At 42.5% G+C, this 143,267-nt stretch overlaps 2 protein-coding genes across 4 annotated transcripts; one reads left to right on the top strand and one right to left on the bottom strand.

Moving 5' to 3' along the window:
- Positions 1-851: 851 nt before the first annotated feature.
- On the bottom strand, positions 852-43,536 carry LOC138676322 (guanylyl cyclase-activating protein 1-like). The gene is made up of 4 exons (XM_069765508.1): positions 43,045-43,536; positions 11,004-11,153; positions 3,442-3,532; positions 852-2,214 (listed from the first exon to the last, which is right to left on the bottom strand). Exons 1-4 carry the CDS (start codon positions 43,240-43,242, stop codon positions 2,087-2,089), a joined length of 567 nt encoding a protein of 188 aa, XP_069621609.1. The 5' UTR covers positions 43,243-43,536; the 3' UTR covers positions 852-2,086.
- Positions 43,537-69,919: 26,383 nt separating this feature from the next.
- GOLGB1 (golgin B1) lies at positions 69,920-119,654 on the top strand. Of its 3 annotated transcripts, none has more exons than XM_069765506.1 (16): positions 69,920-70,039; positions 71,162-71,265; positions 74,943-75,110; positions 87,461-87,574; positions 89,159-89,452; positions 91,493-91,588; positions 98,385-100,389; positions 100,811-100,860; positions 100,980-106,066; positions 106,165-107,953; positions 110,024-110,164; positions 110,795-110,926; positions 111,703-111,797; positions 112,644-112,769; positions 114,538-114,628; positions 115,283-119,654. In XM_069765506.1, the coding sequence occupies exons 2-16, from the start codon at positions 71,179-71,181 to the stop codon at positions 115,412-115,414; spliced, it is 10,407 nt and encodes a 3,468-aa protein (XP_069621607.1). In that variant the 5' UTR covers positions 69,920-70,039; positions 71,162-71,178; the 3' UTR covers positions 115,415-119,654. The 3 variants fall into 3 exon arrangements, with proteins under 3 accessions (XP_069621607.1, XP_069621606.1, XP_069621608.1); XM_069765505.1 differs by having other exon boundaries at positions 100,811-100,872; XM_069765507.1 differs by lacking the exon at positions 87,461-87,574 and having other exon boundaries at positions 100,811-100,872.
- The last annotated feature ends 23,613 nt before the right edge of the window (positions 119,655-143,267 follow it).

Here is a 143,267-nt window from a genome sequence, read left to right as displayed (position 1 = left end):
TTAGCTTATCCTATACTGCTTGTGGCGTTCCGATCCCTGAGGGCATCAAGGCACACTCCACCAGGGCCGTGGCTACTTCCTGGGCAGAAAAAGCAGAGGTATCGCTTGATCAAATATGTAAGGCTGCTACCTGGTCCTCACCATCTACCTTTTTTAAGCACTACCGACTGAATCTATCCTCCTCGACTGACCTTACCTTTGGTAGAAGGGTGCTGGAAGCGGTGGTCCCTCCCTAAGGTGTTCCTTTCTCCAAAAATCTCTCAGGTGTGCTGTCATGGGAGACGGGAAAACACCATGGTTACTTACTGGTAGCCGGTTTTTCCGGAGCCCATGACAGCACCTGTATATTCCCTCCCTTCTTTTTTTTCACCCTTGGGTGCGCACTTTTAGTTGGGTGTTTTTTGTTATTATTATAATGTGGTGGTGGATTACCATGTATACTAACCAAAGAGGCCTCTCATGCTCTGGAAAACCAACTGAAGCGAGGGAGAGGTACCGCCCTTTTATTTCAGTAGGTTTCCTGTCCTGACTGGGCGGATCCCCTCTCTCAGGTGTGCTGTCATGGGCTCCGGAAAAACCGGCTACCAGTAAGTAACCATGGTGTATCGGCTGCACAATATTCTGTGTAAACAGGAGATGTGTTGCTGAAAACATGATATTTTTTATACACAGAACGATTGTATTAGCAATCGTTCTGTGGCACAGAATTCTGGTCTATAAACAGGCTGTTATGATGACCAATTGACTTGTACATTGCCAATCATCATTTGGTTAATGGCTGTGGTTGTCAGGTGCAAATGTACTTTTACACATAAGATAGTGCTAAAACACAGGACATTTGTATTCTTTTTATGATATTTACAGTTTATTTATAGAAAGCAGCCATTTATGTACAGCTTACAAAGGCACAAACATACAAAAAACACAAAGACAGAATGCGCAATGGAGAGCACTCTAAGTACTATCCAACACATACTGTGATTGTGATTACATTGTAAAGCGCCATGGAATAAATGGCGCTATAAAAATGTATAATAATAATAATATTAATTGTCCACTCTCCTTATTGGAATAGTCAACGGTGAAACCACTAAACGTTATTTAAAGATAGAAATTCCAAAATAATACAATTAATCACGTCATTTCATACACATTATTTACACTCTGTGTTACCATTGTAAATGCATATATCAACTACATAATCATTTGAATGCTGTCAAAGATTGTTTCCAATGTGCTGCTGGTCCTTCTCTGTCATACTTTAACATAATTTATCATCTCCGTTGAGAGTTTTTTGAAAATTGGGGAAAAATAGTGCATCTTTGCTACAGCATGACTGCAGTGTGTGAACTCCTTAAAGGGGTAATCACATATTTGACAATTATTGCAGAACTTCAGTTTTCCGACCAGCACCCATCTCCAGAACAGGGTTCCCTTAATGGGAATACCTATTTGATGGATACTCCAGGCACAAATGATGCAAGGGGTTATGCTCAGTGCCCAATCAATCAGAGAGGGGGTGCATGATTTCAATGTATGATACTTACATCATGGCCCAGCCCCTCATGCCTGGCACTAGACATAACACATTTATTCAGTTTTGCCTCGAGTGCTGCCTTTAAAGAAACATACCTGTAGACTTGTTGCAACATGCCACAAACAAGTACCCACAGTACATCCATATCATACATTTAGAAATCTTCCTGGTTTGTTGAACACTAGATCCTTATCGATAGTGAATGCTACTCATTAACATTGCATAATGGATCAGACCTTTATTAACTATAGTGATTGGATAGATATTTTTGGTAGCTATGCACAAGCTATGAGTCAACTCATTGCTTACGTTATTCCATATTGACACCCATGTAATGTCCCATCTACCTTGACATGGTACCAGACATCTGAAAGGAGTGGGTACTGACACCATAGACTTCATTTGCACTGAATCCATAATTTTAACTGGATAGCTGATGACTCTTTAATGACTTTTTCTAATATGCACAGTGAGTCTTAACTTCTCATGTCATCTGCAAAATATACCCTGAACCATCTCAAACATAAGCCTATCCTTGACTCCTAGAAATCACACACTGTGCCTTCGGTTGTTAATCATGGTCACTATGTGGGTCAAGTCCAGAGTCTTCATCATCACATCCATAAATTCTTCATCTTTACGAGCACCCTCCACAAATTCCTCCAGAGACAGCTCCCCTGTGAAGAAAAAAAAACATTTTAGTGTTTAGTTCATACAACAATAAAGACACATGGACAAGGTGGTTGTGCCTAAACTGCCTACTGCTGCCACCTTCCTTCAACACTAGGCAGATTGCAATTATTCTCCATACAACCTGATGGCCAGCTCCTGAGGACATGGTCCTTGTTCCTCCATCCTACTCCTTGTAATTGAGTATTGTTGCAGTTTTCTTTCTTTTATTATTTTACATAATAACACCCCGGCAACAGGCGCGCTGTCTGGGAGTAACCTTTGACTCCGATCTCTCCTTCACATCCCATATGCAATCTCTTGCCTGCTCGTGCCGCTTACACCTAAAGAACATCTCTAGAATCCGCCCTTTTCTCACCATGGAAACAACAAAAACCCTCACTGTCGCCCTGATCCACTCCCGCCTGGACCATTGTAACGCTCTATTAATTGGCCTCTCCCTCACACGACTTTCCCCTCTCCAGTCCATCCTTAACGCAGCAGCCAGGGTTGTCCATCTGGCTAATCGTTACTCGGACGCGTCCGCTCTTCGCCAGTCATTACACTGGCTGCTCATTCATTACAGGATACAATTCAAAGTACTTGTTCTCACCCACAAAGCTCTCCACTGTGCGGCACCCCCTTACATCTCCTCCCTCATTTCTGTCTATTGGCCTAACCGACCGCTGCGCTCTGCAAATGACTTTCGACTAACCTCTGCACTAATCCATACCTCCCACTCCCAACTCCAAGACTTCTCCCGCGCTGCGCCAATCCTCTGCAATGCTCTACCCCAAGATATTAGGACCATTCGCAATTTGCATAGTTTTAGGCGCTCGCTCAAAACACATTTGTTCAGAGCGGCCTACCACGTTCACTAATCAAATTCATTTTATGTTTGTGTGTGTTGCCCATTCACTATCTCCATCTATCCCCCACCCCCTTAAGATGGCTGGACCATCATTGTAAATACATCATTGTAAATACACACCTGTACTTTGTATCTCCCCCACCTCATTGTAGATTGTAAGCTCTCACGAGCAGGGTCGCTTTATTTCGCTTTAATTATTGTATTGCTAATGTTGTTACTTATGACTGTTGTGTTTGAAACTGTTAAACTGTAAAGCGCTGCGGAATATGTTGGCGCTATATAAATAAAGATTATTATTATTATTATTATTATTGAATGTCGACATAGTCCCCTAATTTTCTCTGTAAAGGTAAATAATTCTTACCGTCTCCATTGACATCAATCTTGTCAAAAACCCGATTAGTAAACTCTTCTGCAGTGCTGTCTTGATCGCAGCCATTAATCGCCCGCACTGCCTGCAAAAGAAAAGGAAAAACAAATCAACTTTTGATAAGGAATCACCAGACTCCGGTTACAGTCCATCCACTCCACACAGGCAAATAAATAAAACCACATGACACAGGGAAAAAGTATTGCACACGCTTACTGAAATATATTTAGTACAAAAGCCTTTGTTGGTGATGACAGCTTCAAGACACTTTGTATATAAAGAAACTAGTCACATGCATTGCTCAGGTGTGATTTTGGCCCACAAACACTCTTCAAATCCTAAAGGTTCTGTGGGCTCACTCTATGAGCTCTGAGCTTTAGTTCCTTCCATAAATTTTCTCTTGGATTTAGGTCAGCTCATTGGCTGGGCCATTCTAGCAGCGTCATTTTTTTTCTATGAAACCAATTGAGAGTTTCCTTAGCTGTGTGTTTGGGATGATTGTCTTTCCGAAAAGTCTACCCTTGTTTCTTCTTCATCATCCTGGTAGATAGCAGATATTTTTATCAAGAATGCCTCAGTACATTTGTCCATTCATCTTTTCTTCAATCATACGAAGTTTTCAAGTGCCGTATGCTAAAATCAGACTTCTAAACTTCATTGTTGGTGGGTGTGTTTGGGTGATATATATGCAGTAAATTTTAGTCTTCAAACATATATGTATTATGGCATCCAAAGGGTTCAATTTTCATCTAACCAGATTACGTTTCCCAGTATTTCACATTATTGTGTACATGTTGTAGAGCAAACTTTAAACGCACTTGAACATGCTTTTTGTTCAGCAATGGAGTCTTGCAAGGTGAGCCTGCATACAGGCCATGGAGGTTGAGTGCATTACTTAAAGTTTTCTTTGAAACACTTGTACCTGCTGATTCCATGTCTTTCTGTAGCTGTTCACAGGTGGTCCTTGGCTCTTGGACAACTCTTTTGTTAATTATTTTCACTCCACTGTCTGAAATCTTGCAGGGAGCTCCTGGTCATGGTGAAATGCTGTTCTTTCCACTATTGGATTTTGGCCCCAATAGTGCTCACAAGAACCTTTGACTTCCTGACTAACGTCTTTAATAATGTTCACGTAGAGGCAGGGATGCTGTTAAGGTAAGAGTTAAATACTGCCACATCACATGTAAGCCTCCAATGAACTCAAATTATCTCATTTAACTTAAGATGGCTCCTAAAGCTATTAAATAGCTTTCTGGAATTTCTCAAGCCATTTAAAAGTGCAGTCATCTAAGTTTATGTAAAACTCTAACCCATTGAAATTGTGATTAGAGAATTCTAAATTAAATGATCTGCCCATCAACATTTGTTGGAACAATTGCTTTTGTCATGTGCAAAGTAGATATACAAGACAACTAGAGTAAACTATGGTTCTGTGAGGTGGAATCTGTGGCGGAGATAAATATGAATTTTATTAACTTCAATCTAAGTCTTTGTAAACTTATGACTTCAGCTGTACGTGATGGCCTCATTTTAACTACCGGTAGTTTACATTGCAACTTGCATTTTTGTCTAATCTAAAGTAAAGCTTGTCAGTCATGCATAACAGAAATTTGCATAAACCTTATAATGCCATATAAAGGAAGTCAGTTTGTATGTTTCATTGGGAAAAGATACAGCAATCCGATGACATTGAAGAAGAGCATGGATCTTAATTGTAGCTGATTTCTTACTTAGCTTTAAATACCCACGTTACTAGGTCACATTCAAATTAATCTCCTTATATCTGTTCTTTGGAAGATTAAGACACTTAGTAGAAGCGGATTAATGATATCTAGGCTTAAGAGCAGGGTGGCTCAACAACCACCTTGAGACGTGACTAAACATCTTCTACAGGCCAGATGAAATCGATTTGAAGCAGAAATTAGGCTGGGTTCATTCTACCTATGTGCCTGAAAACTACTACAACCCACGGTCCTATAAGAGCAGGGAAATATAAAATGTTTGGGTAGGCTTAAGTTTCCTTTAAAAAAAAAAATATACAGTATATATATATATATATATATATATATATATATATCAACAAGAAGAAAATAGCCGGACGGCACCACCGCCAATGATGCTGTGGGAACCGCTCACCTGTGTCCTGAAGGTGAAACCCAGTCCTGGGTGCGAAACTCCACTGGAAAACAGCCACAATGAATCGTATGTAAGAAGGAAGGAGCGCACTACCTGGACGTTGGATGCGGGTGAACTTTATTCCAAAAGTATAAAAGACATCTTCACGACCGGGGGTGCTGTGAGAAGAGTGCGGCAAAGCTAGACGACGGCCGTTTCGCGCCCGATCGGCGCTTCAACGGGTCAGTGTGACCCGTTGAAGCGCCGATCGGGCGCGAAACGGCCGTCGTCTAGCTTTGCCGCACTCTTCTCACAGCACCCCCGGTCGTGAAGATGTCTTTTATACCTTTGGAATAAAGTTCACCCGCATCCAACGTCCAGGTAGTGCGCTCCTTCCTTCTTACATACGATATATATATATATTACAGTATATATCTCAAAAGTAGGGACAAACAGCGGGTATACTTTTCCTAAGCTAAAATGAAGTATAGTTAAAATGATCCTGTCCCTTGCTCGAAAGAAATGTGTTAAGAACCTAGTAAAAATCCATGAGCTCCCCTGATTGTGCCATGCCTATCCACCTTGCCCTGGGTCAATCAATTGCAGAGATATTCACATTTGTTGCTTTAGGAGAGCAGTTTGTCTGATCTTTTCTCACAGTCGAACTGTAGTGTTTCTGTAATCTTCTCTGGGGATGTGCGCTTTCATGCCCCCCATCCAGATGCTGCAGGTGGTCTGCAAGAAGAGATCTTACATAGTATGCTCCAAAAGCATTAAAGCACACTCCAGCGTTTTTATATTGCACCGCTGAAGTGGTGCTTTAGATGTAGTTTCCCCATACCTGGTCATATATATACTGACCTGCCACCTTCATCTTTTTCCAGGTCACTCCCGTCCGTCTCCGGCGAAAAGTGACCAGTGTTTCATGGAGCGCGATGGAGGTCACTTTTCAGTACATCTCTATAAGAGCCTTGTTCTGGCTCTCACAGAGTTGCATTGAGTTTGTGCGTCATAACTTCTGACTTTCAGCTAGTCAGAAGTTACGGGCACAAGATGGTGCTGCGGGACCCGAGCAGCATCGGTAAAAGGTGAAGGAGCCGGAAGGTAAGTATAAGAATGGGGGCAGGGGTCTTACATTTAAAGCGCAACTGCAGTGATGAAAGAAAAACCCGCTGGAGTGGTGCATTAAATCCTAATTTCTCTGCAATGGAGTGACGCGCAAAATGGAAGGAAGCAGAAGGATTTCTGAAGGTATTTTTTGGAGCAAGTGACGGCTCCTCTTTAAATTCTAGGCAATACAAAGTTTCTAGGCTACATTGGCAATTAGTGGAAGCAGCAGAAGAAGTGCGCCATAATACTGCCATGTGACGTGTCCTAAAGGCAATGTTACAGGAGTAATCCATATTGATATATGCTGTGTAAGCTGTTTTAATTTGTCTAAATAGAGCGCGCAGCTATAATATATTTCCATTTTTATTTTAATAACAACATAAAAATATACAGAAGGATAACATTACTACGTATGTTGTGTGGTAGACATAAGTCAAAAATTGGCAGATCGAGATAATATTTATTTGGAGGTTACAAAAAAGAGTGGGTACCTTAAAAAAAGAATCTCTTTTCAATACTAATTTTTGGCAAACAAACATTTGCAAAATGCTATTTGAAAAAAAGAGAACCATATTTCATACAAAGAATGAAAAAGTAACTATAAGTGATGTGAAACTGGCAATAATATTATCAGTAGTCATTAAAACAAAATATTTGCATATATCCAATTCTCTCTCATGGAAGAATCATTGGATGTGTGATCGTCAGTGTGAGCGAACCCTACTCGTCAGTGTGAGCGAACCCTAAAAGAAAGGTTCAAGCAGCCACATCAGGGGAAAATGGAAAAATGACGGCTGCTGAAAAGTAGAGAGAAAAAATGGTTGGCCACTAAACTCATAGACTGTTTTGATGGATAATTTCTATATTTTCTTGTTCTAGCAAAACACAGTATAATTGAAATATTGGCAATACTGGATCTCTGACAGTAGAATTGTAGTGCTGACCCTCAAATGTACATGTACATTGTTAGCTGATCAATATCAGATATTCTATGGGGATCTGACACCTGAAGGCTATGTGCACACGTTTCGGATTGGGATGCAGTATTTTCTGCACAAAATCCGCATCTCCTGGCAGAAAACGCAGGTGCAGATTGGACGCATTTTTTATGCGGATTTTGTGCAGATTTTATGTGTTTTTTACCCCTGCGGATTTCTATAATGGAAGGGGTCAGAAACACTGCCGTTCCGCACAAAAGAAGTGACATGCAACTTCTTTTGATCCGCAGCATTTTCCGTGCGGAATTTTCCGCACCATTAGCACAGCATTTTTTTTCTATTGATTTACATTGTACTGTAAATCACTTTGCGGATCTGCAGCGTTTCTGCATGGAAAAAAACGCTGCGGATCCGCACTAAATCCGCATCGTGTGCACACAGCCTAAACCTCCACCCATCCACAGTTATCAGCTCTGGTTGTGGCCAAATGCAAACAAAGCACAGAGATGGAACTACGCTGTGTAGTAGCCTTTCTTGGGCTTTGCAGATTAGCTCCTATTGACTTCAATAGGAAATGAGGTGCAGTATCTGAGAATGGCAACTACAAAGTAGACGGAGCAGTGCGGTTTCATTTTTGTATGTTGTTCACATTGCCGAAGATGATAACAGCATATCTGTATTGTGCTGGGTTTCAGAACCATCTGATATTGACTAATCCTTTAACAACTACAGGATAAGGCATGAAACACAGAATCCCTGATATTTCACATCCCTGTTATTGTTTGTTTAATTCACTTAAAATACTCCATTGCAGAAACAGTACACATGCTATTTTAGGCCAGTCTCACACGTCCAGATAATTCCGGTACCGGAAAAATCGGTACCGGAATTATCCGTGTCCGTGTGTCCGTGTGCTCCCGTGGTACATCAGTGTGGCACACGTGCGGCATCCGTGTGCCACCCGTGTGCCAACTGGGTACCACACGCACCGTGCAGGAGACAGCGCTACAGTTAAGCGCTGTCCCCTGCATCTGGTGCTGAAGCCGCTATTCATTTCTTCTCTCCAGCATCGTTCGCTGGAGAGAAGATATGAAAAATCTTTTTTTTTTTTGGGGGGGGGGGTGTTTAAAATAAAGATCCCTGTCCTCCCATAGGGGTGGAGTTGCATATTCATCACTGTAATGGGCGGCACCACGTGACCGCTCATACAGGAGAAGCTGCGGCGAGGACAGGCAGCAGCGCCAGCGAGGGAGCCGGGTAAGTATTTTATTAACAGCGGGGGGGCGCACAGGGGGTGGGAGGGGGTTGGGGACAGGGATCTTTATTTTAAACACAAAAAAAAAGATTTTTCATATCTTCTCTCCAGCGAATGATGCTGGAGAGAAGAAATGAATAGTGGCTTCAGCACCACGCTGGGGGGACAGCGCTTACTGTAGCGCTGTCTCCTGCACGGCACACGGACTGCACACGGACAACATCCGTGTGCGGTACGTGTTTTACACGGACCCATTGACTTTAATGGGTCCGTGTAATACATGCGCTCCCACGAACACTGACATGTCTCCGTATTTTCCAAACGGACACACGGTCCGTGAAAACACGCTGACATGTGCAGAGACACATTGATTTTAATGTGTCTACGTGAGTCAGTGTCTCCGGTACGTGAGGAAACTGTCACCACACGTACCGGAGCCACTGACATGTGAAACCGGCCTTACCTGCTTTGAAAAACACAGTCAAGTACCGTATGTTTTTTTTAAATACAAGTTTACCCTTAAAATAGTACACTAGGCAGTATTATGACATATGCTAAGGAGACATTACTAAAAAAAAAAAAAAAGAAAAAGAAAGAAATCCAGAGATATACTAAAAAAATATTATTAAAGGCACTGATGTCACATTGACAGTATGCATGGCAGCCAATCAGTGAACTCAGCGACTATGAAGGAGGTGTTCCGTCTATACGGGCAGAGTGGCTGAGATACCCGATTGACTGTCACACTGTCGGCGTGACTGTAGGGAGGTGTAGTTGCTGTATACAGCCATTGAAAAATTTGTGCTGAAATAATGCATTTTGTTGTTTTCCACATTCACAGTAATGCATGTTTAGTAAGCTGCATTGTCATATGATGAAGTTGTAGTCTGCACAGCAACAGGCAATTAGTAGGGACAGACAGAGTTAATAGTTGGGACTAGTCCAGAATGGAAAGAGCTACATAGGGACACAGGACATGATTTCCTGGTACTGAGGCAAAGAGAGCACAGTATACAGCAGCACCAGACCTAAGGTCTGATAGCTGGCAGATTCGCATGTTAATGGGTGTTCATGTGGCAAGAGGGAGACTAAAGACCCAGATAGTAATATTCTGAGGAGAGGAAAGAAGCAGAGGTAAGCTGAGTTGCAGACAGGAGGCTTAAAAGAGGTGAAAGGAATAAAGTGGACTGAGGCCTGGACCTGGAAGCCCATCAGGACGGCGTGGAGTATTAACTGAGAAGTAACAGAAGGCAAAAGTAAAGAAAAGCAAGAGGAAGAGAATCCATATAGCATTGTAGCTACTAAGCGTCTATAGTGAAGGAAGCCACATAGTTGCCATATTGGAGCACATCCTCTCCTACGGAGGAATTAAAGGACGTGTTGCTACAGGATGGAGTCAGACTCTTGTGGACTGGACTTTGGAAGTGCAATTGAGAAGTGATACAAAGAGCCCCACCCCATGGGGTCCTAATTAGTCAGCTGAGAACTGAGAGTAGCTGTGAGGCATAGAGTTACACCTTGACCCATGCGATCCCTAAGGAAAAATGTGGAAGCTCCCAAGATAGTTTGCTGGGCTGTAGTGAGAACAGAGAGAGACAATATAACATTGCATGTGAAGGCAAAATGTACAAGTCTGCTTATTGCTAAAGAAACGACCATGTACAATGTTTAGTAAAAATAAGTTTGTTTTTTAACTGCGGTCTCCCTCACTAATCTCCATAACATCTGGTCCTGGTCAGCCAAAAACAGCGGTACCTTGTGGTCTGCAGAGGCATATCGCCAAAGTAACACAAGTCCACACAACCAGCCAGGACCCCCATTTTCATGTAGTGTGCTGGGGTGAGGAAGATGAGTACCTTGCCCAAGGCTACAGCCCAGCGCCACATTAAATGACATCAGGATGGTAGCCAATGCTAGACACCAGGAGCATAGCCAGAAATTCAACGCAGGACCCAAGGAGGGTGAGATAAGTGTGGTTTGTTTGTTTTTTACAACAAACTGCAGCCGGGGACCAAGATTTTATCAATTTACTATGACAGTAAAATATATAGGAAATATCTTAACACACAAAAATATATGAGAGAACAAAGAACAGCCTAGATATAGAAAATAGGTCCAAAGATACAACATTCACTTACCTTAATTATATTGAGAAGTTCATGTCGGTCAATGCAGCCATTTCCGTCCACATCATAAAGTTTGAAATACCAACGTAGTTTTTGTTCAATCTTTCCCCTGAGAACAAGGCTAAGTGCAGCCACATACTCCATGAAGTCTATATATCCATCCTGTAATAATTAGACATATAGATGAATAGGTAAGCAATTTTAACATGTAAAGTCATTAATAAGCTAACTAATGAATTAATTAAAATATGCATGACATTTTTTAACGTGGATAATTCTAAAGTCCAAAAAAGAAGGTAGAAATATGCCAAGGTGTTTCCACTAAAATGTGGCGAATTTTGCCACATGTCATTATGTCACAAAAATTGTGACCTTTTACACTTTTGAAACATTGGTGGTAAAATGGATGTGTTTAGCCAGAGAAATAGGTTGGACCATGCTTGGATAAAAAGACCTCCAGGACTGCAGACCAGAACTAATCACCTCATAGGCCTATATGAGGCAATTGGGCCGTGTCTTCTGATCAGAGCAGGATCCGTGGTTCACGGACGTGTAAAACCAGTATAAGCCATATTTATGAATTGAGATGTTTGACAGATAACAAAAAAGGCCACAATTCTCATTCCAGTAAAGAGGTGTAGCAAAAACTGAAACATCTATAGATAGAAGTGCCACAATGTGGGACATTTATCAAACATTGTGAGACACTTCCCGAGTCCATTCACGAAAAATCTCTCCCAAAATTTATACCTGCATTTGCACTAAAATTGGTATAAAAAAAACTGTTTAAAAATTCTTAGCTATAATTCCACTTTGTGCACCGCACCCACTTTTTCAACTTTTGTCCATTTTCTGTGTAAAATTGAGGTTCATGATGAAATCTATAAAGGGTTGTCTCATACAATTAGTGACACGCGCATCAGGAAATTGGTGGGTGAGCGTCCATGTACTTAGTCTCTTACATGTCCTGATCATTTTTTGCATTATTGCACTTTTCAGGACGTTTAATTAGTGCTATCACTTACGGTAAATCTTATGCATACACATTTTATATCTCGTCCTTGATTACTCCTATATCTTTGTGATATGTACCTTTTCATATGCCATTTTATTTTGATTGTTGGTACTTACATTTACTTTCCCTTATTTCACTTCATTTACCAAACACGTATTTCTCAATATCTTCAGGTCAACCATTTTTTCAATCCTATCCTACTTTCCACATATCTGTGTTTGCTATGTGGGATTTTTATCTTTCCTACTTTTTCTCCCTTGTTTTCATTGTAATTTATGAAGATTTACACTATTTATATTGAACCGTTTACCAGCACAATTTTTTCTTTCTTTGGTTTTGGAACATATACTCTGTCTTGGATTCTAACCTTTTTCATCCAAATGTATTCTGCAGCAGGGCAACAACCTTAAACATACATACAATATCATTAAGAACTATCTTTAGCATAGAAAAGAACAAGGAGTCCTGGAAATGATGATAAGGCCCCCCAGAGACCTGATCATCAAGTCTGTGTAATTACATGAAGAGAAAGAAGGATTTTCCTAAATCACCATCCACAGTGAGTTAGCTCTCCATGTTTTTGGAGTAACCTCCCTGCGGGGTTCCTTCAAAATATGATTTGCTATAGATCTCTCTTGTTCATTAACTTTGCATTTTGTTAAAAATAAAAACAACATTTTTTCTAATTCACTATGTCACTTTCCTCTTATGGAAGCATTGCAGGACCCAGGGCCGGCGTCAGCACCCGGGCAAGTGCCGGGGCCCTGAGCAGGCAGGGGGCCCACTCGCCGTCGGGGACACTGGCGCGCTATGGTGCCGGGCCCCGGCACTTGCGATACTTACCTCTCTCGGTTCCAGCACTGCAGCGTCTTCCATCCTCTGACTGTGACATTCAGGTCAGAGGGCGCGATGACGTCACCAGTGTGCGCCCTCTGCCTGAGCAGTCACAGCACAGAGAGCAGGAAGACACTGAGTAGTCCAGAGCAGAGCAGCGACAAGCAACGAGAAGTGAGTATTTCATTTTTTTTTTAGTAAATATTTGGAGCAATATATAGGGACCATCAGAAGGGGCCCATATATGGAGCATTATATGGGGCTAATTCTATATGGAGCATCTTATGAAGCCAATTCTATAGGGAGCATTATATGGGGCCAATTTAATATGGAGCCAATTTAATATGGAGCATCTTATGGGGCCAATTCAATATGGAGCAGTATATGTGGCCAATAATATATGAAACATCTTATGGGACTAATTATATGGAGCATTTTATATGGCCAATTATATATGGAGCATTATATGGGGCCCATTATACATGGAGCATCTTATTGGGCCAATTATTTTTGGAGCATTATATGGGACCCATTCTGTAAGGAGCATCATATGGGGCCCATTCTGTAAGAAGCATCATATGGGGCCCATTCTGTATGGAGCAATATATGGGACTCAGTATACTGTATGGGGCCAATCATATACTGTATGGAGCATTATATGAGGCCCATTATATATGGAGCAATAGATGGGGCCCATCATATACTGTATGGAGAATTATATGTGTCTCACTATACTGTATGGAGCATTATATGGGGCCAATTCCGTATGGAGCAATATATGAGGCTCATTCTGTATGGAGCACTCTGTGGTGCCCATTATACTGTATGGAGCATTATATGAGGCTCATTATTCTGTATGGAGCATAATATTGGGCTCATTATTCTGCTTGGAGCAATATATGGGGCTCATTATTCTGTACAGAGGACTATGTGGAGCCAATTATACTGTATGGAGCACTATATGGGGCCATTATACTGTATGGGGCAATATATGGGGCTCATTATTCTGTTTAAAGCAATATATGGTGCTCATTATTCTGTACCGAGGACTATACTGTCCGGTTTCTGAGCTAATGTAGAATGTACAATAGGTAATGTAAGAAGTAAGTGAAATCTTTGGCATTGTACTATACCTATATTTCTCTGCCGTATCGGTGCATTATGAATTGTGGTATGTGTTAAAGGGGCCCACCGGGACTCTTTCACCCAGGGCCCATGAAAACCTGGAGCCGGCCCTGGCAGGACCTTTGGTATCCATGGTTACAACCACTAGCAACTAGCTATCTAACTGTCACTATATCAGTGGTCGTAACCATGGATACATAAGGTCCTGCAATTCCTGCACATGAGGAAAGAAACCTAGCGAATCAGAAAAACTATACTATATTTCAAATTGGAGGTATTTACTAATATTATTATTACGCCTACTACATATTGGGATAGGATCTTGGAAAATAGAATACCCCTTTAACTGATAAAATTGATAATTGGTACAGTATTTAAATTATGCAAATTGTCAACTCTCACTTATGGGTCTGATTGGGCATTTTCTCTTGTGCCACCTATAAGGCCCAGCGTCTCTGACTTCACATTACCAGTTGCTTTTTAAATAAAATATTAGCTCAAATGACTTTGTGTTACAATCAGGCTACTGATGTCTTACATCTACTCAATATATAGCTTGTACCATGTGGTTTTTCATTAGTATAAGCTGCAATACAAATAAAATAATGTCGGTCTGTGGACTAAAGCTCTGGCACGCAGATTCAATCTGTAGGAAGTAAAATTACCTGCTCATTACAAGTGACCAAATGGTATATTATAATCTTTCTATTCACTTCACACCAAATGAATTCCATAAATGTCACTTTTTAACCCCTTTCTGACAATGGACGTACTATTCCGTCCATGTGGGGTGGGCCCTACTTCCCAAGGACGGAATAGTACGTCCAGCATGATCGGCCGCGCTCACGGGGGGAGCGCGGCCGATCGCGGCCGGGTGTCAGCTGCTTATCGCAGCTGACATCCGGCACTATGTGCCAGGAGCGGTCACGGACTGCCCCCGGCACATTAACCCCCGGAACACCGCGATCAAACATGATCGCGATGTGCCGGCGGTGCAGGGAAGCATCGCGCAGGGAGGGGGCTCCCTGCGGGCTTCCCTGAGACCCCCGGAGCAACGCAATGTGATCGTGTTGCTCCGGGGGTCTCCTAGCTCCTTCCTCGCTGCAGGCCCAGATCCAATATGGCCGCAGCATCCGGGTCCTGCAGGGAGGGAGGTGGCTTACCAAGTGCCTGCTAAGAGCAGGCACTTGGTAACTCTGCAGCCCTGTAAGTCAGATCGGTGATCTGACAGAGTGCTGTGCAAACGGTCAGATCACCGATCTGTGATGTCCCCCCCTGGGACAAAGTAAAAAAGTTTTAAAAAAATTTCCAAATGTGTAAAAAAAAAATCCTAGATAATGAAAAAAAACATATATATTATTCCCATAAATACATTTCTTTATCTAAATAAAAGACAAAAACAATAAAAGTACACATATTTAGTATCGCCGCATCCGTAACGACCCGACCTATAAAACTGGCCCACTAGTTAATCCCTTCAGTAAACACCGTAAGAAAAAAAAAAAAAACAAGGCAAAAAACAACGCTTTATTATCATACCGCCGAACAAAAAGTGGAATAACACGCGATCAAAAAGCAGGATATAAATAACCATGGTACCGCTGAAAACGTCATCTTGTCCCGAAAAAACGAGCCACCACACAGCAACATCAGCGAAAAAATAAAAAAGTTATAGTCCTCAGAATAAAGCGATGCAAAAATAATTATTTTTTCTATAAAATAGTTTTTATCGTATAAAAGCGCCAAAACATAAAAAAATTATATAAATGAGGTATCGCTGTAATTGTACTGACCTGAAGAATAAAACTGCTTTATCAATTTTACCAAACGTGGAACGGTATAAACGCCTCCCCCAAAAGAAATTCATGAATAGCTGGTTTTTGGTCATTCTGCCTCACAAAAATCGGAATAAAAAGCGATCAAAAAATGTCACGTGCCCGAAAATGTTACCAATAAAAACGTCAACTCGTCCCGCAAAAAACAGGACCTCACATGACTCTGTGGACTCAAATATGGAAAAATTATAGCTCTTAAAATGTGGTAACGCAAAAAATATTTTTTGCAATAAAAAGCGTCTTTCAGTGTGTGACGGCTGCCAATCATAAAAATCTGCTAAAAAACCCGCTATAAAAGTAAATCAAACCCCCCTTCATCACCCCCTTAGATAGGGAAAAATTAAAAAATTAAAAAAATGTATTTATTTCCATTTTCCCATTAGGGTTAGGGTTAGGGCTAGGGTTAGGGTTAGGGCTAGGGTTAGGGCTATTGTTAGGGCTAGGGTTAGGGCTAGGGTTAGGGCTAGGGTTAGGGCTAGGGTTAGGGTTGGGGCTAGGGTTATGGTTAGGGCTAGGGTTAAGGCTACAGTTAGGGTTAAGGCTACAGTTAGGGCTGGGGCTAAAGTTAGGGTTAGGGTTTGGATTACATTTACGGTTGGGAATAGGGTTGGGATTAGGGTTAGGGGTGTGTCTGGGTTAGAGGTGTGGTTAGGGTTACCGTTGGAATTAGGTTAGGGGTGTGTTTTGATTAGGGTTTCAGTTATAATTGGGGGGTTTCCACATCAGGGGCTCTCCAAACGCGACATGGCGTCCGATCTCAATTCCAGCCAATTCTGCATTGAAAAAGTAAAACAGTGCTCCTTCCCTTCCGAGCTCTCCCGTGTGCCCAAACAGGAGTTTACCCCAACATGTAGGGTATCAGCATACTCAGGACAAATTGGACAACAACTTTTGGGGACCAATTTCTCCTGTTACGCTCGAGAAAATACAAAACTGGGGGCTAAAAAATAAAAAATCTTTTTTTCCCACAAAAATTATTTTCACAGCTCTGCGTTATAAACTGTAGTGAAACACTTGGGGGCTCAAAGTTCTCACAACACATCTAGATAAGTTCCTTGTGGGGTCTAATTTCCAATATGGGGTCACTTGTGGGGGGTTTCTACTGTTTAGGTACATTAGGGGCTCTGCAAACGCAATGTGACACCTGCAGACCATTCCATCTAAGTCTGTATTCCAAATGGCGCTCCTTCCCTTCCGAGCCCTCCCATGTGCCCAAACGGTGGTTCCCCCCCACATATGGGGTATCAGCGCACTCAGGACAAATTGCACAACAACTTTTGGGGTCCAATTTCTCCTGTTACCCTCGAGAAAATACAAAACTGGGGGCTAAAAAATAATTTTTGTGGGAAAAAATTTTTGTTTTATTTTTACGGCTCTGCATTATAAACTTCTGTAAAGCTCTTGGTGGGTCAAAGTGCTCACCACACATCTAGATAAGTTCCTTAGGGGGTCTACTTTCCAAAACGGTGTCACTTGTGGGGGATTTCAATGTTTAGGCACATCAGTGGCTCTCCAAATGCAACATGGCGTCCCATATCAATTCCTGTCAATTTTGCATTGAAAAGTCAAACGGCGCTCCTTCCCTTCCGAGCTCTCCCATGCGCCCAAACAGTGGTTTACCCCCACATATGGGGTATCAGCGTACTCAGGACAAATTGTACAACTTTTTGGTTCCAATTTATTCTCTTACCATTGGGAAAATAAAAAATTGGGGGCGAAAAGATAATTTTTGTGAAAAAAAATGATTTTTTATTTTTACGGTTCTGCATTATAAACTTCTGTGAAGCACTTGGTGGGTCAAAGTGCTCACCACACCTCTAGATAAGTTCCTTAGGGGGTCTACTTTCCAAAATGGTGTCACTTGTGGGGGGTTTCAATGTTTAGGCACATCAGTGGCTCTCCAAACGCAACATGACGTCCCATCTCAATTCCAGTCAATTTTGCATTGAAAAGTCAAATGGCGCTCCTTCGCTTCCGAGCTCTGTCATGCGCCCAAACAGTGGTTTACCTCCACTTATGGGGTATCTGCGTACTCAGGACAAATTGTACAGTAATGTTTGGGGTCCACTTTCTCCTGTAACCCTTGGTAAAATAAAACAAATTGGAGCTGAAGTAAATTTTTTGTGAAAAAAAGTTAAATGTTAATTTTTATTTAAACATTCCAAAAATTCCTGTGAAACACCTGAAGGGTTAATAAACTTCTTGAATGTGGTTTTGAGAACCTTGAGGGGTGCAGTTTTTAGAATGGTGTCACACTTGGGTACTTTCTATCATATAGACCCCTCAAAATGACTTCAAATGAGATGTGGTCCCTAAAATAAAATGGTGTTGTAAAAATGAGAAATTGCTGGTCAAATTTTAACCCTTATAACTCCCTAACAAAAAAAAATTTTGGTTCCAAAAATGTGCTGATGTAAAGGAGACATGTGGGAAATGTTACTTATTAAGTATTTTGTGTAACATATCTCTGTGATTTAATTGCATAAAAATTCAAAGTTGGAAAATTGCAAAATTTTCAAAATTTTCACCAAATTTCCGTTTTTTCACAAATAAACGCAGGTAATATCAAAGAAATTTTACCACTATCATGAAGTACAATATGTTACGAGAAAACAATGTCAGAATCACCAAGATCCGTTGAAGCGTTCAAGAGTTATAACCTCATAAAGGGACAGTGGTCAGAATTGTAAAAATTGGCCCGGTCCATAACGTGCAAATCACCCTTTGGGGTAAAGGGGTTAAATAAAAATAATTCTAAATTAATTATCTATAGAAATATTTAGTAAAAAGTGTGGATTTCCCATTCTCACCTATTTCAATCAGCTCTTTATAAAAATTATTTTGAAGTGCTCTCTTTAGCTTTATTGTGGTCTGGTTGGAAAATGGAACAACAAATAGAATAGTATGGACTTAACGAAGATAGTGAACAAGCCATAACCCTAACGGGTTAATTAAGGTCTGAAACTTTGGTCAAAGTTATCTGAGCACACAAATCTCCAAGGATGCTCAAACTTTTGCATCAGCCTATGGTCCTTTTTGTCATTTTTAAAATGTAAAAAATGAAAAAGAAATTATATAATAATCAGTATATATATACTGTGTATATATATATATATATATATATATATATACACAGTATATATATATATATATATATATATACAGTTAGGTCCATATATATTTGGACAGAGACAACATTTTCCTAATTTTGGTTATAGACATTACCACAATGAATTTTAAACAAAACAATTCAGATGCAGTTGAAGTTCAGACTTTCAGCTTTCATTTGAGGGTATCCACATTAAAATTGGATGAAGGGTTTAGGAGTTTAAGCTCCTTAACATGTGCCACCCCTGTTTTTAAAGGGACCAAAAGTAATTGGACAGATTCAATAATTATAAATAAAATGTTCATTTTTAGTACTTGGTTGAAAACCCTTTGTTGGTAATGACTGCCTGAAGTCTTGAAATCATGGACATCACCAGACGCTGTGTTTCCTCCTTTTTGATGCTCTGCCAGGCCTTCACTGCGGTGGTTTTCAGTTGCTGTTTGTTTGTGGGCCTTTCTGTCTGAAGTTTAGTCTTTACCAAGTGAAATGCGTGCTCAATTGGGTTGAGATCAGATAACGGACTTGGCCATTCAAGAATATTCCACTTCTTTGCTTTAATAAACTCCTGGGTTGCTTTGGTTTTATGTTTTGGGTCATTGTCCATCTGTAGTATGAAACGACGACCAATCAGTTTGGCTGCATTTGGCTGGATCTGAGCACACAGTTTGGCTCTGAATACCTCAGAATTCATTCGGCTGCTCCTGTCCTGTGTCACATCATCAATAAACACTAGTGACCCAGTGCCACAGGCAGCCATGCATGCCCAAGCCATCGCACTGCCTCCGCTGTGTTTTATAGATGATGTGGTATGCTTTGGATCTTGAGCTGTACCACGCCTTCGCCATACTTTTCTCTTTCCATCATTCTGGTAGAGGTTGATCTTGGGTTCATCTGTCCAAAGAATGTTCTTCCAGAACTGTGCTGGCTTTTTTAGATGTTTTTTAGCAAAGTCTAGTCTAGCCTTTTCATTCTTGATGCTTATGAGTGGCTTGCACTGTGCAGTGAACCCTCTGTATTTACTTTCATGCAGTCTTCTCTTTATGGTAGATTTGGATATTGATACGCCGACCTCCTGGAGAGTGTTGGTCACTTGGTTGGCTGTTGTGAAGGGGTTTCTCTTCACCATGGAGATTATTCTGCGATCATCCACCACTGTTGTCTTCCGTGGGCACCCATGTCTTTTTGCATTGATGAGTTCACTAGTGCTTTCTTTCTTTCTCAGGATGTACCAAATTGTAGATTTTGCCACTCCTAATATTGTAGCAATTTCTCGGATGGGTTTTTTCTGTTTTCGCAGCTTAAGGATGGCTTGTTTCACCTATATGGAGAGCTCCTTTGACCTCATGTTTACTTCACATCAAAACCTTCCAAATGCAAGCACCACACCTCAAATCAACTCCAGGCCTTTTATCTGCTTAATTGAGAATGACATAACGAAGGCATTGCCCACATCTGTCCATGAAATAGCCTTGGAGTCAATTGTCCAATTACTTTTGGTCCCTTTAAAAACAGGGTGGCACATGTTAAGGAGCTGAAACTCCTAAACCCTTCATCCAATTTTAATGTGGATACCCTCAAATGAAAGCTGAAAATCTGAACTTCAACTGCATCTGAATTGTTTTGTTTAAAATTCATTGTGGTAATGTCTATAACAAAAATTAGAAAAATGTTGTCTCTGTCCAAATATATATGGACCTAACTGTATATATATAGATACACAGTATATATATATTATATATACAGTACAGACCAAAAGTTTGGACACACCTTTTCATTTAAAGATTTTTCTGTATTTTCATGGCTATGAAAATTGTAAATTCACACTGAAGGCTTCAAAACAAATGAATTAACACATGTGGAATTATAAACTTAACAAAAAATTGTGAAACAACTGAAATTATGTCTTATATTCTAGGTTCTTCAAAGTCACCTTTTGCTTTGATGACTGCTTTGCACACTCTTGGCATTCTCTTGATAAGCTACAAGAGGTAGTCACCGGGAATGGTTTTCACTTCACAGGTGTGCCCTGTCAGGTTTAAAAAGTGGGATTTCTTGCCTTATAAATGGGATTGAGACCATCAGTTGTGTTGTGCAGAAGTCTGGTGGATACACAGCTGATAGTCCTACTGAATAGACTGTTAGAGTTTGTACAATGGTAATAAAAAAGCAGCGAAGTAAAGAAAAACGAGTGGCCATCATTACTTTAAGAAATTAAGGTCAGTCAGTCTGAAAAATTGGGAAAACTTTGAAAGTGTCCCCAAGCGCAGTAGCAAAAACCATCAAGCGGTACAAAGAAACTGGCTCACATGAGGACCGCCCCAGGAAAGGAAGACCAAGAGTCACCTCTGCTTCTGAGGATAAGTTTATCTGAGTCACCAGCCTCAGAAATCACAGGTTTACAGCAGCCCAGATTAGAGACCAGGTCAATGCCACACAGAGTTCTAGCAGCAGACACATCTCTACAACAACTGTGAAGAGGAGACTTTGTGCAGCAGGCCTTCATGGTAAAATAGCTGCTTGGCAACCACTGCTAAGGCCAGGCAACAAGCAGAAGAGACTTGATTGGGCTAAAGAACACAAGGAATGGACATTAGACCAATGGAAATCTGTGCTTTAGTCTGATGAGTCCAGATTTGACATCTTTAGTTCCAACCACCGTGTCTTTGTGCGATGCAGAAAAGGTGAACAGATGGACTCTACATGCCTGGTTCCCACCGTGAAGCATGGAGGAGGAGGTGTGATGGTGTGGGGGTGCTTTGCTGGTGGCACTGTTGGGAATTTATTCAAAATTGAAGGCATACTGAACCAGCATGGCTACCACAGAATCTTGCAGGGGCATGCTATTCAATCCGATTTGCGTTTAGTTGGACCATCATTTATTTTTCAACAGGACATTGACCCCAAACACACCTCCAGGCTGTGTAAGGGTTATTTGACCAAGAAGGAGAGTGATGGGGTGCTATGCCAGATGACCTGGCCTCCACAGTCACCAGACCTGAACCCAATCGAGATGGTTTGGGGTCAGCTGGACCGCAGAGTGAAGGCAAAAGGGCCAACAAGTGCTAAGCATCTCTGAGAACTCCTTAAAGACTGTTGGAAGACCATTCCCAGTGACTACCTCTTGAAGCTCATCAAGAGAATGCCAAGAGTGTGCAAAGCAGTCGTCAAAGCAAAAGGTGGCAACTTTGAAGAACCTAGAATATAAGGCATAATTTCAGTCGTTTCATACTTTTTTGTTAAGTATATAGTTCCACATGTGTTAATTCATAGTTTTGATGCCTTCAGTGTGAATGTACAATTTTCATAGTCATGAAAATACGGAAAAATCTTTAAAAGAGAATGTGTGTCCAAACTTTTGGTCTGCACTATATATATATATATATATATATATATATATATACTGTACAGCTCTGGCAAAAATTAAGAGACCACTGCAAAATTTTCAGTTTGTCTAATTTTTGTCTTTATAGGTATATTTTTGAGTAAAATGTAAATTGTTCTTCTAGTCTATAAACTTCTGACAACATGTCTCCGAATTTCCGAGCAATAAATTTAGTATTTTTTTTCTGACAAAGAAGAGTTCAGAAAAAAATATTTTGTGGAATAACCATGATTTTTGATCACAGCTTTCATGTGTCTTGGCATGCTTTCCACAAGTCTTTCACACTGCTTCTGGCACAAAAATGTAAGCAGTTCTTCTTTGTTTGATGGCTTGTGACTATCCATCATCCTCTTGATTACATTCCAGAGGTTTTAAGTGGGGATCAGGTCTGGAGATTGGGCTGCCCATGACAGGGTTTTGATGTAGTGGTCTCTTAATTTTTGCCAGAGCTATATATTTAAAAATACAATGAAAATTTGTCTTCTTTAACTTTAGGACTTTTAGAGATCGTTTCCTCTTCAACTTGCTTAACTGTTCACAATAACAGTAATTTTGACCAGTGGTGCCCAAACCTTTGCATGACACTATATGCCTAGTTCATTGTCTTTAGAAACAATGTGAATTTCTCTAGAAACTAATTAATGAGGCCAAAAACTAGATGCTGAGAACAAAAATAGTCTTTGGGAAATATTTACATGGGGAATGCGAATTCAAACAAAATTATTTGTTCGATCACCTGTGATATATAATATTATGAACCAGATTTATCAAAGTATGCTATTTTGTATTTGTGTCACATTCTATGCAACCTTTTCCTTCGCATATGAATGTGTTATGTCTCACTCGGAGAGACACTGGCACAAAGCTTAGACTGTGCACAGGTACTAATAAAGAGCCTTTTGGCAAAGTCCAGCTTTGAAAGCCAAAATAAATTTGGGGTATATATATGCTGACATTATAAAAAATGATATATATGTGTGTATATAGTGTATATATATATTTGGGGGGACATACTGAACAGGGACCCAGGAGTTAAAGGGGCCCACTTACTTTATATCTCCAAAGCAGCAAGCAGCTTTAGTCATAGACACACAATTGGATGGCAAACTGCCATATCCTGTTCTTGCACAGATGCCCCTTTCTGTCTGTGTTGATCACTGACACAGATGCTTCTCACAAAATTAGAATATCATCAAAAAGTTAATTTCAGTTCTTCAATACAAAAAGTGAAACTCATATATTATATAGAGTCATTACAAACAGAGTGATTTCATTTATTTCTGTTACAGTTGATGATTATGGCTTACAGCCAATGAAAACCTAAAAGTCATTATCTCAGTAAATTAGAATGATTAACAAAAACACCTGCAAAGGCTTCCTAAGCATTTAAAAAGGTCCCTTAGTTTGTTTTAGTAGGCTAGACAATCATGGGGAAGACTGCTGACTTGACAGATGTCCAGAAGGCAGCCATTAACATACTCCACAAGGCGGGTAATCCACAAAAAGTCATTGCTAAAGAAACTGTCTGTTTAAGGTTTGAGGTTGAATGTGGAGCAGTTAATGTGGATGTGGAGCAGTGTGTTAAATTTGGTGTTATCGCTCTTACACCCTCTCATATTGGTCACTGGACGTTCAGCATGGCACCTCATGGCAAAGAACTTTTAGGATCTGAAAAAAAAACGAGGCTATAAGATTGCCAACACCCTGACACTGATCTGCAGCATGGTGGCCAAGACCATACAGCGGTTTAACAAGACAGGTTTCATTCAGAGCTGGCCTCTCCATGGTCTACCAAAGGAGTGAGTGCATGTGCTCAGCATCATGTCCAGAGGTTGTCGTGTCAGAAAAGACGTATGAGTATGAATGCTGCCAGCACTGCTGCTGAGGTTAAAGGGGTGGGGGTTCAGCCTGTCAGTGTTCAGACCATATGCCACTGCACACTGCATCACATTGCTCTGCATGTCTATCATCCCAGAAGGAAGCCTCTTCTAAAGATTATGCACAAGAAAAATGCAAACACTTTGCTGATGGTGTCAAGTGTGTGTGATGGCAACATGTACTGTGGCATCCAGAAGCAAAGCATGATCCGCTCCCTTCAAAAACTGAGTTGCAGGGCACTATTAAGACATGATAACAACCCACAAACACACCTCCAAGACTACCACTGCCTTGCTAAAGAAACTGAGGGCAAAGGTGCTGGACTGTCCAAGCATGTCTCCAGACCTAAACGTAAGATGGAGGAGCGCAAGGTCTCTAACATCTACCAGCTCCGTGATGTCGTCATGGAGGAGTGGAAGAGGATTCCAGAAGCAACCTGTGAATCTCTAGTGAAGTCCATGCCCAAGAGAGTTAAGGCAGTGCTTGAAAATATTGGTGGCCACACAAAATATTGACACTTAGGCACAATTTGGCCATTTTCACTTAGGGATGTGCTCACTTTTGTCGCCAGGATTCTAGACATTAATGGCTGTGTGTTGAGTTATTTAGAAGGCACATCAAATATACACTGTTATACAAGCTGTACACTGACTACTTACATTGTATCAAAGTGTCAGATCTGCAGTGTTGTCCCATGAAAAGATAGAATAAAATATTTACACTCACTCACTTTTGTGAGATGTGTTATGACCTAGTGGTCAGGACAACAATGGACCTAGTGGTTAAGAGCACACGGAATGACCTGATAGTTTCTGATAATAAGGACGAGCTCTGGGACATGGGAACTCTGCTGACCGCAATCCGTAATCCTATCAAACACACTAGAAATACCCGTGGATTGCGCCTAACGCTCCCTATGCAACTCGGCACAGCCTAAGGAACTAGCTAGCCCTGAAGATAGAAAAATAAAGCCTACCTTGCCTCAGAGAAATTCCCCAAAGGAAAAGGCAGCTCCCCACATATAATGACTGCGAGTAAAGATGAAAATACAAACATAGAGATTAAATAGATTTAGCAAAGTGAGGCCCGACTTACTGAACAGACCGAGGATAGGAAAGGTTACTTTGCGGTCAGCACAAAAACCTACAAAAAGACCACGCAAAGGGCGCAAAAAGACCCTCCGCACCGACTCACGGTGCGGAGGTGCTCCCTCTGCGTCTCAGAGCTTCCAGCAAGCAAGACAACAATAAAAATAGCAAGCTGGACAGAAAAATAGCAAACCAAAGAAATACAAGCTGGAACTTAGCTTCTGCTGGGAAGACAGGTCACAAGAACGATCCAGGAGAGAACTAGACCAATACTGGAACATTGACAGGTGGCATGGAGCAAAGATCTAAGTGGAGTTAAATAGAGCAGCAGCTAACGAATTAACCTCGTCATCTGTGGAAGGAAACTCAGAAACACCCACCAGAGGAAGTCCATGGATAGAACCAGCCGAAGTACCATTCATGACCACAGGAGGGAGCCCGACAACAGAATTCACAACAGTACCCCCCCTTGAGGAGGGGTCACCGAACCCTCACCAGAGCCCCCAGGCCGACCAGGATGAGCCAAATGAAAGGCACAAACCAGATCGGCAGCATGAACGTCAGAGGCAAAAACCCAGGAATTATATTCCTGACCATAACCCTTCCACTTGACCAGGTACTGGAGTTTCCGTCTCGAAACACGAGAATCCAAAATCTTCTCCACCACATACTCCAACTCCCTCTCAACCAACACCGGGGCAGGAGGATCAACGGATGGAACCACAGGCGCCACGTATCTCCGCAATAACGACCTATGGAACACATTATAGATGGCAAAAGAAGCAGGAAGGGCAAAACGAAATGACACAGGATTGATAACCTCAGAAATCTTATATGGACCAATGAAACGAGGCTTAAACTTAGGGGAGGAAACCTTCATAGGAACATAACGAGACGACAACCAAACCAAATCCCCAACACGAAGTCGGGGACCCACACAGCGCCGGCGGTTAGCGAAACGTTGAGCCTTCTCCTGGGACAATGTCAAATTGTCCACCACATGAGTCCAAATCTGCTGCAACCTATCCACCACAGTATCCACACCAGGACAGTCCGAAGACTCAACCTGCCCTGAAGAGAAACGAGGATGGAAACCAGAATTGCAGAAAAACGGCGAAACCAAAGTAGCCGAGCTGGCCCGATTATTAAGGGCGAACTCAGCCAACGGCAAAAAGGACACCCAATCATCCTGATCAGCAGAAACAAAGCATCTCAGATATGTTTCCAAAGTTTGATTAGTACGTTCGGTTTGGCCATTTGTTTGAGGATGGAAAGCCGAGGAAAAAGACAAATCAATGCCCATCCTAGCACAAAAGGATCGCCAAAACCTCGAAACAAACTGGGAACCTCTGTCAGAAACGATGTTCTCCGGGATACCATGTAAACGAACCACATGCTGGAAAAATAATGGCACCAAATCAGAGGAGGAAGGCAATTTAGACAAAGGTACCAAATGGACCATCTTAGAAAAGCGATCACAAACCACCCAAATGACCAACATCTTTTGAGAGACGGGGAGATCCGAAATAAAATCCATAGAAATATGCGTCCAGGGCCTCTTCGGGACTGGCAAGGGCAAAAGCAACCCACTGGCACGAGAACAGCAGGGCTTAGCCCGAGCACAAGTCCCACAGGACTGCACAAAAGAACGCACATCCCGTGACAAAGACGGCCACCAGAAGGATCTAGCCACCAAATCTCTGGTACCAAAGATTCCAGGATGCCCAGCCAACACCGAACAATGAATCTCAGAGATAACTCTACTAGTCCATCTATCAGGGACAAACCGTTTCTCCGCTGGGCAACGGTCAGGTCTATCAGCCTGAAATTTTTGCAGCACCCGCCGCAAATCAGGGGAGATGGCAGACAAAATTACCCCCTCTTTGAGAATACCCGCCGGCTCAGGAACACCCGGAGAGTCAGGCACAAAACTCCTTGACAGGGCATCAGCCTTCACATTCTTAGAGCCCGGAAGGTACGAAACCACAAAATCAAAACGGGAGAAAAATAACGACCATCGAGCCTGTCTCGGATTCAACCGTTTGGCAGACTCAAGATAAGTACAATTCTTGTGATCTGTCAAGACCACCACGCGATGCTTGGCTCCTTCCAGCCAATGACGCCACTCCTCGAATGCCCACTTCATGGCCAACAACTCACGATTACCAACATCATAGTTACGCTCAGCAGGCGAAAACTTTCTAGAAAAGAAAGCACATGGCTTCATCACCGAGCCATCAGAACTTCTTTGCGACAAAACAGCCCCTGCTCCAATCTCAGAAGCATCAACCTCAACCTGAAACGGAAGCGAAACATCTGGCTGGCACAACACAGGGGCAGAAGAAAAACGACGCTTCAACTCCTGAAAAGCCTCCACAGCTGCAGAAGACCAATTGACCACATCAGCACCCTTCTTGGTCAAATCAGTCAACGGTTTAGCAACAGTAGAAAAATTAGCAATGAAGTGCCGATAAAAATTAGCAAAGCCCAGGAACTTTTGCAGGCTCTTCACAGATGTCGGCTGAGTCCAATCGTAAATGGCCTGGACTTTAACAGGGTCCATCTCGATAGTAGAAGGGGAAAAAATGAACCCCAAAAATGAAACCTTCTGAACTCCAAAGAGACACTTTGACCCCTTCACAAACAAGGAATTCGCACGAAGGACCTGGAACACCATTCTGACCTGCTTCACATGAGACTCCCAATCATCCGAAAAGACCAAAATATCATCCAAATACACAATCAGGAATTTATCCAGGTACTCTCGGAAGATGTCATGCATAAAGGACTGAAATACTGATGGAGCATTGGAAAGCCCGAATGGCATAACCAGGTACTCAAAATGGCCCTCGGGCGTATTAAATGCTGTTTTCCATTCATCGCCTTGTTTAATACGCACAAGATTATACGCCCCTCGAAGATCTATCTTGGTGAACCAACTAGCCCCTTTAATACGAGCAAACAAATCAGACAGCAACGGCAAAGGATACTGAAATTTGACTAATTTTATTAAGAAGGCGGTAATCAATACAAGGTCTCAAAGAACCATCCTTCTTGGCCACAAAAAAGAACCCTGCTCCTAACGGTGATGACGACGTGCGAATATGGCCTTTCTCCAAGGATTCCTTTATATAACTCCGCATAGCGGCGTGTTCTGGCACAGATAAATTGAACAATCGGCCCTTAGAAAACTTACCACCAGGAATCAAATTAATTGCACAATCGCAATCCCTATGAGAAGGTAGGGCACTGGTTTTGGGCTCATCAAATACATCCCGATAATCCGACAAAAACACTGGAACTTCAGAAGGAGTGGAAGACGAAATAGACAAAAATGGAACATCACCATGTACCCCCTGGCAACCCCAGCTGGACACAGACATAGATTTCCAGTCCAATACTGGATTATGAACCTGTAGCCATGGCAACCCCAAAACGACCACATCATGCAGATTATGCAACACCAGAAAGCGGATATCCTCCTGATGTGCAGGAGCCATGCACATGGTCAATTGGGCCAGTACTGAGGCTTCTTCTTGGCCAAAGGCGTAGCATCAATTCCTCTCAATGGAATAGGATACTGCAAGGGCTCCAAGAAAAAACCACAGCGCCTAGCATACTCCAAGTCCATCAAATTCAGGGCAGCGCCTGAATCCACAAATGCCATAACAGAATAGGATGACAAAGAGCAAATCAGAGTAACAGACAATAGAAATTTAGACTGTACCGTACCAATGGTGGCAGACCTAGCGAACCACCTAGTGTGCTTAGGACAATCGGAGATAGCATGAGTGGAATCACCACAGTAAAAACATAGCCCATTCCGACGTCTGTGTTCTTGCCGTTCAGCTCTGGTCAAAGTCCTATCACATTGCATAGGCTCAGGTCTATGCTCAGATAGTACCGCCAAATGGTGCACAGCTTTACGCTCACGCAAGCGTCGACCGATCTGAATGGCCAAGGACATAGACTCATTCAGACCAGCAGGCATGGGAAATCCCACCATGACATCCTTAAGGGCTTCAGAGAGACCCTTTCTGAAGATTGCTGCCAGGGCACATTCATTCCACTGAGTGAGCACAGACCACTTTCTAAACTTCTGACAATATATCTCCGCTTCATCCTGACCCTGACACAGAGCCAGCAAGATTTTCTCTGCCTGATCCACTGAATTAGGTTCGTCATAAAGCAATCCAAGCGCCAGGAAAAACGCATCAACATCACGCAATGCCGGATCTCCTGGCGCAAGGGAAAATGCCCAGTCTTGAGGGTCACCACGTAACAAAGAAATAATGATCTTTACTTGTTGAACAGGGTCACCTGAGGAGCGAGGTTTCAAGGCAAGAAACAATTTACAATTATTTTTGAAATTCAAGAACTTAGATCTATCACCAAAAAACAAATCAGGAATTGGAATCCTAGGCTCTGACATCGGATTCTGAACCACAAAATCTTGAATGTTTTGTACCCTTGTAGTGAGATTATCCATCCAAGAGGACAGACCTTGACTGTCCATGTTTACACCAGTGTCCTGAACCACCCAGAGGTAAAGGGGAAAAGAGAGACACAAAACACTGCAAAGAAAAAAAAATGGTCTCAGAACTTCTCTTATCCCTCTATTGAGATGCATTAGTACTTTGGGCCACCTGTACTGTTATGACCTAGTGGTCAGGACAACAATGGACCTAGTGGTTAAGAGCACACGGAATGACCTGATAGTTTCTGATAATAAGGACGAGCTCTGGGACGTGGGAACTCTGCTGACCGCAATCCCTAATCCTATCAAACACACTAGAAATAGCCGTGGATTGCGCCTAACGCTCCCTATGCAACTCGGCACAGCCTAAGGAACTAGCTAGCCCTGAAGATAGAAAAATAAAGCCTACCTTGTCTCAGAGAAATTCCCCAAAGGAAAAGGCAGCCCCCACATATAATGACTGTGAGTAAAGATGAAAATACAAACATAGAGATGAAATAGATTTAGCAAAGTGAGGCCCGACTTGCTGAACAGACCGAGGATAGGAAAGGTTACTTTGCAGTCAGCACAAAAACCTACAAAAAGACCACACAGAGGGCGCAAAAAGACCCTCCGCACCGACTCACGGTGCGGAGGCGGTCCCTCTGTGTCCCAGAGCTTCCAGCAAGCAAGACAACAATAAAAATAGCAAGCTGGACAGAAAAATAGCAAACCAAAGAAATACAAGCTGGAACTTAGCTTCTGCTGGGAAGACAGGTCACAAGAACGATCCAGGAGAGAACTAGACCAATACTGGAACATTGACAGGTGGCATGGAGCAAAGATCTAAGTGGAGTTAAATAGAGCAGCAGCTAACGAATTAACCTCGTCACCTGTGGAAGGAAACTCAGAAACACCCACCAGAGGAAGTCCATGGACAGAACCAGCCGAAGTACCATTCATGACCACAGGAGGGAGCCCGACAACAGAATTCACAACAGAGATGCTTCATGTACAGTTGAAACCAGAAGTTTACATACACTATATAAAAAGACATATATGCATGTTTTTCTCAATATCTGATATGAAATCAGAATAAACCTTCCACAAGCTTCTCACAATAGTTGGTCGGAATTTAGGTCCATTCCTTCTGACAAAACTGGTGTAACTGATCCAGGTTTGTAGGTCACCTTACTCGAACCTGCCTTTTCAGCTTTGCCCATAAATTGTCAATAGGATTGAGATCAGGGCTTTGTGATGGCCACTCCAAGACATTGACCTTGTTATCCCTAAGCCACTTTGTTACCATTTTGGCAGCAGTCTTCAGGTCATTGTCCATTTTAAAGACCCATTTCCGCTCAAGCTTTAACTTCCTAGCTGATGTCTTGACATGTTGCTTCAGTATTGCCACATAATCTTCTTTACTCATGATGCCATCTATTTTCTGAAGTTCACCAGTCCCTTTTGCAGAAAAACAACCCACAACATGATGCTGCCACCACCGTGTGTCACAGTTGGGATGGTGTTCTTAGGCTTCCAAGCTTTTCCTTTTTACTTCAAACGTAACAATGGTCGTTATGCCCCAAAAGTTCCATCTTAGTTTCATCAGACCACAGGACATGTCTAAAAAAAAGCTCTTTGTTCCTGTGTGCGTTTGCAAACATTAATCTTTCTTTTTTATGTTTCTTTTGGATTAATTGCTTCTTCCTGGCAGAGGGGCCTTTCAGTCCATGTTGATACAGTACTCGTTTCATTGAGGATATTGACACAATCTTACCAACGTCCGCCATCATCTTCACAAGGTCTTTTGCTTTTGTCCTTGGATTGATATGCACCTTCAGGAATTTTGAAATTGTACCCAAGGTTGAGCCAGACTTGTGCATGTTCACAGTTCTCTTCCTGATATCTTGGCTGATTTCTTTAGACTTTCCCATGATACAAAACAAAAAAGCAGTGTGTTTCAGGTGTGCATTAAAATACATCCACAGGTGTGTCTCTAATTAACTCAGATGTTGCCATAAAAACAAAATCACAAGCGTCCAAACACATGATATCATCATATGGGCAGTCCAGAATTGTTTAAAGGGATAGTAATCTTAGTGTATATAACCTTTTGACTTTGCAGTAAGTAATAAAAATGTCCTAAAACATTATCGCTTTTATTAATCTGGCATTTTGCAAATAACAATTATAGATCTAAAACGGCAAAGGTTTATTCCGATTTCATGTCAGATATTGAGAAAAACATGCATATGTGTCCTTTTATATAGTGCAAAGACAGATTTTATTTTTTTGTTTTCATTCTCCCCTATCTCGCTACCTACAGATTGAGTACCGGGTATTACACCGGTCTTTAATACTCTTCTATGAATAGAACAATTTGTAAAAAACAAAGCCATATTTCTAATAATAATGAAAATATACAAGGCAATGGTAAAAAGTATATATATGTATATATATATAAAATATCAGTACATGTGTTAGATCACCGTCATTAAAAAGTTTATATTTTCTCCCTATGCTTCCTTGGGTTTCACTAGTTGCCTCCTCCCACACAAAAATATACTAAGAAGTTAATTGGTTTCCTATAAAATTGACCTATGTGTTTGTCTAAAAATAGGATAAAAGTTGTAAGCCTGATTGCGGATAAGAGTTTGATGGAAATGGTGACAAACTCTGTACAAAGTTACAGAACATGTGAGCACTATATAAGGGTTGTGGTGCCAAAGGGCATCTATAGACAGGAATTAAAGAAATGAAATGCCCCAGCAACTGTGCACCCTCCCAAAGGTGCTTTAGAGATTTTCCGTTGATCTTAAAGAGCCAATATGGTGAACCTTGTATAGATATACAAATTTATTTAGCTTTTATGCCTTAATTTTGTTTTATAATGATGCCAAAGAGGAAAAACAGAGTTGGTATTTTCAGTTTGTCCTCTGTTCACATCTTGAGCGGAATATATAGAGAGGAACCCAATGCACACAAAAAAAATTGTCATTTGTGGGAGGCGGTGGAGGGGACTGGTAGCTTTAAATTATAATTTTTTTTGTCTTATGGTACTTGATGCAGTTTTTTGTGCAAATTTTTTATAATGATGCACGTGATATATGAATTTTGCGTACAATTAAAAAGTTTCTTTATTTTTATCTGTGATCTGTTTAGCGACGACTGTTTAGTACAAAAAGTTGCATGTTCCACTAAAATGGTGCAAAATTTGAGCAAAAATTTGTGCCGCAAATAAAATAAACACTAGGGGAATCTGGAGTACTTTTGCACAAAAATGTGTGATTATTAAATTGTTACAGTTGGTAAATCAGCTGAAAATATCAGAAAATCACAAATCTCAACTGTACTGTATATCTATCTATCTATCTATCTATCTATCTATCTATATATATATATAATAAGTAAATAATGTTATTTTAGAAAAGTCACAAAATAAAATTATTAGATGCAAAAAGGGCAAAAACACCAAAAGCTGAACAAAAAAGGCACCAATGAAATGACTTGGGCCCACTGTGGACAGCTAGCTTCACTAGTGTTTGGCACTTGGTATGCACATTGATGGTCATAGTCTTTTGCAACTGAAAGGAAAAAAATGGGACCAGAGTAAAAAGGGCTGAGTGATTAATGTTGACATCAATTTATCTTTTGGTCTATGCACTAGAAAGGCCCAAAATACCTTGAGAATTAAAGGTTTAAAATAAAGACTAAATAGTCTACCCTTATTAAGACTTCTTTGCAATGATGTGACCTCTCTGATTTAGTTACGTAACTTAGTCCGAAAGACACAAGTCTATAAAAGCTGTACACAACCTGTCCCCTCATTATATCGCTTACGTAATCTCCTACCATCTCCCCGCACGTAATCGCCAGTCCTCACAAGACCTCCTTTTTTTGCTCTTGCCTTGCCTGCTTGTCACGCAATCATCTTAAAGAATAAAAGAGAATTGCGCAAGACATCTTGAAGTCTCTACCCCAATTAAATAGAACTTCAACCACTCTTTCAAACCTTAAAATGCAAAAAACACCTTATAAAAAAACACAACTGCAGAAAAGCCTACAATCTACAATAACCCTACTACCACTACACCGCTATATGAGCAGCTATATGAGCAGCTTCTACGGCTTCTATCCACAACTAATGTCTGCTTCCCTTGTAGATTGTAATCCCTCACGGGCAGGGTTCTCTCTCTATATATCAGTCTCTCATATATTTAGCCATGTTTAATTGTACTGGTTGTGTATCTTGTGTTTTATACATATTTTATATGAAACCTATGTACATAAGCATGTACGGTGCCCTGAAACTAAGGGCACTATAAAATAATAATCATAACAAGCTGATATCCTGCACTGTTGATCAAAAGATTGCCCATTAAAAAGCAATTGCTCCTTCTCGATTCAAAGTTTCCCCATCGAAACAAAACCCTTACCAGCTCAATCTGACTTGTTTAACTTCACTGTCATAAAATAATAATAACTCAATAATAATCAACTATAAAACGTGTATTCTACATTCCTACGATGAGCTGAAAACAAAATTCTCCCTCTCTTACATTATTTCAATATATTAAAATTATGCACTTTGCCTCATCATTATTCCAAGGTCTACAGACCACCATTCCTACCTCCTTTGAGAGATGCAAGAATAGTTCAACAACAAGAGGTTTAATATCTAGTATTTACAATATTCTACAGGCTCCAGACACAGATTCCCTAACTAGATACTCTTGTATGCTCAAATGGGAGGAATATCTGGGTAAAACACTGACCGTGGTAGAATGGAGAAATGTTTGGACCAGAGCAGCCAAGACTGCATCTTGTACTTCATACAAAGAAAATCAGTACAAAATCCTTCATGTCTGGTACCATACACCTGATTTTTTACATAAAATGGACCCATCTATTCCTTCCCTTTGCTGACATTGCGTCCTGTCTAGAGGTTCTATATTTCACATTTTTTGGGACTGTCCACTGATTAAACCGTTCTGGGTGACAGTCCAACTCCTCACTAAGCAAGTTTTTGGAGTGGATCTCCCATTAAGTCCTCAGCTCTTTCTATTAAATATTTTCCCTAAATTCATATCCAAGAGATCCATTAGATTGCTTTTACGTATGTTAACAGCAGCACGCTGTTTGATTGCCTACTACTGGAAGCAGACCTTTCAACCTTCCCAACTAGATCTATATTCTCGCATCAAGGATATCAGGAACCTTGAATACTGGGCAGCCCTTAATGAGAATACTGTAGAGAGATTTAACCTTGGTTAGTCTCCTTGGGATTCCTTTTGGTCCATGTTAAATATATGACCTCAATGAGATGGCTAGAACTAGGTCGTAACATTCCACATCATTTCCCCCTTTTCATTTTGTCTAAGTCTGTGTGTTTGGTTATAAAATTTAACTCTTTATCTACTAGAAAATGTTTAACTATTACTATAGTTGTTGTTAATAGTTGGTAATCTATAAATGATAGTGGAAAATCTAAAATGCTTAATTAATTTTTCTTTCCTGTAAAATTTGAAATCTTTTCAATAAAAATTACAATTTAGAAAACAAAACCCTTAGGTTTTGTTCATGCACTGCATCTTTTTTCTTCCACATTTTTCAATGGAAAAAAATACTGCAATTTACAATATTACCAAAATGAAAGATTTCTGAAAATCTCATGCACATGCTAGCTACTTTTCCCTTGCAGATTTGAACCATCAAAATGTTTTTTTTCAATTCTGCAGACTATCAACTCTTTCTGCGGTTCTGTAACATTTTTGAACCCATTATGGGTAAAAACGCAAGAAGAAACACATTTAAAAAAGTATTAAACTCATTTTTTCTGACAGTACTTTGTTTTTTGCTGCAGAAAAATCTGAACAAGATGAAGAATCTAATACTTATATTTTGTGATATTGTATCTTTGGAAGACTTGTTCAATGAATCACCAACAATGTGTGACAGAGTGAAACAGTAGACAGTGGGAAGGAGCTGCACACCTAAAGGCATATGGAGATGCTTCAAATAGAATTTATTGGCAGTATTTCATATCTATTGTTTAACCATGGTAAGTACAATATTACGTAACGTTTCGGGTGAAGAAGAGCAGGATGCCTCGATAGAGTTGGATCCTGGTTGCCCTTGTTTGGGGAAGCTCACTCCACACCCTGGATCACCTTATCCTACATGCAGTGAACACAGCCTATGCATTGGATGAAGGGTTTTTCACTAAAAATGTTAGGTAGTACTGTACTTACTGCGGTGTAACCAATGGATATGAAATACTGTCAATAAAGGCACATGGAGATGCTGCAAATAGAATTTTTTAACAGTATTTCATATCCATTGCTACACCACAGTAAGTACAGTATTAAAGTGTCATGTAAAAGTTTGGCCACCCCTGGTCAAAATTACTGTTACTGTGAACAGTTAAGCAAGTTGAAGTTGAAATGATTTCTAAAAGGCCTAAAGTTAAAGATTGCATATGTCCTTTGTATGTTAGGTATAAAACATATATTGTCATTGTTTAAATGTTAAAAATTACAAACAAGAAAATGGGACTATGTAAAAGTTTGAACACCCTTGTAGATTTGTGTGCTCAGATAACTTTGACCAAGGTTTCAGACCTTAATTAGCCTGTTAGAGTTATGGCTTGTTCAATATCCTGGTTAGGTCCATGCTATTCCATTTGTTATTCATTTTTCTAACCAGACCACAATAAATCTCAAATCTAAAGAGAGCACTTCAAAATAATTTTATATAGAGCTGATGGAAATAGGTAAGAATGGGAAACCCATAGTTTTTACTAAATATTTCTACTGGAAATTAATGTAGAAAGGCCAGGTGATGCAAATTTCTCAGCTTTATAAAAACCCAAAATTCAAACAATTGAACAACAGGGTCTTGATAAACAAAGAAAAACAAAGAGCCCTAAAAAATACCTTTTCATATTAATGATTAAAAGTTTAAAACAAAAAAAACTTTCCTAAAAATAGGGAAAGTTGAGGATCTATACTGTAGATGTCAGTGACGTAAAAAACTGATTGGTGAAAAAAGTGTTGTACACCAAAGAACATCACGCCAACCATTAAGCATGGGGGTGAGTCAATTATGCTTTGGCGTTATGTTGCAGCCAATGGAAAGGGGAACATTTCACGGGTACAGGGAAGAATGAATTCAATAAAATTTCAACAAATTCTTGATGCACAGCACCATCAATAAAAAAGCTGAAGTTGAAAAGAGGATGGCTTCTACAAATATAAAATGATCTTAACCACAGGTCAAAATCCACAATAGACTACCTCAAAAGCTGAAGGTTTTACAATGGCCCTCACAGTCCCCTGATCTGAACATCATTGAAAATCTGTGGCTAGACCTCAAAATAGCAGTGTATGCAAGATGACCCAGGAATGTCACAGAACTGGAAGAATGGATGAAAACAAACCCCCAAACAAGAATAGATGACTCTTGTCTGACTACAAAAAGCATTTACAAGCTATGATACTTTCAAAAGGGGGTGCTATCCATGCAGGGTGCCCAAACTTTTGCTTTCGCCCATTTTCTTTTTTGTAATTTTTAAAATGTAACAGATAAAAAAAATATTTTGCTTTTCCTAAAGTATAAAGGAAATGTGTCATCTTTAACTTTAGGCCTTTTAGAGATCAATTTATCTTTAACTTGTTTACCTTTTCACAATAACAGTAATTTTGACCAGGGGTGCCCAAACTTTCAACCCCTTTCTGACATCTGACGTACTATCCCATCGAGGTGACCTGGGCCCGTATGACCATCGACGGTATAGTGCATCATACGCGATCAGCCACGCTCACCGGGGGAACGCGGACGATCGTGGGCGGGTGTTAGATGACTATCACATCTGACACCACACACTATGTGCACTTTAACCCCTGCAACACTGCGATCAAACAAGATTGCAGCGTTCCGGTAGCATAGGGAAGTGTCGCGCATGGAGGGAGCTCCCTGCCTGCTTCTCTGAGACCCTCAGAACAAGGCAATGTGATTGGCCGCGGGTCCTTCTGGGTCCTGCAGGGAGGTGGCTTGTCAGTGACTGCTGAGAGCAGGACTTGAGATGCCTCGTTCACTGCCTGTCAGATCGCTGATCTGACACAGTGCTGTGCAAAGTGTCAGATCAGCGATCTGACACTATATAGTGATGTCCCACGCTGGGAAAAAGTAAAAAAGTTTTTTAAAAAATTAACGTGTGTAAAAATATTTTTTTTAAATTCCTAAATAAAGAAAAATAAATATTTTTCCAGAAAATACAGTTCTTTATGTAAATAGAAAACAACAATAAAAGTAAACATATTTAGTATCGCCGTGTCCGTAACGACCCGACCTATAAAACTGTCCCACTAGTTAACCCGTTTAGTGAACTCCTTAAAAAAAGTCAAAGAAACAATGCTTTATCATCATACCGCCGAACAAAAAGTGGAATAACACGCAATCAAAAATACGTATATAAATAAACGTGGTTCTGCTGAAAACGTCATCTTGTCCAACAAAAAACAATCCACCCTAAAGCATCATCAGCAAAAAAATGAAAAAGTTAGAGCTCGCAGAATAAAGCAATGCAAAAATAATTATTTTTTAATATAAAATTGTTTTTATTGTATAAAAGCGCCAGAACATAAAAAAATATAAATGAGATATCGCTGTAATCATACTAAACAGAAGAATAAAGCTGCTTTATCAATTTTACCAAACGAGGAACGGTATAAACGCCCCCCAAAAGAAATTCAAGAATTGCCGGTTTTTGTTTATTCTGCCTCCCAAAAATCATAATAAAAAGCGATCAAAAAATTTCATGTGCCCGAAAATGGTACCAATAAAAATGTCAACTCGTCCCGCAAATAATAAGACCTCACATGACTCTGTTGGCCAAAATATGGAAAAATTATAGCTCTCAAAATGTGGTAATGCAAAAACTGTTTTTTGCAATAAAGAGTCTTTTAGCGTGTGACAGCTGCCAAACATAAAAACCCACTATAAATAGTAAATCAAACCCCTCTTTATCACCCCCTTAGTTAGGTTAAAATAATAAAATTAAAAAATGTATTTATTTCCATTTTCCCATTAGGGTTAGAGCTAAAGTTAGGGTTGGGGCTAAAGCTAGGGTTGGGGCTAAAGCTAGGGTTAGGTTTGGGGCTAAAGTTAAGGTTAGGGTTGGGTCTACAGTTAAGGTTGGGGGATAAAGTTAGGATTTGGGTTGGGATTAGGGTTGTGTTAGGGTTAGGTTTGTGGTTAGGGTTATGGCTAGAATTACGGGAGTGTTGGGGTTAGGGATGGAGTTAGAATTGGGGGGTTTCCACTGTTTAGGCACATCAGGCGCTCTCCAAATGCGACATGACGCCCGCAGACCATTCCATCAAAGTCTGCATTCCAAAACATCTGTCACGCCGTAAACGACGATAAAGGGGCAGGACGGCATACTGGGACCCGCACCTGTCCCTATCACTTAAGTGGGGACCTGGCTTTCCCTTATCTCGGGGGTACCTATAATGGTTAGTTGGCCCGAGCTGCCAGTGTATCCCTGTCTCCTGAGCAGGCCCTATCAGGGGCCCCCTCTCCCCCCAAAGGAGGTGGACTGCACCAGTGTAATAATACAACAAATAACAGGGTATACAGACAAGGTAACTAAAAGTCTCAAACTCACCAAATGCTCACACAACCACAGAGGAAACACAGAGAAGGGAAGAGAAGGAATAAACTTAGGAAGGAAAACAGGTTTAACATGCAACCAAAATTGCAGACACCAATCTCTGTAAATAAACCTCCAACACCAACACTAAGCTCCTTCAACCTCCAAGCCAGGCAGTAGAACTGATCACTGACACTAGCTGAAGTCAGGACTGGGTCTATATAGAGGATCAGATTACAAAATCCACTTCAGCTGAGAGACCCAGCTCTCAGCAACTTAGCAATAAGGTTAACTCCTGCACTGCTGGCACAAAGCAGCTAGGTCAGAATACAGGTGAAGAGCTTCTGTTCACTGTGTGTGAACGAGGCCCAGAGCGCTGCGGTTCTCTGGAACCTCTCTGTCGCGGTAGCCCCGTGACAACATCACTACTTCCTTTACAAGCCCCGACGTGTGCCCACATAGTAGCTTTCTCCCACGTATGCAGTATCAGCGTACTCAGGACAAATTAGACAACAACTTTTGGGGTCCAATTTCTCCTGTTACCCTTGGGAAAATAAAAAATTGGGGACTAAAAGATCATGTTTTTGGAAAAAATATTTTTTTATTTTCACTCTCTGGCATTATAAATAGTGATGAGCGAATGTACTAGTTACTCGGGTGGTCTCCGAGTATTTGTGACTGCTCAGAGATTTAGATTTTGCTGACAGCTGCATGATTTACAGCTGTTAGCCAGCCTGAGTACATGTGGGGGTTGACTGGTTGCTAGGGAATCCCCACATGTAATCAAGCTGTCTAGTAGCTGCAAATCATGCAGCTGCGGCAAGGAAAACAAAATCTTTGAGCAGTCACAAATACTCTAAGACCACCCAAGCATGGTCGGGAAAACCCGAGCAACGATTATACTCGCTCATCACTAGTTATAAACTTTAATGAAACACCTGGGGGGGTTCAAAGTTCTCACCACAGATCTAGATAAGTTCCTTGGGGGGTCTACTTTCCAAAATGGGGTCACTTGTTGGGGTTTTCCACTGTTTAGGCACATCAGGGGCTCTCCAAATGCGACATGGCGTCCGATCTCAATTTACAGCCAATTTTGCATTGAAAAAGTCAAACAGCGCTCCTTCCCTTCCGAGCTCTGCCATGCACCCAAACAGTGGTTTTCCCCTACATATGGGGTATCAGCATACTCAGGACAAATTGCACAATAACTTTTGGGGTCTTGTTACCCTTAAGAAAATAAAAATTGGAGGTGAAAAGATCATTTTTATGGAAAACTATGATTTTTTTTATTTTACGGCTCTACGTTATAAACGTCTGTAAAGCCTTTTGGGGTTTGAAGTGCTCAAGACACATCTACATAAGTTCCTTGCGTGGGTCTAGTTTCCAAAACAGTGTCATTTGTGAGGGGTTTCCACTGTTTAGGCACATCAGGAGCCCTCCAAATGCGACATGGCATCCAGCCAATTCTGCATTGAAAAAGTCAAACGGCGCTCCTTCCCTTCTGAGCTCATCCATGCGCCCAAACAGTGGTTTACCCCCACATAAGGGGTATCAGCATACTCAAGACAAATTGCACAATAACTTTTTAGGGTCCTATTACCCTTGGGAAAATAAATATTGGGGGTGAAAAGATAATTTTTGTGGAAAAAAAATGATTTTTTTTAATTTTATGGCTGTACGTTATAAACTTCTGTGAAGCCCTTGGGGGTTCAAAGCTCTCACCACAGATCTAGATAAGTTCCTTGGGGGGTCTACTTTCCAAAATGGGGTCACTTGTGGGGGTTTTCCACTGTTTAGGCACATCAGGGGCTTTAAAAATGCGACATGGCATCCGATCTCAATTCCAGCCAGTTTTGCATTGAAAAAGTCAAACGGTGCTCCTTCCCTTTTGTGCTCTGCCATGTGCCGAAACAGTGGTTACCCCCCATATATGGGGAATCAGCGTACTCAGGACAAATTGGACAATAACTTTCCGGGTCCAATTTCTCCTGTTACCCTTGGGAAAATATTAAAATTGGACCTGAAGTAATTTTTTTGTGAAAAAAAAGTTAAATGTTCATATTTTTTAAACATTCCAAAAATTCCTGTGAAGCTTCAGAAGGGTTAATAAACTTCTTGAATGTGGTTTTGCACTCCTTGAGGGGTGCACTTTTTAGAATGGTGTCACTTTTGGGTATCTTGTATCATATAGACCCCTCAAAAAATGGTGTTGTAAAAATGAGAATTCAACTTTTAACCCTTATAACTCCCTAAAAAATTTTGGTTCCAAAATTATGCTGATGTAAAGTAGACATGTGGGAAATGTTACTTATTAAGTATTTTGTGTGACATATCTGTGTGATTTAAGGGCATGAAAATTCAAAGTTGAAAAATTGCAAAATGTTCTAAATTTTTGCTAGATTTCCGTTTTTCTACAAATAATTGCAAGTCATATCAAAGAAATTTTACCACTAACATGAAGTACAATATGTCACGAGAAAACAGTGTCAGAATCACTAGGATCCATGGAAGCATTTTAGAGTTACCTCATAAAGCGACAGAGGTCAGAATTGTAAAAATTGTCCGGGTCATTAACGTGTAAACCACCCTTGGGGGTAAAGGGGTTAAATGCCGCAGTACATAAAGTTTTAAGTGAACAACCCGTCATCCAACACATAGGCTATGCTGACTGCAAAAAGGGTAAAGTGATCCAGGGTGCGGGGTGAGTGTCCCCCAAACAAGGCCACCAGGATCCCAAGGACAACCAGAAGCCCACTACGCACCCTGGATCACTTTACATTGAACATAGTCTATATATCTCATGATGGGTCTTCACCTGAAACGTTATGTAATACTGTACTTACCGCAGGTACACAATGGATATGAAATACTGCCAATACATTCTATTTGAAGCATCTTCACATGCCTTTAGGTGCGCAGCTCCTTCCTATCTGTAATTTGCTGAATGTACCACCTACCTGTTTGATTAGAGAGTTCCATAGTGTCACTGTCGGGGAAGTAAAAAATACCGGTCTATAGGGTGATACCTTTATTCCTCTACCTGTAGAAGATGCCTCCTTGTCATTGCTGCAGGACTAGGTAGAAATACTGAAGATCATTAAGCAGACCTCTGTATTGTCCATTGGTCTATTTCTATATAGTGTATAAAATTCAGTGCCTCAAACTGTACAAAATATTCCTATTGTATTGTAGAGAGGCAAAACCATGTTGTCACCACTTGCATGTATGACTAATTGACGGAAATAAGTACTAAATTATGGATTAAGCACATCTAGCTCTGTGATATAATTCATGGCAAAACAACTCGATATTTAGAAAATATGATGTACAGTCTTATCTGTATTTTTCCATTGGTAGCTTTAGTACATAGCTGGGTATAATATATATATATATATATATACATATATATATATATATAATAGTTTATAAACCGTTTAGACAAATTCTTCATGAAATGCCCAATAATACACAATATATGTCATAATTATTATCTCCTGAGTGAACGAACAAGCCAGAGCCATCATTAGAAACTAAAAGCAACCAGACAAGTTGTGCTCCCTTTGATCAGAGGAATTAATCTATGTATAGTAGAACGTAAGTAATTGATATTTGCCAATGAATAGGTTGCATTGAAGAAAGAGTAGAACGTAAGAATCCATAGAATGGTAGATGATCTTACCTTATTCATATCAAACGTACGAAACATTTGCTCTATGTAGCTATTGGCTTCTCCACTAAGTCCTCGCAAACCGAAGAACTGCTTGAATTCATGTAGGGTTAGCTGTCCTGATGGACATTCAGTCATGAACTTCTTGTACCAGTGGTGGATTTCCACTGCCTGCAGGTCATCCACCGTAGAGCTGCTTGAACTACCCATTACTTTTATGTTTTATTTCTTTCTAGAAGTAGATTTTTGTTGCGGCTACAATTGCTATTTACAGCTCTTGAGGCTTTCTTCGAAAGGAAAAGGCTTTGTGTTTCGGCAGAAGAATAAGTTAGGATGTGGCTCTGGCAACTGATTAAGCAATTACACTTATTCTTTAAGTCCAGATAATTCATTCAGCTTCTTTGTTCTATTTTGATAGCAGATAAAAATAACTCAGGGTGTTCTGTATTCTGGGGTCTCTCCGTTACTGGCAGTCCCCTCAGCACAGATCCCCTACTAAGGGTCTTCCCAAAGTGTTGTATAGTAGCTTTTAAACTGACCCCGATATGTCTTGGCAGTCACAGGATGCTTAATCCAACCTGATGCCATCCAAAGAAGGAATGTATTCATGTACCATGTTAAGATATTAACAGTGTCAAGGTTAATCTTGGTCTTTACGAGATTACAAGACTCCTGTCAGAGTCCCTGATATCTTAGTCTCAGTATATTCCTTGTCCCATAAAAAAATATGTTTCATAACACTATAACGTGAATTCAGTCTCTGCTACATATAATAAGAAAAGGCATTATCAGCTATATAAGATGTATTATATTGATGTATTATATTACATGATATCTAGGACAATATAAAAAAATAATTTAATTTCATGCAAAAAAATAAATAAACACATAATAAAAAACATAATATAAAACATAGGTATATTATATGGACATACTAATGATGTACAGTTCAGATAATCCAAGAGCCAGGGTAAACTTTGCAAGTGGTACTGAACTCAGAATATCAGATCATAGCTGCTCAGGTTAATCCGATAAATCTTTTCTCCACCTAAAAATAGTCTTGGATGGAAACTTAAATAGCCGCAGCGTTACGAGACTAGAGTACGGTTGAGCTATACATCCCTTAAGACATAGAATCATTGCCTGCTTGGGGGCCACATTGTCAGATTTAACTGATTTAAAGAGAGTCTGTCAGCATTATCCCATTTCCCAACTATTAAATGCTCATGTTGATATCTAGTCTTCAAAGGGAGATTTGTAGTTAAGTTCCGCGCTGCGGCTAAGATGAATTTCAGGAGACTATAGTTGATTCACAGTGGTTTTATTCTACGCGTTTCAGGGGTCTCATGCCCCCTTCATCAGGAAATACCACCTCCGCGGCAGCGCGGAACTTTAACTACAAATCTCCCTTTGAAGACATTATTTTCTCTGGTCGGTGAAGACCTGTGGATCTGCAGCAGCCGCTATCTATATGCTCTAATCTCATCCTAACCAGGTGAGCAAATTTGGTGTATATTCTTCTCTGTGTAACGTGGATAAGGCCCTATTGCGCTCTTTGTCTCCCCATTGTTTTGCATGTTGGTATCTGAAAGATAATATCATCCACACCTTTATCGATGCAATCTGTAGCTCCCTGATAAAAAAAAATATACTGTTTAAATTTGTATGCAAAAAAAAAAGATAAAAGGCTTAAAGGGGTTTTAGAATATTATGTTTATTTATATAGCACCATTGATTCCATGGTGCTGTACATGAGAAGGGGTTACATACAAATTACAGATATCACTTACAGCAAACAAACGAATAATTACAGACTGATACAGAGGGGCGAGGACCCTGACCTTGCGGGCTTACTTTCTACAGGATGGTGGGGAAGGAGACAATAGGTTGAGGGTTGCAGCAGCTCTGGTGTTGGTGAGGCGGTTGCTACATTAGTGGTGAGGAGGCAGCGGGGTCATTGCAGGCTGTAGGCTTTCCTAAAGAAGTGGGTTTTCAGATTCCGTCTGAAGAATCCAAATGTGGTTGATAGTCGGATGTGTTGGGGCAAAGAATTCCATAGGATGGGGGATATTGGGGAGAAGTCTTGGAGGTGGTTGGGTGAGGAGTGAATAAGTGTGGAGGAGAGAAGGAGGTCTTGGGAGGACCGGAGATTACGCGAGGGAAGATATCGGGAGATTAGTTCAGAGATATATGGAGGAGAAATAAAAATAAGTTCCACAATTGAATGTGCTAAAATAAATGTTCCTATGCTGAGATAATCTTATAAATGTGCCCCTGCTGAGTGCTGTGTGATGGCTGGGTCTGACTGTGCAGGAACATGGTCTGATCATACCACAGCTCCTGGCCAGATGAGGAAGTAAAAGAATATGCAGACAGGACAGTGTGGGATTGCAGATGATTCTTTCCGGGAGGTAAAAAAAAAATAGATTTAAAACAGTCAGGGAAATGTTTTTCCTTATAGAAACCTGTAGCTGCGATCCCATGCTGTCCTGTCTGTATCCTTTCGTTTGCTTCCTCCCCTGGCCAGCAGATGTGGTATAATCAGACCCACCTTCCACTATTAGATTTGTTAACAGGTACACAGATGCAACAGAGCAGAAAATAAAGAAACAGTGGTACTTAAACCAACAACTATTTTTTTTATTAACACAATTGAAGGTGTACCTATGGCACAATATTGGCAGATATTGCAAATGGTGAAAATGAAGCAATCATGTTGCAAGTAGAATACAGCAATACCAAAAAACAAGATATTAACACAATGATACTCATACACTGTCATTCTAGTATTACAATTAAACAGCTGTTAATGTCAGTGATGTCTTAGTCCTAATACCCCAACCTAAAGGGCACCATCGTTACTCTCTAGGCATCACAAGATGTAACTCAGGCCCTAACAGGGGTCAACAATACTACTCGTTAGGCCGCATGTCCCAGATTCATGAGTCACTTGGCACACACCCCCAGCTGGCAGATTTCATTCTCTAAAGCACGGCTCCTGTCTCTAATTTAAACCATACGTCTACACTGTAAGTGATAGCTCACTCGAATGTCCCTCAGCTACAGCTTTTCTCTCTCTCTCGGCCCTGACCCTGCTCACTCAGCTTGGATCTCCCAGCTCCGCCGTCTAGTCCTAGTCACCCAGCTTCGGTCTCCTGGTTCTTTACTCAGATATGGTTTCTCGATTCCTTCACTCAGATCTGGTCTTTCGCTTCCTTTTGCTCAAGCCTGGTAGCTTGCAATGTCGGCTACAAGCCAACTCTGCTGCCTCACACGTCTGTCCTGCTAGAGGTCCAAGCATCAATTCCTCTTCACTGCCCTCCTTGACCTTTTACAACTATTCAAAGCACCACATCTATCACCTGACCCGGTGTTTCTTCCAGTTTCTTCCCTCAGGGAACATGCACTTCACTCTTCAGTTCCTACTAATACTAATGTAATTGTCTCTGCTTTCTTTTTCCTATCATCTTTGATCAGCAGATCTCTCCCAGACAATCGGTTAGGCATTAACTGTATGAATCTTCTCATCCATCTCCTTACAGATTACCATCTCGCTGGTTTGACTACACAGTGAACTGTCAGTCAAGAAGAGGAAGGTGGAGCTTGGCGGGGAATATAGCCAGGAAGGCAGAGGCTTGGGAAGTGTTTTGCCACTCCAAGAGCACTCAAGTCTCATTTACATATGAATTAAAACAGCAATGTTTCAGTCAGGGATCAAAATAATGAACAAGTAAAGGGGTGGATGACATTATCTTTCTGAGATCAATGTGACCATATAAACAGTTTGGGGGTATATTTTACAGATTCCCTTTAAAAGGCCACAGAATACTTGAGTAGCTTGGTTTTTATAACAGACTACAGTGCCTGACAACAGTGATACCCACATAACCGAGTTACAATGACGACCACGGTGTGTCAGTTGCAGTCATGTCAGTCGCAGTGACATGTATTGGCTAGTGTTATGTAACAGTGACAGAAACACAGAGACCCTTTTTGTGTCACTACAATGCCAAAAATGTGGACAAAACATATTGCACTATTAAACTACCCTTATAAAAACTGTCCAGGCACTAATTTAACTGGTCTTCTGTCAGACATTCCCAGTGCTGCTTATTTCCAAAAACAAAATATGATAAGACATGCAAAAATTCAGTTGGTGCAATTCTTGTTTTTTCCAATGGCTGATAGAGTTTATGGACTGTCTGAAACCATACAGACTAATCAGATCTGATTGGCTCGCTGAATGTTCTCTGCCTTTACACTTAAGGTACCGTCACACTGAACGATATCGCTAGCGATCCGTGACGTTGCAGCGTCCTGGCTAGCGATATCGTTGAGTTTGACAGGCAGCAGCGATCTGGATCCTGTTGTGCCATCGTTGGTCGGAGCAGAAAGTCCAGAACTTTATTTCATCGCTGGACTCCCGCAGACATCGCTGAATCGGCGTGTGTGACGCCGATTCAGCGATGTCTTCACTGGTAACCAGGGTAAACATCGGGTTACTAAGCGCAGCTCGGGGGGACAGACACCGGAATGTAAGTATGTAGTGTTTGGTTTATTTTTTACGTTTACGCTGGTAACCAGGGTAAACATCGGGTTACTAAGCGCGGCCCTGCGCTTAGTAACCCGATGTTTACCCTGGTTACCAGGGGACTTCGGCATGGTTGGTCGCTGGAGAGCTGTCTGTGTGACAGCTCTCCAGCGACCACACAGCGACGCTGCAGCGATCGGGATCGTTGTCTAGATCGCTGCAGCGTCTCTTAATGTGACGGTACCTTTACTTATCTGGAACATTTGCACTTAGAAAGTACCATTATTTAAATTGTACTGCCCTGTGGTTTCTCATCCATGTCATCCAGGCATGCTCAAACACATTTCACCGCTTTAATTAAACCTTTATGCTTCCAATTATTACTTGGTATTGTGCTAAATGACCTCCCAGTAAGCACATAATATTCAGACTCCAAACCCACTATCAAGGCATCTTTGTTACTTGCAGGGCCTGTACAATTAATGATGGTGCCATAAGGATGGCTATATACCATAACCTGTATAGACAGCGGTTACACCACACTGACACTAATAGTACATGTGGAAATCAGTATGGCTTAGGTGCAGCCAATATACTATAGTTTAATAGAAAGTACTTAATGATGTGAGTAAAAAAATAATTCTTACAAAAAGTGTTTATTCTCTGGTTACTTAGTGCTTTATACCCGGTCACCATGAGAGTCAAAGAGACATACATCAACATCCCGATTCCAGTATTTACCCCGCATTATCCAGCTTATGGATCTGCTCTCTTATACTATTTCCTCCATATTTTAACCCCTTGGTGATATACATCTCATAAATACACAATGCAGCAAGCCTCATAGGTGCGCCCATGTGATGATACGCAAGGTAACACAGAACAAAGTACAGAAAGCATGGTTAGTTGAATTTGGTGTTGAAGAACATGCCTGGCCGCACAGGGCCCTGACTTCAATCCTATAGAACCAGAAGCGTAGATAGGGGTTCAGATCAGGAGGGCGAGACATCTGAGTGAGCCCCTAACCCGATTCCAACTACGGTGGCACACTCTAATCGTGGGTATAGGAGACACTCAGCAGATGATCCTGCTGTAACTAAAAAAGCATCTTCACAAAGGCAAATAAAAGGTTTTCTAATGGGGTTTTCGTGTTTCTCACTTTGGATTTACTGATATAAGATCATAAAGACACTGATCTGACCCCAGCTACAGGACTGCATTACAATAAATATAAATATATATACAGTTGTGGCCAAAAGTATTGACAAACCCTGCAATTCTGTCAGATAATACTCAGTTTCTTCCTGAAAATTATTGCAAACACAAATTATTTGTTATTATCTTCATTTAATTTGTCTTAAATGAAAAAAAAAACACAAAAAGAATTGTCCTAAAGCCAAATTGGATATAATTCCACACCAAACATAAAAAAGGGGGTGGACAAAAGTATTGGCACTGTTCGAAAAATCATGTGATGCTTCTCTAATTTGTGTAATTAACAGCACCTGTAACTTACCTGTTGCACCTAACAGGTTTTGGCAATAACTAAATCACACTTGCAGCCAGTTGACATGGATTAAAGTTGACTCAACCTCTGTCCTGTGTCCTTTGTGTGTACCACATTGAGCATGGAGAAAAGAAAGAAGACCAAAGAACTGTCTGAGGACTTGAGAAACCAAATTGTGAGGAAGCATGAGCAATCTCAAGGCTACAAGTCCATCTCCAAAGACCTGAATGTTCCTGTGTCTACCGTGCGCAGTGTCATCAAGAAGTTTAAAGCCCATGGCACTGTGGCTAACCTCCCTAGATGTGAACGGAAAAGAAAAATTGACAAGAGATTTCAACGCAAGATGTGCGGATGTTGGATAAAGAACCTCGACTAACATCCAAACAAATTCAAGCTGCCCTGCAGACCGAGGGTACAACAGTGTCAACCCGTACTATCCGTCGGCGTCTGAATGAAAAGGGACTGTATGGTAGGAGACCCAGGAAGACCCCACTTCTTACCCCGAGACATAAAAAAGCCAGGCTGGAGTTTGCCAAAACTTACCTGAAAAAGCCGAAAACGTTTTGGAAGAATGTTCTCTGGTCAGATGAGACAAAAGTATAGCTTTTTGGGCAAAGGCATCAACATAGAGTTTACAGGAGAAAAAAAGAGGCATTCAAAGAAAAGAACACGGTCCCTACAGTCAAACATGTCGGAGGTTCCCTGATGTTTTGGGGTTGCTTTGCTGCCTCTGGCACTAGACTGCTTGACCGTGTGCATGGCATTATGAAGTCTGAAGACTACGAACAAATTTTGCAGTATAATGTAGGGCCCAGTGTGAGAAAGCCCAGGCATTGTACAGTAAGGAGGTCATACAGGCACGTGGAGGCCACACACAATACTGAGCATCTTTTCCTTGTCATGAGGCATTTCCACTGAAGTTGGATCAGCCTGTAATTTGATTTTCCACTTTGATGTTGAGTATCATTCCAAATCCAGACCTCCACGTGTTAGGAGTCGAGTTTCCTCTGCTGCACAGGGGGAATTGTTATGATCTGGTGGCCTTGGAGCAGCATGAGACGTACTCTGGAGAAGGTGGTCCCTGTACTGACCGCAAACCCTGAACCTAGTAGCGCAAGTAAAAGTAGCCGTGGGGGGTACCTAACTCTCCCTAAACCCTTTGGCACAGCCTAAGATCTAACTACCCCTAAAGACAGAAACAGGAAACCTATCTTGCCTCAGAGAAAATCCCCAAAGGATAGATAGCCCCCCACAAATATTGACTGTGAGAGGAGAGGGAAATAACATACGCAGATATGAAATCAGATTTTAGCATAGGAGGCCATACTAGCTAAAAAGAAAGAATAGAACAGAGTACTATGCGGTCAGTATAAAAACACTAGAAAATATCCACCGCAGAAAATACGGATTACCACATCTGACTAAAGACATGGGGGGTATATCTGCATCTCCAGAGAAATAGCTAGGCTGCAAAAAATCCTTCACAGACCAGGCTGGACAAGACAAAAACATGAAAATGCACAGAACTATAAGGTCCACTGCAGGTGGACAGCAAAAACAAAGCCAGGACTTATCTTTGTAGAAAAACACAGCAAACTGGAGAGACCAGCAGGGAAGTGAATCCTTCAAGAACAATGGACAACTGGCACTGACTAAAGGATCCAGCAAAGCTATATACCCGTCAGTTTTGCAATTAGTAGATACACCTGTCCACTCCTGCAGTCCAGGCACAACTGCATTACCCTCTACAGCCACCGGAGGGAGCCCAAAAGCTGAATTCACAACAGTACCCCCCCTTGAGGAGGTGTCACCGAACACTCACCAGAGCCCCCAGGCCGATCAGGATGAGCCCGATGAAAGGCACGAACCAAATCAACGGCATGGACATCAGAGGCAGAAACCCAAGAATTATCCTCCTGGCCATAACCCTTCCACTTGACAAGGTACTGAAGCTTCCGCCTCGAAAAACGGGAATCCAAAATCTTCTCAACAACATATTCCAATTCCCCATCGACCAATACAGGGGTCGGAGGATCAACAGAGGGAACAACGGGCTCCACATATTTCCGCAATAAAGATCTATGGAAGACATTATGGATAGCAAAAGAGGCCGGAAGCGCCAGTCGAAAAGACACCGGATTAATAATCTCAGAAATCCTATAAGGACCAATAAACCGAGGCTTAAACTTAGGAGAAGAAACCTTCATAGGAACATGACGGGAAGTGTTGTGAATTCTGTTGTCGAACTCCCTCCTGTGGTCATGAATGGTACTTCGGCGAGTTCTGTCTATGGGCTCCCTCTGGTGGCTATGAGTGAAGCTGCTGCTTCTGAGGTTCCTTACACAGGTGACGTGGTTTATCCTTAGGTTGGCTGCTCTATTTAACTCCTCTCAGATCGTTACTCCATGCCAGCTGTCAATGTTTTTGCATTAGTTCAGTTCGCTCCTGGATCTCTCGGGTGACCTGCCTTCTCCTGCAGAAGCTAAGTTCCTGATAGTCTTTATTTGTTCACTGTTTTCTTGTCCGGCTGGTTATCATGATTTTGTCTTGCTACATGGAAGCTCTGGGATGCAGAGTGGCCCCTCCGCACCGTGAGTCGGTACGGAGGTCTTTTTTGCACACTCTGCGTGATCTTTTGTAGGTTTTTGTGCTGATCGCAAAGTTACCTTTCCTATACTCTGTCTATTTAGCAAGTCTGGCCGCCCTTTGCTGAAACCTGTTTCATTTCTACGTTTGTGACTTTCATCTTTACTCACAGTCAATATATGTGGGGGGCTTCCTTTACCTTTGGGGAATTTCTCTGAGGCAAGGTAGGCTTTATTTTCTATCTCTAGGGCTAGATAGTTCTTAGGCTGTGACTAGGCGCCTAGGTCTGGTCAGGAGCGCTCCACGGCTATTTCTAGTGTGTGTGATAGGATTAGGGTTTGCGGTCAGCAGAGCTCCCACATCCCAGAGCTCGTCCTGTATGAGGTTTAACTATCAGGTCATTCCGGGTGCTCCTAACCACCAGGTCATAACAGGGAAGACAACCAGACCAGATCCCCAACCCAAAGTCGGGAACCAACACACCGACGACGGTTAGCAAAACGCTGAGCCTCCTCCTGAGACAGCACCAAATTGTCCACCACATAAACCCAAATCTGCTGCAACCTGTCGACCACAGAATCCACACCAGGAAGGTCAGAAGGCTCAACCTGCCCAGAAGCAAAACGAGGATGAAAACCAAAATTACAAAAAAAAGGCGAAACCAAAGTAGCCGAACTAGCCCGATTATTAAGGGCAAACTCGGCCAATGGCAAAAAAGCCACCCAATCATCCTGATCAGCAGACACAAAGCATCTCAAATAGGTCTCCAAGGTCTGATTAGTTCGCTCAGTCTGGCCATTTGTCTGTGGATGAAATGCAGAGGAAAAAGACAAATCAATGCCCAGCTTGGCACAAAAGGTCCGCCAAAACCTAGACACAAACTGGGAACCTCTGTCGGACACAATATTCTCCAGAATACCATGCAAACGTACCACATGCTGAAAAAACAACGGAACCAAATCAGAAGAAGAAGGCAATTTAGGCAAAGGCACCAAATGAACCATCTTAGAAAATCGGTCACAGACAACCCAGATAACCGACATTCTTTGGGAAACAGGAAGATCGGAAATAAAATCCATAGAAATATGCGTCCAAGGTTCTCAGGGACCGGCAATAGCAAAAGCAACCCACTAGCGCGGGAACAGCAAGGCTTAGCCCGCGCACAAATCCCACAGGACTGCACAAAAGAACGCACATCCCGTGACAAGGAAGGCCACCAAAAGGACCTACTAACCAAATCTCTGGTACCAAAAAACCCAGGATGGCCAGCCAACACAGAACAATGAACCTCAGAAATCACTTTACTAGTCCATATATCAGGAACAAACAGTTTCCCCACAGGACAGCGGTCAGGCTTAACAGCCTGAAATTCCTGAAGAACCCGCCGCAAATCAGGGGAGATAGCAGAAAGAATCACCCCTTCCTTCAAAATGCCGACCGGCTCAAGAACCCCAGGGGAATCAGGAAAAAAACTCCTAGAGAGGGCATCCGCCTTAACATTCTTAGTACCAGGAATGTACGAGACCACAAAATCAAAACGGGAGAAAAACAGGGACCATCGAGCCTGTCTAGGATTCAGCCGTTTGGCAGACTCGAGGTAAATCAGATTCTTATGATCGGTCAGGACCACAATACGGTGCTTGGCCCCCTCAAGCCAATGTCGCCACTCCTCAAATGCCCACTTCGTAGCCAACAACTCCCGATTGCCGACATCATAACTGCGTTCCGCAGGCGAAAACTTCCGAGAAAAGAAGGCACACGGTTTCATCAAGGAACCATCAGAATTCCTCTGAGACAAAACGGCCCCTGCCCCAATCTCAGACGCGTCAACCTCAACCTGAAATGGAAGAAAAACATCTGGCTGACGCAACACAGGGGCAGAAGTAAATCGGCGTTTAAGCTCCTGAAAGGCAGAAACAGCCGCGGAGGACCAATTCGTCACATCAGCGCCTTTCTTGGTCAAATCGGTTAGAGGTTTAACCACACTGGAGAAGTTGGAAATGAAACGACGATAAAAATTAGCAAAGCCCAAGAATTTCTGAAGGCTCTTCACAGATGTGGGCTGAATCCAATCATGAATGGCCTGAACCTTAACCGGATCCATTTCTATAGATGAGGGAGAAAAAATGAAACCCAAAAAAGAAACCTTCTGCACTCCAAAGAGGCACTTTGACCCCTTCACAAACAAAGCATTATTACGGAGGATCTGAAATACCATCCTGACCTGTTTCACATGAGACTCCCAATCATTGGAAAAAATCAAAATATCATCCAAATATACAACCATGAATTTATCAAGATAACTCTGAAAGATATCATGCATGAAGGATTGGAACACAGATGGGGCATTAGAGAGTCCGAATGGCATCACAAGGTATTCAAAATGACCTTCGGGCGTATTAAATGCAGTTTTCCATTCGTCACCCTGCTTGATATGAATAAGATTATATGCCCCTCGAAGGTCAATCTTAGTAAACCAGCTAGACCCCTTAATCCTAGCAAACAAATCAGTAAGCGAAGGGGTATTGAAATTTAACCGTGATCTTATTCAAGAGGCGATAATCAATACAGGGTCTAAAGGAGCCATCCTTCTTGGCAACAAAAAAGAACCCCGCTCCCAACGGTGAAGAAGATGGCCGAATATGCCCTTTCTCCAAAGACTCCTTAATAAAGCTCCGCATGGCGGTATGTTCAGGCACAGACAGGTTGAAAAGTCGGCCCTTAGGGAACTTACAACCTGGAATCAAATCAATAGCACAATCACAGTCCCTATGCGGTGGAAGGGAACTGGATTTGGGCTCATCGAATACATCCTGGAAGTCAGACAAAAACTCAGGAACTTCAGAAGAGGGGGAAGAGGAGATTGACATCAAAGGAACCTGATCATGAACCCCCTGACAACCCCAACTAGTCACAGACATGGATTTCCAATCTAACACCGGATTATGTAGCTGCAACCATGGAAAACCCAGCACAATATCATCATGCAAATTATGCAACACCAGAAAACGACAATCTTCCTGATGGGCTGGCGCCATGCGCATGGTCAGCTGTGTCCAAAACTGAGGTTTATTTTTAGCCAACGGTGTAGCATCAATGCCCCTCAAAGGAATAGGGTTCTGCAAAGGCTGCAAGGGAAAACCACAACGTCTGGCAAATTCTAAGTCCATTAAGTTCAGAGCGGCGCCTGAATCCACAAATGCCATGACAGAAAATGATGATAATGAGCAGATCAAGGTCACAGATAACAGAAATTTAGGTTGTATAGTACTGATGGCAACAGAACTAGCGATTCTCTTAGTACGCTTAGGGCAATCAGAAATAACATGAGCAGAATCGCCGCAGTAAAAACACAACTTATTCTGACGCCTGAATGTTTGACGTTCAGCTGTAGAAAAAATCCTATCACACTGCATAGGCTCATGGCTCCGCTCAGAGGACAACGCCACAGTGTGCACAATTCTGCGCTCGCGCAAGCGCCGATCAATCTGAATGGCCAGAGACATAGAATCACTCAGACCTGCAGGCGTGGGGAACCCCACCATAACATCTTTAATGGATTCAGAAAGACCCTGTCTGAAAATTGCCGCCAAGGCATCCTCATTCCATTTAGTCAGTACAGACCATTTTCTAAATTTCTGGCAATACAATTCTGCCGCTTCTTGACCTTGACACAGGGCTAACAAGATTTTCTCAGCCTGATCCACAGAATTAGGCTCATCATACAACAACCCCAATGCCTGAAAGAACGAATCAACATTAAGCAAAGCAGGATTGCCAGATTCCAGGGAAAATGCCCAATACTGTGGGTCACCACGCAGCAGAGATATGATGATTTTAACCTGCTGAATAGGATCACCAGAAGACCGGGGTCTTAATGCAAAAAACAGTTTACAGTTATTTTTGAAACTCAAAAATTTGGATCTGTCACCAAAGAATAAATCAGGAGTGGGAATCTTAGGTTCTAAGGCAGGAGTCTGAACAATGAAATCTGAAATACCCTGTACCCTAGCAGCAAGCTGATCCACCCGAGAAACTAACTCCTGAACATTCATGTTAATACTAGACTCCGTAGCCACCCAGAGGTAAAGAGGGAGGAACAGACCAAACAGGCTAAGGAAAAAAAAATGGCTCAAAATCTTTCCACCCTTCTTCTGAGATGCAATTAACTCATTGTTGGCCAGTTGTACTGTTATGATCTGGTGGCCTTGGAGCAGCATGAGACGTACTCTGGAGAAGGTGGTCCCTGTACTGACCGCAAACCCTGAACCTAGCAGCGCAACTAAAAGTAGCCGTGGGGGTACCTAACTCTCCCTAGACCCCTCGGCACAGCCTAAGATCTAACTACCCCTAAAGACAGAAACAGGAAACCTATCTTGCCTCAGAGAAAATCCCCAAAGGATAGATAGCCCCCCACAAATATTGACTGTGAGAGGAGAGGGAAATAACATACGCAGATATGAAATCAGATTTTAGCATAGGAGGCCATACTAGCTAAAAAGAAAGAATAGAACAGAGTACTATGCGGTCAGTATAAAAACACTAGAAAATATCCACCGCAGAAAATACGGATTACCACATCTGACTAAAGACATGGGGGGTATATCTGCATCTCCAGAGAAATAGCTAGGCTGCAAAAAATCCTTCACAGACCAGGCTGGACAAGACAAAAACATGAAAATGCACAGAACTATAAGGTCCACTGCAGGTGGACAGCAAAAACAAAGCCAGGACTTATCTTTGTAGAAAAACACAGCAAACTGGAGAGACCAGCAGGGAAGTGAATCCTTCAAGAACAATGGACAACTCGCACTGACTAAAGGATCCAGCAAAGCTATATACCCCAGTCAGTTTTGCAATTAGTAGATACACTTGTCCACTCCTGCAGTCCAGGCACAACTGCATTACCCTCTACAACCACCGGAGGGAGCCCAAAAGCTGAATTCACAACAGGGAATCTCGATCCGTGTCTGCTGCGGTCTCCCATTCTGCATCGGCCGCAGTGGAGCCTGCTCAGCGGAGACCACTCGTCCCAGCGTCTCGCTGGGACTGATACTGTGCAAAGGGTTACTGCTGCCTCTCCAGGCTCTGCTATTGTACCCTGCACTGATCTGCGGCGAGCAGGCTTTTCTGGGACTAAGTCCTGCTTTGCACACACTGAGCATGCCCAGGGTAAGATCTCTCAGTGGAGATCAAGGGTCACATGCTCAGGTACTGCAGCAACTTCCATTGGTCCTTCTTGGAAGGTCCTGTAGGTACTAGGACTAAGTCCTGCTTTGCACACACTGAGCAGGCCCAGGGCAAGATCTCTCAGTGGAGATCTAGAGTCACATGCTCAGTACTGCAGCAACTTCCATTGGTCCTTCTAGGAAGGTCCTGTACGTGCTGCAACTATTTAAGGCTCGCATGGCCGCACGGCCATGCGCTAGTATCTTCCTATTTTATGTGCTTTGCGCCAGTGTGGTCATGTGTTTGTATGTGTTCAGGGACCCGGCTGAAATAAGCCCCTAGAATGCTGGCACCTCCGGCGAGGAGATTGTGTTTGTGTGTATTCAGGGACCTGGCTGAAATAAGCCCCTAGAATGCTGGCACCTCCGGTGAGGAGTTTTGTGTGCATGCATGACCACTGACTGCTCTCGTTTGGGTAGTTAGCCTGTGCCTCTGTGAAAGTCTAACAGGGCACAGAGCTTTGCTTTCTTGGCTGCTCTGTGAAGCTAACAGAGCTGGTTCTTACCGCCATATAGTGCGGCCATTTACTTAGCAGCAGGTTCTTTCCTGCACGGTGGATCCCGGGTTGCGAACGCACCAATCCCATCTAATAAATATATCCTGTGCGTTCCGCCAACCCTAACACCATGGGATATTCATTTTGATTTACATTGATAATTGTTGTTTTATTGTTCTGAACACATTCCACTATGCAATGAATAAAAATTTGCAACTGGAATATTTCATTCAGAGATATCTAGGATGTGGGATTTTAGTGTTCCCTTTATTTTTTTGAGCAGTGTATATATTTGTGATGCCATGACTGCCACATGAGCTTTGCAGCAATCAGTGGTCCGTTGTTGTGAATTCTGTGGCTGAATTCACTCCTGTGGTCACAAGTGGTACTGCAGCTTCTGAGCTTCCTCCCTCAGGTGTTCTGGTGAGCTCGTTAACTGCTTCATTACTTAACTCCGCCTGATGCTGCTATCCTTGCTCCTTGTCAATGTTTCAGTGTTGGATCTGAGCTTCTCCTGATTGTTCCTGTGACCTGCTGCTCTGTATAGCTAAGTGCCTTTTGCTTTTTTGTTGCTTTTTTTCTGTCCAGCTTGTCTTTTGTTTTGCTGGAAGCTCTGAGACGCAAAGGGTGTACCGCTGTGCCGTTAGTTCGGCACGGTGGGTTTTTTTTGCCCCCTTTGCGTGGTTTTGCTTTAGGGTTTTTTGTAGACTGCAAAGTTCGCTTTACTGTCCTCGCTCTGTCCTAGAATATCGGGCCCCACTTTGCTGAATCTATTTCATCCCTACGTTTTGTCTTTTCATCTTACTCACAGTCATTATATGTGGGGGGCTGCCTTTTCCTTTGGGGAATTTCTCTGGGGCAAGTCAGGCCTATTTTTCTATCTTCAGGCTAGCTAGTTTCTTAGGCTGTGCCGAGTTGCCTAGGTAGTTGTTAGGCGCAATCCACAGCCGCTTTTAGTTGTGTTTAGGATAGGATCAGGTGTGCAGTCTACAGAGTTTCCACGTCTCAGAGCTCGTTCTTGTATTTTTGGGTATTTGTCAGATCACTGTGTGCGCTCTGATCGCTAAGCACACTGTGTTTCTGGATTGCCTTCATAACACCTGTCATTAGCAAACATAACAGTACAAGGAGCCAAACTAATGATTCTCAATAGAGGGAAAGAAAAAGTTCTGACATCATTTTTTTTTTTTTTCTTCTGCTCTGTGTTCATTTTTTTTTTCCCCTAGACATTTGGGTGATTCTGGACACAGGGGTGGACATGGATATTCAGGGTCTGTGCTCTTCAATGGATAATCTCGTTATAAATGTACAAAAAATTCAAGATACTATTGATCAGAAATCTATGTTAGAACCAAGAATTCCTATTCCTGAATTGTTTTTTGGAGATAGAACTAAGTTTCTAAGTTTCAAAAATAATTGTAAGCTATTTCTGGCCTTGAAACCTCATTCTTCTGGTAATCCTATTCAACAGGTTTTGATTATTATTTCTTTTTTGCGCGGGGACCCTCAAGACTGGGCATTTTCTCTTGCGCCAGGAGACCCTGCATTGAGTAGTGTCGATGCGTTTTTCCTGGCGCTCGGATTGCTGTACGATGAGCCTAATTCAGTGGATCAGGCTGAGAAAAATTTGCTGGCTTTGTGCCAGGGTCAGGATGATATAGAAGTATATTGTCAGAAATTTAGGAAATGGTCAGTACTCACTCAGTGGAATGAATCTGCGCTGGCAGCTTTGTTCAGAAAGGGTCTCTCTGAGGCTCTTAAGGATGTCATGGTGGGATTTCCTATGCCTGCTGGTTTGAATGAGTCTTTGTCTTTGGCCATTCAGATCGGTCGACGCTTGCGCGAGCGTAAATCTGTGCACCATTTGGCGGTACTGCCTGAGGTTAAACCTGAGCCTATGCAGTGCGATAGGACTATGACTAGAGTTGAACGGCAGGAATACAGACGTCTGAATGGTCTGTGTTTCTACTGTGGTGATTCCACTCATGCTATTTCTGATTGTCCTAAGCGCACTAAGCGGTCCGCTAGGTCTGCCGTCATTGGTACTGTACAGTCCAAATTCCTTCTGTCCATTACCTTGATATGCTCTTTGTCGTCGTTTTCTGTCATGGCGTTTGTGGATTCGGGCGCTGCCCTGAATCTGATGGATTTGGATTATGCTAAACGTTGTGGGTTTTTCTTGGAGCCTTTGCGGTGTCCTATTCCATTGAGAGGAATTGATGCTACACCTTTGGCCAAGAATAAACCTCAATACTGGGCCCAGCTGACCATGTGCATGGCTCCTGCACATCAGGAAGTTATTCGCTTTCTGGTGTTGCATAATCTGCATGATGTGGTCGTGTTGGGGTTGCCATGGCTACAAACCCATAATCCAGTATTGGATTGGAATTCCATGTCGGTATCCAGCTGGGGTTGTCAGGGGGTACATGGTGATGTTCCATTTTTGTCGATTTCGTCATCCACCCCTTCTGAGGTCCCAGAGTTCTTGTCTGATTATCAGGATGTATTTGAAGAGCCCAAGTCCGATGCTCTACCTCCGCATAGGGATTGTGATTGTGCTATCAATTTGATTCCTGGTAGTAAATTCCCTAAAGGTCGATTATTTAATTTATCCGTGCCCGAACACGCCGCTATGCGCAGTTATGTGAAGGAATCCCTGGAGAAGGGACATATTCGCCCATCGTCATCACCACTGGGAGCAGGGTTCTTCTTTGTAGCCAAGAAGGATGGTTCGCTGAGACCGTGTATTGATTACCGCCTTCTTAATAAGATCACTGTTAAATTTCAGTATCCCTTGCCATTGTTATCTGACTTGTTTGCTCGGATTAAGGGGGCTAGTTGGTTCACTAAGATAGATCTTCGTGGTGCGTATAATCTGGTGAGAATCAGGCAAGGAGATGAATGGAAAACTGCATTCAATATGCCCGAGGGTCATTTTGAGTATCTAGTGATGCCGTTCGGACTTGCCAATGCTCCATCTGTGTTTCAGTCTTTAATGCATGACATCTTCCGTGAGTATCTGGATAAATTCCTGATTGTTTACTTGGATGACATTTTGATCTTCTCAGATGATTGGGAGTCTCATGTGAAGCAGGTCAGAATGGTTTTTCAGGTCCTGCGTGCTAACTCTTTGTTTGTGAAGGGATCAAAGTGTCTCTTCGGTGTGCAGAAAGTTTCATTTTTAGGGTTCATCTTTACCCCTTCTACTATCGAGATGGATCCAGTTAAGGTCCAAGCCATCCAGGATTGGATTCAGCCGACATCTCTGAAAAGTCTGCAAAAGTTCCTGGGCTTTGCTAATTTTTATCGTCGCTTCATCTGTAATTTTTCTAGCATTGCCAAACCATTGACCGATTTGACCAAGAAGGGTGCTGATTTGGTTAATTGGTCTTCTGCTGCTGTGGAAGCTTTTCAGGAGTTGAAGCGTCGTTTTTGTTCTGCCCCTGTGTTGTGTCAGCCAGATGTTTCTCTTCCGTTCCAGGTCGAGGTTGATGCTTCTGAGATTGGAGCAGGGGCGGTTTTGTCACAGAGAGGTTCTGATTGCTCAGTGATGAAACCATGTGCTTTCTTTTCCAGGAAGTTTTCGCCCGCTGAGCGTAATTATGATGTGGGCAATCGAGAGTTGCTGGCCATGAAGTGGGCATTCGAGGAGTGGCGTCATTGGCTTGAAGGAGCTAAGCATCGCGTGGTGGTATTGACTGATCATAAGAACTTGACTTATCTCGAGTCTGCCAAGCGCTTGAATCCTAGACAGGCCCGTTGGTCGTTATTTTTTGCCCGCTTCGACTTTGTGATTTCGTACCTTCCGGGCTCTAAAAATGTGAAGGCGGATGCTCTGTCTAGGAGTTTTGTGCCCGACTCTCCGGGTTTATCTGAGCCAGCGGGTATCCTCAAGGAAGGAGTCATTGTGTCTGCCATCTCCCCTGATTTGCGGCGGGTGCTGCAAAAATTTCAGGCGAATAAACCTGATCGTTGTCCAGCAGAGAAACTGTTCGTCCCTGATAGGTGGACTAATAAACTTATCTCTGAACTTCATTGTTCAGTGTTGGCTGGTCATCCTGGAATCTTTGGTACCAGAGAGTTAGTGGCTAGATCCTTCTGGTGGCCATCTCTGTCACGGGATGTACGTACTTTTGTGCAGTCCTGTGGGATTTGTGCTAGGGCTAAGCCCTGCTGTTCTCGTGCCAGTGGGTTGCTTTTGCCCTTGCCGGTCCCAAAGAGGCCTTGGACACATATTTCGATGGATTTCATTTCTGATCTTCCCGTTTCTCAAAAGATGTCAGTCATTTGGGTGGTCTGTGATCGCTTTTCTAAAATGGTCCATCTGGTGCCCTTGGCTAAATTGCCTTCCTCCTCTGATTTGGTACCTTTGTTCTTTCAGCATGTGGTTCGGTTGCATGGCATTCCTGAGAATATTGTTTCTGACAGAGGTTCCCAGTTTGTTTCAAGGTTTTGGCGAGCCTTTTGTGGTAGGATGGGCATTGACCTATCCTTTTCCTCGGCTTTCCATCCTCAGACTAATGGCCAGACCGAACGAACCAATCAGACCTTGGAAACATATCTGAGATGTTTTGTTTCTGCAGACCAGGATGATTGGGTGTCCTTTTTGCCGTTGGCTGAGTTCGCCCTTAATAATCGGGCCAGCTCGGCTACCTTGGTTTCTCCATTTTTTTGCAATTCTGGGTTCCATCCTCGTTTCTCTTCAGGACAGGTTGAGTCTTCGGACTGTCCTGGTGTGGATTCTGTGGTGGATAGGTTGCAGCAGATCTGGACTCAGGTAGTGGATAATTTGATCTTGTCCCAGGAGAAAGCTCAACTTTTCGCTAATCGCAGACGCCGTGTGGGTCCCCGACTTCGTGTTGGGGATCTGGTTTGGTTATCTTCTCGTCATATTCCTATGAAGGTTTCCTCTCCTAAATTTAAACCTCGTTTTATTGGTCCGTATAGGATTTCTGAGGTTCTCAATCCTGTGTCTTTTCGTTTGACCCTCCCAGACTCCTTTTCCATACATAATGTATTCCATAGGTCGTTGTTGCGGAGATACGTGGCACCTATGGTTCCATCTGTTGAGCCTCCTGCCCCGGTTTTGGTGGAGGGGGAATTGGAGTATATTGTGGAGAAGATTTTGGATTCTCGTGTTTCTAGACGGAAACTCCAGTATCTGGTTAAATGGAAGGGTTATGCTCAGGAAGATAATTCCTGGGTTTTTGCCTCTGATGTTCATGCTTCCGATCTTGTTCGTGCCTTTCATGCGGCTCATCCTGGTCGGCCTGGGGGCTCTGGTGAGGGTTCGGTGACCCCTCCTCAAGGGGGAGGTACTGTTGTGAATTCTGTGGCTGAATTCACTCCTGTGGTCACAAGTGGTACTGCAGCTTCTGAGCTTCCTCCCTCAGGTGTTCTGGTGAGCTCGTTAACTGCTTCATTACTTAACTCCGCCTGATGCTGCTATCCTTGCTCCTTGTCAATGTTTCAGTGTTGGATCTGAGCTTCTCCTGATTGTTCCTGTGACCTGCTGCTCTGTATAGCTAAGTGCCTTTTGCTTTTTTGTTGCTTTTTTTCTGTCCAGCTTGTCTTTTGTTTTGCTGGAAGCTCTGAGACGCAAAGGGTGTACCGCCGTGCCGTTAGTTCGGCACGGTGGGTTTTTTTTGCCCCCTTTGCGTGGTTTTGCTTTAGGGTTTTTTGTAGACTGCAAAGTTCGCTTTACTGTCCTCGCTCTGTCCTAGAATATCGGGCCCCACTTTGCTGAATCTATTTCATCCCTACGTTTTGTCTTTTCATCTTACAGTCATTATATGTGGGGGGCTGCCTTTTCCTTTGGGGAATTTCTCTGGGGCAAGTCAGGCCTATTTTTCTATCTTCAGGCTAGCTAGTTTCTTAGGCTGTGCCGAGTTGCCTAGGTAGTTGTTAGGCGCAATCCACAGCCGCTTTTAGTTGTGTTTAGGATAGGATCAGGTGTGCAGTCTACAGAGTTTCCACGTCTCAGAGCTCGTTCTTGTATTTTTGGGTATTTGTCAGATCACTGTGTGCGCTCTGATCGCTAAGCACACTGTGTTTCTGGATTGCCTTCATAACACCTGTCATTAGCAAACATAACAGTCCGTGTGCTATGCGATGTTTTCTCGCATAGCACTCGTCCGTATTCTACGCTAGTGTGACCCTGGCCTTAAAGGGATAGTCCACTTTCAAAGGTCTTTGTCTCAACTATGACTCTCATAGACAACACAGCAGTGCTCGGCTAAGCCATCTGTCCCTGTGTATGGAGGACTCGGGAAAGATAGCAGCCAGGCAAACCATCAGCCAAACAATTGTTTGACCAACAGCTGTAAATTATTTATGGAAGGCTACTACTTGGGCCACCCTATTTTTACATGAAGTAGTCCTTCTTCTAACATAAAAATACAATGGCCTCAATTCATACATATTGGTGTTTTTCTCTACGGTCTTGATGAGGGGACACACGCCTCTTAATGAATCAGGAGAGGTATAAAGTGGCATTTGCCCTGCCACAAATCTTATTCAACGAAGGGAATGGAGTAAGATCTGTGGCATAAAGAACACCACCACTCATCGTGAGAAACAGGTCGCCATGCCCCGTCACAACCAGCTCCACCCACTTTGTCAGAGTTGGGTAAAAATGCCATGAAAACGCAAAGTCACAAAATATGTGTGTGCAGGCTTGTGATGCGCAAACATTTGGCAAATTTTCAAAGCTTTTTACTCCAGCTTTCTGGCTTTGCTGAATCGGAGCCCATATACCTACCTCCCACAGCGGCACCATCTCAGCGATATCTGCACTGGGGTATATACACTGCTCAAAAAAATAAAGGGAACACTTAAACAACAGAATCTAACTCCAAGTAAATCAAACTTCTGTGAAATCAAACTGTCCACTTAGGAAGCAACACTGTTTGACAATCAATTTCACATGCTGTTGTGCAAATGGAATAGACAACAGATGGAAATTATTGGCAATTATCAAGACTCCCTCAATAAAGGAGTGGTTCTGCAGGTGGGGACCACAGACCACATCACATGTGTCTGCACAAACGGTTAGAAACCAACTCCATGAAGATGGTCTGAGTGCCCGATGTCTACAGATGGGGGTTGTGTTCACAGCCCAACACCGTGCAGGACGCTTGACATTTGCCACAGAACACCAGGATTGGTAAATTCGCCACTGGCGCCCTGTGCTCTTCACAGATGAAAGCAGGTTCACACTGAGCACATGTGACAGAGTCTGGAGACGCCGTGGAGTGCGATCTACTGCCTGCAACATCATTCAGCATGACCGGTTTTGGCAGTGGGTCAGTAATGGTGTGGGGTGGCATTTCTTTGGAGGGCCGCACAGCCCTCCATGTGATCGCCAGAGGTAGCCTGACTGCTATTAGGTACCGAGATGAGATCCTCAGACCCCTTGTGAGACCATATGCTGGTGTGGTTGACTCTGGGTTCCTCCTAATGCAGGACAATGCCAGACCTCGTGGCTGGAGTGTGTCAGCAGTTCCTGCAAGATGAAAGCACTGAAGCTATGGACTGGCCCGCCCGTTCCCCAGACCTGAATCCTGAGCACATCTGGGACATCATGTCTCGCTCCATCCACCAACGTCACGTTGCACCACAGACTGTCCAGGAGTTGGCGGATGCTTTAGTCCAGGTCTGGGAGGAGATCCCTCAGGAGACCATCCGCCACTTCATCAGGAGCACACCCAGGCGTTGTACAATAAGGAGGTCATACAGGCACATGGAGGCCACACACAATACTGAGCATCTTTTCCTTGTTATGAGGCATTTCCACTGAAGTTGGATCAGCCTGTAATTTGATTTTCCACTTTGATTTTGAGTTGAGTATCATTCCAAATCCAGACCTCCATAGGATATTCATTTTGATTTACATTGATAATTGTTATGTTTTATTGTTCTGAACACATTCCACTATGCAATGAATAAAAATTTGCAACTGGAATATTTCATTCAGAGATATCTAGGATGTGGGATTTTAGTGTTCCCTTTATTTTTTTGAGCAGTGTATATTTCTGTGATGCGATGTCTGCCATGAGCTTTGCAGCAATCAGCAGTCGGTATTGTTCTGCTGCACTCTCACTTCTAGTAATGAGCGAGTGTACTCATTGCCCGGGTGACCTCCGAGTATTTATGACTGCTCGGAGATTTAGATTTCATCGGGGCAGCTGAATGATTTACAGCTACTAGTCAGGCTGAGTACATGTGGGGGTTGCCAGGGAATCCATCAATCAAGCAGGCTAGTAGTTATAAATCATTCAGCTGCCGCTATGAAATCTACCATAAATCTCCGAGCAGTCATAAATACTCGGAGGTCACCGAAGCGCGCTCGAGAAAACCGGAGCAACGAGTACACTCGCTCACTACTACTCACTTCCCTTGGAAGAATGTCAAACAGAATGAGAGAGAGCGTAGCAGCCCAATAACGGCCGCTGATTGTCTGCAGGGCTCATTAAGTATATGGGTATGTTCACACGTGGGTTTTTGCTGCCGCAGTAAAACAGCTGCAGAAAAAAAGCAGGTTTTGCTGTTTTTTTGTGCGTTTCTTGCTGCGTTTTTGTCATGCTACATTTGTCTTTTGTGCATGCTGGTTAAGTTTAGTGACAAACAAAATCTGATTCTATTTCATACTGTTTTGACACAAAAAAACTCAGCAAAACTTGATACCTGCGTTTTTGCTGTCTTTTTTTCAGCATTTTTTCACCACTCATTCCTTTCAATGGGTGAAAAACACTGAAAAAAAAATGAAAGTGACATTCTGCAAAAACCATGCAAAGCACAAAATACTGAGGACAAAAAAAAAACAAGGCGTGTGCATAAGATTTCTGGTATCTCAAAGGCTTTGCTGGTACTGTAAAACGCAGCTGAAAATTTCCACAAAACAAAGCAAGAAAAATGTTCCATGTGAACATGCCCTAACAATGTGACTTGAGCCCTGGCACAGACATTGCTGGAATGATGCCGGCGCGGGAGGTGAGGTGCATAGTGGTTTTCTTCTAGAAGGGGGGCACTTTATTTACAGGAACTCTATCAGCACAGAATGACTGTGCAAACCAAGTACAGGGGCTCAGTGCATCATTGCGGGGGCCAATCATTTATATACACCTTCCCACTTACTTATTTTCCATCTATATAAACCCCCCTCTTTGATTGACAGCTCAGGCTGCATAGAGCCAGAGAAGGAAGGTGATAGCGGGAAACCAAGCAGATGGCAAGGTGTATATAAATGACTGGCTCTTAACACCAAGGTGGGACTGGGTTGTCTGAGGCCCAGAGGACAATTGACCCTAGGGGCCCACCCCACAGATATCTGTAAGCCATTATCCCCGATATAGTGGAGCATCGACTGTAAAACACAGGCGGCTCCTGCATATCTACTGTGCGCCCTCATAACTGGGATGTATAATTATGGTAGTTTGCATTAAAGGGATTCTATGGCTAAAACAAGTTATCAACGATCCATGGGCTCCACAGGATAGGTAACTAGTGGAGTCCAACCATTGAAAACCGCACCGATCAGAAGAATTGGGAAGTTTTATCCCTGACAAGATACTTTTATCTCCATTTGAAAATGGAGCGGCAGGTGGGATGTCTGACTGTAGCGCATTCATTCTCTTTGCAGCTTCCAGAAAAAAACAAGCGCAGCGCTCGCAGCCGAGGGAATAAATGGATCAGTGGGCAATTTGTACATGCCGCTCCAGTCTAATGGGGATAAACATTCCACATCCTGCCGATTGGTGCAGGTCCTAACAGTCAGACCCCACCAATCAATAACTTATCACTTACCCTGTAGAAAGGCGATTATTTTTTCACCCCTGTGAGAGCATCTCCACCGCTGTGTTCCAAGTTTTTAATCTCTAATGGAAATAAAGAATCTTCTCCTAACTAATATCGGAGAGAACAAATGACCGCTATACACAACACAATCCAACATACCAAGACCAAAAATACCACATACAAGGGGGAAATACCATCACACCATGACCAGACCACATATTACCACCACATAGTGACCAAATAACACTACATACAAGGGAGAAATACCACACCAGTGACATTATACACAGGAGCTCTGTATATAGTGTCAGTGTACAGGTAATACAGAGATCACCAGTGACATTATATACAGGAGCTCTGTATATAGTATCAGTGTACAGGTAATACAGTGATCACCAGTGACATTATACACAGGAGCTCTGTATATAGTGTACAGGTAATGCAGTGATCACAAGTGACATTATACACAGGAGCTCTGTATATAGTGGCAGTGTACAGGTAATACAGGGAACACCAGTGACATTATATACAGGAGCTCTATATATAGTATCAGTGTACAGGTAATACAGTGATCACTGGTGATATTATACACAGGAGCTCTGTATATAGTGTCAGTGTACAGGTAATGCAGTGATCACCAGTGACATTATACACAGGAGCTTTGTATATAGTGTATAGGTTGCGTGTACCAGTGACATCACTTGGTGAAATCCTTCATCTTCGCTTTTCTTCTTCATCAGCACAGACCGCCATCACTTCTTATAGCCACGACTCATCTCTGCAGATAAAAAAACACACAGTCATGAATAGCTGACCTCTTCTAGCGCACATTGCACACTTTTTCCCAGATTTATACACTATGCCAGATGAAGAAAAAAAGCGACATATTGCTGCAGTAACAGGACCTCCCTTGTGTTTCCCCCATGGAAACAGTCTCCTAAATTAAGTAAATGATTATAAATTATAAGTAAATTATATCATAGCAGTAATATCTCCTAATTGCCCCCTACAGTAATTATGTCCCCCACTTGCCACCATAAACTAATAATGTATGTTCCTCATTCTGTCCCTCATACAGTAATTAAAGGGACACTGTCACCTGAATTTGGAGGGAACAATCTTCAGCCATGGAGGCGGGGTTTTGGGGTTTTTGATTCACCCTTTCCTTACCCGCTGGCTGCATGCTGGCTGCAATATTGGATTGAAGTTCATTCTCTGTCCTCCGTAGTACACGCCTGCACAAGGTGCAATCTTGCCTTGCGCAGGCGTGTACTATGGAGGACAGAGAATGAACTTCAATCCAATATTGCAGCCAGCATGCAGCCAGCGGGTAAGGAAAGGGTGAATCAAAAACCCAAAAACCCCGCCTCCATGGCTGAAGATTGTTCCCTCCAAATTCAGGTGACAGTGTCCCTTTAAGTCACTCATCATGGTCTCCTTTATTTAATAATGTAACCCATCCAGGGCCCCTATGTCTCTTGTCCATCCTGCCCCCATATGTCTCTTGTCCATCCTGCCCCCATATGTCCCTTGTCCATCCTGCCCCCATATGTCCCTTGTCCATCCTGGCCCCCATATGTCCCTTGTCCATCCTGGCCCCCATATGTCCCTTGTCCATCCTGCCCCCATATGTCCCTTGTCCATCCTGCCCCCATATGTCCCTTGTCCATCCTGGCCCCCATATGTCCCTTGTCCATCCTGGCCCCCATATGTCCCTTGTCCATCCTGGCCTCCATATGTCCATATATTATATGTATGCCCATATAAAAAGAAAAAAGTATGACGGCACTAGGCTAAAGGGTTTTAGATGGTTTTCCAAGTGAGCAATTTACTCCAACGATCAAAGTCTCTCATGGCAATCGGACCAACGGTGGGATACAATCGCACTGTGGTGCTCTACCAAACAGTATATTGTATTGCGCATCCAAAGGAATTAATTTTATTTTAAATAAATTGTATTAAAAATCCTTTAGTCTTCCATATATCGGAGTAAGGACATGCCTTTCGGGCTGCAGGTAAAACGAGAGGGTGCGGGGAGTGAACCGGACGACGGCCGTTTCGCGCGCAATGCACTTCAACAGGTCCAGATGATACAGGCAGAGAAACAGGAAGACGGCCGTTTCGCGTTATGCACGCTTCCACGGGTCCAGATCATCTGCCTGTATCATCATATGGCCAGTATGTAAGCAAAACAGCAGTGCAGCCCCACACGTCCTCCCTCTGCCACTGGGACTATGGAGAGTCCTGCGCACACGTGATCAGAGCATTTTATAGGACAAGATTCAGACTTGTGAGTTGATCCCTGCAGACACCTGAGCTCCGGTTTTCCCGTACAGTTCTCCATTGTGCGCTTAGAAGCCATAGTTGCGTCTCCTAGTAACGCATTCCTGTCATTCCTCCACTCGGCTGTATCAGTACTGCAGGTCTGTGCGCAGCCTGCTATCCCCGCGCAGTCCACGGCTAGCTAGCTGCAGAGTCACCGCCTGTGATTGGCCGGAGAGCGGGCACGCCCACAACCACGCCCCCTTCTGGAAGCTCAGCTCTTAGGTCGTGACGTCATTGTTTTTACTAGCGATCCCCGTCTTCTGATTTGCTCCTCATATTGCAGTAGGGCGGGGAGACTATCCAATAGATGTAATTGGTCAACTTCTAAAGTACGACACACCTACTGGGCGGAGAAAGCAGGGGTCCTTCGCACTGATTGGATAACTACTTAGAAGGAGGTGGAGTTCTGATTTCATCCGGAAGTGCTGCGCTGCTGATGTGGCCAGAGGCGGAGCCGCAAGCAAGGGGTACGGGAAGACATCAGTGTGATCGGAGCCGTAGACGAACCCCCCGGAGAGAAGAGGTGGTCCGGGGAGAGGTAAAGCTCGGCGTGTTCCTAATGGTGGCACAGGGCTCTCATGTCCGTGCACACCCGTCACTCCACCGCCAGCGCTGCCCCTTCAGTACATGGCACTGCCGCAGCCTGGCACAGTGACACTGGTGGGACCAGGCTATTGCTGTATTATTGGGGCTACCCTCATTGTGTTCCCTGGCGCTGCTGTCTGTGACCTGTAGAATGTGTCCGTCTCCCTGAGGTCCTGCTCAGTCCTCGCCCCAGTGTGGGCACGGCTACTGCGTGCCAGGTACAATGTGCCCATGTCCTGAAGCCGGCTCCACACCTTCCTGGCGTTTTGTGGCTAGGTTCACATTGCGTTAGTGCAATCCGTTTAGCGGATATGCTAACGGATTGCGCTAACGCAATGTCCATAAAGGGATTGCGTTTGGTGATCCCGCTAGCGCAGATGCCCGATCTGCGCTAGCGAAGAACGGACCCAAAAACGCTGCAAGCAGCGTCCGCGGTCCTTCCGAAACTAACGGCACATCGCACACGCATGCCAAAAATGGCATACGTTAGCGATGCGTCAGCGATCCATTAGCACATTGCAGTCAATGGGTGCGCTAACGGATCTGTTACATAGCGTTAATTGCGACAATTGCGCCATGTAATGGAGTCCATTAGGGGACACCCATTAACGCAATGTGAACCTGAATAAGTGGGGCTCGCCTCATCACTATAAATGGGTAAAATTGCCAAGAGTTTGCTATAAACGGGTGACGTAGCATTTTACCTCTTATCGAAAATCCTCTGGAGTCTGGAGGCCGCCCCTTGCGTCTGTGTTGCCCCCCCCTTGCGCGCCCCTGTGTCGCCGCCCCCCTTTGCGCGCCCCTGTGTCGCCGCCCTCCTTTGCGCGCACCTGTGTTGCCGCCCCCCCTTGCGCGCCCCTGTGTACACAAGAATTGCACACATTTCTGGAATATGACTTGATGGCCACTTTTTATTATTGTTGATAACTTCCTTTTATGAAAAAAAAAAAACACATTTACACGTCGTTCAAGATGTCAAATTAGTTAAAAAAAAAAAAAAAATCTGTCCAGAAATGTTCTTTGATTGAGACGGAGAGGTAATTTCTCAGTGACTAATGGCCCCATTGTATTTTAGGCTGGATTCAGCTCGGGATGTTCAGCCGTCTTTCTGGTATCGCCAACACCGTCCTTCATGAGCTTTCTGGTGATGGCGAAGGATCTGACAACGCGAGGAGCCCTGTAAGTTATAATGAGATAATGTTAGTAACATGACTCGCAAACATTGTTAGTCCTCTGTGTACCCATCCTGTGGTAGAGGCCCGTATATTAATATATGATGGCATATTGTCTGAATGACTGCTGACGCTATCTGGCCGGGCTGCTCTAGAAATGTAAGGTGTACCCCCGGGGATCCACTGATCAGGGTGTGCACCTCCATGGGTTCATTGAGATTTCTACTCTATTGTTATCCCTTAGTGCAGTGTACAAATTCACAAAGCTACTGTATCTCCATCTGTGCTGTGCACCTCTGCTGAGGGAGATGCATAAAATAACCTGAGTCACATTAAAGGGGTACTCCCATCTCCAAGATCCTATCCCAATATGTAGTAGCTGTAATAATAATAATATTAGCAAATACCTCCAGTTAGAAATGTGGTATAGTTTTTCTGATTCCCTATGCCTCCTTCCTCATGTGCAGGGCATTGCAGAACCTTCGGTATCCATGGTTACGACCACTGATATAGTGACAGTTAGCTAGTTGCTAGGGGTTGTAACTATGGATACCTAAACTTTAGCAAAGCCTGCACTTGAGGAAAGAGACTTAGCAAAACAGAAAAACTATACAACAATTCTAGTTGGAGGGATTTGCTAATATTATTTCTATTATTTCACCTACTACATATTGGGATTGGATCTTGGAGACGGGAGTACCCCTTAGGCCAGGATCACACATACGTGAGATACGGCCGAGTCTCGCAGGTGAAATCCCTCCTCTGGCGCCGGCACTCCGGAGCGGAGCGTGCGGCCGCACAGCAACACATGGAGCTGCACGCTCCGCTCTGGAGTGCCGGCGGCAGAGGAGGGATTTCACCTGCGAGACTCGGCCGTATCTCGCGGCCTTAAGGGGAACCTGTCAGCAGGATTGTAACCGACGCACAGTGTCAGGTCGGCGCCATTATACTGATTAATGATACCTTGTTGGTGAAATCCGTCTTGTGGTTGTTTTTTAATCTTTGTTTTCAGTTAATGATATGCTCGTGTTCCGGGGCATCCTGTGGGGGGGTCTTCATGTGGTGCTCTGCTTAGGCATTCATAATGCAGACTGCTGACAGGTCACTGATCCCTCACTTACCCTCCCCCTAATTTTCATAATTAATATCTGTTTATACATTTAAAAAAAAAAAAAAAACCCTTCTGCAGGCAGGTGGCCGGACACAGTTTAGTCTAAATGTGGCCAGAAGTATGCAAATTCTATATTTGTGGTCACATGACTGTCCCACTCCAAACACCAGAGAATCCCCACAGCATGAAGAGTGCGTGATGTGAGGATTCGCCAGTCTATAGTTACATAGAGTGAATACAGACTTGTAGCCTAGAGCCGGACAACCCCTTTAATTCTTCGTTTTTGGGCAGGGTTAGCCAACCGCCAATGTGTATGGGCTCCAAACCTGCCCCCTTACAGGTGATTTCAGTGATCATAAGTAAGGAGCAGTTGGAATCCAGCCCTCCAATATTAGTTCAGCAGTCTGGTCACTTATCTACAGCTAATGCCATATACTAGTTTAATTTCCAGACCTCATTTTTACATTTGGTTAATGGTTGACAGTGACCTATTGTGACCTAGAAAATTAGGCGTTGTAAACATTCTGGCAAATGGCCATGCCTTGTAACCGGCTTATTTCATCTTTTTCCTACACTTGTTTCTGACCTAGTTGCAATTCTTTCCAATTAAATTGTAAGACCTTTCCAAAAAGTGAAGGCGTTGTTTGTCACTGCTCTATACATTGTTTCCCCGTATAGCGGAGCGATGTGTACCTGGTGTATAAAACAATAAGAAGCATTGTCCCTGCAGAGTAGATCGCTGATCGCGTTACTTATTCCTGTTCCGCAGCACAATGGTTTACTTGGTACCGTGGCAATAGATAAGGAGACGCAATAAGAAAGTGGATACGTGCAAGTATTAACATCCCTCTGTATTTTAGATGTACACTGTTAAAGGGGTTGTCCCTTGAATAACGTACATTTTAATCAATACGTTTTTTGATAAAAATAAGTTCCACAAAAATAATGTCCCTGTGCTGAGATAATCTTATACATGTGCCCCTGCTGTGTACTGTGTAACGGCCGTGTCTGACCGTACAGGAACATGGTCTGATCATACCAGAAGAACGTATACAGGACAGCAGGCGATCACAGCTGATTCTTTTTGTGATGTGAAAAACTTGCCTTTTTGTAAACTGGCAGTAAAATGTTTTACCTCACAGAAATAAGTTCCACATCCAGTTGTGGAACTTTTTTTATTTCAAGATCTGATGATTAAAATGTACTTTGTTCATGGGGCAATCTTTTTAACTGTAGGCAGGGTGTATGCTAAAGCCATTGCCCATGAGGAAGTTTCTTAGAAACACTGTTTAAAAACCGGCAGGGAAATATTTTACCTCACAGAAAGAATCAGCCGCAATCCAATGATGTAATGTGTGTTGTTTATTAAAAAAGCATCTAAAGGTACCTTCACACTGAACGATATCGCTAGCGATCCGTGACGTTGCAGCATCCTGGCTAGCGATATCGTTCAGTTTGACACACAGCAGCGATCAGGATCCTGCTGTGATGTCGTTGGTCGCTGCAGAAAGTCCAGCACTTTATTTTGTCGCTGGACTCCCTGCAGACATCGCTGAATCGGCGTGTGTGACGCCGATTCAGCGATGTCTTCACCGGTAACCAGGGTAAACATCAGGTTACTAAGCGCAGGGCCGCGCTTAGTAACCCGATGTTTACCCTGGTTACCAGCGTAAAAGTAAAAAAAAAAACACTACATACTTACCTTCCGCTGTCTGTCCCCGGCGCTGTGCTTCCCTGCACTGGTTGTGAGCGCCGGCCAGCCGGAAAGCAGAGCGGTGACGTCACCGCTCTGCTTTCCGGCCGCTGTGCTCACAGTCAGTATGGGGCATGTTTTTGTATGAAGCATCTTATGGGGCCCACCGTAAACTGTATGGAGAATAATATGGGGCGTACTTTGTATGGAGCATCTTATGGGGCCATAAAGAACTGTGTGGGGCATTATATGGGGCTCCTGATTCAATATGGATATTCAAAAACACCTAACCTACTGATGTCTCAATTAATTTTACTTTTATTGGTATCTGTTTTTATTTTTGAAATTTACCGGTAGCTGCTGCATTTCCCACACTAGGCTTACACACAAGTCATTAAGCATTAAGTTTTCCCAGTTTTTTTGTGGTAAAATTAGGGGTCTGAGCTTATACTCGGGTTGGCTTATGCTCGAGTATATACAGTAATTTTCTTGCGAGTTGTAAGAAGTGCGGCCATTTTTTAATTGGCTATGCCAACGTGCTGGTGAGGCAGAAATTATGTCTAAAACGCGTGATAACTTGTGGATTGATGGGGGTCTAAGACCTGAACTGTTCGTGAAAAATGGGCTCTGAAATTCCTTGTAGGCCCCATATGACATGTATTCTTACAGGAATGGCAGATATCTGAGCGTTGTACCTTATTTTGACCGGGAATTTCAGAGCTGCTACTTGTCACCTTTACTGGGAGATGATGACTTTACATTTTGTAGAGGAGAAATTGTTAAAATACTGCAAGTGGACTTCTGATCAATCCTGATCCTGAGTGGACCTTGGGAATAGAGTCTTGACTTGTCCAATGTAAGTGTGTTCTTCTGTGTTCAGGACCCTGGACCAGACTCTGGACCTGCGGAGGGCATGTCAGAGGACCAGATTGAAAGATTGGCTCATTACGAACAGCTGGTGGTGCAGCTGAAAGACTTGATCCAGCAGAAGGATGTGGAGATACAGCACAAAGATGAAGAGCTTCAGAAGAAGGAAAGTCAGATCAAGGTACAGACCTGTGTGAGGTGACTGCTATCTCTTCACAACAAAGGTCCTTTTTCTTCTAGTGTTTGTAGAGTTAACGTGAACCTGTCATCAGTTTTGGCCAATATAAGATACAGCCATCACCTTTCAGGGCTGATATACAGCATTCTATAATCCTGTAGATAAGCCCCCGGTCCGACCTGAAAGATAAGAAAAATAAGTTTTTATTATAGTTAAATAAATAGGGCAGCACACTGCAGCGCCAAAACATGCAAACTTGAAAAAACGAAATTTGAACTGCATTACTGCACTAGAAATATGAAAAATGAGAGCTTTTAGCGCACAAAAATGGCCAATTTTATGTGTACCTCGTAGCCACGTTAAGGCATCTCTCTTATACGAGGTCCTACGTTTGACCTACCTCACTGAGAATAAACGTCTCCATCTGAATGGGTACATGTAAAAACCTCTTCTTGGACTCAAATTCTCTTTCTATGTGGAGGGGTATTGGACCTACTATAATTAAAACACCTGAAGCTAGGAGGCGGGGAGTGCACGATCAGAAGGCTAGAGAATACATTTCAAAAAACCTGATCAAAAAACCTTTTTTGAAATAAGTTTTTATTATACTCACCCAGGGGTGGTAAGGTCCGGTGTGTCCAATCTTCTTGTGATGCCGCTCTTCTACTTCTTCATCGCTCCCTGGCATCGCCCTCCTGCGCAGGCGTACTTCTCTGTCCTGCTGAGGGCAAAGCAAAGTACTGCAGTGCCCAGGATAATGATAAGCTCCTGTAATATAGCTGGGTCTATGCTGCCTGGTGTAAAGTTGTGCAGATCAGTGCATTGTTGGCTCCTGTTCAGTTCTTTTTTTTTTTCCCCCTCTCATATCTTTCTCTCGTATCCTTCTTGCATTGTTTCCATATCCTGGAGCACATTGTTTTCTACATAGACCCTTGTCTTCAGATTTGGCGGGACAAACTGACCGTGCTTTGCTGTGTTTTCATCACTCTACATTAATTCCACACTAGTTATTGTTGTATACTACTTTTTTTTTTTTTTTTTTTTTTTAACATTACACAATATATTAGGCCATGTTCACACAGTGCGTTTTTTGCTGCGGCTCCGCAGCTGTTTTCCATGCAGGGTACAGTACACTGTACCCTATGGAAAACAGGAACCACTGTGCACATGATGCGGGAATCGGGGAAAAAAAGCCGCGCTGAATAGCTGCGGTAAAAAAGAAGTACCATGTCGCTTCTTTTTGCAAAACTGCAGCGGTTCTGCACCCATTGACCTCCATTGTGAGGTCAAACCCGCAGTAAAACCCGCAGATGAAAAATATATCTGCGGGTTTTACTGCGGTTTGTGGTGCAGAACCGCTGCAGTGTGGCTGCCCCCCGTGCCCCAATCCCACCCCCCCCATGCTCCGATGCCACCCCCCGTGCTCCGACGCCCCCCCCCCCCCCGTGCCCTCATCTCCCCCCCCTTATACTTACCCGGCCTCCCGGTGTCCGTCCGTCCGTCTTCTCCCTGGGCGCCGCCATCTTCCAAAATGGCGCGCGCATGCGCAGTGCTCCCGCCGAATCTGCCGGCCGGCAGATTCGTTCCAAAGTGCATTTTGATCACTGAGATAGGTTATATCTCAGTGATCAAAATAAAAAAAATAGTAAATGACACCCCCCCCCCTCCCCCCCCCCCGCTTTGTCACCCCCATAGGTAGGGACAATAAAAAAAAAAATAATTTTTTTTTTTTTCCCACTAAGGTTAGAATAGGGTTAGGGGTGTAGGGTTAGGGTATTTTCAGCCATTTTAACCCTAAAAAACTCCCTAGAAAACACAGACTCTGCATAGAAAACTGCATAAAAAAACGCATCAAAAAACGCATCCAAAACCGCACCAAAAAAAGGACCTGCGTTTTCTGCCAAGAGCTGCGGTTTTTAGTGCAGAAAAAAAAGGATGGAAATCAGGAACGTGTGAACATGGCCTTAAGGCTGTGTGCACATGTTTAGGAATTTTCTCGGTTTTTTTTTCGCTATAAAAACACGATAAAAACGCATACATTAAGCATCCTATTTTTAGAATGCAATCCGCAATTATTGTTCAAATGTTGCCTTTTTTTTCCGCGGCGGACTCACATTCCAGAAAAAAACGCAGCATGTTCATTAAAGTGCATAATCGCGGTGATTCCATACACATAGGAATACATTGATCCGCTTACTTCCCGCATGGGGCTATGCCCACCATGCGAGAAGTAAGCGGATCATGTGCGGATGGTACCCAGGGTGAAGTAGAGGAGACTCTTCTCCAGGTCCTGGGAACCATATAATTGTTAAAAAAAAAAAAAAAAAAAAATTAAAATAAAAAAATAGTGATATTCTCACCTTCCGGCGTCCCGCACAGCTTTCCCGCTCCTCGCGACGCTCCGGTCCCAGTAATGCATTGCGAAAATGACCTGTGATGACGTGCGAGTTTTATTATTTTTTTTAACACTCTATCTTTTACTAAAAATGCATAGGCAGCATCAATAGTAAAAAGTTGGTCACGCTTGTCAAACACTGTTTGACAAGTGTGACCAACCTGTCAATCTGTTTTCCAAGCGATGCTACAGATCGCTTGGAAAACTTTAGCATTCTGCAAGCTAATTAGGCTTGTAAAACGCTAGTGTGTAGCGGGAATATGCATGCCAATTCCGCATGCGATATACCCGCAGCAGGAGGTGCAGAATGGAAATTTCCGTGGCAATTCTGCAACGTGTGCACTTAGCCTAAAGGGAATCTGTCAGGTAATTTTTTGTGTAGTATACTAATAATGTCCTGAACTAGGGTTTGAGCAGCCGTTTCAGGATATGTAACTTTTATTTTATTTCTGTACGTGGCCCCGCTGTGTTGCTGTAAGCCCCGGACAATTTTATAATCTTGCAGCGGCAAGTCAAGTGCATGTAAATGTGCAATGAATATTCAGCCCTTCCCCGGCCATAATCCTGCCCACCCCTCCTGGCCGGTGTCAATGATTCAGTCAGACTGCTAAGTTACTCGCCCGAGGATCACACCGCAATGCTTGGACTGGTCCTCTGCTCTGAGAGTGACAGCTGCATAGAAGTACATGTTGTCACACTTGCTCAGATCAGGAGAGCAGACGGCCAGTCCAAGCATTGCGGTGCGATCCTCGTGAGAGTAATTTAGCAGTCTGACTGCATCAGTGACGCCTGCAGAGAGGTGGGCAGGATTATCAGTGGGTGAAGGGGTGAATAAAGGGCTATCCAAGCCCTATTTCAGGATACTATTGGTGTACTACACAAAAATGACCAGAGAGCCTCCTTTTAACACCCACCTGACAGTCACCATATGTTTATACACTGTGTGCAGAATTATTAGGCAAGTTGTATTTTAGAGGATTATTTTTATTATTGATCAACAACTATGTTCTCAATCAACCCAAAAGACTCATAAATATCAAAGCTTAATATTTTTGGAAGTTGGAGTGTTTTTTTTTTTTTTTAGATATGGCTATCTTAGGAGGATATCTGTTTGTGCAGGTAACTATTACTGTGCAGAATTATTAGGCAACTTAATAAAAACAAATATATTCCCATCTCACTTGTTTATTTTCACCAGGTAAACCAATATCACTGCACAAAATTTAGAAATAAACATTTCTGACATGCAAAAATAAACCCCCCCAAAAAACATTAGTGGCCAATATAGCCCCCTTTCTTTATGAGGACACTCAGCAGCCTTCCATACACAGATTGTCAGTTGCTTGATCTGTTTATGATCAACATTGCGTTCAGCAGCCACCACAGCCTCCCAGACACTGTTCCGAGAGGTGTACTGTTTTCAATCCTTGTAGATCTCACATTTTCTGAGGGGCCACAGGTTCTCTATGGGGTTCAGATCAGGTCAACAAGGGGGCCATGTCATTATTTTTTCTTCTTTGAGATCTTTACTGGCCAGCCACGCTGTGCAGTAGTTGGAGGCATGTGATGGAGCATTGTCCTGCATGAAAATAAAGTTTCTCTTGAACGATACCGACTTCTTCCTGTACCACTGCTTGAAGAAGTCTTCCAGAAACTGGCAGTAGGTCTGGGAGATGAGCTTCACTCCATCCTCAACCCGAAAAGGTCCTAGAAGTTCATCTTTGATTATACCAGCCCATATCGGTACCCCACCTCCACCTTGCTGGTGTCTGAGTCGGAGTGGAGCTCTCTGCCCTTTACTGATCCAGCCTCTGGCCCATCAAGAGTCACTCTCATTTCATCAGTCCATAAAACCTATGAAAAGTCAGTCTTAAGACTATCTCACTAAATCTGTGATGTTTCTTGTCTTGGATCTTTCACAAGATAATATTTATTTGTCTGTTGGTTGTAATGAAGACGCTGTTGTCCCTTACCAGGCTTTGGTCAGCGGAGCTTTACTTTGACTTACAACAACTTACGTTAATGTAAAGTTGGTGTAAGACTATCTCACTAAATCTGTGATGTTTCTGGTCTTGGATCCTTCACAAGATAATATTTATTTGTCTTAAGATATTTCTTGGCCGAGTCTTGACGTTTTATCTTATGTTTCTTGTTCAAATGTGTTAGTTTTTCAGCCTTCCTTACCTTGGCAATGTCCCTGAGTATCGCACACCTTGTGCTTTTTGTTACTCCAGTAACGTGGCAGCTCTGAAATATGGAAAAACTGGTGGCAAATGGCATCTTGGCAGCTTCACGCTTGATTTTCCTTAATTCGTGGGCAGTTATTTTGCGCCTTTTTTGTCCAACGCACTTCTTGCGACCCTGTTGGCTATTTGCCATGAAACGCTCGATTGTTCGGTGATCACGCTTCAAAAGTTTGGTAATTTCAAAACTGCTGCATCCCTCTGCAAGACATCTCACAATTTTTGACTTTTCAGAGCCCATCAAATCTCTCTTCTGACCCATTTTGCCAAAGGAAAGGAAGTTGCCTAATAATTTAGCACACCTTATATAGGGTTTTGATGTCATTAGACAACACCCCTCCTCATTACAGAGATGCACATCACCTGATTTACTTAATTTTGTAGTTGGCTCTCAAAACCACAAAAAAAATATGTAACCCCTTTCTGACATGTGACATACTATCCCATCGAGGTGAGGTGGGCCCGTATGCCCACTGACGGGATGGTACGTCCTAGCAATCGGCCGCGCTCACGCAGCTGACTATCGCAGCTGACATACGGCACTATGTGCCAGGAGCAGTATACACCCTCCTGCTGGCCCCCAGCTAACCAGTTCTTGCTTAGTGTCCGTAGGAGGCACACGGACGGGTCTGCTATTCAGACCCAAAGAACTCTTTTTACTTTAACCTTTTACAACGGACGAAGGGAGCGACGGATTCTTTCATGTTCCGATCTCTCCCGAACCAACAACAGGAGAGCACAGGAGTTTTACCTCTCCGTATCCTCTCCTGCGACATGGGAAGCCACTGCCTGAGCTGATTCTAGGGGCGACGGGCCCCTTCATGGGCACCGATCTCCCCCCTCCCTTATCAGACGAGCACTGAAGTTTCACCTTCAGTATCCTCTTCTGCAGCCAGGCCTATTGCCGGACATTCAGCCCTGTCCACCAGGTTTTACCCTCGGCTGCACAGAGGCACCTTCCAGTGTGGCGTCCGAGCAGCCCCCACTGCATCACCACTGAAAAAGCGGATGATGGAAGGAGGCAGACGGTTCCTCTCCACCTCCCTGCTAAAGGAACGATGGATTGAGGACTTTTCTTATCCCTGCACCGTCCAAACAGCAGCAACAGCACAGGATCTTTTCTCTACCTCTGACCTGCTGAACAAAGCTGCATACTGGGGTAAGTGCTGGGACTCGAGTGGTTGGAGGGCTCTGCGCATTTGGCGGTTTATTCCCTCGTTCGGCGCCGGCTGGCTTAAAAAATTTAGCCCCCGGCTTCGGGTTTGTGTAGGCCGCAACCTGGTACTCTTCAGGCTCCGCCCCCTATTCAGGCGCCTCTCATTCAGGACGAGAGCTCTATTCTCGGCGGCCATCTTCATCCTCCTGCCATTTCCGGACACGAGCTCATCCGGAAGTGGCTGCTGCATCGCACCGGCGGTACTCAGCGTTGAACACAGCGCTATTCCAGACGGGAGGCTCAGAATCTCGGTAAGGAGAATCCTCCCTCCGCACCCCTCCCCCGCACGCACCCCGGCAGCATAAAGGGACTAGCGTTCCCGCTTTTTTAATACTTAACTCCTGCAACCTCTGGTTGTCCAGCAGCCTCTGGTCTTAAAGGCACAGGTCTTAAGGGTACATGACCGCATTCCCTGGCCTTAAAGACACATGCCCCTTATAGGTACATGTCCAGCTTTCCCTGGCTTTAACACATGACCAGCATCCCCTGGTCTTAAAGGTTCCCTAGTTTTTAAAAAGGGGCACATTACCAGCATTCTCTGCTCTTTAAGTCATGACCAGCCAGGAGCCGGTCACCTTCCACAGAATACTTAGTTCAAATGAGCTCAGGAGCCTTCCGCCGCCGCCGATCCCGGCTCTTCCCAGAGTACCTGGTTCCCCTCAAGGGGCTTCACCTCTGGCATAATCTTTGAAAAATGCCCCGGTCTTAAAGGCACATGACCAGTATGCCCTGGTCTTAAAGGCACATGGCCAGTATGCCCTGGTCTTAAAGGCACATGACCAGTATGCCCTGGTTTTAAAGGCACATGACCAGTATGCCCTGGTCTTAAAGGCATGTGACCAATATTCCCTAGTCTTAAAGGCACATGACCAGTATGCCCTGGTTTTATAGGATCATGACCAGTATGCCCTGGTCTTAAAGGCACGTGACCAATATGCCCTGGTCGTAAAAGCACATGACCAGTATGCCCTGGTCTTAAAGGCATGTGACCAATATTCCCTGGTCTTAAAGGCACATGACCAGTATGCCCTGGTTTTATAGGATCATGACCAGTATGCCCTGGTCTTAAAGGCACATAACCAGTATGGCCTGGTCTTAAAGGCACATGACCAGTATGGCCTGGTCTTAAAGGCACATGACCAGTATGCCCTGGTCTTAAGGCACATGACCAGTATGCCCTGGTTTTTAAAGGCACATGACCAGTATGTCCTCGGTTTAAAGGTACATGACCAGTAGGCCCTGGTTCTTAAAGGCACATGACCAGTATTCCCTGGTCTTAAAGGCACACGACCAGTATTCCCTAGTCTTAAAGGCGCATGACCAGTATTTACTGGTCTCAAGAGCACATCATCAATCCGAGGCTGGTCACCCTAACTGAGCTCTGGAGCCTTCCGCCGCTCATCCCCTAACCACAACCCTTGGTTTCTCTGACAAGAGATGGAATCCCTCTGTGAACCCTCTGTGGCTCGGAGTGCTCGCAGGACCGATATACATGGTCCCTCGCCTACATGGGAGCCGTCGGCTAGCAGGGGCCGCAAGTGTTCTAGGAAATCGTACAGGCGTCTAGAAAACGGAAGTTTTCACTTCCTGATCTCTCCTCTATGATTTGTTGAGTACAACGCTGAATATGGATCGCATATTGCCTTGGATTGCCAGAGCTTCAGCAAAAGAGGGACTCTCCTATTTATACCATCAACAAATTGACGAGTGATTCACTGGACAGAAGCCTCTAAGTAGGTTGCCATACCTGGTCTGTTTTTTATGGGCGACGGGTCCTTTAAAAGGCACCGTTTCCCTCCCCAACATCTTCAACACACGAACACATGCAGTGTCGCCTCCATGTATCCCCTTCTGCATCCAGGCCTAACGCCAGACAACCTGCCCTGTCCTCCCGGGGCCCTCAACTCTGGGGATGTACAGAGGCACTTATTTCTGGCGTCCGAGCACCCCCCTTTGTATCACCACTACTCAGTGGATGATGCAAGAAAGCGGACGATCCCTCTCCACGTCCCTGTTAAGAGGATGATGGATCGAGGGTTCCTAATTTTCTACTCTGCATGACGATGGCTAGAGACCTGCTGGTTGCAGCCCCGCTTTTTGCCACTTGGCAGACTAATCGGGTAGAATTTCTTGTGGTATACCTACCAGTATCTCCGCCCGATGTATCATCAATTAAAATACCACAGACGGTCGGATAGCAAATCTGGTGCGTTCCGTCTTGTGGTTTCGGGTTCAGCGCTCTCCACCACATGGGTTGCTTGACCAATAGTCTCCTGGTCAGAGACCTTAACTACTTCGATTCAAATAAAAATCTTCTGAGTGGGAGACTAACAAGGGATCGTGTCTTTTCTACAGACCCATCCAGCAGTGGAAGCGTTGTCCAGGACAGTCTAGATCTAAGGAATCTTGGTTTCAAAAAGGAGGCAACGAAAAGTAAGATCATTCCTGGACCTCAAACTTCTAACAACCTTTCACAGGCTCCTCCTTTTTCAGATGTAGTTCCTCCGCTCAGTCATCGACATTCGGGATTCTTACCCTCACATGCTTATTTTTTCCCCTCTACAATAATCTCTTCGCCTTTCCATTCGCGAACAGCAAGGGTCATAGCGGTGGTCATGTGCTTCTTGCATCCTAGAAGCATAGTTGTCCTGCCCTACTTGGTCGACTTTCTAGCCGCTCTTCAAGGACCACGCTGAGTCGTCTATATCACTTGCAATACCCTCTCACTTGGGCTAGCAGCTAAACTTAGACAAGTTTTTTTCCCTCATTCCCAGCCTAGCAGATCCTCTTTCAGGATGATCCTGCACAAGAAGGATGTTGATTCTCTCTCGAGTCAAGGTCGTGGCCCTTCAACAGGGAGCTTGTGCACTTGAGCTCTCATTCTCTCGGTTCATTCAATTCGCTAGTCGGGTTCTGAAGAAAAAATCGACAATGGAAGAAGTATCTTTCGCTCCTCTCGTTTGCAGCAAGTGAATCAGGCTTTCAAAGTTAGTCTCTAAGCTCCATCCTCATCCAGAGCCTTCTCCTGGTCCAATGGTTATTAGGGAATACCGATGCCAGTCTTCTTCTCCCGATCATTTCTCTGGACATCCGAACGGTACGGCTAATCCTAAAGCAGGTCCACTGCCTTTAGATGGATCAACCATCCGTCTTCAATTGGATAATGCCACGGCTGTACCATACGTCAATCATCTAGCAGGTACCCACAGTCAAGCGCCATGGCCGAGGTACCTCATACTCTCTGATGGGCTGAGATCTATCATTCGGTGATCTCAACAGTACATATCCCTGGAGTAGAACACTGGGCGGCTGACATATTCAGCCGTCAGGGTTTCTCCTCAAGTGAGTGGGAACTTCACTCGGAAGTCTTCCTTCAGATCTGCCTTCACTGGAGTACTCCAGTTGTAGGGCGGATGGCGTCCAAGCTGAACGCCAATGTACTCCAGTTCATGGGTTGGCCTCGAGATCAGAGACCATCGCAGTGCATGCTCGGTTCTTCCATGGTACCAATTTCCATATCCCTTCTTCCACTACGTCTAAGGTCCTTTTGGAAGCAGAAAGGGCCCCAGTGATCCCGGGAGACCCGCACTGACCATGTCAGGTTTTCTCACTTGCGGTGCTAGTATTTTTTCCGTCTTAGTTCGACAAAACTGGAAATATGGTCTTTCTCGCAGGGAGCCTTCACCTGTAGTTCTTCCCTACCGCGTACCGTTAGATCTGTGGGACCTCAATGGTCCTGGGGATCTTACAGTAGACTCCTTTTTCGATCCAGAAAGACTTTACTATCAGGGAAGGTCACTCCCCTTTTTTTTCTCTGCGTTCTTGTCTTCCGGATGAGTCTTCAGAGCTCGCCGCTCTGTTTTCTTTCAGTCTTTTTCTTATTACCATCAAAGCAAGGTTGCCCTCAAGCCATCCCCTTCCCTCGTTGCCAAGGTGGTTTTGTATTCCCACTGTTGCAGGAGCATCGTCCTCTCATCTCCTTCGGCTTCAGTCCACAAGACGGAAGGGGTTCTCCATAATCTGGAAGAAGTAAGTGCTCCGAGCGGGTACGTATCGAGGACGGCGTCCTTCCGAAAGTTGGACACTTTACTTGGGCTTCTCGATGGTAAGTAGGCTTCCTGACGGTCTCATCAAGTGTTTAACCGTTTCATCGGCCATGTTAGCCTGGTGGATTCTTTTCACCATCCAGGAGTCCTTCCGTGCTAGATGTCAGCCTATCTCCCTGTCTGAGGGCTCTAGGCTCCAGACGTCAGAAGCACGACCGCAAGCTTACGAATTCCTCCAGTCCGCAGGCATTCTTGCAGCACTATAATTCACACACTTCCACAGATGTGAGTCTGGGCAGGTGGACTTTGCAGGCCACGGTGGCGCACTTGTCAGTAGCGGTTACACGGCCTGATCTGATGTTGTCCCCACCCAGGGACTGCTTTGGGACGTCCCATGGTCTGTGTCCCCCAATGAGGCGAAGGAGAAATAGGGATTTTTGTGTACTCACCGTAAAATCCTTTTCTCCGAGCCATTCATTGGGGGACACAGCTCCCTCCCTATTATTAGTTTGTACTTGTTTTTATCATTTGATATGTTATACTCTCCTATATATTGTGACATGCTATACGCTTATATGTTCTAATTGATCTCCTACTGCTTTTGCACCGAACTGGTTAGCTGAGAGCCAGCAGGAGGGTGTATACTGCAGGGGAGGAGCTAACTTTCTTTGTATTACTTAGTGTCAGCCTCCTGGTGGCAGCAGCATACACCCATGGTCTGTGTCTCCCAATGAATGGCTCGGAGAAAAGGATTTTATGGTGAGTACACAAAAAAAAAATATATATATATTCATTAGGTACCCTGCCAATTTTTAATGTGTGGTCTTTTTCTTGATGTTTTTAATTATTAATATTTAAAATCATTGTTTTAGGTCTTTTGTTTTTGCTGGTTCTCATAGTAGGCTCTCAAGCGTGAACAGCTTGGAGTAGGACAACATGTATAAAAAGTATCATGTGATCAAAATCCAACTTGCCTAATAATTCTGCACGCAGTGTACAGATCTGCTGGCCAGGAGCGTTGCTGACTGTGCTATGTGCACATCTACTGTGCCTGCACATCAACCTCCAGTATACAGCTGGGATCAGGGGTGACTCAGGCTCCTCCCAGCTGATTAACACCTTAGATGCTGGACCATCTAAACCGCTAGGCAGACTGATAGTTTTCTTCCTGTTACCCCATTGGCAGGCCTGCAATGCAATCACGGGAAGCCAATGTGTTTCCATGGCAGCTGGTGCCTAGTGAAGGTATGCCATCCTAATACACATATTAGGCCATACCACTGGCAGGACCTGAAGGGATGCCTGACAGTTTTACACCAACAGGTTTATAATGCAGTACAAGTATTGTAACACACTGTGGTACATCAGCGATAAAGTAATCGAATGGTCAGTCCTATAGTGCATAATAAAGTAAAAATATATAAACAATAGAAACAACACCTGTTTGATACCTTTAACACCTTTAAAGGGAATGTGTCGGCATGAAAATGCAGTCCGATCTGCAGGCCCCATGTTATAGAGCAGGAGAGCTGAGTGAGATTGATATATAGTTTTGTGAAACGTGATCAAGTAATAGCCCGTGTTTTTCGCCGTTAGATCCTCTGCTCATCCTGGGAGCTTAGGATCGCCCACCGGACCCAACAGTGACTGGCAGCTTCCTTTATAAATGCGCATAAGATGATATATCAGATTACTCTGCTCTATAACATGGTCCCTGCAGATTGCACTGCATTTTCATTGTGGTAGATTTCCTTTAATGACCCATGCTGTAAAACTAACTTGGTATTTATCCCCCAGAGTGGACACTACATTCCCAACCCTCCCTTCGCAAAAAAAAAAATAGGAAAAGACTTTGGCAAAATGTTTTATGTTTTTTGTGCATGTGGAAACAAGTCATATGTTCTCCATATTCTTAGCAATGAAAACTGCAGCTCATCCTGCAAAGTATTTTATCCTTCTCTCTGGAACTGATGACGTTATGGTTCTCACAAAATGGATTCAGGTGTTATTATTTCTTTCCATGGGGTTTCCAGCATGTGGGGGTCGGCTGTTCTCCTAGGAGGTTTGGAATGTTTATATTCCTACTTCTAGCAATAACGACTTCTTCAAATGCAAATCATAACTATTTAGCCCTAGGAGCCAAGGAATTGGCAGTGTATACAAGCAATTTGTAAGTGCTATTTGCTGTGATTTCTAGGGTTCCTTGGGCTGCTTCTGAAACATTTTGTAACTTCAAAGTTTTCTTTTAAGCCATAAATGAGGGAAAAAAATGTCTGCTAGATGAGGGAAGCAGCAGAGAGGGTAACCTCTGTAATTAGTCATTTACTTAGCCATAGGCTTCATGTGATGATGGCGGCATATGGAAGTCATTAAGTGTACAAACCTGTAGTGTCTGACTCATTTTGTCCAAAATGTAATGGAATTTTCTCCCATTTATCGGTGTTGTGTTCTAGTCCGAGAGAGAAGCCTCCGATGCAAAATTTACCAAACTGAAACTTCAGGCGAAAGCTAAAGTGACAACTCTGAACAAGCAGATTGAAGAACTGAAGAAAACGGCCAGTGACCAGGTAGCTGCACGTACAGGACTTGTTTCTGTGTTGTTGACATTTTTGTCAAAAGTAGGTTTGAGGACGTTGTGGGGGGCACAGAGATACGTCGCCATTCATATCTGTACAGAAGGTTCCGTTGCGAAGCTCCTTCAGTTTCCATCCCTTTAACTCAAGAATCCTTTAATCCATTTATATATATATATATATATATATATATATATATATATATATATATATATATATATATATATATATATATATATATATATATATATATATATATATATATATATATAATTTTTTTTATTACTGTGTGATAAGATCCAATGGGTTATTGTTAGCTGGGGATTTTTCTTTGACTTAAAAAGGATGTCCGTGACTTTAAAAATAAAAATAAAAAAATTGTGTAGTTGCTAACCGAGGCATCTACCTGCCTGTTGTACTTGGCTCTGGTCATTGACTGCTCCTGCCAGAGATTCAGCTGCTCCCTAACAGTGCGGTAGTTTCTCTTCCTGTTGACAGGGCAGGATTACTTTTGTCATGCTGATTGACAGCCGGCTTCCACTGCCTAATTGGGGGAAGTCTGCTATCAATCAGCATGTCACCAGTAGTCCTGCCCTGTCAACAGGAAGAGAAACTGCTGTTCTGTTGACAAGGAATAGCTGAATCTCTGGTAGGAGCGGTCAATTACAGGAGCTGGGTACAACAGGCAGGTAGTTGCCTCTGTTGTCAACTGCATGCCTTCTTTAAAAAATTTTTTCTTAATTTAAAATCCTGGATATCTCCTTTAACCAGTTTTATAGGACACATGGATTTGCAGAACACTTGGATGCAGCCCAACAAGAAGTTAAACTGTATGCATAGGCTGATTAGGTGCACACCCTTCTGATAAATTAGAGGGGTAATATCACTCTCTCTTTCTAAACCTATTACCCTACTTACAATAGAAATCCGTCTGCTGGCCCTAAAAAAACATTCTATCAACATAAATGGAAGTGATTTCTACTGAAAAGGATTTTACTTATTCTTTATAAAAATGATAGTAGGTGAAATGATAAAACTTTTTTTTTTTTTTTTTAAATGTGATTAGCAAATCGGATGATTTCACTTAGTATCACAGAGATGCAGGTTTTACTTTCACCACAAAGAGTAAGTGGGTGAGATTCTCTTCTCTCTGAGATACCTTCTCTGCAAGGGAAGCTGCTTCTGCATGGCAACGTGGAGCCTCGTGCTCCGATCTGGCAGGATCTTCGGTGTTTCATTATTTTGTCCATTTGATAGTCCATAGAATATAATGGAGAAGCCAAGATAGGATTGTAGTTGCCTTGTCCTCCTGCCCATTTCCTAATTATTTAAAGTATATCATAGCATCTCCTTTTACATCCTAAAGTTTTCCTAGAAGTAATAGGTCCGCTTTAAGTTTGTTTCATGCTACAAGATGTCTTTTGATGACATTTTTGTCTTGCCTTTGTTAGGTAGTTATTTGTGTTAGAATCTAATTTTTTGACATGGTAAGGTTTTTGTTTTGCTTGTGTTGCATTGATTTTGTTGTTCTGTCCTCATTTTATTGTTTTTTTTTATTTGTTTGTATTTTGCAATCAGGGAAGTCAAGGTGAAAGTGAAGAGAAAAGGAGCAGTGGACAAAATAAATCCTCAAATGGTGTTCAGGATAATGAAGAAACCATCTTAAAACTCCAAGATGACCTCAATGAACTTACAAGGCAGTTACATGAGAGTCAAAGTAACATCACTGTCCTCACAAAACAACTTTCTGAAAGTCAAGAAACTATTGCTGGTCTGACAAAGCAGCTTCAGGACAGTCAGGAAAGTGGGCTGGAGCTCACAAAATCCCTCCAGGAAAGAGAGAATGTTGCCAAAAGTGTTCAAGAGCTTGAAGTAAGACCACAATAAGATTCATATTCTGCTATATATGTACTGAGATTATTTGTTATAGAAAGTTTAGACTAGTTGGGCAGAGGGTCCCCGACGGCTTCTCCTTGCCCGCTGCCCTGGATAGACAGGTCTCTCACTACGTGCATTTATATGGAGTGACCCGTCATTCCAGGACAGCAGGTGGGAAGAAGCCTCCAGAACCCGACTAGTCAATGGGACAGCATGTATCTGCTGTCATGTTTCCTTTAAGGTTTTTGAAAACATTTATTAGTTTTCCATGCAATCATGGTTTTGAGTTACAATAGCTATCTTGAAACTGTACATGGTAATGTATGCTAAAGATTCAGTGGTCTAACCTCATAACTACTAAATGTCATAAATTTACGGTATGTGGTTCTGCTTTTTAACCCTGCACTATAGTAAATTTACTGTACTTGGTTAAAGCTGCTCCTCCAACCTTCCAGTTTGCTGGCTGCATAGCACTCAGTGAGCACTTTGTAGTTGTGGTGTACTGAAGTGTTGGCATCGCTGAAGCTTCTGTAGGACCTGGCGAACACCTAATCACTGGGTGTCTACCGGCATAGCGGAGTCCTAGTAGACCCTGATAACCTCTGCCACTGACTTGTCACTTTACCCTCTTACTAGGACTCCTCTATATGCCCCAGTAGTGGCGTCGGAGCATGGGGGGGTGGGATTGGAGCACGGGGGGGGCAGCCACACTCCGCCCACGCACTTCCTGCTGCAGCGGTTCTGCACCACAAACCGCAGAAAACCCGCAGATATTTTTTCCGTCTACGGGTTTTACTGCGGGTTTGACCCTCACAATGGAGGTCAATGGGTGCAGAACCGCTGCAGTTCCGCACAAAGAAGTGACATAGTCCTTCCTTCTTTTTTACCGCAGCAATTCAGCGCGGCTTTTTTAGTGAATTTCCGCAATGTGGGCACAGCGGTTCCTGTTTTCCATAGGGTAACATTGTACTGTACCCTGCATGGAAAACAGCTGCGGACCCGCAGCGGCAAAATCGCGGCGGTTCCGCAGTAAAAAATGCATTGTGTGAACATGGCCTAAATGGTGGTTAACTAAACAGTCTCTTGTAAACGGTTCCATTTATCGTGACTGTAGCCTGACAATCTCTGAATGCCCCATGGATTGCAGAATGCCGGCAGTGTTTGGTGTAATGTCTGCTGGCGTCCTCGCCTAGCACATGGTCCTTCTTCTGGCTGCAGCGGGCAGTCTCCGGTTCTACCCGCTGAGCCTCTAGTCCATATATTTGTGGTGTAAGAGAGTAGAGCTCCCCAAACGATTCCTCTCGGCACGGGTCTCCTTAAGTAGCCGCTGTGACCTGAAGGGCTGCGCTGCAATGTTTTACCAAGCATGCGCCTCTCTGGATATCGTCTGACACCCGGACGTCTGTACTGCAATGCTCCGTCGATCATACGCTCCCCTGCGCACCCGCTGGTTTTCGGTGAGTCCCTCACTGTGCCGCCCTTTCTCTTCACGCCGCGGCCTATCGCTCCCCTCTCAGCGTTTGCTGTCTGTACCTCATCAGCGTTCTGGCGGGAAGGCTGCTTCCGTTGCCACGCAACCCATTTTACCTCACACTGACTGGCCATGCCTCTTTCACCCTGGTTACTGGCTCGCTTTGGCTGCAATCTCGTTTCCCCCCCCCCCCCCCCCTTTCATAGGAACAAGAGGTTCAACCCCAGCAGTTCCGGACCCAGCGCTTCATCAGCTCTGGCAGCCCGGTCTTCCCTTTTACAGTACCACAAAGTAATGCAAAAATAATACAATTTCTTGTCCATAAAACAAAGGCTCATAAAGTCAAATCACTGAAAAAAAATATGGCTGCTATAAAGAGAGGCAAAGCTGGGGAAAAGTGGCTTGGTCATTTAAGGTGCTTACATAATATTATACGTTTGTGATTTAATCAGTATTTCATTAGTTTATCATTTCTCGGTAAGATAAAAACACAAGTTGTTGTTTTTGTTTATTTCTTATATTTATTATTTTTATAATGAGGCTTATGATCGTTTTGTGTACAGAGGATACTCGAGGAAAAGAATGAAGCCCTCCATTCCCGAAATCAGGTAGTAGAGGTGTTGGAGCAAGAATTACAGAGTGTTGAGCTTCAGAAGCGGGTAAGTAGTCTCCCTTTTTGCATTTTATATTAAGGTACAGGGCAGGTGATTCCAGCAGGATCCATAAATGGCTGTAGCTAATGTTGGCCCTATGAATTGTGGAGGCTGAATTTACTTTTTTTTGTTTCTTAACCTTCGTCCGGCTGAGTAGGTACAATTGTAACTATTCCGTTTAAAAATTGCAGTAACTTTTTTTTCTTTCGAAAAGCCGTAGACTGCTGAAATTTCGTGACATCTCTGCAGTTTTGGTCCAGAATATATTGGCCAAATTTCAATAAAATATATGATGGTACAATTGTACCTCTGCAGCCTGTTAACGTTGTAAAATTATGCAGCCTGACGAAGGTTAAAGGGAACCTGTCACCCCGTTTTTTGAGATTGAGCTATAAATACTGTTAAATAGGGCCTGCGCTGTGTGTTCCTATAGTGTATGTAGTGTACCCCGATTCCCTATGTATGCTGAGAAATAACTTGCCAAAGTCGCCGTTTTCGCCTGTCAATCAGGCTAGTCAGGTCGGGAGGGCGTGGTGACATCGCTGGTTCTTCCTCAGCTTTACGTTGGTGGCGTAGTGGTGAACAAGCAGCGCGCGATCTGCGCTGTAATCCCTTGCATCGGTGGGGGCGGCCATCTTCCTGGGGCCGCGCGTGCGCAGATCGAGTGCTCTGCTGCACGGGGCTTCAGGAAAATGGCCGCGGGATGCCGCGCGTGCGCATTAGAGATCGCGGCGGCCATTTTCCCAAAGCCGAGTTTGCATCTCGGCTTTGGGAAAATGGCCGCCGCGATCTCTAATGCGCACGCGCGGCATCCCGCGGCCATTTTCCTGAAGCCCCGTGCAGCAGAGCACTCGATCTGCGCACGCGCGGCCCCAGGAAGATGGCCGCCCCCACCGATACAAGGGATTACAGCGCAGATCGCGCGCTGCTTGTTCGCCACTACGCCACCAACGTAAAGCTGAGGAAGAACCACCGATGTCACCACGCCCTCCCGACCTGACCAGCCTGATTGACAGGCGAAAACGGCGACTTTGGTAAGTTATTTCTCAGCATACATGGGGAATCGGGGTACACTACATACACTATAGGAACACACAGCGCAGGCCCTATTTAACAGTATTTATAGCTCAATCTCAAAAAACGGGGTGACAGGTTCCCTTTAAAGCGAACCTGTCAGCAGGATTTTGCAAAGTCAACAACAGACACTGTCAGGTAGGCAGTGTTAAACTGATTAAAATGATACCTGGGGTGAAGAAATCCATCTTGTGGTTCTTGTGTAATCCGTGTTAAAAGGTTTTGGTTAATGAGATGCTCTTGCTTCAGGGAAGGACTGTAGGCAGAGTCTTAGGCTAGGTTCACATTGTGTTAGTGGGTGTCCGCTAATGGACTCTGTTACTTGGCGCAATTGTAGCAATTAACGCTATGTAACGGATCCGTTAGCGCACCCATTGACCGCAGTGTGCTAACAGATCACTAACGCATGCCATTTTTGGCATGCGTCAGCGATGTCCCGTTATTTTTGGACGGACCTCGAATGCTGCTTGCTTCCTAGCTAGCGCAGATCGGGCATCTGCGCTAGCGGGATCGCCAAACGCGATCCCTTTTGAGACATTGCGTTAGCGCAATCCGTTAGCGTATGTGCTAAACGGATTGCCCTAACGCAATGTGAACCTAGCCTTATCTTTCTGCTCTAAGCCAGAGAAATCAAGGAAAGATTCTGCCCACAGACCACCTCAAAACACAAACATGTTCCTCATCATAGAGGCAGAGAGAGAGACTGTTTGTGCTTCGGGCGGCCTGTATGCAGGTCTCTCCTTGGTTTCTCTGGCTTAGAGCAGGAAGGTAAAGCTCTGACTACAGTCCTGAAACTAACTGAAAACTAACATTGATTACACAAGACGGATTTCTTCACCCCAGGTATCATTTTAATCTGTTTAACCCCTTAGTGACCACCAATACGTCTTTTTGCTGACCTACAATATAAGAGACTAGCAACCACAGACAGATGACAATCCAGCAGCTATCAGTTGGACACTATAGCTGACAATTTGCTACATCAGCCACGACCAGTGTTGGTACCAACTATTTTAGTTTAACCCCTTAAATGCTGCTGTCAATAGTGACTACAGCATGTAGGTGGTTGATAGTGTGGCGGCTCCCTCTTTAACCCCATCGAAACCCTGAGATCTTGATCATGTGGTTCTGATGTTGGCGATGGCAATTCATGGCCAAATAATGACCTTAAAGTCTGCCGACTACAGTGGCGTCTTCAGAAGATATCAACATTTAGGTGGTAAAAATAAATTTCTTCATTCCTGTTATGCATTTTTGTATTAATTCTTGAAAAGAACCTGAAGGGTTATTAAACTACATGAATCAATATTGAACATGTTGAGGGGCCCTGTTTTTAAACTGGTATCACTTTTGGGGGGTTTCCAATATATAGGATTCCCAATGTCATTTAAAAACTTAATAGGTCCCTAAAGAAATAAGTTTTGTAAATTTCCTTGAAAAAATGAAAAATTACTGCTAAATTTTTAAACCTAAGATGCAAAAAAAAAAATAAAACCTTTTACAAATGGTGCTGATGTAAAGCAGACATCAGGGAAATGTTATTTATTAATGTTTTGTATGATATGACTATCTGGATTAAAGGGATAATCATTCAAACTTCGAAAATTTCTGATATTTTTATAAGTAAACGCAGAAAATATCAACATAAATTTATCAAAAAGTACAACGTGTCACGAAAGTCTCAAAATCAATGGGATTCGTTGACGCGTTCCAGAGTTATTACCACATAAACTGACACGTGTCACATTTAAAAAATTTAGCCCGGTCACTAAGGAGTTAACTGCCAACCTGACAATGCCTGTAGTTTACTTAGCCAAATTTTTCTGACAGGTTCGTTTTAAGTAAAAGTAGAATGGCACCAATTATATTTTAAGAATTGAAACAAAATTGTGGCTGTGAATAAAAAAAATAAGTACCGTATATACTCGAGTATAAGCCGACCCGAATATAAGCCGACCCCCCTAATTTTGCCACAAAAAACTGGGAAAACTTATTGACTCGAGTATAAGCTGGCTACCGCCCTGGAATCCTCCTCAGCACCAGGTCTCACCCTCCACGACGCCCAGGTGAAATTCCTGCTGTATGCAGATGACCTGTTGCTGCTGTCACCAACCGAGAAAGGCCTCCAGGACAACCTGAAAATCCTAGAGAAATTCAGCTCCACCTGGGCCCTACCGGTCAACCTAAAGAAAACCAACACCATGGTGTTCCAGAGGAGAAAGAGAAGATCAGACCAACACCCATCATTTATCCTCAACAACTGCGACCTCACAGGAACGGACAAATATACCTACCTGGGCCTAGAGATTCACCGGTCAGGGAACTTCAAACAAGCCATAGAGACCCTGAAAGACAAGGCCTGCAAAACCTTCTATGCCATCCGAAGGACACTCTACCATCTGAAGCCACCAGTGAGGGTCTGGCTAAAAATCTTCGACTCCATCATCGCCCCAATCCTCCTGTATGGCAGCGAAGTCTGGGGTCCTCACACCTACCCAGACTGGTCAAAGTGGGACTCCAGTCCAACAGAAATATTCCACCTGGAATTCTGCAAGCACCTTCTCCAGGTCCATCGGAGCACCTCCAACAGTGCTTGTCGGGCCGAGCTGGGCAGATTCCCTCTACACCTAACAGTTCTAAAGAGGGCGCTGTCATTCCGGGCTCACCTGCATAGGAGCAATCCAAGCTCCCATCACCATAAAGCCCTGATACATGAAGGTGAAACAGAAAAACCAGAACCACCGGAACAGCCCAGCCAAACCCAACCGGAGCAGAACACCAATCACAACAACCTGACAAAAGCCGGAATTAGGAAGATGGCAGACGAAGGCCAGGAGAGGTATGTCAGTGACTGGAAGAATGATATCATCAGCTCACAGAAACTGACCATGTACCGGAGCCTACAGAGAGACTACAGACTGGCCCCATATCTGGAGAAACTTCCGGACCCCAGAGATCGCAAGATTCTGAGCCGATATAGACTCAGTGCCCACAGTCTGGCCATCGAATGTGGCCGACACAGGCAGAGCTACAAGCCCAGGGAGGAAAGACTGCCAACACTGTGATCAGGAGGCCATAGAGGACAAAACCCACTTCCTGCTACACTGCTCCAAATACTCAGCAGTGAGGGACACTCACTTCAGGAGACTCTCACATCTCTTCCCAGACTTCATCACCATGAAGGAGGAAGAGAAAACCTATATCTTGCTGGGAGAAGAAGAGAGAGCGGTGGAGATAGCAGCGCGGTATGTGAGCGAATGTCATAGACTACGAGAAAGAGAACTATGATGCCATGGACTATAGCCCCCAACCTGGACCTGCCCCATCCACCTCCCCTATGCCATGGACTATAGCCCCCACCCTGGATCTGCCCCATCCATCTCCCCTATGCCATGGACTATAGCCCCCACCCTGGATCTGCCCCATCCACCTCCCCCCACAGCTCCTACCCAACATCCCCTCAGTCCCTATCCCTATTGCCTCTATACACTTGCTTTGGCAAAACTGATGTGTATTTGGTCCTGCCAATAAAGCTTCTTTGAATCTTGAATCTTGAATCTTGATAAGCCTAGGGTGGAAATGCAGCATTTACCGGTGAATTTCAAAAATAAAAATAGATCATTATTTCCCCATAGCTGTGCCATATAGTGCTCTGCACCGTTCATATTTCCCTATAGCTGTGCCCCATATAGTGCTCTGCACCGTTCATAGTTCCCTATAGCTGTGCCCCATATAGTGCTCTGCCCCATATAGTGCTCTGCACCGTTCATAGTTCCCCATAGAAAGCTCTGCCATTGCCGCCGCTGCTGCTGCAGTAAAAAAAAAAAAAAAGCCATACTCGCCTCTCTTGCTTGCAGCTCCCAGCGTCCGGTCCCGGCGTCTCTGCGCACTGACTGATCAGGCAGAGGGCGCCGCGCACACTATATGCGTCATCGCGCCCTCTGACCTGAACAGTCAGAGCGCAGACGCCGGGAAGATGGAGCGGCGCCCGGCGGCTGGAACGCGGACAGGTGAATATTATATACTTACCTGGTCCCGATGTCCGGCTCCCTCTGCCTGTCACAGCTGGTCTTCGGTGCTGCAGCTTCTTTCTCTAATCAGCGGTCACCGGCAACGCTGATTAGAGAAATGAATAGGCGGCTCCACCCCTATGGGAGGTGGAGCCGCCTATTCATTTCTCTAATGAGCGGTCCCACGTGACCGCTGAAGAGGGGAAGAAGCTGCAGCACAGAAGACCGTGGGACGGCAGGGAGCGCCAGGATCGCTGGGACTAGGTAAGTATGCCTCAGCGCCCTCACCCGCCGACCCCACCGCTACCGTGACTCGAGTATAAGCCGAGAGGGGCACTTTCAGCCCAAAAATTTGGGCTGAAAATCTCGGCTTATACTCGAGTATATACAGTATCTAAACTACTATCATACTTCAGTATCATCATCCTCATTTTTAAAGGCTACCTGAACATGAATAGGTGCTCTTGTAAATTTGTGACAAAATAATATTTCAAAAGGGTGTTCCTCGAAATAAAGAAAATGATTGAAAAATACACTACTATGAATGAATTGCCACTTAATTATTTTTTCTCACTCCCCTTGTCCAGGTGGAAATAATTTATTTTTTCCTCGACTGCCCTCATTAGTGAAGACCAGACCTGCCCTAAACACAAAGCAGGAGATGTTGTGCCAGTCCAGTGAGCTGTATACCTGTAAGCCTTTCTGCCTTCTCTGATTGTTAGCTATGAGGAGAGACCTGCATCTGACTGTGAGGATGTGTAGGGAACAGCTGAGATTAACTATAAAAGTCAGCAGTTATGGAGAGGAAGGGGCAAGGTGCAGGCTCAGGTCGAAAAAGGACATCAAACCAAGCCTGGATCATCCCTTCCTTCATCCTTCCACCCCACAACTTCTGAAGTGTCCACTTCATTTATGGATACAGAAAATGTCATCTTAGCTATAATCTGTACTCATTCTCTCCTGTAAGTTTTCTGTCTCTCCTCATAGCTAACCACCAGAGAAGGCTCTCTAATGACACAACACATGTTGCCATGTGTTTAGGATGGGTTTTCCATTTACCAATATGTTTGCAGCAATTAAAAATAAAATCAATCAAATTAATAATTATGCCCTAGACAAAATGAGGATGTATTAATAATAAACCATTTTTTTTTTCATTTATTTTACGGAGTGCTCCATATCACACCCCTACTCACCCATTTTAGGTCATCAAACCAATGACTCCATTCTAAATAATCATATCAGTCACTTCAAATTCCAATGTGTAGGAGCAGCAAGATGGAACTCTATTTAGTTAAATTCTTCAGTTCGATATTCATAATTCAATATTGTTTTGTCAGAAAACCATCTATATGCAGTGGGTATTCAGAATTTTTTTTCACTTTTTTAATTTATTTATTTTTTAACGTCACCTTTTCCACATTAAATGTAGCTAATCTCTTTTTCGATGGATCCAAATAAACAGACGGATGTCATTACAGTAAATGGACAAAGTTAGGGTATAGTTTTTTTTAAATCCGAGTAGTGATGCAGAATGCTCTGTTCTTGCTGTAAAAAAAATTATGGAATATTTAACAGAAACGCCAAACAAAGTCCCAAACAACGATGTGAACAGTCTTATTTGTTTTTTCTCTTTCTCATGCTTAATTTTTTTTTATTATATGAATTACTCCTCGTCATGGGTCAATACATTCTAACTTATTTGCTTACTTTTATAGGTTCTGTCTGAGCAGTTTCGGGAGATGGAACAGGAATTGATATCTGTGAGAGAATCTCTAGTTATTGAACAAAAAGGAAGCTCTCAACAGGCTAACCTGTACAAAGATGTGTTGGAGGAGAAAAGTGTTTTATGCAAGCAATTACAGGAAGCTCTTGATAAAGAAAAAGAAGCATCATGTGAGATGGAAAATCTGAAATCACAACTACAAAAGGCTAAAGAGCAACTGGATGCTACACCACAGCCTGGCTTGGGACAAATTCATGCAGAATTAGATAGAGGAGCACAAGAGGAACTAGAAATATTGAGAGCAGAGCTAGAGAAAGAGACGGGAGCTCAGGAGGCATTGCAGCGGTTAAGTGAAGAGCTTCAAAAAGAGAGAGGTGCCCAGGAAGAATTGCAGCATTTAAAAGAAGAGTTTGAAAAGGAGAAGAATGCTCATGAAGAATTACGCCAACTAATGAAAGAGTTTGGAAAGGAGAAGGGTGCCCAGGAAGAATTACAACAACTAAGGGAAGAGCTAGAAAAGGAGAAGGGTCCCCTACCAGAACTACAACAACTAAGGGAGGAGCTAGAAAAGGAGAAGGGAGCCCAGGAAGAATTGCAACAACTAAGAGAGGAGCTAGAAAAGGAGAAGGGTGCTCAGGAAGAATTACAACAACTAAGGGAGAAGCTAGAAAAGGAGAAGGGTGCCCTGCCAGATCTACAACTACTAAGGGAGGAGCTAGAAAAGGAGAAGGGTGCTCAGGAAGAATTACAACAACTAAGGGAGAAGCTAGAAAAGGAGAAGGGTGCCCTGCCAGATCTACAACTACTAAGGGAGGAGCTAGAAAAGGAGAAGGGTGCTCAGGAAGAATTACAACAACTAAGGGAGAAGCTAGAAAAGGAGAAGGGTGCTCTGCCAGATCTACAACTACTAAGGGAGGAGCTAGAAAAGGAGAAGGGTGCTCAGGAGGAATTACAACAACTTAGGGAGGAGCTAGAAAAGGAGAAGGGAGCCCAGGAAGAGTTGCAACAACTAAGAGAGGAGCTAGAAAAGGAGAAGGGTGCTCAGGAAGAATTAAAACAACTGAAGGAAGAATTTGAAAAGCAGACAGGTGCTCATGAAGAATTGAAACACCTCAGAGGAGAGCAAGAAATGGAGAAAGGTGTCCAGGAAGAATTGCAGCAACTAAGAGGAGAGCTAGAAAAAGAGAAGGGTGTTCATGAAGAATTGCAACATCTTAGGGAAGAGTTAGAAAAGGAGAAGGGTAATCGAGAGGAGTTGCAGAAACTAAGGGAAGAATTTGAAAAGAAGAAAGGTGCCCAGGAAGAGTTGCAACAGCTAAGAGGAGAGCTAGAAAAGGAGAAGGTTGCCCAGGTAGAATTGCAACAACTAAGAGATGAGCTGGAAAAGGAGAAGGGTGCCCAAGGGGACTTGCAGAAACTAAAAGAACAGCTTGAAAATATAAAGGTTGATCAGGAGGAGTTGAAGCAAGTAAAATCCGAACTGGAACACCAGAAAGAAACTCAAAAACAGCGTGAGGTAGAGCTGGAAAGGTTGAACAAAGCTAATGAGGAGCTACTGGTTAACACAAAAGGAGAGCAAGGTGCAAACAACGTAAATAAATCTGAAGTCCATATAGAAATGGAGAAAGTGCAAATTGAGCTAGAAATGGAAAATAAAAAACAAGACGAGTTATCTAGACTGAAAGAAAAACTAAAAACAGTAAAGGAATCCCTCAAAGAATTTGATAATATGAAAGAAGAGTTTGAAAGAGGGCAGAAAACGCTGAGTGAATTGGAGATGCTGAAACAAGAGATGCATATAATGAGAGAAGCACAAGATGAGTTGAGTAAATTGCAAGCAGAGCAACGCCATGTCAAAAAACATATAGAGCAAAGTGGTGTGGGTTATACATATCTAATCGGACAGGGGTTAACTCAAGAGGAGCCAGGAATGCATGAAAAGGAAGAAACCTTGGTCTCATTTGCAAACCTCAATACCCAGCATGACGCATTAACAGGTAAGCTGCTTAAATAAATATAACTTATTGATGAAAAGAACTTAACTTTTCAAAAAAGTCTTGATTAAAAATATCCAATTTTTATGTCTACAATGCCTATTAATGTGTTTCACTGATTCCAGACTACAAATAAAACACGGTGTGTAGAGTGATTGTACAATTATCTTCAACCACTTTGCCCTCTCTTCTTGCTAACCTCAAGACAATGAACACTAAAGTTCAATTTCTTTTAGAACCATTTTCACCATCTAAATTTGGACTCTAGATTTTGAGCATTATAGGTGACCCATCTGTTGTAACACAATTTTGATATGCAATAGAAAAATATCTAGGGTTTTTAGCGTATTTTTCCTTTTATCAGAAAGCTAATGACCTTTCCATGTTCTGAAATATAATATTTTAAAAAAATCTTGTTTCATAGGTGAAAATTCTATTATCCTATCATCTACAGAAGTATGTAAGGAATCAGAGGTGAGCCACCAGGTGAGGTACTGGTATAAATTCTGAATGTGTGAACAATTACTGCATGTGCAATTTTTATATACTGTGCAGTTATCAATAGCATGAAAATTTCCTTTTTCATTTTTCAGAAAGTGCAATCTACTGTTTTGAATGTCCAAACTTGTTCAGTGTCTCAGGAGCTTGTTCTTAATGTTACCAGTGAAGATTTAAAGGAAAAACAACTGTCTATCCTTATGATGGACCTGCTAGATACTCAAGAAGAAATAAATAGACTCAAAGGAGAACTACCTTTGGAAGGAAACTTGAATGAATGTGCATTAAGTGAGCAAGCTATAGAAAAAAAACAGAATGTATCAGAAGAAGCTGACTCGTGTATTCAAACGCATGACCCTTCTGATCTCGCTTACCAGAATGTTACTACAGACAATGATGATAATGAAATTCTTTTAATGAGAAAAATGGTTAAAGAGCTCCAAAGTCAAATAGAGACTATAACATCTGAGAAAGAGGAAATCTCATTAAAACTTGAGACCATTCTAAACAAAGAGAATACTGTTGAAGTTTTGTCCACATATGAGCTTTTAGAGACTGAAAACCAACAGCTGACAGTCTATGAAAGTCAACATATACTTGTAGAGCAAGTAAAGAGTTTAGAAAATGAGTCAAAATCTAAAGACTTAAAGATCATTGCTTTACAGAAAGACCTAGACCATATGAATCAACTATTGTCTGAGAGGAATGAACTTTCAAAACTACAAGTAACCCAGTTAGAAAAGAAGGAGCATCACATTGAAAGCCTAAACGAAATACTTGGCCTTAGTCAAACTAAGGAGGAGAGACTTTCTGAAGAACTTGCCTCTAATGAGCGTGAAAAAGTCTTACTTCAAGAATTGCTTTCACAAAAAACAACGGAGATTCAAGGCCTTCAAGAATCTATTTCTGAGAAGGATCGACAAGTTGAAGAGATAAGCCACAGCTTATCTGACAAGGTGGTCATTCTAAATGAGGAAAAATACTCCATGAGCAAGGAAATAAAATCCCTGAAGGAACAGTTGAACGCGAACATCCAAGATCAAAATGGAATTGGGGAAGAATTAATACAGACATTAAGAACAGAAAATACAGAAATCCATTTACAAGTGGAAAAGGTTACTAAAGAGAAATGTCATCTTCAGGAAATGTTTGAGGCTATTCAAAGTGAGTTTGCAGAGTTGAATAGTCATTTGGAAACTGCAAAATTGACCCTTGCCCAAAACGATGAAATGATTAAGATTGCACAGGAAGAGCGGGAAGTACTGCATATGCAATTACAAGATCAGAAATGTGAACTTTCAAAGAAAGAAAAGGAATTTGAGGAGCTTCAAATTCAATTAGATCTTCAGAGGTATAACCATGTGCAAGAGCTACAAGTTCTAACTGATGAACAACAAAATAGTTTAGAAGTAATTAATGGTTTGCAAGGAGAAAAATTTATTTTAGAGAGTCAGCTAAAGTCTTACATAAACAATTCAGAACATGATCCGAGAGAGGTGGGATTAAAAGAGAGTGAGGAGCATCAGACTCAACTAGAGGGTTACAAAAAAGAGATTGAACAGCTAAAGAGAAAGTTACAAGCTGCACTAACAAGTCGAAAAGAGCTAAATCGCAAAATCTCTAAACTAGAAAAACAAATGGTAAATTCTGCAGTTAATCAGGACAAAGACTTTACTGTTAGTGGTGATGTTGATGTGAAAGCATTTGAAGAGCTATCTGAGCAAAGCATTACAGATTGTCTAAAAAAGCAACTGTCTGAAAAGGAATCTGATCTGGAAACTGCCCAGAAAGAACTGGCTGAAAAAAGTGCAGCTAATGTGCAGTATCAAAACTTGATTGAAGAACTAACGTTGGAGCTAAAAGCTAAATCAAATCAAATTGATTCTTTAAAAATGGATAAAACATCAGCAGAATCTTACATTTCAGATACAGTAAATGCTGTAGATCAAGATGCAAGAATTCAACTTGAAAACGCAATTGCAACTCTCAAGGAAGACAAAGAAATATTACAAAAAAAAGTACAAGAGGTGTTGAATTCTCGCAGAGATGCCATTAAGAAAGCACAAGAGAAAGACCGGCACTACCGTGAACAGCTAAAGCAACAGAAAGAAGACTTTAATCTCTTGCAAGAAAAGTATGAAAAACTACAATTAAATCAAAAGTCATATCAAATGAATGAAGTAAGTCTTGAAGAGAGCAGTACACAAGTTAGGAGGCCAGGAAAATCACAAAATACCAATACTAATATTTTTGAAGATGCTATTTCAGTGGATGTTTCAGGTGAGAATGCTGAAGAATCACACTGGGAATCGGACTGGGTAGATTTTTCACCTGCAAGTATTGTGGACCCTGTAGCCCACAAATCTGCTATTTTAGATGTGACAAGTACAGACTACCAAATGCAGATGGAAGTCTTTCAATCCCCAAAAAATGAACTGGAATGTAATGCTTTGCAACTAGAAGAAAAATTAAATGTCAGTTTGGAAGAGGTTTCACATATGCAGAATACTATAGAACAATTAAATAGAGAGCTACAAGTTGCAAAGGAAAAAAATCTGAATTTAGAAGTGCATGCATCTACCCTGAAAGAAGAGATGGAAAGTAGTAACCAGGAAACATCTCGGCTAAATGAAGTTAACATAGGGCGTTTAAAGGAAGAATTCATAGAAAAGGTGGAGCATATTGGACAACTTCACAAGGAGCTAGAAGTAGTAAATGGAGCTCTTAAAAGTGCAAATATTTTGTTGGCTGAGAAAGATGCTGCTATACTATCTCTTCAAACTGAAGTAGAAGTTAGGGCTAAAGAGCATGAAGAACTCCACAAAAAACTTGAAGTGCAGTCTCTTGAATCACAAAATAAGCTGGATGAAGAGGTGGAGGAAGCAAAGGGCAAGCAGCAGCTTCAAAGAAAGCTTCAGGCTGCTCTGATCTCTAGAAAAGAAGCTCTTAAAGAAAACAAGAGTTTAAAACTAAAATTGGACACTGTTTCAAATCTCAAGGATGACTTGTCTAAAAGATTACAACGTTCAGAGGATCTGGTTAACCAACTAAGTGTTGAAAAAGACTCTTTGCTTAAGACATTATCTGCTCAGAAAGAAGAAAGAGACAGAATGATTTTTGAAATTGACAACCGTTTACGGGAAAACCAAAATTTGGAAGCATCTTGTGAAAGCTTTAAACTAGTTTTGTCCGGTATCACACAAGAAAAAGATGATTTAGGAAGAGAGTTGGAAACTTTAAAGTTGTCTCAAGTTTCAGAGATCTCTGAGTGGCAAGAAAGGCTTACAGACCTGCAAAAGGAATATGAGACCCTGCTACAGTCTTATGAAAATGTGAGTAATGAAACGGATAGGATGAAACGTGCAATGGAAACTGTGAGACAGGAAAAGCAAGAGTTATTTAGTAAAGTAAAAACTGTGGAGACTAAAAAGAAAGAAGTAGAGAAGCAACTGGAAGAGGCTGAACAGGAGATTGAAAATATTAAGGAAAAAATGAGGAAATTTGCCAAATCTAAGCAACAAAAAATACTTGAACTAGAAGAAGAAAATGACCGATTAAGAGGAGAATTGCAACCAGTAGTGGGAGAGCAGCAGAATACTAGTACAGAAACTTCAGAACTAAAAGAAGAGCTAGCTAGGCTCCACTCAGAAAACCATAGTCTTTTACTTCAGTTAGAACAGGTAACGTCTGAAAAAGATAATGTAGCGCAAGAAACTGAATCACTAAGACTACAATTGCATAAAGTTGAGTCTAATGTTCAAATGAGTCTGCAGGAACATACATCTGAAATACATGAAGAGGTTATTATAATTAAAAATGAGGTTGAAGTGATGTGCTCACAGATCATGGGAAATGAACAGCAGCTTTATGTAGAGGTGGCTGCAAAACACAATATAACCCAAACTCAAGAATCCTTGGAGGAAAATTCACAAATGAAGGAACTGATACAAAAACTTGAAGGCAATGCTAATATGAAGCAAAATGAAATGGAGAGAATGAATGGAGAAATCAAGGTTTTGATGGAGAAGAACTTAAATTTGGAGACTCAGCTCAAAGAAGGACAAAATAGGATTGCTAAAATGGAAATAGAAATTGTACAGTTGGAAAAGAAGCATCAAGCAACCATTGGTGACCTGGATGAAGTCAGCAGGCAGAAACGTGCAATTGAGATTGAGAAAGACGAGCTAGAAGAGAGGCTAATGAACCAGATGGCTGAGCTCAATGGAAGCATTGGAAATTTCCAGCAAGATGCAATGGATTTGGAGGTAAAAAATGACAGCCTACTAAAAGAAATAGAAAACTTTAAACTCCAGTTAGAAGAGGAAACACGACAGCTAGAAAGACAGAAGATTGACGCTCTGTCAGAGGCACAAAAAGAGTATGTGGAAAAGTTAAAGTCTGCTAATCAGAGTGCAAAAGGCAGGAAAACACAATCAAAGGAGCTTCAGGAGCTGCTCAAAGAAAAGCAGCAAGAAGTTCGACACTTGCAAAAAGATTGCATACAATATCAAGAGACTATCAGTGGTTTAGAAAGGGCAATTAAGGTGCTTGAATTTGAGTACAATAAATGTGAAAAAGAAAAATTGGTCTCTAACGATAAAATAGTTAAAGCAATGGAGGAGGCAAACAAGGCTCGGGATGATCTAACATCTTTTCGTGTGCTTCTTGATGACACACAAAGTGAGGCAGCAAGGGTCCTGGCGGAAAACCTGAAACTGAAAGATGAATTGCGGACCATAGCTGAAAATACAACAGTATTGTTGAACATGAAAGAGGAAGATATGGAAAAGAGGCTTCATACTGAGCGAGACAAACATGTGAAACAAGTCTCAAATTTACAAGAGAAGATAAATGTGCTACAACAAGAAAAAGAACACCTTCAGGGGTCTATTGTCAATTTACAGAGCCAGATAAAGCAAAAGCATCAAGAAATGAAGAACTTACAGGGTGAATTAAATCAAAATATAGCTAAGCTTGCAGCCTTTACTCGTAGTATGTGTTCTTTGCAAAATGATAGAGATCGCGTTATAGAAGAATCCAGAAAGTGGAGTGAGAAGTTAACTGATGCAATGCATAAAAAGGACATTGAAATAAATGACAAAGAGAAAGTTTGTGTGGATCTTAAAAATGAGTTGCTACATATCACAACCCAAGTTGAAAAGCTTAAGGCTGAGGTAACCAGGTATGATATATTTTATTTCAAATTCTTATACTTAATTTATGCCTTTAAAGTAATTTTTACTTATTCCTCTTTCATCTATTGTACCTTTTTATTTCCAGAATTCACACAGAGAATAAGGAACTTGTCACAAACCAGCAGACAGAAACTGAAGTCCACCTAAAAATGAGAGACTCTCTGTTGGAGGAGAAGGCAATTCTTTCATCCTCTTTGGAGGAAGAGCAGAAGATGCACAGTACCTGTCTGCAGGAACTGAAACTGCGTACCCAGGAAGCAAATGATCGTCAGAATCAGTTGGATGCCCTTGAAATAAAAGTAAACCAGATTACATCTGAAAATCGGAACCTTTTGGAAGCATTAAAAAGATTAGAGACAGAAGTCCAAAACTGGAAGTTGCATAATGAGCAGATTCAGAGTGATCTTCAGGCTTCCAAATCTTTGACAGAAAAGTTGCACAAAGAATTGGAGCAAAAGGAGCAAGATGTGGTGCGGCTGTTAAATTCACACGATGAAGCTGTGAGTACAGCCGTTAATGAGCTGCAAGATGTACATGCTATCGAATGCAAGACTTTGCAAGATAGACTTAAAGAAACTGAGAAAGAGACATTAGACATGCAGGACAAATTAAAACAATTAAAGACTCAATTAAAAACTTCGCAAGACGAGGTTGGCCAAACTAAAGGTCAACTAGACTCCTTTACTAAGTCTATGTGCTCACTACAGGAGGAGAGAGAACGTGTATTAGGTGACTATCAACAGTTGGAGCAGCGCCATCTTGATGCAATTCTTGCCAAAGATGGTCTAATTCAAGAGGCAGCAGCAGAGAGTAACAAGCTACGTGAAGAATTAAGGCTCCTTCGTAGTCGTACCGATGATTTAAATGCACAAAATGCTAAATTGAATGCTCAGCTGACTCGCTACCGGGAGGACTTGAAGGAGCTTATTTCATTGAAGGACTCTCAACTTAAACAGCTTCTGGGTGAAAAATTGCAGGAGATTGAAAGGCTAAGACATGAGCAAAGTAACCAAGAGCAGCAGTTGAATCAAGAAAAAGGCCAACGAGAGATTTTACAACAGGAGCTAGATGAAAGCAAGCTAGAAAAGCAAAAAATGCTGGAAGAGATTGATAACCTAAAACTCTATGTATCTCAACTGCAAACTGAAATTGGGACACAAGGAAACCAGCTTGAACAGGCCAAGGAAGAGATGCAGCATTTAAAAGATGAACTGATAAAGATGCAAACTGAGTTGACGCATTTACAAGAGGAAAGCTCTCGCATCCAATTAGAAGCAGAACAGCGAGTACAGCGTGCAGAAGATGAACTAAATAAGAAGTTAAAGAGCATGCAGCATGATACTGGAGTCTTGCGTAACGAGACAGAAACAGCAGAGGAACGAGTAGCCGAGCTTGCAAGAGATCTTATGGAATCGGAACAGCGATTGCTAACTGCAAATGAAGAAATATCTGGTCTAAAAGCTCAGCTACAGTCATTTGGAGGCTCAATGAGGTCTTTGCAGGACAGTCATGATTTAGCTCAGGAAGAAATACAGAGACTGCAGGAGCAACTGACAGAAGTATCTGTCCTGAATACAGAGCTTAGTTCTGTAAACTCAGAAAAGGCCAGCCTCACCACTATGTTATCTGAAAGCAAGGAAAAGCAATATGACTTGGAAAAGCAGCTTAATGATATAACTTATACTTTACAATCAAGGGAAGAAGAAATGTCTAGGATCACATCTGAACTTCACATCTCGCAGACACAGATACAAGATATGTCCAAGGCAATGGCTGGTCTGCAGGAAGATCATCACAGATTGCAGAGCACCTTGAAGGCCCCACGCAAAGAAACTGAAAGACGTCTGCAGAGTCCTTTTCAAACAGAAGTAAAGGTATGGTAGAAAACCAGAAAATAACAGTACTTTGATCTTGTAAAAGAAAAGTGGACTTGGAATAATGAAAGTTACTAAAAGTACATATAGTAGAATGCAGAGAAAGTTGAAAAGAGATAATGTGCCTCTGTCAAAAAATGCACTCCATGGACATTTTTGGCGGAGAGGTGCATAACAGTTGTGAGAAACTACTCTTAATGATTTAGGCACATTTTACTCCAGCGCTACCTTCATTAAGAATGGCATAAAAAACACCAGTCTTAAAAGACAATGGGTCCAATTCGTTATTTTAGGCTTTATACTTGTACTACAGAGACATTTATTTTGATGAATTTTCCAGGCGAGTTTAGCCATATTTTGTCCCACCCAAACCTCACTCCCTTCGATGAAGCTATCAGTGCTAATATAAAACATTTTCTAAGATTTCAAGTCATTTTATGGTACAAAACTGGTGAAAGCCACCTTAATAAAAAGATGAAATGTGTTGGATAAACTGGTCGAGAAAATGGGAGGATTCTTAGTGTCCTTGGTCAAGACCAAGTAGACCGGAGAAAAATCTATTTGGCTCATCCATGTTAGTAGAAATTAGCATTGACCGAAGAGCAATTGTATAAAACCAATACACTATATAATAGCCTTTAAAATATTATATTCATGAGTTTTGCTTTTAATCCCTTAATGACCGCCGATACCCCTTTTAACAGCGGTAATTAAGGGTACTTATGCCTCAGAGCTGGTTTTTAATGGCGCTGAGAAATAAGTGTATAGCAACCCCTCAACCTAGAGTCGGAATTTCTCCGGGGTCTCAGATACCGATTGGTATATGAGACCCAAGAGAACATGATTCGGGTCGGTTTTTACCGACCTCAGTGCTGCTATCGCTGTTAACCGATTAACGGTGACCACAAAAAAAAGTCTGATTTCCCTCCCCCAACCCTCCCCCGTACCTCTGATGTCCTTGAAATTCCCCATGATGTCCACCCGCATGAAATAAAACCTCCCTTTATCACCCCCTTAGTTAAGTAAAAATGATGAAATAAAAAAAAAATACATTTATTTCCATTTCTCCATTAGGGTTAGAGTTGGGGTTAAAGTGAGTTGGGGTTAGGGTTTGAGTTAGAATTGGGGGGTTTCCACTGTTTAGGTACATCAGGGGGTCTCCAAACGTGACCTGGCAATTTTGCGTTCAAAAAGTCAAACGGTGCTCACTCCCTTCTGAGCCCTGCCATGCACCCAAACAGTGGCTTTTCCCCACATATGGGGTATCGGCGTACTTGGGAGAAATTGCACAACAAATTTTGTGGTCCATTTTCTCCTGATTCCCTTGTGAAAATTTAAAAAAAAAATTGGTTCCAAAGTAAATTTTTTGTGAAAAAGGTAAAATGTTCATTTTTTCCTTTTATATTGCTTTAGTTCCCGTGAAGCACCTGAAGGGTTAATAAACTTCTTAAATGTGGTGTTGCGCACCTTGAGGACTGCAGTTTTTACAATGGTGTCACTTTTGGGTATTTTCTGTTACATTGAGGTAGTCCCTAAAAAAATGGTTTTGCAAATTTTGTTGGAAAAATGAGAAATTGCTGTTCAACTTTTAACGCTTATAACGTCCTAACAAAAAAAAAATTGTTTTCAAGATTTTGCTGATGTAAAGTTGACATGTGGTTTTTGCCAAACTTCCATTTTTTTTCATAAATAAACGCAAGTTATATCAAAGAAAATTTATGGCTAACATGAAGTACAATATGTCACGAAAAAAACATTCTCAATCTGTGACATCCGTTGAAGCGTTCCAGAGTTATAACCTCATAAAGTGATAGTGGTCAGAATTGTAAAAATTGGCTTGGTCATTAAGTACTAAATTGCCTCTGTCACTAAGGGGTTAAAGACGTTAATGTACAAAGTATTGAAGTCCTCGGGGGAGTTAGTAGTTCTGCCTAGTGCAGGGCCTGAGTGGATGAAGCTTGACACTGGGATTCTCTTTGGTACTTTGAATGTGTTTCTCACTGCCCTTCCATGACCGTAGACGTGCTCCACGAAGCAAGAAGACCGTAATTCATGCAATTCATCTTTCAGATCTCTAGTAATGAGGCTAAGGACTCAGTTGAAGAGCTTCAAAAGATGCAGACAGAGGTGCAAAACTTGCACACCCAGCTCAGTGAAACGCTTACACAAGTGCACCATAAGGAACTCCGGATCCAACAGCTAAACTCAAAGGTCAGATATGAAATGACTTTTGATGTTAAAAAGTATTTCCATTTATTTGTTCATGGCACTTACACAAAACAAGTCATCAGATTATGTCCCGTGATTTTACAATCTTTGTCTCTACTGTCAATAGCAAAAAAAATGTACTAGCCTACTAAAATTGTATTTTTTTTTTTGGAAATGCATTTTCATAAATTTGTCTTTTAATAGTCCATTACCTATAATTTCTACGCATAACTGAACAATGAACACTCACATCGGTAACTGCTTCAACTACTTGCTTAAGTTTGGTAGTAATTCTTGTTTTGCTATCCGATATATTGGCCTTTTTGAAGGTCATCTTCAGATAACTGCCAGTCGATCGCAAAGTCACGGTGGCTGAGAGACTTATACACTTGTCATAACCAATGTGACAGCACTTCCTAGAAAACAATAGTTAAAAAGCCCTATTACAATTGAGTAAAAATGCCATTTTTTCTGTAAGAAACCCAGTTGCCTGACTTCATGTAACACACAAAGTGCTATGTACAATTTAAAGTGTTGAGTAGAAATCCTCTTGAAGAGTTTCTGTGAATTGCTGGACTATTATGCCTTTGACTTCTTGTCTTTGCCTCTTATAATTGTGTTTTTTCTTTGCAGCTTTCTCAGATATTTGAAGAGAAGAATGCTTTATCTCTGCAATTGCGTGGCAGCAACCAGCACCTGCGAGATGCTAATGGTCGCTGTTCATCTCTTGAACGACAACTTCAAGAATTACAGCAGAAGAACTTGGTAAAAAATGCCAACATTTCTTAAAAACACCAATACAACATTTAATAGTTAAAAAGGGAGTAGAAAAATTGTAAAGAATCTAGTTCACAGTTGAAAATGATGTGCTGGACAAAGCCAAAGTCCTTAATGAATATCTATCTGAAGCCATTTTCTTAAAGGGTTATTGCTACCATGGCCAGAAAAAGGCATATCTCTTTGATATACGCTTACCAAATTGTCTGCACAGATCCTGCTAGCCATATCGGAATTAACAAGCAGCCTAAAGTGTGTGGGGTATAACCAGGGCTGTGGAGTCGGTAAGCTAAACCTCAGACTCCACAATTTCCGTGACTCCGCCTCCACTGCACTGGTCACTACTGAGCATGTGCATAAAGTGCAGCACAGATTCATCTCTAAAAGCCGAGATCCTTAGATCAGGAGCAGAACTGACATTTTAAAGGACATTTCATAACTTTCCCAACTTTTTATGAAAAAACATTTACATCACATCCTGCATTGTACTGCTGTACCCAATGTATTATATATTTTAGGAGTCTGAGTCAGTCCGTTTTATACCGACTCCACCAAAATGGACTCCCGACTCAGACTCAACAGCCCTGGGTACAACTCAATGCTTTAACGGTAGAAATCGGACAGGTTGGATGTCGACATCCCTGATCGCTTGTTTTCGACTGATCCTTGTCTGCATGTGATGTCTGGGGAGGTTGTTTTTATTTGTAGAGAGACAGCTTGAATTTGGATCCGTATTGTTATAATCTTCTTACTGTATAATGTAGGAAGCTTTGCCAAGTGATTCAGCCCCTGGAGCCCCACAGGAGAAGAAGGAACCTCAGAGCGAGACTGATCAGCAACTGCTGGAACTACATGAAAGGTGGGTTGTTCCTCATTAGCACATCATTCACACTGTATGGCCAATATACAAGACTGTATGTACTGTTCTGTGCATTCTATTTATTCTGTTAAGGACCAGGTGATTTTTAGTTTTTGCACTTGCGTTTTTTTTTACCTCCCCGTCTTCCAGGAGCTATAACTTTGGGAGATAAAGAACTGTGTTTAATTAGGGGGAAAAAAATGTAATTCTGGCACTGTTTTCTTGTTTTCATAGCGTTCATTGTCCAATTCCGGTATTTCAGTTGTGTATTGTGTTTTTTTTTTTTGTCATTCATGGTGTTAACCGAGTTATTTAATTGTATATTATGCTAGAATAGATTTTTACAGATGTGGTGATATCACATATTATTTTTAATGGTGTGGGAGGGGAAAGGGGCTGACTCAGATTTTTATCCTTTTTTTCATTTTTTTAAGCTTTATAATGTATTGCAGTATTCAGAAAACTCAAGGCCTCAAAGGAATCTCAGCTGCAGGTTGGCCTTTATAGATGTGACATCATGGCAAGTTTGGAGGTCTTCAGCAGACTCCCGCCTGCCATGGCACAACCCATCAGTACCCCGGGATGCAGGCTCTGAAAGAGGATCTCTCATGTGAAAAATCATTATTAACCTGCTGATATGAATTAGGCGCATGTTTTAACACATATTCGTTTTTTAGTTTCAGAGATTTGACCCCAAATTTTCCAACCAGGAAAGTAATTTTTAAGCACTAGTTGTAAATGTGCTAATTTTTTTTCTTATCTGAAAAGTATTTGAAACTCATCTGTGTTCTTTTTTTTTTTTTTTAATCACTTTCATTCTATATTTAATATTGTCTCTATACACAGGTATTTGGAAATAAAGCAGCAGAATACTGAACAAGAGCAAGTGAGGTCGGTTCTGGAACAACAACTGAGAGAAGAGCGACAGAGATCAGAGTGCCGGATTCAGGAACTAGAGGAAAATCTGAGCATGTGAGTACAATACGAAGAAGAAATAATGGGCCCCTGGCAAGAACAATACATGGGGCCTCTGCAGTCCAGTAGCACTTCCTAATGCATAATTCCAATTGCTTTGCAGGTGGTATTGGGCCCCCTTAGCTCTTGCATCGGTTTCAAAAATGATATGTCCGCCCCTGATACTAATAACAAATGCAAAAAAAAAGAATGCAATAGAAAGTGACCATTAATTTTTGCTGTGTAAGAATTAAAGATTCCAGCATCCGCAGTAGTATGACAAAATGCTAAAACCTAACTTTTAATGCGTAAATTTAAAAATGTTTAAGAACAAACATGTTAATAAAAAAAAGGGGGAGTGGTGGGGGTGTACAAGAGGAGGGACAGGTTGCCAAGTTTCAAGCTAGCAGCTCTTAGTTCTGACTAGGACTAGGTCAGGACTAACCGTTTCTAGCTTGAAACGTGCCGACCCGTGTCCCCATCCCCAACGCCCACCCTTTTTTTATTAGCCTGTTTGTTCTTATACACTTTAACATTTATGCAGTAAAAGTCATGTTTTAACATACTTCTGCGGATGCTGGAATCTTTCATCCTTCTGCTGCTCTCTGCCAGAAGCCGGTCTGGAGTCAGTGTGCTGCACTTTTTTGATGGGAGGTAATTATTTCCACACTTGGTGAGCTCAACTTCCCACTTCCTCATATTTTTATATTGATTTTTGCCATTTTACACCAGCTCCAACACTCCAGGGAACTGGCCAATTGCTGCAGTTCTAAATCGCTAGACTCAGCCGCTTGTGAGCTAATGAGCCCAGTGATGGGTTGCAGCGGTCATGTGAGCTACAATCATGACTTCACCAATGTAGCATCTCAACAAAGAGCAGGAGCAGTATCAAAGCGATAGTGCTGGGTATGGTGATTAATGCCGAGTTTGATATTTTAATTGATAACAGAAGAGGTATATCCCCTTATTAACCACCAGTACAACGTACAACTGAGATATAAGAGAATATCATCAACCAACAGATGACAATCCAGCAGCTGTACACAATAGCTGACACCCTCCTGTATCCGTCACGATCAGTGTTGGCACCGATCATGGCATTTAGCCCCTTAGATACTGCTGTTAAAGCCGGGATCACACATACGCTAGATACGGCCGAGTTTCGCAGGTGAAAACCCAGCTCTGGCGCCAGCACTCCGGAGTGGAGCGTGCAGCCGCACAGCAGTACATGGAGCTGCACGCTCCGCTCCGGAGTGCCGGCGCCAGAGGAGGGTTTTCACCTGTGAGACTCGGCCGTATCTCGGGTATGTGTGATCCCGGCCTAATACTTACTTTGACATCTAGATGGTTAGAGAGAAATTCCTGCCAAGCTCAACGATCATAACTGATCTGCTCACTCGGTGTGATGGGTTTACAGCTGACCACATGGCAGGGCTGAAACAGGAGAAGGAGAAAAATCTCAACTAATGGAGCAGGTATGAAGCAGGGTAAAAAAAGGCCCATTCTGCTCAATGTTCAACAGCCAGAGTGAGAAGATCCGCTTTGCCCTCACACACTGCTGCTCTAACATTTCTCCTAATGCATGCTTTGGACAGATCACATCTAAAATATGTGACTGGGGCCATATGTGGACACCTTCTCCGAGAACCCATTAAAAACCTATCAAACCGTAATAGAGCATATAATAAACATCATCCCATATAAACATGAGATTAAACTGCGCTGGTAATGGCTTGGTATGCCATGTCTGTATTCATACAATCGCTTATCTCCTGTCTCCTTGCAGGCTGAGATCACAAGATTGGTCCGCTCCTCAGGACCCCGCACCACATGAAATGTCACTGCTGATTGAAACCCATGGGACCACAAGTGTTAAGGTAGATGCTTGGAGTAACCTTACAATTGTCTATTTTTGTCATGTCCTTCCAAAGAGTGAATGGTTTTATATTCTCTATGTTGCAGGGTTCTTTTCATAATCATAAATGGTTAAAATTGCAACACTTTTTAAAACACCTTTGTGATTTCAATGTATTAAAAATCCTCACAATGTTTAATTTTGTTTCCTGCTCATTGCCGAGGTTACTGGCCACCTCTGCAGTCTATTAGCGGTGGACAATCTCATATGCGAGGAGGGCCGTTTGTACAAGCTCTTTTGCTATAGAGCTTGTAAGAACTGCTCTGCAGATGGCTAGAACACTACAGTGCTAGTACGCTTCCTTGTTGCCACAAAGGCAAAGCTGCCTCCGCTTGCTTGTTGGAGATGGCACAGTTCGTGCGAGCAGTGCAACCATGACACTGGTCCGAACTGATCACCATCCCACCTAATGTTAAGACAACTCCTTATTAGCCATTTACTCACCCTCTTAATAATGTTTTCCAGTTAGGTAAAGTTCTACCTAATAGAATATTTTCTGCAAATACTTTTGTCAAAAGTAAATGAATGAGAATTTACATGAAAATGTGAAAAAGTTTTCCATATTTGCTGTTGATCTGTGCTTCTTTTATTCATCTTTATCTCTTCACGTCTACAGACTCGGAGCTCGTCTTTACGGAGATTTCTTCGGTTTCTCTTTTGTTCTCGAAACAAGGCACCCCTGCTCTTCTCCATTTACCTACTTGTCATCCATGCACTGCTGTTCCTGTGCTTTACTGGACACCTATGAGAGAATACACCTCCACGTGATGACCCAGGCGAACATTAGAACCTACATGCTGCATTAGATCAGGAAATTACCGAAAATCACAATTGGTGCCAATCAGTGAAGCTGTTCTGTCACATGGCTGGACCCATACAGGACATGGTGGTATTAGTTCCGGGCTACTGCACAAAAGACCCTCATCAGTGTGGGCAGAGGAGCAGGACACAAGTGTTCTCCATGATGCGTTCGCTCTCAACAAGATAATGTCCTTAGTTAGAAATGGAATCCTTCCCAGTTCACCTTTGATGCCTTCTCTGCAACCAAAAGCCTGACGTTTAGCTCCTAGTGATTTCTGGAAATCATTTACTCTTCTGGGCGTTTTATGGCCTTTCATCTGTGCTTTTCTATCAGTATGATTATATAAAAAAAAACTGAAAAATCTTTTGTGCAATTATCTGTAAATAATTTTGTATTAAGACTGTCATGTATAAATCTACATAATCTACTCCCTTTAGGGAATCTTTAAACTTATTTATTATAATTATTTCATGAAGACCATGATCATTCATTCCTATAAATGGTATATGTATTGATATCCTTTTAGTGGCTATTTGTTTTGTTTTGTTTTTTTCATCCAGGTTCGCCCTCTTCGGTTAGATTCTTCTTCCTCAGGAGGAATGTTTTATGATCGTGTCTCGTAATTTTTAATGACGAGTGTTACAGATTTGGGTCTAGGCACGTGCTACAGTACAAAAGAGCGTACAAAGCCGCAGCTGCTAGTGGTCCGTTTAGATAGGTCGATAATCTGCAAAAAAAAAGATTACTCCTGAATATTGGCTCATGCAAACGCAAAGAGGTTGTCAGTGGGTTGCAAGCATTTTGTGTAAAGTTCAGTTGTCAACCAACCAGTAAAGGCAGTAGTGTAGTGGCCCATTTACACGAGCCAATAATTGGCGAACGAGCGTTCGTAGATTTCAGATGTAATCGGGTGATTAGATTTTTATACATGGACAAAAATCATTATCGGCAGCATATGAATCCTTGTAAACTAGGGTTACACAACCTGTGGCTTGGGGGGCACATGCCGCCCACTAATGCGCTCAGCCATCTGCATAGTATCTGGTCACATTTATTTTCCATGTCATGGAGAAGACCATTTGCACCATTAGGACGGGTAATTACAAATGACGTGCTGTGTGGTCATGTCTCGGACAGCCATATTTTAGAATATGTGAGCCATGATTCCTAAAGAACAGAAGAGCATAGATAAGGTGAAGGAATAGCCATGCAGGAGCTCCGCTATATTCATTGTACCTTTTGGGAGAAGGGAAGCGCTGTTTCAGCATCTGGCACATACAATGCAGTGAGCTGTATGGACGGTCTCTTCCTTTACGCACAGTAAACCCCTCTGTCTTCCTGATAGGTGGGAGCCCAATAAATGAAACCTGCACCTAGTAGATATTTATGGCACATACTTTTAATGCATATTACAAGTATCCTAAGGCAGTACGTTGCCAGATCAGACTGCTAGCATGGTCCGTAACATTACCAATCTGGCCCTTGACCTCAAAAATGTTGCACTTTCCTGGTCTAGACAGATGATGTGCTGCCGATAACATGCCCGGTGTTTGGGGACAGAACAATTGCTAATACGATCGTTCTGTCCCCGTCATTGCTCGTCAAGCCAGTGTAAGCAAACAAGCACCAAACTACTCGTGTATAGTCGATCAGCGCTCGTTACTGGCCTGACACAAGTCCATGTAAATCGACCATTGCTCCAGAGGATCGCACTGCTTTGAAATATATCTGATTACAGCTTTATAAATTTTATTATGTGTAATAACCAAATATTCGAGGCTTCCGGTCAGCAAGCTGAAGGTTTGTTGTTATTCGTGACCCCTACTTAACTGGTATTTTTAGTAGAAAGGAAACTGTGGGCTTTTATTGGACCTCGTGTATCAAATCACTTGCTGACCATAGCAGCCAATCAGAATGTGGCTTTTATAATCCTGAAAGCGTCTGATAAGTAAGAAAAGGTGGGTTCTTATTGGTTACTATGAACATTACGCTTTCTACTGTAATGTGGTAACATTTCTGTGGGCTTTACCCTAAACGGCATTTACCTTTTGGGTTCTTGGTGCACTTTAAAAGCCGCACTGTGACAAGGGTTAAGAAGCCGATGTCATATTGCAGGTACGCCATTGTAACAGCTTACATGGGATTATCTTAGCTGTGTACTATGAGGTTTACCTTCTGCACGAAGTCTTGTGTGTATGCTGTATTCATGTTTGCATCGTTCTTCATGCACTTGAACACTTTCCACTTCACAGAACTTAAATGGCATTAAGCCCTTTGCAACCATTTTTTTTATTTGTTGTCCCATTGCATCTTAAATAAAAATTTTAGTAACCTTGCAATAAGTCTTGATTAAAAAATGCTCTCGGCAGACTTAGGCATTTTCATGGCAAAAGATTGTGCTGTCTTACTCTATTCCAATTGTTGCCAAGCTCACACTTACATGGTCAGTACGCTTCCAAGAATTAGGGCACAGATGCAAGGGTCAGACTACACTGGGTTTGATTGTAGTCTGTTACCATGGAGACGTATAGGTATATATCCAGTATTAACTGTATGATCAAAACAAATGGATATTTTTAATCAAGACACATTGCAATGTTACTTCAAATCTATTGCCACTTTTGGGCTGTCTCTGGATGGCAGTTCAACCGTTTTTCAGTAAACAAAGATACACTGCATCATGGGAAAAAGTGGTGCTGTTTCTGGACTAAAACAAAAAGTATACAGCACTATGCAAGTGTTTTAGGCAGGTGTGGGAATAAAATTCTGCAAAGTCAAAATACTTTTTAAAAAAATAGTGCTAATAGTTTGCATTTTAATGATTCATAAAAACTAAGTGAATGAAATAAGAGAAACCTAAATCAAATCAATGGTGTGACCAGCCTTTTGCCTTTAAAACAACATCAAATCATCAATTCTTTTAGGTACACTTGTACACCGCTTTTGAAGGAACTGAGCAGACATGTTGTGCCAAACATCTTGGAGAACTAACCACAGAACTTCTGTGGATGTAAACTTGTGCAGATGTTTGTCTCTTCATGTAATCCCACACAGACTCTCTGATGTTGAGATCGGAGATCTGTCTGGGCCAAATCATCACTTTCAGGACTCCTTGTTATTCTTTACGCTAAAAACAGTTCTTGAAGACATTGGCTGTATGTTTGGGGTGACTGTCCTACTGCAGAATAAACTTGGAGCCAATCGGATTCCTCCCTAATGGTACTATATTATTAAGTAGCTACCGGTATTTCTTAGCATTTAGAGCTCCAAGAAATTGACATAATTGAGGTGTGTTGAACCTGTGGTCAGCCAAGGAAACTTATATGTAAATGTAAGGAGGCATCTGATTTAGCTCCAAATTTATTCTGCAGCAGGAAAATAGTCCCAAACATATAGCAAATGCGATTAAGAACGATCTTCAGCGTAAACAAGAAAAATGAGTCCTAGAAGTGATATGACCTCCACAGAACCCTGATCTCAATATTATCGAGTCTGTGTGTGATTACATGAAGAGATGGATTGTTCAAGCCTATAACCACAGATCTGTGGTTATTTCTTTAAGATATTTGGAACAACCTCCCTCCCTAGTTATTTCAAAAACCTTGTATAAGTGTTCCTAGAAGAATTGTTTCTTTGATGCTATTTTGAAGGCAAAAGAGGTCACACCAAATATTGCTGTGATTTACATTTCTCTTTTGTTCATTTTAATTTTTTTCAGTTAATAGTCTTGTTTTTTAAAGGATTTTTACTTTGTTGCATTTTTTTCTACACCTGTCTACAACTTTTTGCACAGTGCTGTAAATTCCTTTTCCTAACTATGTTCATTATTTGTGCATCAGATTTTTAAGTACTCCTTACTTTTGATTTGATGCTTAGTTTTCCAGTGTTATGATGCATTCATAGCCCTTTTTACGGTCAGCTTGCCTCCAACCAAGGGTTGACAGTGAATTTTTTCCCTTTATCAACACTGAATTTCTTACGAAATTATTTATACTTGTTTATATGGACAATATTCTATCTGATGTGTAATAAGAGTGCAATGCAATGGTTTAATTTACTTGATTGAGGGATTTGATATCCTCTTAGTTACAAAATCAGAGACTGTACAGCTTTGATATCATTTCTATGTTTCAAAAACAAACTGTAATGTGGTATAATGTAAATTAATAAAATTCCGTTAATCCAAGCTCTAACTCAGACTTTTTCTAATGCAAACTATCTCATTTTTATGAGCCTTGACGAGAAGACCAGATTTGGGAAAAACCTGAAACGTAACATTTAAAAGGGTTGTCCACTACTCTAGCAAATCCTTTTCAATCATTCTATTTCTGCCATGTCTCTAATGTCCAAAGCAGGTGAGAGTAAAGTGGCCACTTACTGGCTGCAGGGCTCACGCGACATAAAATAAATGTCACAGGAGACCAGGTGCCAAAATGGCTGGAACTGTGATGACACCAGAGATACAAATAGCGGCTATTATTTTACATGGGGGAAACATTGATTGAGAAGGGTATTATGAGTAGTGGAAACCCCCTTTATTGCTTCTCTTTGTATGATTATACACACACACAACCTCTCATTCCATAATGTATGAGCGGGCACGGACTGGGGCTGAAATTCAGCCCTGGCAATTGAAATCACACAGGCCCATGCTGTCAGCGTTCCCAAGCACCAGATGGGATTTATTACTAATGTTACCCTAGATCAGTGTTCCCCAACTCTGGTCCTCAAGAGCCACCAACAGGTCATGTTTTCAGTATTTCCTTAGTATTGCACAGGTGATAATTGCATCACCTGCACAGGCAATACTTCGATCACCTGTGCAATACTAAGGAAATCCTGAAAACATGACCTGTTACCAATACTCCATTTATTTCAAGAATGTTTTACTTTGACATAGTAAACGAGGTATTTGAATGAGTTGGTGTACCCTAGATGGGCAAAATTAATGGGACACCTGTGTGACATTACACCTGCCGAAGCTTTTGACATCACATTCTAAATCCTTAGGCATCGTTATGGAGTTGTCCCTTCCTCTTTTTGCAGCTTTAACAGCTCTTGGTGTTCTACAAGATTTTGGAGGGTGCCTATGGGAGTTTTACTCATTCATCATGAAAAGTAGTTGTGACGTCAGTTATTGATGGATTTGAGGTTTGGCACACAATCTTTCTTCTAGTTAATCCTAAAGGTGTTTGCAAGGGTTGATGTCAAGGCTTTGTGAAGGCCAGTAAAGTTCTTCCACACCAAATTTGCCCAACAATGCCTTTAAGGACCTTGCTTTCTACACTTAGGCACGGTAATTCCAGAAGAGAAAAGGGTGTTCCACAAAGTTGGAAATATACAATTTTCAAACGTGTTGGAACATTGAAACATTAAGATTTCCTTTTGCTGTAACATTTACAAACTTACCACCTGGCTCAGGAATTGTTCTCCTGGCATTCGCCAAAACCAAATTTGTCCACCAGACTGCCAGATCGAGAAGCATCATGTTACTTCATAGAATACCTTCCATTGCACCGGAGTCCAGCGATGGTGTGTTTTATACTATCCAATACTAGTCATTGTGCTTGGTGATATAAGGCTTGCATGCAGCTACTTGGGCACCCTTTGCGCAATTTTTTTTTTTTTTGCTTAAGTTAATGGCAGAGGTTTGATGCTCCACAGATATTGAGTATATATGTAGTACACTGCTCAAAAAAAATAAAGGTAACACTAAAATCCCACATCCTAGATATCAATAAATGAAATATTCCAGTTGTAAATCTTTATTCATTACATAGTGGAATGTGTTGAGAACAATAAAACCTAAAAATGATCAACGTAAATCACAACTAATATCCCACGGAGGTCTGGAGTTGGAATAATGCTCAAAATCAAAGTGGAAAATGAAATTACAGGCTGATCAAACTTCAGTGGAAATGCCTCAAGACAAGGAAATTATGCTCAGTAGTGTGTGTGTGTTGGTGTGGCCTCCACGTGCCTGTATGACCTCCCTACAACACCTTGGCATGCTCCTGATGAGGCGGCGGATGGTCTCCTGAGGGATCTGCTCCCAGACATGGACTAAAGCATCCACCAACTCCTGGACAGTCTGTGGTGCAACATGACGTTGGTGGATGGTGTGAGACATGATGTCCCCGATGTGTTCAGTCGGATTCAGGTCAGGGGAATGGGCGGGCCAGTCCATAGCTTCAATGTCTTCATCTTGCAGGAACTGCTGACACAGTCCAGCCACATGAGGTCTGGCATTGTCCTACATTAGGAGGAACCCAGGCCAACTGCGCCAGCATATGGTCTCACAAGGGGTCTGAGGATCTCATCTCGGTACCTATGGCTACCTCTGGCGAGCACATGGAGGGCTGTGCGGCCCTCCAAAGAAATGCCACCCCACACCATTACTGACCCACTGCCAAAACCGGTAATGCTGAAGGATGTTGCAGGCAGATCACTCTCCATGGCATCTCCAGACTGTCACATGTGCTCAGTGTGAACCTGCTTTCATCTGTGAAGAGCACAGGGAGCCAGTGGCGAATTTGCCAATCCTGGTGTTCTGTGGCTAATGCCAAGCGTCCTGCACGGTGTTGGGCTGTGAGCACAACCCCCATCTGTGGACATCGGGCCCTCAGACCATCCTCATAGAGTCGGTTTCTAACAGTTGGTGCAGACACATGCATATTTGTAGCCTGCTGGAGGTCATTTTGCAGGGCTCTGGCAGGCACATCAAAGGGAGGGAGTCCAACATCGGCATACTAATACGCCCAATGATGGAAAGGGGTAAATGCAAATAGCCTATTTTACTTAAAGGGACACTGTCACCTGAATTTGGAGGGAACGATCTTCAGCCATGGAGGCGGGGTTTTGGGGTTTTTGATTCACCCTTTCCTTACCCGCTGGCTGCATGCTGGCTGCAATATTGGATTGAAGTTCATTCTCTGTCCTCCGTAGTACATGCCTGCACAAGGACAGAGAATGAACTTCAATCCAATATTGCAGCCAGCATGCAGCCAGCGGTTGTGGGCTGCAGTCTGGTTGTGGGCTGCCTTGTCTGCTATGTTGTTAACAGAATCAGTGCTCTCATACCCATACTGTTAAGAGCAGTGACAAAGCACAAAGTTGCTGACTCAGTCACTTACCCCAGCCGCCATGGGTATCACTGGAAATATTGGTCTTGTAGTAAATCTTCCTTTCCTCCATCCAGGGTAGTATTAGTAATATATCCCCATCTGGTGCTTGGGGACGGGGACACCATGGGTCTGTGTGATTTCAAATGCCAGGACTGAATTTCAGTCCCAGTCCGTATCTGCTCACTCATCACTAGCCCGCATCCCTGTCATTTTTTTTGATTAGTTGGTGCATATGTGTGCATCATGTCATAACAATTACATGTGCCGGTTCGACTAATCAGAAGAAGCATCAGGGATGTCTGCAAGTAAGTTGAGATTTGCTGTTTTGATTTTTGTTTTTCTTTTGATCGAGCTCTCCTAACTCTGTTAGCACCCAAAAGTTCTCTGGTAACAATTTATCCAATCACGTTCGCTCTCTAATTGTAACCCATTTTAACAGGGTGGAAGCAGGTGCACATTCATATTCAGCTTTTTCTTTCCTGCACTAGATGGCGATATTGGCATAATTCACTACAAAAGCCTTTGTAACAAAATGTTAAGAGAATGTTGTTTGCGTAAGTATTAGGTCATTTATGAATTCAACGTATTCAAAGGTATAAAGTAAGATTTTAACCCCTCTGTGACCTTAGACGTACTATCCCGTCGAGGTGCCCTGGGCTTATCTGACCCTGGACGGGATAGTACGTCATAGCCGATCGGCCGCGCTCACGGGGGGAGCGCGGCCGATCGCGGCCGGGTGTCAGCTGCTTATCGCAGCTGACATCCGGCACTATGTGCCAGGAGCGGTCACGGACCGCCCCCGGCACATTAACCCCTGGCACACCGCGATCAAAGATGATCGCGATGTGCCGGCGGTGCAGGGAAGCACCGCGCAGGGAGGGGGCTCCCTGCGGGCTTCCCTGAGCCCCCCGCAGCAACGCGATGTGATCGCGTTGCTGCGTGGGTCTCCTCACCTCCCTCCCTGCTCGAGCCCCGGATCCAAGATGGCCGCGGATCCGGGTCCTGCAGGGAGGGAGGTGGCTTCACAGAGCCTGCTCAGAGCAGGCACTGTGAAGCAGCCTGCACTCCTATCAGATCAGTGATCTGACAGAGTGCTGTGCAAACTGTCAGATCACTGATCTGTGATGTCCCCCCCTGGGACAAAGTAAAAAAGTAAAAAAAAAATTTTCCAAATGTGTAAAAAAAATAAAAAAAAAAATTCCAAAATAATGAAAAAAAAAAAAAATATTATTCCCATAAATACATTTCTTCATCTAAATAAAAAAAAAAAAACAATAAAAGTACACATATTTAGTATCGCCGCGTCCGTAACGACCCGACCTATAAAACTGTCCCACTAGTTAACCCCTTCAGTAAACACCGTAAGAAAAAAAAAAAAAAAGAGGCAAAAAACAACGCTTTATTATCATACCGCCGAACAAAAAGTGGAATAACACGCGATCAAAAGGACAGATATAAATAACCATGGTACCGCTGAAAGCGTCATATTGTCCCGCAAAAAAAGAGCTGCCATACAGCATCATCAGCAAAAAAATAAAAAAGTTATAGTCCTGAGAATAAAGCGATGCAAAAATAATTATTTTTTCTGTAAAATAGTTTTTATCGTATAAAAGCACCAAACCATAAAAAAATGATATAAATGAGGTGTCGCTGTAATCGTACTGACCCGAAGAATAAAACTGCTTTATCAATTTTACCAAACGCGGAACGGTATAAACGCCTCCCCCAATAGAAATTCATGAATAGCTGGCTTTTGGTCATTCTTCCTCACAAAAATCGGAATAAAAAGCGATCAAAAAATGTCACGTGCCCAAAAATGTTTTCAATAAAAACGTCAACTCGTCCCGCTAAAAACAAGACCTCACATGACTCTGTGGACCAAAATATGGAAAAATTATAGCTCTCAAAATGTGGTATTGCAAAAAATATTTTTTGCAATAAAAAGGGTCTTTCAGTGTGTGACGGCTGCCAATCATAAAAATCCGCTAAAAAACTCGCTATAAAAGTAAATCAAACCCCCCTTCATCACCCCCTTAGTTAGGGAAAAATAAAAAAAAATGTATTTATTTCCATTTTCCCGTTAGGGTTAGGGCTAGGGCTAGGGTTAGGGTTAGGGCTAGGGTTAGGGCTAGGGTTAGGGCTAGGGCTAGGGCTAGGGTTAGGGCTAGGGTTAGGGCTAGGGCTAGGGTTAGGGTTAGGGCTAGGGTTAGGGCTAGGGTTAGGGCTAGGGTTAGGGTTAGGGCTAGGGTTAGGGTTAGGGCTAGGGTTAGGGCTAGGGTTAGGGTTAGGGTTGGGGCTACAGTTAGGGTTGGGGCTAAAGTTAGGGTTAGGGTTTAGATTACATTTACAGTTGGGAATAGGGTTGGGATTAGGGTTAGGGGTGTGTCAGGGTTAGAGGTGTGGTTAGGGTTACCGTTGGAATTAGGGTTAGGGGTGTGTTTAGATTAGGGTTTCAGTTATAATTGGGGGGTTTCCACTGTTTCGGTACATCAGGGGCTCTCCAAACACGACATGGCGTCCGATCTCAATTCCAGCCAATTCTGCGTTGAAAAAGTAAAACAGTGCTCCTTCCCTTCCGAGCTCTCCTGTGTGCCCAAACAGGGGTTTACCCCAACATATGGGGTATCAGCGTACTCAGGACAAATTGGACAACAACTTTTGTGGACCAATTTCTCCTGTTACCCTTGGGAAAATACAAAACTGGGGGCTAAAAAATAATTTTTGTGGGAAAACAAAAAGATTTTTTATTTTCACGGCTCTGCGTTATAAACTATAGTGAAACACTTGGGGGTTCAAAGTTCTCACAACACATCTAGATAAGTTCATTGAGGGGTCTAGTTTCCAATATGGGGTCACTTGTGGGGGGTTTCTACTGTTTAGGTACATTAGGGGCTCTGCAAACGCAATGTGACGCCTGCAGACCAATCCATCTAAGTCTGCATTCCAAATGATGCTCCTTCCCTTCCGAGCCCTCCCATGCGCCCAAACGGTGGTTCCCCCCCACATATCGGGTATCAGCATACTCAGGACAAATTGGACAACAACATTTAGGGTCCAATTTCTCCTGCTAACCTTGGAAAAATACAAAACTGGGGGCTAAAATATAATTTTTGTGGAAAAAAAATATTTTTTATTTGCATGGCTCTGCGTTATAAACTGTAGTGAAATACTTGGGGGTTCAAAGCTCTCACAACACATCAAGATGAGTTCCTTAGGGGGTCTACTTTCCAAAATGGTGTCACTTGTGGGGGGTTTCTACTGTTTAGGTAAATTAGGGGCTCTGCAAACGCAATGTAACGCCTGCAGACCATTCCATCTAAGTCTGCATTCCAAATGGCGCTCCTTCCCTTCCGAACCCTCCCATGCGCCCAAACGGTGGTTCCCCCCCACATATGGGGTATCAGCGTACTCAGGACAAATTGGACAACAACTTTTGGGGTCCAATTTCTCCTGTTACCCTAGGGAAAATACAAAACTGGGGGCTAAAAAATTATTTTTGTGGGAAAAAAATTTTGTTTTATTTTTATGGCTCTGCATTATAAACTTCTGTGAAGCCCTTGGTGGGTCAAAGTGCTCACCACACATCCAGATAAGTTCCTTAGGGGGTCTACTTTCCAAAATGGTGTCACTTGTGGGGGGTTTCAATGTTTAGGCACATCAGTGGCTCTCCAAACGCAACATGGCGTCCCATCTCAATTCCTGTCAATTTTGCATTGAAAAGTCAAACGGCGCTCCTTCCCTTCCGAGCTCTCCCATGCGCCCAAACAGTGGTTTACTGCCACATATGGGGTATCAGCGTACTCGGGACAAATTGGACAACAACTTTTGAGGTCCAATTTCTTCTCTTACCCTTGGAAAAATAAAAAATTGGGGGCAAAAATATAATTTTTGTGAAAAAATATGATTTTTTATTTTTACGGTTCTGCATTATAAACTTCTGTGAAGCACTTGGTGGGTCAAAGTGCTCACCACACCTCTAGATAAGTTCCTTAGGGGGTCTACTTTCCAAAATGGTGTCACTTGTGGGGGGTTTCAATGTTTAGGCACATCAGTGGCTCTCCAAACGCAACATGGCGTCCCATCACAATTTCTGTCAATTTTGCATTGAAAAGTCAAACTGCGCTCCTTCCCTTCCGAGCTCTCCCATGCGCCCAAACAGTGGTTTACTGCCACATATGGGGTATCAGCGTACTCAGGACAAATTGGACAACAACTTTTGAGGTCCAATTTCTTCTCTTACCCTTGGAAAAATAAAAAATTGGGGGCAAAAATATAATTTTTGTGAAAAAATATGATTTTTTATTTTTACGGTTCTGCATTATAAACTTCTGTGAAGCACTTGGTGGGTCAAAGTGCTCACCACACATCCAGATAAGTTCCTTAGGGGGTCTACTTTCCAAAATGGTGTCACTTGTGGGGGGTTTCAATGTTTAGGCACATCAGTGGCTCTCCAAACGCAACATGGCGTCCCATCTCAATTCCTGTCAATTTTGCATTGAAAAGTCAAATAGCGCTCCTTCCCTTCCGAGCTCTCCCATGCGCCCAAACAGTGGTTTACTGCCACATATGGGGTATCAGCGTACTCAGGACAAATTGGACAACAACTTTTTGGGTCCAATTTCTCCTGTTACCCTTGGTAAAATAAAACAAATTGGAGCTGAAGTAAATTTTTTGTGTAAAAAAGTTAAATGTTCATTTTTATTTAAACATTCCAAAAATTCCTATTAAACACCTGAAGGGTTAATAAACTTCTTGAATGTGGTTTTGAGCACCTTGAGGGGTGCAGTTTTTAGAATGGTGTCACACTTGGGCATTTTCTATCATATAGACCCCTCAAAATGACTTCAAATGAGACGTGGTCCCTAAAAAAAAATGGTGTTGTAAAAATGAGAAATTGCTGGTCAACTTTTAACCCTTATAACTCCCTAACAAAAAAAAAAATTGGTTCCAAAATTATGCTGATGTAAAGGAGACATGTGGGAAATGTTACTTATTAAGTATTTTGTGTGACATATCTCTGTGATTTAATTGCATAAATATTCAAAGTTTGAAAATTGCGAAATTTTCAAAATTTTCGCCAAATTTCCGTTTTTTTCACAAATAAACGCAGGTACTATCAAAGAAATTTTACCACTATCATGAAGTACAATATGTCACGAGAAAACAATGTCAGAATCACCAGGATCCGTTGAAGCGTTTCGGAGTTATAACCTCATAAAGGGACAGTGGTCAGAATTGTAAAAATTGGCCTGGTCATTAACGTGCAAACCACCCTTGGGGGTAAAGGGGTTAATTTCTTATAAAAAAAGAATAAAACACCTGTTGTAAAGAAAAAGAAAACTGGTTCCTCAAAAAAAAAAACATTTCATACCCCCCAACTGTCCTGGATCTAGTGGGACAATCATGAATTTGGAAAGCGGTCCTGTGAGGTCAGGGGTAGGTCCCAACTTCACCTGTATCTGTGTCATCAGAACATGGATACAATTCAATCAGCTCCATATACCGTGTGCTACACAGAGCTGATTGGTCCACTTTCCATCTAGGTAGAGCCTGTAGGTCCTGCAAGGACCGTCGTGTCACATGATCTGAAAGTTTTGGCAGGCTTTCAGACACTATCTAGACTGGCAGCAGAGACAAGAAGAAACGGTGTTGTGAGAGGCAAATTTGCATCATACTGTGTGTGGGGAATTTGGAGGCATCATACTGTGTAGAGGAACTGTGTGGACATCATTACATTTGTGCTGGGACTACTGAGGCATCATTCTATGTCTGTGGGGGTTGTGCTGTGATATCATTCTGTAAATGGGACGCTGTTGCAACATTATATGTTGAGGGAGTATGTAAGAGCATCATTGTGTGGCGGAATGTACTGTTTGGGGGGACTGTTCTATGGGGGCATCATACTGTGTATGTGAGGATGAACTGTGGGGCCATTATACTCCGTGTTTAGATATGTATTGTGGGGACATGATACTATGTGTGGACAGTATGCTATGTGTAGGTTACTGTGAGGACATCATACTATATGTGGGGACTATGGAGCATCATTATGTAATTGGAATACTGTGGGAGCATCAAATACTGCCTTGGGGGTATGTAAGGGCATCGTATTTTGTGGGTAATATACTGCATGTGGGGGGGTGTTCTGTGGGGCCATTATACCCTGTGGGAATCTACTGTGGGGACACCATACCGTGTGAGGGCATTATGTTGTGTGTGGGGGATTATGGAGGCGTCATACTGTCTGCAGGCAAATTTAATGTGTGGGGGGAATCATGCTGTGTGCTGGGGGACTAGACTATGCAAGCATTATACTGTGTGTAGTGGCTATTATACTGTGTTTGAGGCAATGCACTGCCAGGGGGTATCATACTGTGTGAAGGAAAATGTACTTTGGGGGATTCATAATGTATGTAAGGGGCATTATATGGGGGGCATTAACAAGGTAACATACTGTTTAGAAACAATAATTAGACTCAAGGAGCATTATTTCGGTGCAGGTGCATATAAAGGAATGGGTAGAGTAACAGAAATGACGTAGCACAAAATATTAATTGCTATGTATGTTACACAGTATACAGCGGGTGAAATACAGTGGGGGAAATAAGTAATTGATCCCTTGCTGATTTTGTAAGTTTGCCCACTGACAAAGACATGAACAATCTATAATTTTAAGGGTAGGTTAATTTTAACACTGAGAGAGAGAATATCAACAATAAAATCCCGAAAATCACATTGAATAAATTCTATAAATGTGTTTGCATTTTGCAGTGTCTTTGTGAGTGTGCAAACTTGCAAAATCAGCAAGGGATCAAATACTTATTTCCCCCACTGTAAGTATTGAACACAACACCAATTTTTTAAGTGAATATATTTCTAAAGGTGCTATTGACAGAAGAGTTGTCCAAGAGCAAGGACTACCTGTGGAGAGCTACAGAAAGACCTGGAATCAGCAGGCACAATTGTTTCAAAGAAAACTATAAATAATACACCCCACCTTCATGATCTGTAAGCACGATCACCTCACAAGACTCCTTTGCTGAACAAAAAGCATGTTCAAGGGCATTTGCAGTTTGCTAAACAACATTTAGACAAGCCTGCAAAATACTGGGAGAATATTGTCTGGTCCAATTAGTCCAAAATTTAATTTTAGAATTTCATAATACCATATTTGGAGGCCAAAAGGTACTGCAAATCATCCTAAAAACACCATACCAACAGTGAACTTTGGAGATGGGAACATCATGGTGTGGGGTTGTTTTTCAGCTTACGGCATTGGCAAACTTCATCTAATTAAAGGAACCATGAACAAACAAATGTACGGAGACATTCTTGATAAAAATCTGCCATCTACCAGGATAATGAAGATGAAACAAGTGTGGACATTTAATTAAGACAATGATTCCGAATGGACAGCCAAGGGCGCTCTCAATTGGTTTCAGAGGAAGAAAATAAAGCTGCTAGAATGGCCCAGACAATCATCTGACCTGAATCCAATAGAGAATTTATGGAAATAACTTCATAGAAGGAGCCCACGGAACCTACAGGACTTGAAGAGTGTTTATGTGGAAGAATGGTCCCCAAATCACACCTGAGCAATGCATGTGACTAGTTTCTCCATGCAGGAGGGGTCTTTAAGCTGTCATCACCAACAAAGGCTTTTGTACAAAGTATTAAATACTTTTCAGTAAGGGTGTTCAATATTTTCAGCTAACACATCTTGTTTCTACTAGAATTGCTTATAATGTCCTTGATATCCCAACAAATTATTATTTTGGCTGCACATATGGTAAACACGCCCAAAGGGGATTTGGTTTTGAATGCATGTGTCCAACCTAATACGCTCCCTATTAATTGAGACACATCCCTTCTTTCTGTGCTCCTTGTGCCTAAAGGTACCGTCACACTAAGCGACGCTGCAGCGATACCGACAACGATCCAGATCGCTGCAGCGTCGCTGTTTAGTCGCTGGAGAGCTGTCACACAGACAGCTCTCCAGCGACCAAAGATCCCGAGGTCCCCGGTAACCAGGGTAAACATCGGGTTACTAAGCGCAGGGCCGCGCTTAGTAACCCGATGTTTACCCTGGTTACCAGCGTAAAAGTAAAAAAAACAAACACTACATACTTACCTACCGCTGTCTGTCCCTGGCGCTCTGCTTCTCTGCACTCCTCCTGCACTGGCTGTGAGCACAGCGGCCGGAAAGCAGAGCGGTGACGTCACGGCTCTGCTTTTCGGCTGACCGACGCTCACAGCCAGTGCAGGAGGAGTGCAGAGAAGCAGAGCGCCGGGGACAGACAGCGGTAGGTAAGTATGTAGTGTTTGTTTTTTTTACTTTTACGCTGGTAACCAGGGTAAACATCGGGTTACTAAGCGCGGCCCTGCGCTTAGTAACCCGATGTTTACCCTGGTTACCAGTGAAGACATCGCTGAATCGGTGTCACACACGCCGATCCAGCGATGTCTGCAGGGAGTCCAGCGACGAAATAAAGTTCTGGACTTTCTGCAGCGACCAACGATCTCCCAGCAGGGGCCTGATCGTTGGTCGCTGTCACACATAACGATTTCCTTAACGATATCGTTGCTACGTCACAAAAAGCAACGATATCGTTATGTGTGAAGGTACCTTAACTCATTTTCAAGTCAAACTTCTGATGTGATGTTGGCCAATAAACAAACATATAGCACTGGCTTGCCAACCAACAATTGTACCCACAGTCAAGCCCAGAATTGATAGGTAGTAACCATGCAGGGTGCTCAAACATTTGCATCATCATCCTTTTTTATTATTGTTAATCCCTTCATCCCCAAGCCAGTTTTCACCTTCATGACCAGGCCAAATTTTACAATTCTGAACCTGTATCACTTTATAGGGTAATAATTCTGGAACGCTTCAACGGATCCCCTTGATACTGAGAATGTTTTATTGTGACATATTGTAGTTCATGATGGTGGTAAAAACTTGTTTGATAAGATTTGTGTTTATTTGTAAAAATATCGGAAATTTGTCGACAATGTTGCAATTTTCAAACTTTTACTTCTTATGCCCTGAAATCAGAAAGTTATGTCACACAAAATAATCAATAAATAACATTTACCACATATCTACTTTACATCTGCATCATTTTATAAAAACATATTTTTTGTTAGTAAGTTAAAAGGGTTAAAAATTGATCAACAATTTTTCCGATGAATGACAAAAACCCAAAACACAGTATCTGCAGTTTGAGATTTTATTTGACTTTTATCCAAAGTTATATGTCAAGGCTAATTAAATGGTCAATATTGACTTGTAGGATTGCTGCTTCCAACAGGTGGCACTAGATTTCAAGTCCTCTTCCTCTCTGAAAAGAATTTGCATATTTAATTTCCCAGAGGAGCATGCAAGGCATTTAAGTCTCCTCATACTGGTGTGCCAGACCTGTCATTTCACTCTCCACAAGGAGAAAACTTACCCCTTAGATCCCAGTCTTACCCTCTCATCCAGCCAAATCAGATTTAATACTTTGCACTGATGAGGGGCAATACCCTAGAACACTGTCTCTGTAAATTGAGATTTTGATTTTATCCTACGTTATATTGCAAGGCTCGTTAAAAGGTTGATTTTGATGTGCAGGATTGCAACTACCAATAGGTGGTACAAAAGGTCAAGTCCTATCCCTCTCTGAAGAGACAATGTGCATATTCATTTTTACAACAAAATTTACAAAATCTTTTTTTTTTTAGGGACCACATCACATTTGAAGTGACTTTAAGGGGCATATATGTCAGAAAATACCCAATAGTGACACCATTCTAAAGACTACACCCCTCAAAGTCCTCAAAAACACATTGAAGAAGTTTATTAACCCTTCAGGTGCTTCACAGGAATTAATGCAATGTGGAAGAAAAAATGAATATTTCCCTTTTTTCCACAAAAATTTTACTTTAGCATCAATTTTTTTTATTTATTTTTTTTACAAGGGTAACAGGAGAAAATCAACCCCAAATTTTATTGTGCAATTTCTCCTAAGTACGCCAATACCCCATATGTGGGGGATAACTACTGTTTGGACTCATGGCAGGGCTTGGAAGGGACCATTTTACTTTTTTGAACGCAAAAATGGCTGGAATCAAGAGCAGACGCTATGTCTCATTTTGAAAACCCCCAATCTGGAAATCCCTAAAGGAATGTATCTAAATGTGTGGTGAGCACCTTCACAGAAGTTTATAAGTAGAGTCGTGAAAATAAAAAAAAATCTCATTTGTTCCCACAAATTGTTCTTTTAGCTACAAATTTTGCATTTTCACAAGGATAACAGGAGAAAATCCACCATAAATTTGCTGTGCAATTTCTCCTGAGTACACCGATACCCAATATGTACAGGAAAACTAGTGTTTGGGTGCACAACATTGCTCGAAAGAGGAGGCGCGCTGTTTGACTATTTGAACGCAAAAATGGTAGGATTCTTTAGCAGATGCCATGTCGAGTTTGAACAGTCCCTAATGTGCCGAAACAGTGGAAACCCACCACAGGTGACATTAGCTTGGAAGCTGAACCCCTCAAGAAATTTATCTAGATGTGTGGTGAACAGTTTGAACCCCAATGTGATTCACAGAAGTTTATAGCATTGAGCTGTGAAAATTTAAAAATTAAATTTTCCTGCAAAAATGTTGGTTTTGCCCAAAGTTTTTTATGTTCACAAGAGTAACAGGACAAAATGGACAATACAATTTATTGTGCAATTTCTCCTGAGTACACCGAGACCCCATGTGTGGTCGAAACTACTTTTGAGGCACAGTGCAAAGCTCAGAAGGGATGAGGCACCATATTGGAGTTCAGATTTTGCTGGAATGGTTTGAGTGTGCCATGTCATATTAGTAGAGCCTCTGAGGTGTCACAACAACAGAAACCCCCTATAAGTTACCTCATTTTACAAATTACACCTCTAAATCAATTCATCTAGAGAAGCAGTGAGCATGTTGACACCACATGTGCCTCACAGAAATTTATACCATTGGGCGGTAGAGAAAGAGCAATTACAATTACAATTTTTACTGTTAAAATGTTGTTTTATCCCCAAATTTTTAATTTTTATAAGGGATAATAGAACAACATAGACCTCTCAATTTGTTGTGCAATTTTTCTTGAGTACGCAAATACCCTATATGTAATCAGGAACTATTTTTGAGGCACAGTGCAAAACTCAGAAGGGAAAGAGCGTCATAATTCAGTGGAGATTTTATTCTTATTGTTTGTGGGTGCCATGACCCAATGGGGGAACCCCCAATAAGTGATCCCATTTTACAAACTACATCTCTCAATTAATTAATCTAGGTGTGCAGTGATCATATTGACACCACGGGTGAGTAACAGAATTTTATGATATTGGGCAATGAAGAAAAAATAATTACATTTTTATCACAAACATTTTCTTTTAGCCCCAGATTTTACATTTTCAAAAGAGAAAATGGATAGAAATGGTACCAAAATTTGTCCCACATATCTGCTGTACATATAAATACCCTATAGGTGGCTGTACAGTACTGCCTATCCACAAGGCGAGAGCAAGAGGGATGGAGCGCTATTTGCCTCCTGGAGTGCAGATTTTTGTAGAATAGTTTACAGACTCCATATACAGAGTCCCTAAATGCTAGAAGAGCAGAATCTCCCCTCAAGTGACCCCATTTTGGAAATTATACCCTTTTGGGAGTTCATCTACAGGTCTCATGATGATTTGACTCCATGGGTGTTTTCCAGAAACAAGCAGCAGTGGATGTTGCTGAGTGAAAATTGCAAATCTGCTATTGTAGTGCCCAGTACAATGTGGTGCCCAATACGTTATGACCAGCTTGTGCTTCTGGAGACATGCACCCGTAAAATAGGCGAGCTCTCATTACTACAGAAATGCCAGTGTGGTTTAGGCACACTGTGAGGCTCAGAAGGGAGAGGGGCATTTGGATTTGGGAGTTCAGAATTTGCTAAATTTCTTTTAGGGCGTGAGGAGCCACAGCGCTTTTCCAGAGCCTTTGGACTACCAGTAACGTGGAAGCCATCTATATTTCTATTAAGAGAAGACGGACTTGAGTGGGGACTTGATTTTTTTGTGGATTGAGTTGAAGCTTTTATTGGAAACATCTCATATAACATCTGGGATCACATTTATACGGTTCTCTACGCTGAGCACTTACATCGGGGGTTCCATCTAAATCTCTAAATTACATGATTCAGATAAAAACCTTGAGGGATCCATTCACTATAATGAGGCAGCAGAGTTACTCTAGACTCTGTCTGGCGGTGTCCTTTTCAGAAGTGCATAAAACTTCACTCTTATACACGCTTTAGAAAAACGGACACCGCTGGATCATAGGTCAGACGGCATCCACAGTGTCTCTATCTGACTCATTATAGGGAATCTTCCGCCGGCGGTTTCGTCTGAATCGCATATTTAGGGATTTACACTGAAACCCCGTTGTAAGCGAACAGCGCAGAGTGCGCCGCGATCTTTGGGAGGCAGAATAAATTAATAGCAGATCGAGAATTGGTTTTATTTACTTTTTATGCCATTCCTTGTGCAATATAAGTGATTAGATGACTACATTCTTCAGGTGTATGCGATTTCAGCTGTACCAGATTTATATAGTTTTTTTATGCTTGGCTGCTGTCACACACTAAAAGACATCATTATATATGCTCCCCCATCCTGGTATATTTTCCCCCAGCCTGGTATATGCTCCCCCAGCCTGTTATATGCTCCTCCATCCTGGTATATTTTCTCCCAGCCTGGTATATGCTCCCCCAGCCTTGTCCCCCTTCCTATTATATAAAGAGAATATAAACTAGTGGGCACCACCCACTAAAATGGGTTCTATCTAATACATACTCAGAATAATGTGGGAAGCCAAAAAAAGGGATCACCATAATAAAGTACATGATTTCATTTAGACACAATTAAAGACATTAGTAACTACAGAAAAATACCGATAAGTCAAAATAGGATGGCAAAAAATGGAATATTGGATAAACAACAAGGAGCAGATTTTATTAAGTCAAAGTAAAAGTAGAAATTCAATCATAACTACAATGTAAACAAGGTGACTGCTAACCATAGGCAGGGACTGCGAACAGCACAGGAGGCGCCTCCTGACGAAGAAGCGAAACGTGTGTTGGGGCAGCAGGGACTTCACACGGACAGGTGACCTACACATGTAAGTACTATTTTTTATGTACTGTTGCCTAAACTTGTATTTAATGTTGTAACAGTGTATCCAATTCGCTTATTGAGAATAAGAGGCATTATTTTTATCTGAAACCTGTGATTTTGTGTCAACCTGTATTGTGCCGTTCGCATTCCCTGCCTATGGTTAGCAGTCACCTTGTTTACATAGAAGCTATGATTGAATTTCTACTTTTACTTTGACTTAATAAAATCTCTTTATATTGGCAATTTATACTGTTTTTTGCTCCCTGATGTTTATACAATTAAAGACATGCAAAAAAACCACAATGGTTAAAAAGATTTAAAAGAGCCACATGGCTACCAAAGCCTAAACCTAAACCAAACAACCTTTTTATGGTTGTGGTAATCCCAAACATCACCCGAATTGTGTATTGAATACCAAGCATAGAAGCAAACTATTATACAAGCAATACCATAATTCAGTAGTGTTACATAAAAACCCCAATATACGGTAAACAGTGTGCTGCAAGCACAATAAATATGAAAAGCATGTACATTCTAAAATGTTTTTAGAACAAACATGCCAATGCAAAACCTATGCACACCCATGAAAGGGAACAAAAGGTCTGTCCTATTCTAGGTTCTATAAGGATAAAAGCAGCAATATACAGGTGCTTCTCACAAAATTAGAATATCATCAAAAAGTTAATTTATTTCAGTTCTTCAATACAAAAAGTGAAACTTATATATTAGTCATTAGAGAGTGATCTATTTCAAGTGTTTATTTCTGTTAATGTTGATGCATATGGCTACAGCCAATGAAAACCCAAAAGTCATTATCTCAGTAAATTATAATAATTAACAAAAAACACCTTCAAAGGCATCCTAAGCATTTAAAAGGTCCCTTAGGGTACCGTCACACACTGCCATTTCGATCGCTACGACGGTACGATTCGTGACGTTCCAGCGATATCGTTACGATATCACTGTGTCTGACACGCAGCAGCAATCAGGGATCCTGCTGAGAATCGTACGTCGTAGCAGATCGTTTGGAACTTTCTTTCGTCGCTGGATCTCCCGCTGTCATCGCTAGATCGGTGTGTGTGACACCGATCTAGCGATGCGATCTAGCGATGCGTTCGCTTGTAACCAGGGTAAACATCGGGTTACTAAGCGCAGGACCGCGCTTAGTAACCCGATGTTTACCCTGGTTACAAGCGTAAAACTAAAAAAAAAAAACAGTACATACTTACATTCTGGTGTCCGTCAGGTCCCTTGCCGTCTGCTTCCCGCACTCAGTGACTGCCGGCCGTAAAGTGAAAGCAGAGCACAGCGGTGACGTCACCACTGTGCTGTGCTTTCACTTTCACTTTACGGCCGGCAGTAAAGAAGAAGAAGAAGTTACAGGTCTGTGAGAGCCAGAAATCTTGCATGTTTTTAGGTGACCAAATACTTATTTTCCACCATAATTTGCTAAATAAGTCTTGCCAAATCAAACAAGGTGATTTTCTGGATTTGTTTTCTCATTTTGACTCTCATAGTTGTGGTCTACCTATGATGTCAATTACAGGCCTTTCTCATCTTTTTAAGTGGGAGAACTATCACAATTGGTGGCTGACTAAATACTTTTTTCCCCACTGTATATATTGTGAGATAGCGCTTACTGAATGTATTGGGGTACACTTGCTTAGCCTTGGGATTGTTCTGAAGTCACTCCTTTGTTATTTTAGCTGTGCTTACGGCAATTGTCTTGTTGGAAGGTGAACCTTTGGCCAAGTGTAAGGTCCAGAGCACTCTGGAAGAGGTTTTCATCCAGGATATCCCTGTACTTGGCCGCATTCATGTTTCCTTCAATGGCAACCAGTCGTCTTGCCTCTGCAGCTGAAAAACACCCCTATAGCATGATGCTGCCACCACCATATTTCAATGTTGGGATTGTATTGGGCAGGTGATGAGCAGTGCCTGTTTTCTCCACACATACCGCTTAGAATTACCAAAAAGGTCTATCTTCAACTCATCAGACAAGAGAATCTTATTTCTCATAGTCTGGAAGTCCTTCATGTGTTTTTTAGCAAACTCTATGTGGGCTTTCATATGTCTTGCACTGAGGAGAGGCTTCCGTCGGGCCACTCTGCCTAAAGGTCCGCCTGGTGGAGGCCTGCAGTGATATCTCCCTACTGCATCTCTGAAGCTTAGACACAGTGATCTTGGGGTTCTTCTTTACCTCTCTCACCAAGGCTCTTCTCCCACGATTACTCAGTTTTGCTGGACGGCCAGGTCTAGGAAGACTTCTCGTAGTCTCAAACTTCTTCCATTTAAGGACTATGGAGGCCACTGTGCCCTTAGGAACCTCGAGTACTCCAGACATTCTTTTGTAACCTTGGCCAGATCTGTGCCTTGCCGCAATTCTGTCTCTTAGCTCTTTGGCCAGTTCCTTTGCCCTCATGATTCTCATTTGGTCTGACATGCACTGTGAGCGAGCTGTGAATTTATATAGACAGCTGTGTGCCTTTCCAAATCAAGTCCTATAAGTTTAATTAAACACAGCTGGACTCCTATGAAGGAGTAGAGCCATCTCAAGGAGGATCACAAGGAAATGGACAGCATGTGACTTAAATATGTCTGAGCAAAAGGTCTGAATACTTATGACCATGTGATATTTCAGTTTTTCTTTTTTAATAAATATGCAAAAAATTCTACATTTCTGTTTTTTTTTTCAGTCAAGATGGGGTGCAGAGTGTACATTAATGAGGAAAAATGAAGTTTTTTGAATTTACTAAATGAATGCAATGAAACAAAGAGTGAAAAATCTAAAGGGGTCTGAATACTTTCCATACCCACTGTACTACACAGACTAGTGAGGCAAAAACCTTTAAGGTTTCAACAGTCTGACAAGAGGCAACACTTTGACTTTAACAAAGGCTGACAGTTGGTGTTGACCACAGTTGGTTCCACTTTTTCTGATGTATGTAGTGGCCTGCTCTCAATCTATACAGCAGCACCTCCATAACTCCACAACAGTCTCTGTGTAACTTCTCAGCATTGCAGTAGACAACTAAAAATGCTTGTCTCCACCCTTCTCTTGTGCACTTCTTTTGGCAGCAATGTCCTGCAGTAGCTTGCCTGGAACTTTGTGTACATTTGCTGCCTATCCATAACCATGTCAAAGTCACTCAAACAGACATCAGTCTCCTAGTCATCTCTTGCGACACTTCTCACACTGAGACATACAGGCTCCTTTGATTGCTAATCTCTTTAGTTAAGGCCCCTTCACATTAAGCGACGCTGCAGCGATACCGACAACGATCCGGTTCGCTGCAGCGTCGCTGTTTGGTCGCTGGAGAGCTGTCACACAGACAGCTCTCCAGCGACCAACGATGCCGGTAACCAGGGTAAACATCGGGTAACTAAGCGCAGGGCCGCGCTTAGTAACCCGATGTTTACCCTGGTTACCTTCCTAAAAGTAAAAAAAACAAACGCTACATACTTACCTACCGCTGTCTGTCCCCGGCGCTCTGCTTCTCTGCACTCCTCCTGTACTGTCTGTGTGAGCACAGCGGCCGGAAAGCAGAGCGGTGACGTCACCGCTCTGCTTTCCGGCTGACCGACGCTCACAGCCAGTGCAGGAGGAGTGCAGAGCACAGCGCTGGAGGACAGACAGCGTTAGGTAAGTATGTAGTGTTTGTTTTTTTTACTTTTAGGATGGTAACCAGGGTAAACATCGGGTTACTAAGCGCGGCCCTGCGCTTAGTTACCCGATGTTTACCCTGGTTACCAGTGAAGACATCGCTGGATCGGTGTCACACACGCCGATCCAGCGATGTCCACGGGAGATCCAGCGACGAAATAAAGTTCTGGACTTTCTTCAGCGACCAACGATCTCCCAGCAGGGGCCTGATCGTTGGTCGCTGTCACACATAACGATTTTATTAACGATATCGTTGCTACGTCACAAAAAGCAACGATATCGTTAACGATATCGTTATGTGTGACGGTACCTTTAGGAAAAAGCCTCTATGCCCTCCTCTGTGTTGGCACTCATCTCCCTCTTCTAATGGTGGTACAGGTACTCTCAAGCAGTTGGACTTTTCTCTTCCACCTGAGGCAAATAACACTGACAGCAGATGAAGATGAAGCTTTTTTATGCTACTATATGGTCAACACAAACCCTGGAGTAGCACAGCCTACTCCCCCCCACTTACTAGCTAGATATGGTTTAGGCATTGCATTTTTTCTATAGTGCACAGCCTCTTTTTCTCCTCCTGTCTGTGGCATTAGAGCTTTCTTTTACTGGTGGATGTACTGGATTTTAAGCGCAATGGATGCTCCAAGAGCCACGGAGGTGCATGTCAATGCTTACTCTCTACCCAACTATGTCACCAGCAACTCATTGCACATAAACTCTTTAAAACTAGAGAGGAAAGGTAGCATACTGAATTCTATTAGTTTCAAATGTACACTGTGTTAGGATTCCACTTAGTATCTCATTACCGGGGTCACCACAAAAAGTGGAATAACACGCAATCAAAAAGACGGATATAAATAATCATAATATCACTGAAAACGTCATCTTGTTCCAGAAAAAATGAGCCACCATACAGTGTCAGAGAAAAAAAAAAGTTATAGCTCTCAGAATAAAGCGATGCAAAAACAATTATTTTTTATATAAAATAGTTTTTATTGTATAAAAGCTCCAAAACATAAAAAAAGATATAAATCAGTTTTACCACACGCGGAACGGTATAAATGCTCAACCCAAAAGAAATTCATGAATTGCTGGTTTTTGTTCATTTTGCCTCCCAAAAATCGTAATAAAAAGGTCATGTGCCCGAAAATTGTACCAATAAAACCATTAACTTGTCCCGCAAAATTCAATACCTCACATGACTCCGTGGGCCAAAATATGGAAAAATTATAGCTCTCAAAATGTGGTGATGCAAAAACAAATTTTTGCAATAAAAAACGTCTTTTAGCGTGTGACAGCTGCCAAACATAAAAACCCAATATAAAAACCCGCTATAAAAAGTAAATCAAATGCCCCTTTATCACCCCCTTAGTTAGGGAAAAATAATACAATAAAAAAGTATTTATTTCCATTTTCCCATTAGGGTTAGGGTTAGGGCTAGGGTTAGTGTTGGGGCTAAAGTTAGGGTTAGGGTTGGGACTAAAGTTAGGGTTAGGGTTGGGGCTAAAGTTAGGGTTAGAGTTGGGCCTAAAGTTAGGGTTAGGGTTGGGGCTAAAGTTAAGGTTGGAGCTAAAGTTAGGGTTTGGATTAGGGTTTAGGGTTGGGATTACATTTACGGTTGAGATTAGGGTTAGGGTTGGGATTAGGGTTAGGGGTGTGTCATGGGTAGAGATGTGGTTAGGGTTATGATTAAAGTTGGGATTAGGGTTAGGGGTGTGTTGGGGTTAGGGTTGGAGTTAGAATTGGTGGGTTTCTGACATGGCGACCGATCTCAATTCCAGCCAATTTTGCATTGAAAAGTCAAATGTTACTCATTCCCTTCCAAGCTCTGCCGTGCGCCCAAACAGTGGTTTACCCCAACATATGGGGTATCAGCGTACTCAGGACAAATTGGACAACAACTTTTGGGGTCCAAATGTTCCTGTTACCCTTGTGTAAATAAAAATTTTGGAGATAAATCATTTTTGTGGGAAATAAAAATTATTTTTTATTTTTACGGGTCTGTGTTATAAACTTTAGTGAAACAATTTGGGGTTTAAAGTTCTCACAACACATCTAGTTTCCAAAATGATGTCATTTGTGGGGGGTTTCTACTGTGTAGGCACCTCAGTGACTCTGCATACGCAACATGACACCCGCAGACCATTCCATCAAAGTCTGCATTCCAAAACATCACTACTTCCCTTCCAAGCCCTGACGTGTGCCCACACAGTAGTTTTCTCCCACATATGGGGTATCAGCGTACTCAGGACAAATTGGACAACAACTTTTGGGGTCCAATTTCTCCTGTTATCCTTGTAAAATAAAAAATTGTGGCTAAAAAATCATTTATGTGGAAAAAAAATGATTTTTTATTTTCACAGCTCTGCATTATAAACTTTAGTGAAACATTTGGGGGTTCAAAGTTATCACAACACATCTAGATAAGTTCCTTGGGGGTATAATTTCCAATATGGGGTCACTTGTGGGGGGTTTCTACTGTTTAGGTACATCAGGTGCTCTGCAAACGCAACGTGACGCCCGCAGAACAAAACCATCAAAGTCTGCATTCCAAAACGGTGCTCCTTCCCTTCCGAGCTCTGCCATGCACCCAAATGGTGGTCCCCCCCCACATATGGGGTATCAGCGTACTCCAAACAAATTGGATAACAACTTTTGGGGTCCAATTTCTCCTGTTATTCTTGTAAAATACAAAATTGGTGCTAAAAATCAGTGGTTTACTCCCACATATAGAGTATCAGCATACTCAGGACAAATTGCACAACAATTTTGGGGTTCAATTTCTCCTTGTTAGGGTTGGCGGAACGCACCGAATATATTTATTAGCTGAGATAGGTGCGTTCGCAACCCGGGATCCACTGTGCAGGAAAGAACCTGCTGCTAAGCAAGGCGGCGAAGCAAACTAGTACAAACAAACTCTGTTACTACACAGAGCCCGTAGTAAAGAGAACGCTTTGCCCTGTTTAGCTCACAGGGGACACAGCTACTGTGTAGAGCCGACAGTGGTCATGCAGTCCAACCAACACGCAGCTCCTCTCTAGTGGAGCCGGAATTCTAATGGCTTATATCAGCCGGGTCCCTGACTGCATACACAAAACTCCTCGTCGGAGGTGCCAGCATTCTAGGGGCTTATTTCAGCCGGGTCCCTGACCACACACACGACCACACTGGCGCTGAGCTCATACATATTTGATATTAGCGCATGGCCGTGCGGTCATGAGAACCTTTTATAGCTGTAGCACCTACAGGACCTTGCAAGAAGGACCAATGGAAGGCTACCACAGAACTTGATCAGGTACAGGGTCTTCCTGGAGGACCAATGGAAGTTGCTGCAGTACCTGAACAAGTGACCCTTGATCTCCACTGAGAGATCTTACCCTGGGCATGCTCAGTGTGTGCAAAGCAGGACTTAGTCCCAGAAAACCCTGCTCGCCGCAGACCAGTGCAGGGTACAATAGTAGAGCCTGGAGAGGCAGCAGTAACCCTTTGCACAGTATCAGATTCAGTGAGATGCTGAGACCGACATCTCCTCTGAGCAGGCTCCACTGCGGCTGATGCAGAATGGGAGACCGCAGCAGACATGGTTCGAAATTCCCCCTGTGCAGAGGTGGGAACTCGACTCCTAACACTCTTATTACCCTTGGGAAAATAAAAAATTAGGGGCAAAAAGATCAATTTTCTGAAAAAATATGATTTTTTATTTTTACAGCTCTACATTATATACTTCTGTGAAGCACTTGGGGGTTCAAAGTGCTCACCACACATCTAGATAAGTTCCTTAGGGGTCTACTTTGCAAAATGTTGTCACTTGTGGGGGGGTTTCACTATTT

The sequence above is a fragment of the Ranitomeya imitator genome, chromosome 4, assembly GCF_032444005.1.
Source record: "Ranitomeya imitator isolate aRanImi1 chromosome 4, aRanImi1.pri, whole genome shotgun sequence".
Classification (NCBI taxonomy): domain Eukaryota; kingdom Metazoa; phylum Chordata; class Amphibia; order Anura; family Dendrobatidae; genus Ranitomeya; species Ranitomeya imitator.
The sequence above is the reverse complement of the archived record's forward strand: the minus strand, read 5'-3'. Positions and strand labels throughout refer to the sequence as shown.

Coding starts and splice junctions, on each gene's coding strand:
- GOLGB1 (XM_069765505.1), top strand. CDS start 71,179: ATGTTCAGCCGTCTTTCTGGTATCGCCAACACCGTCCTTCATGAGCTT. Junction 75,111..87,460: donor AGAAGGAAAGTCAGATCAAG/GTACAGACCTGT, acceptor GTTGTGTTCTAG/TCCGAGAGAGAAGCCTCCGA. Junction 87,575..89,158: donor AGAAAACGGCCAGTGACCAG/GTAGCTGCACGT, acceptor TTTTGCAATCAG/GGAAGTCAAGGTGAAAGTGA.
- LOC138676322 (XM_069765508.1), bottom strand. CDS start 43,242: ATGGGTAGTTCAAGCAGCTCTACGGTGGATGACCTGCAGGCAGTGGAA. Junction 11,154..43,044: donor GTACGTTTGATATGAATAAG/GTAAGATCATCT, acceptor TAATTATTACAG/GATGGATATATAGACTTCAT. Junction 2,215..3,441: donor GATTGATGTCAATGGAGACG/GTAAGAATTATT, acceptor TTTTCTTCACAG/GGGAGCTGTCTCTGGAGGAA.